General features: G+C 52.6%; 4 protein-coding genes across 5 annotated transcripts in view; all 4 read right to left on the reverse strand.

Annotated features, from left to right (window-relative positions):
• Positions 1–12,610: 12,610 nt before the first annotated feature.
• On the reverse strand, positions 12,611–15,305 carry STRIT1 (small transmembrane regulator of ion transport 1). The gene is made up of 2 exons (XM_054166965.1): positions 15,293–15,305; positions 12,611–12,705 (listed from the first exon to the last, which is right to left on the reverse strand). Exons 1-2 carry the CDS (start codon positions 15,303–15,305, stop codon positions 12,611–12,613), a joined length of 108 nt encoding a protein of 35 aa, XP_054022940.1.
• A 23,719-nt stretch (positions 15,306–39,024) lies between these two features.
• PLCH1 (phospholipase C eta 1) lies at positions 39,025–104,305 on the reverse strand. Its single transcript, XM_054166822.1, has 23 exons — positions 104,197–104,305; positions 81,885–82,031; positions 80,123–80,366; positions 77,019–77,148; positions 73,186–73,356; positions 67,140–67,233; positions 65,768–65,971; positions 64,914–65,034; positions 63,067–63,238; positions 60,456–60,563; positions 59,238–59,399; positions 55,929–56,000; positions 54,135–54,229; positions 53,369–53,469; positions 52,387–52,566; positions 52,189–52,296; positions 51,329–51,453; positions 50,456–50,540; positions 49,626–49,772; positions 49,028–49,107; positions 45,996–46,055; positions 45,069–45,432; positions 39,025–41,117 (listed from the first exon to the last, which is right to left on the reverse strand). Exons 1-23 carry the CDS (start codon positions 104,273–104,275, stop codon positions 39,025–39,027), a joined length of 5,142 nt encoding a protein of 1,713 aa, XP_054022797.1. The 5' UTR covers positions 104,276–104,305.
• A 17,448-nt stretch (positions 104,306–121,753) lies between these two features.
• Positions 121,754–127,095, reverse strand: C13H3orf33 (chromosome 13 C3orf33 homolog). Its single transcript, XM_054166523.1, has 5 exons — positions 126,981–127,095; positions 126,829–126,888; positions 124,055–124,208; positions 123,175–123,335; positions 121,754–122,105 (listed from the first exon to the last, which is right to left on the reverse strand). Exons 1-5 carry the CDS (start codon positions 127,059–127,061, stop codon positions 121,839–121,841), a joined length of 723 nt encoding a protein of 240 aa, XP_054022498.1. The 5' UTR covers positions 127,062–127,095; the 3' UTR covers positions 121,754–121,838.
• A 5,480-nt stretch (positions 127,096–132,575) lies between these two features.
• The window catches only part of SLC33A1 (solute carrier family 33 member 1), a 15,328-nt gene continuing 7,621 nt past the window's right edge, over positions 132,576–140,282 (reverse strand). Inside the window, exons 3-6 of one of the 2 annotated variants that reach the window (XM_009906603.2) lie at positions 139,940–140,124; positions 138,094–138,211; positions 136,834–137,049; positions 132,576–132,799 (exon numbers count right to left, since the gene is read on the reverse strand). In XM_009906603.2, coding sequence (XP_009904905.2) covers positions 132,632–132,799; positions 136,834–137,049; positions 138,094–138,211; positions 139,940–140,124 — 687 coding nt within the window. In that variant the 3' untranslated portion in view covers positions 132,576–132,631. The remainder of the gene's footprint in view (positions 132,800–136,833; positions 137,050–138,093; positions 138,212–139,939; positions 140,125–140,282) is intronic. The other variant, XM_054166427.1, reaches the window with a different exon arrangement.

Here is a 140,282-nt window from a genome sequence, read left to right on the forward strand (position 1 = left end):
CGTGGTGTGCTTGGCAGGAAAGGGGCAAGTACAAAGCAAATCCCCTCTGCAAACACATTCCTCTGCTCACCCTGAGCACCACACCTCACCCTGGGGAAGGGCTGGCAGAGAGGAGTTCCAATCACCACCCTCTGGTTTGAAAGCAACGGGTTCTGTGCTGTCTGTAGCCAGCTGGGGGGTTGGGCTCTTCTCCCAGGCAAGCAGCCCTGGAACAAGAGGACACAGCCTCAGGCTGTGCAGGGGGAAGTTTAGGCTTGGTCTCAGAAAGAAGCTCTTCACAGACAGATTGCCCTTGGGATGGGCTGCCCAGGGAGGTGGTGGAGTCAGCAGCGCTGGAGGTGTTTAAGGGGGACTGGATGAGGCACTTTGTGCCATGGTCAGGTTGATTAGTTAGGGTTGGGTGATCAGCTGAACTTGATGATGAATGTGCTGCCCAGGGAGGTGGGGGAGTCCCCATCCCTGGAGGTGCTCAAGAGGGGATTGGATGTGGCACTTGGTGCCATGGTCTACTAGTCAGGAGGTCTTGGGTGACAGGTTGATGATCTTGGAGGTCTCTTCCAACCTGACTGATTCTGTGACCTAAGGAAGTCACACCACAACTGCCTGCAAAAAACAGCCTCCTCCAGGACATTTCATAGAATGGGTTGGATTGGAAGGAACTTTCAAGGGTCATCCAGTCCAACCCCCTGCAGTCAGCAGAGACAAGTGGAGCAGGTTGCTCAGAGCCCCATCCCAACTGACCTTGATTGTTTCCAGGGATGAGGCAATCCCCCACATCTCTGGGCAACTCAGGTCACTCTTTCGCCATCCTCAGTGTAAAAAACTTATTTCTTCTCTCTAGTCTGAATCTCCCCTCTTTTAGTTTAAAACTTCACCCTTTGTCCTGTTCCAATAGATCCTGATCAGGCCACCAGAAAGGAAAGACCCTGAGAGGCCACCAGAAGGTCTCCCTGGCATTTTCTCCAGGCTGAACAACCCCAACTCTCTCAGCCTGGCCTCACAGCAGAGAGCTTCCAGCCCACCTACCACTGCTGTGGCCTCCTCTGGCTCTGTTCCAACAGGTCCCTGTCGGTGCTGAGGACTCCAGAGCTGCCCCACACTGCAGGGGAGGTCTCAGCAGAGCACAGCAGAGGGGCAGAATCCCCTCCCTTCACCTGCTGGTCCCACTGCTTGGGTTTCCCCCACGGTATGATAACAAGAGCAGAAAAGCAGAGCCTTTCCCTTAAGCTGGAGGAGCCATGCCCAAGACCAGAGCCTACACTAACCAGATCAGGAGTTTCTTTAACTGTCAGTCAAAGCCACGCTTGTGGAGAGCATCCAGCAGCACTTTGGCCAGAGAGCAACAGAAACTCTTTCAGGAAACACAACAGAGAGACATCTGACAGCTGGCTTTAGCCATGTCATCACCCTCAGCTTTTACAGCAGGGAGTTACAAGACTCCCTTCCCCACCCCCCTACGCCAGTGCTGCCCTCTCCCACCTCCTTCATTGCAGACAATCCATCTGTAACAGGGAGCTGGAGGCTGGAGAGTGTGTGAAGTGCCCAGCAACCATGCTGCACATCTCCAGAGGAAAGGGCAGAGTGACTCTGCTCCCTGCTGGCTGCACCTGGGCCAGAAGCAGCCTCCTCCATCACAGGAAGCTGAGAAAATGGCCATGTAGAAAACCACCTCCAAACACTCCAGGACATGAGACAGGCTTGGACAGAAAGACCTGGTCACTGCAGGAACCTGAAGTCAAACTGGTTGTGAAAGCCACATTTACCTGTGCCCCTGCATCCAAACACCACCCCCCAGACACCCCTGCCTTCCATCCTTGCCCACCCCCAGCTACACGGCTTACACCAAGGCCAGGATCCAGCCCCTAGGTGCAAACGAGGCTGCTCATTCCCTTATCTCCCGCCTGGAGTAGGTGGGAAAGTCAACAAAGAGTTGGTTTTGCTGCTGGCTAAAGCAGCTGAATCAGCACCGTGTGGGTAGCTGCGAGTCTGAAACGAGCCCCAAGCAGGAGGTGGCTCCAGGCCAGCAGCAGCAGACAACAGAGAACCCGCAGCAGAGATCAGCATCTCGGCGTCTGCTGACGGCAGCCGCGGGGCTGGGCACACCGCACACCACCTCTCAACAGGTCCTTCTCCTCCAGCAGTCACTCAGCACATCAGCCAAGCCCAGGGCTGCCTGCTGCTAGCAGGGAACAGCAAACTCCAGCGCAAAATGCAGGTGTAGAAAGCAGCCTTCAGCCGCTGGCGGTTAGGATTGCCTCACTCGTGCAAAAGGGGGATTCAGCTCCGGGTAGAAGCAAGCCAGCCCTGACTGCTCAGATGCGAGATACCTGACATCAAACAAGCAGTGGCAGAGGATTCCTTTCATCACAGCTTGCAAGCTAATTAGTGCCAGCCAGGATTTGCCTTCTCAGGGTGTTAATGTCAGGGCAGTATTTATAGACATGCCACGGAAAGCAGTTCCCAGGAGCCTCAAAACCAACCAGTGAGTGAAGATGTCGCTCAGGGCAGCATCCTGCTGCTTCAGCTTCACCTTCAAACGCTCTGAGATTTCACAGCAGGAGTCCAAGGTGTGTGGCCCTGGTTTGTGATGCTCTAAACCAGGAGGACTCAAGTAACAAAGAGCAGGAAACCATCAGGATTACCTGGATGGAAGGCAAGGGATCCCCATACCCAGCCTGGCAATGCCTGAGGTATCCAAACCGGTCCTGATTTGTGTGCTGCCTGCTCCTCCAATTCCCTTGCCCTTGAAAGTTTTGTCCTAGGGGTTTGTTTCCCAGCTGACCAAGTCACCTTCACCTGTATTCTCTTCCAGAAGTCAGTTCCTTGCAAGCAGCCACACAATCACATAATCCATCTGCCACTTTTCCCCTCTTTTCCTACCCCTTTCAACTCCAAGTTCTTCCTCCACTGATTTCTCCTTTACACACACAGAGAAGAATTAAGGTCCCTCTGCCCCAGAAGCTTGGCCAGGCTGCTGCTGGCAAATCCTGCCCCTCTACGAGTTCCAAAGTGCTGTGGAGAGCAGCAAAGAGGAAGGGAGGAGCTGGAGCAGGAGTTCTCTCTTGTGGTGCACCTCATATTCTCTCTGGGCTGAACTGCCAGCACACCACATCCTGAACCAGCTCACAGTGGAAGTGAGGACAGGTTCCCCCCTGCTCTCAGGGGGAATCCAGATGACAGCAAGCAGCTGAGCAGAGCATGGGATGAGGGCTTCATCTCACAGGTGCCCAGAAATTCACCTACCTAAGGCTAAGCTTCATGGAACTGAACTTCTTTGCCTAGCTTCAGCCTTCCCAGCACACCAGCAGCCTCTGTGCTGTGGCACTGCCCTCCCAGGAAGAGCCCACCCTGGGGAGCACTGTCTCTGGGATTTATTCCTTGTTCCCCTCACTCTCCCTTCTCCCAGACCTTTCAACTCAACACAGGAACAGTTTTGATGCAATACCTCAGGGCATTTCCTCATTTTCCTTCCTGTGTCCCAGTGCTTTTCTTCCTGGGCCAGCTGCTGGCAGGCTGCTAACTAGAGAATTCATTTCCTCAGCTAAACCATCAAGGAATTCTTACTCCAGTACAAGGCAAAAACCTTTCCAGCTGCTCTGGGATGTCTTCTCTCCAAGCCAAGCCCCTCCACACAGCCACATCTCACACAGGCCAGGAGCCTGTGGCCACTCACTGGTGTCTCCTAAAATCCGTGGCACATATTCATAGAAGTGGCAGGGTTGGAAGGGAGCTCAAGGCTCAGCCAGTTCCAACCCCCTGCCATGGGCAGGGACACCTCACACCACAGCAGGTTGCTCACAGCCACCTCCAGCCTGGCTGCAAACACCTCCAGGCAGGAGGCTTCCACCACCTCCCTGGGCAACCTGTGCCAGGCTCTCACCACCCTCCTGGGGAAGAATTTCTTGCTCTGTTGCACTTAGGGGTCTCACTGGCATTAAGAAAGGCAATGAAGACAACTGCTACAGCAACACAACATCTACAGGACTGAAAACAGCACAGAAAAATCATTTAAGAGACTCTTTAGATGCATTTTTGAGGCTGCAGTACCCATAGAAGGAGATTAAGCATCTCAACCCTTATCTGAGAATTAAATCCTCTCATGAACCTCAAACCAGTCCAAAACTGATTTTATCAGGAGGCACTGGAAGAAATTCTCCTCCAGAAGGCTCAAAGATGCAGGCACAGAGTCAGTCACCCTGGCAGGGAGCAGAGCAGGGGTTGGAGTTCCTTTCCAGACTACAACCAGCCTTAGAGCAGTGCTGCAGAGAGCAGGAAGGGGTCGGTTCAGACAAAAAAGACAGTGGCAATGATGATCATGCTAAATAAACAACCACACAGGGTTTGGAGAACAGGCAGGTTTCCCCCAAACCATCCAAGTTCCACAGGTCTCACTCTCTCCTTTGGCCTGCACTAACCCAAGCTGTTCTCCTCTCATCAAGCATGGGACACCAGAACTAAACATGGCAGTTGGCCTCTTCTCCCTAGCATCAGGAGAGAGAAGGAAAGGAAATGGCCTGAAATTGTGCCAGGGGAGGGTTAGGTTGGAGAGGAGGAAAGAATTCTTTCCTGTAAGAGTGGTCAGGGACTGTCAGAGGCTGCCCAGGGAGGTGGTGGAGTCCCCATCCCTGGAGGGGTTCAAGAAACCTGTGGCCATGGCCTTGGGGACAGGGTTTAGTGGCCATGGTGTTGTTACCTGGGCCTGCTGATCTTAGAGAGCTTTCCCAGCCCTGTTCTATAGTTGTATGGGGGAAGTGAAGGTGGTGGCTCAGGGCAGAAAGAGAACCTCCTCACAAAATCACTGTTTGATAGAAGTGAGTCCTGAGGAGCTCAGAGCAGGCTCCCGGACTCAGAAACAAGCAGGAGGTTAGCTCTGTGCCCAGAGCCCTTCTCACCTCCTCCTCTGTGAGATCAAACCTGCTCCCTCACACAGCCTCAGCTGTGGCCTGGGCCTCTGCTGTGCCATGACAGAGGTTTTGGGCACACCAAACACCATCCCTTCTGGTAAGGGTGCACTTTTCCTGCATCTAGAAGAGGAACACCTGCTCTGACTTCCAACACCTCAAAGCCTTTACAGGTCCCATCCAAAGGCTGTCAGTCATACAGCACAAGGAGCAAGGGTGGAAGGTGGAAGTTCCATGGAAACATGAGGAAACATTCTGTCACTGTGAGGGTGACAGAGCCCTGGAACAGGCTGCCCAGGGGGGTTGTGGAACCTCCATCTCTAGAGATGCTCAAGATCTACCTGGGTGAGTTCCTGTGTGATCTGCTCCAGGTGATGCTGCTCTGGCAGGGGGCTTGGACTGGATGAGCTTTGGAGGTCCCTTCCAGCCCCTAACATTCTATGATTGGAGACAAAATTCCTCCTGCTGACACTCCTCAAGCTTCCCAAGCCCAGCTGCTGCTTTAGCCTCATCTGGTGACAAGAGCAGCATTCAGCCCATTCACACTGCCCATGCTGGCCAGCACGTAGCTATCAGGCCTTGCACCAACAGCAGCAAACAACAAAGCCCTGTGGAACAACCATTACACATCTGTGGCTGCCCCAGAGACCTTCTTACTGTTCTGAGGCTTCTTTCCTCCTGGGGGGACTTCATTGGTGGAGTTCAAACATGACCTGAGAAGGCAGACCTGTCTATTTCCATCTGGTTGCAAGCAAACACCCTGTTTTCCACGCCAGGTCTCATATCCCAACCACCATACACCAGCAGAAGGCTAAACAACTATAAGCTGCTTTCCCTCTTGTCCTCACTGCAGCAGCAGAGGTGCAACACAGCATCCACTGAGTCATGCATGAGCACTGCTACACATAGGCATGCTGGAGAAGACACAGCCAAAGATGCAAGTGTGGTGCACACAGAACTGCATGGTGCTGTTTCTGATGGACCTTGGCAGCCAGGATTGAAGGCAGTGCTGAGCCAGGCCCTCCTCAAGCACAGGTCACCTTCTGGTAGTTACACAGAGCACCAAAACCAGGGGTGGCAGCTATAGAAATGTGTCAGACTGACACTGCCAGCTTGCTTTAGTGTGTTAGGAGATGTTGATGGAGGAGCAGAACTCAGTTGTGCTGGTGGTGATGAGGCCTCTTGCACCAAGCTGGGCTTGCTCAGGGAGTAAGCTTCTTGCTCACAGGACTAAGATGCCTGCAGCCCAGCTAGGAGGTGATGAAGTGAGGCTAAGCCATGAGTCACCATGAGGGGATAGGGTAACCAAAACAAAATGGATGGCAGAAAGGGCAACTCACAGCTGCTGGGGAGGAGCTCGTGGCATGAGGCAGCTGGCACTGGCCCCCAGGTCCCTCCCTCAACAACCCAGGTGCCCTGCCCAGTGCATCTGCAACCAGGAGCAGCTAAAGAAGGCTGCAGACTCAGCAGAATGTTTTCACCTGTTGTTGAGGACCCCTTCCAGGGCTGGACTCAGCCAACCTCTTGGTCTTTCCCAGCCTTGCATCTCTAAGTCTAGCTCCCTCCAGGAGGGGACCTCATCCAAATAACTTCTCTGATGACCTTCTCTCTCCCTCTCTTAGGGCCCACTTTCCACTAGATGAGGTTGCCCAGGGCCACACCATGGCTGCATGATGGCTGCTACATTCATGGTGAAGAGCTTCTTCCTGACATCTAATCCAAATCTACCCTCCTCTAGCTCAGATCCAGTTCCCCCAGTCAGCTTGAAAAGGTTCAGCCTGAGGCACATAACACTGATGGAGTAACTCTTCATCCTCTTAGCTTTAGGCACATGATATTGGAGTAACTCTTCACCCTATTAAAACTACCTCACAGGATGTTAGGGGTTGGAAGGAACCTCCAGAGATCATCCAGTCCAACCCCCCTGCCAGAGCAGGAGCAGAGAACCCAGCACAGGTCACACAGGAACACATCCAGACAGGGCTGCAAAGGTTCCAGAGCAGGAGACTCCACAACCTCTCTGGGCAGCCTGTTCCAGGGCTCTGTGACCCTCACAGTGCAGAAGTTACTTCTCATGCTGAGGTGGAACCTCCTGTGCTGCAGTTCATATCCATTGCTCCTTATCCTATCCCAGAGTGCAGCTGAGCAGAGCCTGCCCCCTGCCTCCTGACCCCCAGCCCTCAGATATTGATAGACATTGATTAAATCCTCTCTCAGTCTCCTCTCCAGACTAAACAGCCCCAGGGCTCTCAGCCTCTCAAATGCCTCCAATGCCCACAGCTCTCTTGATATGCAAGGGGTTGCAATCATTAATTAAATCACACAGCAAAGGCTCTCAGAGGTGGGAGCCCCATCTGCCTCTCACTGCAGCTCCTCTCAACAGTAACTCAGTCACTGTCCAGCACTGGGCTCAAAAGGCTGTGAGCTTGAACACCAAGAGCCAGAGTCAACCCAGACCAGCTGATGGCTCCTGGCAAGGTGAAGCACCCAGTCTGGGCTATGTCCATGCAGCTGCACACCAAGGTCAGTCCCTCTGACCCGCAGCAGTTACAAGGATGGCTTCACCTCCAGCTCCTGCAGCTGCTGAAGCACAGCAGCCTCCTGCAAAACTCCATGGCCCTAAGCAGGCCAACAGCTCCCCAGGGTCAGCTTCTTTAAATGTCAGCAAACAAAACCTGCAGCAAACACCACAGCAGCTCCGTGCCCAGCTTGGAGCATGAACAGGAACAAGCCTCTCAACGAAGGGGAAAAACACAGCTCCTCCATTTTCACACTGGGAACAGTGCTCTCTGGAGCCTTTCTGAAAGCATTTCTTAAAGGCTTTTTGAAGGCAGATGTAACTCCCTCAGGTGCTGCTGGCCCTAGGGAAGCCACATGGCTGCAAGACCTGCCCTGGGCTCTCTGGTGGGAGCCAGGAATGCTCCTGAAGGCTCAGGGAGGTGCTGGGTTAGGCCTGGAGATCTGCACACAAGGAGAGTCTCCATCACTGCTTCCTCCCCAGGGACAGTTTCCTAAATGTCAGCAAACAAAACCTGCAGCAAACACCACAGCAGCTCCCTGCAGAGCTTGGAGCATCTGCTCTGAACAGAAACAAGCCTCTCAACGAAGGGGAAAAACAGCTCCTCCATTCTCACACCGGGAACAGTGCTCTCTGGAGCCTTTCTGAAAGCATTTCTTAAAAGCAGATGTGACTGCCCCCTGTGCAAACAAAACCTGCAGCAAACACCACCATCAGTGCTGCACCTGAAGCCTCCAGCCCCATGCCCTGCAGGGCTTTGCACCCCATTGCCAGGCAAGGGCCAGGGCCCAGCCAGCTCTCAGCACCGCCCCGGCAGCCCTCTTACCTCTGGCGTCCTCATCCCGGGGGCAGGTCCGAGGGGGAAGGAGGCTTTGGGTGGTCTGAGGCAGCACACTGGGACCCTAGGGTGGGTCAGGGCTAACACCCAGCTCAGCCACTGCTGAAACACAGCTCTGGAAGAAGGTTCTGGGTGGTCTGAGGCAGCACACCTGGGGCTCTGGGGTGGGTCAGGGCTGATACCCAATCAGCCCCTGATGAAACACACCTGGGAAGGAGCCTTTGGTAGTCTGAGGCAGCACACCTGGCCCTGGGGTGGGTCAGGGCTGCTACTCAGCCCTGGAAGGTTCTGGATGGTCTGAGGCAGCACACCTGCCCTGGAGTGGGTCAGGGCTGCTACTCAGCCCTGGAAGGTTCTGGATGGTCTGAGGCAGCACACCTGGCCCTGGAGTGGGTCAGGGCTGACTCCCAGTGCAGCCCCTGATGAAAGATACCCTGGGCAGGGCTTTAAGGGCAGCCTGCGGCAGCCTCAGCAAGGTGGCCCCAGCCTGGGCTGAGGAGGCAGCTGGATGGAGAACACTGCTCACTCCCACTGGGAGTGGGGTTTGACTCTCTCAGGAAGGCTCCAAGGGGAGCCTGGACTGGGACTGTGACACTAGAAAGGAGTGGAGTGGACTGGACAGGGCTGACTCCATTTTCTCCTTCCCACTTCAGCCAGAGGAAGGGGAATGGGAAGGGAGCATCCACCATTAACCCTGCTGGGGCAAGGGGCCTGTCCTTACCCAGCCAGGGCCCACAGTTACTGACAGGGCTGAACCTGGGTGAAACACCACCAGAGAAGGAGCCAGAGGGGAGCAGGCTGACCTGATCTCTGTGCTGGGGTTAGCCTTTGGGGCAGAGGAGATACAAGAGGTGGGCACAGTGCCCTGAAGCCACTGTCCTTGGGTCTCCCACAGCTAAACTCTCCAGGCAGGCTCTCTTGCAGCAGAGAGGACCACAGCTATGCTCTTGTGTATGCTCATAGCCTTAAATTGGATTACAGGCATTAAACAACATAAACAAGAGGCTGGAACAGACACCAGGAAGCCACATGCAGCATCCTGGGATGCAGACTCATCCCTAATCAGCTTACTCCAACAGCTCTTCAGTGGGTAGCAGGGAAAGCCAAGCAGAAGGCGTGCTGCAAGCTTGGCAGCTGTTCTCTGGAGCACTAACAACCCAAATGTTCCCACTTAGCTTTTGTAAATAAAAAGGCAAGTAATAAATCCATCAGCAAAACTCATCTCAGAGCACAGAAAACACCATCCTATCTGGGAGGAGATGAGGGGAATGCAAGGGGGGCTTGGGGAAGGTGCTCTCTGTCAATGTGTGCAGGCTGCTTTTGCTCAGAGAGAAGTGAGTCTCAGGTGGTGCCATGCAGCTCTTTGGAGCTCAGTGCTGTCACATGCCATGAAAGCAGAGTCCTCTCCAGCATCATAACAACACAAGTGCTTCATGTGCTGGCACAGGGACATAAATCTGAAGGTACCATAGAGTGATTTAAGGTGGGAGGAATGAACCTTAAAGACCATTTAGTTCCATATCCCTGCCACGGGCAGGGACACCTCCTACCAGCCCAGGTCGCTCAGGGCCTCATCCAACCTGGTACCCACAGCCTCCCTGGGCAACCTGTTCCAGTGTCTCACCACCCTCCCTGTCAAGAATGTCTTCATAACACCCAGTCTGAATCTCCCCTCTTCCAGTTTAAAACCATCACCCTGTGTCCTGTCACTGCACTCCCTGATGAGGAGTCCCTCTCCTTCTTTCTGTAGGCTCCTTTAAGGCCACTCTAAAGGTCCCCTGGAGCCTTCTCCAGGCTGAACACCACCAACTCTCAGAGTCTCCATCACTGCCTTTCCACAGTGATGTTAGCTCACCTGGCCTGCAGGTACAAGTGAGTCAGAATGGATGTTGTCATCCAGAAGCAACAAGAAGACAGCTGGGGAGGCTGGAGAGCCTCACATGGCTGCAGCACCGGCTGCAGGGATTGGGAATCTCCAGCTGCCTGAGATACTTCCTGCTGTATCCTCTCTCTTCCAGGACATTTGATGCCACAGGATTGCCCCTTTGCCTTGCTTCCTTCACAGGCCACCAGACTGGGTGCTACAGCACTCCCAGAGCTGAATGTCAGGCTCTGGGGCTTCTGCTGAGAGCTGCTGGAGGGGCGAAGGAATTTCCATGCTTGCACTAAGTCAAATATGTTTCTGTTTTGTTTCCATTCCTGAAGGGTAACAGACACTGACCACAGCTGGAGACAGGATGTCTGCTTGCTCTGCCTGCCTCACCTTCTCTGAATCGCACTAATTGCCTGAGCAGCACTCAGAAATTACTTTGTTTTCTCTCTAACTCCATCCAGGGTCATTAAGATCTCTTTTTTTCCCCCACCCCCCTGAGCATCCACCTTGCTAGGATTGTCCAGCTGCCTCCCACAGTCAGGTCCCTGACTGGAAGTGGAATTATTCAGGACTGGGTCTTCTGAGAAGTGAAACTTCTTGGCAGGAAAATCCTTGAGCTCCAAAGCTTGCTGCTGCCTGTGCAAATGCTCAGTGGCTCAGATGATCTGATCAGCGTGTCTGATCCCAGGGACCAGGTCACTGGAAGGTCTGGAGGCACATCATCACATGGGGGAATACAATTATCTCCAACCCTAATTAAAAAAGGGCAAAGCCCCTTGCAGAAGATAAGCAGAGGCCACAGGGCATCTGAGCCACGATTCTGGCCACGCTCTGCTGCACAGCAGACCTCCCAACCCCAAGCCAGGCTGATGTTTGCTTTGTGAAGGACATCCATGTTTCTGTTTCATAACAATAGATTCCAAGACATTTTCCCCATAATATGGCTAAAAATACCTCCCCAGGCAGCAGCAGAAGTTAACTCTTGCCTGCTGCCACCAAGCTGGAAGCTGCTGAGCAGGTAGGAGCTGCTTAAAGGGTTTCATAGTCAGTGAGATGCCACAAAAGGCCAAGTTTCTCCAGGCAGGTGTAAGAACATCACAGCAAGGCTGATCCAGGCAGCACCACAGGAACCACAGATTCACAGAATGGCCTGGCTTGGAAGGGACCATAAAGATCATCCAGTCCCAGTCCTGCCACGGGCAGGGACACCTTCCTGATCACCCAGTTCCAACCCCCTGCCATGGGCAGGACACCTTCCTGATCACCCAGTTCCAACCCCCTGCCATGGGCAGGACACCTTCCTGATCACCCAGTTCCAACCCCCTGCCATGGGCAGGGACACCTTCCAGATCACCCAGTTCCAACCCCATGTCATGGGCAGGGACACCTTCCTGATCACCCAGTTCCAACCCCCTGCCATGGGCAGGGACACCTTCCTGATCACCCAGTTCCAACCCCCTGCCATGGGCAGGGACACCTTCCTGATCACCCAGTTCCAACCCCCTGCCATGGGCAGGGACACCTTCCTGGTCACCCAGTTCCAACCCCCTGCCACGGGCAGGGACACCTTCCTGATCACCCAGTTCCAACCCCCTGCCATGGGCAGGGACACCTTCCTGATCACCCAGTTCCAACCCTGCCATGGGCAGGGACACCTTCCTGATCACCCAGTTCCAACCCTGCCATGGGCAGGGACACCTTCCTGATCACCCAGTTCCAACCCCCTGCCACGGGCAGGGACACCTTCCTGATCACCCAGTTTGTCTTAACCCACTGAGAATTTAACCAAATTAATTGAGCTGCTTCTTCCCCAGCTCAGCACATCTCACAAATGAGCTTAACTCACTTTTGTGTCCATCATTGCATTGCTAACTCTGAGAACACTGATTCCAAAACTGCTTAGACTCAGAGTAGCCACAACAAAGAGGCTGGAGAACAAGCAGCTGTCTGACCTGACAGCTATCAGTGACCTGACAGCCTGCCCAGGGAGGTGGTTGATGTCCCATCCCTGGAGATAGTCAAGGTGAGGCTCAACAGGGCTCTGGGCAACCTGATCTAGTGGAGGATGTCCCTGCTGACTGCAGAGGGGGTTGGAACTGGATGAGCTTTGGAGGTCTCTTCCAACCCAGACCATTCTATGACTCTGTGGGCCGCCACTGGCCTCCAGAAGTTCCTTACTCAATGACAAACCATCTGAAAACTGGGACACTGGGCTTTGATGGTTCCTCCTACTGCTCTAATTAGCATTTCAAACCTTGGCTGGAGATAAAAAGTGCACACCATGTTTACAGCAGTGTTGGTATTGCAAACAGCTCATTTTATACACATTGGAGTCGTCAGAGGTCTCAGTTTCTCTTCCAGGTTCTTCTCCTCCACAGAACTGCAAATCCTTCTGCCCTGTGGAACAAGGCAAACTGCATTTGAGGAGGTGTCAGTGCAAGCCAAAGGCAGCCTGGAGGGGTGCAAGTCACTTACTTCCATCAGGAGAAGACAATGTAAACCATCAGGGCACATCCCACTATCCAGCCAACTGCCAGAAGCAGAGGAACCAGGAGACGTGAGAGAGGGCCATGGGCTGAAAGAGAACAGATGGGCTCCTCAGAAAGCACCTCCCATGGACACTGAACCCCCTGAATCAAACACCTCACCCCCCCAGTTATCAGGGAGCAGAGGGACACCTGGGAGCTCAGGCCACAGCCTCTGTGATCACTGTTTTTAGCACAGGCACCACGTCTTGGCTGGCTTCCTACTGGGAATGCACAGCTCAAGCCCAAGGGGATTTGATGCTGTGGTCTCTGCAACCAGATAGGTACAAGGCTTAGCACCCCCAAAAACAGCAGGGCACAGGGTGGGGACACAAGCATTGTTCTGTCCTTGGTCTCTGGAGCTCATCAAAACATCTGTGCTGGGCTTCATTGAGAGCCAGTGTCCCAGCAGATTCAGGGCTCAATCCTTGACGAGTGCAGCACCTTCTACAAGTGAGCCTCTCACTCCAAGGGCATCAAGGGGCTGAGGCAGGTCCAGAGAAGGGCACCAGAGCTGGGGAAGGGTCTGGAGAGCAGGGCTGGGGAGGAGCAGCTGGGGGGGCTGGGGGTGTTCAGCCTAGAGGAGGCTGAGGGAGACCTCCTTGCTCTCTGCAGCTCCCTGAGAGGAGGCTGCAGCCAGGTGGGGGTTGGGCTCTGCTCCCTAGGATAGAACAAGAGGAAATGGCCTGAAATTGTGCCAGGGAAGGTTTAGGTTGTACAGGAGGAACAATTTCTTTGCTGCAGGAGTGGTCAGGGACTAGCCCAGGCTGCCCAGGGAGGTGGTGGAGTCCCCAGCCCTGGAACTGTTCAAGAAACCTGTGGCCATGGCACTTGGGGACAGGGTTTAGTGGCCACGGTGGTGGTGGGCTGAGGATTGGACTCAGTGATCTGAGAGGGATGCCCAAGTGCCCTGGTGAAGCCAAGGATCCAGCAGGATCCAGCAGCACAGGCTTCCAGGCTAAACACAGCCTAAACTCCCCGACAAACATCATCTGATCACTGCCTCCCTTTTTGGTTTTTACCCAGGGTTTACCTTCTATCCAGAACTCTAAATTGGTTTGGTTTTGCCATCTGCAGTTGGCCAAACCTCCTGCCTGCTACCAGGAGAATAATGGTCTCCCTGAGCTGCCTTCCACCCTGAGATGCCAGGGCCCAGCTGCACTGACAAGGGCACCCCAAGATGCAATGTGAACAAAGTCTCACTGCCCTCAAGCAGGCAGAGGCTTGGCAGAAGGGAAAGCTGCCCTGCCCCAGCCTGTTGAGCTCAACCCCTTTATCTTCCCTGCTCCAAAATGCCTCAGAACTTTATGCAGCTTTTCTTAGTACTTTATATCTACCCCTGCACCCCACACACCCCAAAACCCCCCACCTGGGGTGGCAGCTGGACCACCACACTGCTCAGCAGACTGGCAGGGATTGTGTGGCCATGCCCAGAGGACCCCATCTCCTGCATGGCTCCCAGCTGCCAGCCCCCACAAGGGAGATTCTCCATGTTCCCTATGTGCTGCCAGGTGAGGCTGTGCTGCTCCAAAACTCAGTTTAAGCCTGGCCCTGATGCAGCCTTTGTGCTGATGCCATTTGCCAGCCAAGGGAACACCCAGGGCAATGCACACCCTACCAATGCACTGATGCCTGGTGGAACTGCAGCACAGTTCCTGGGGATAGCAGTGAAAACCAAAAGCAACACACAGCAGTGAACACTCTGCTGTGTCTGAGGTTAGTGGAATTCTGCTCTCCTCCTTAGGCACCGGTGGGAATGGTGCCACAAAAGGCAGAGAACAGCCATTAAAATTGGCAGTGTGCTGAAAAAGGGAGAGAAAAGTCTTTTAAATTGGTAATGGTGCTCAAAATGGGGAGAGAAAAGACTTTAAAATGGGTTGTGGTGCTAAAAAAGGGAGAGAAAAGAGTTCAAAATTGTTTATGGGGCCTTAAAAGGGAGAGAAAAGTCATTAAAATTGGTAATGGTGCCCAAAAAAAAAAAGAGAGACAAGAGCCTTTTAAAACCACAAAAGGTCTCCAAAAGCTCCAAGGCTGTGTTCAGAAGGTATTGTCTCAAGGCAAAGCACTACCTGAGTGCCTGCAGACAGCTAACACCAGCCTTAAACTTGCAGCCATTCCCCCCCCCCCCCCCCCAAGCCTCTCGAGTAAAGCCAACACCAAACGGATGCAAAATGCCCCTCGGGGTTGAGGAGGTTAAGATCGAACCGCCTGTGCCTGCAGCCAGCCTCGCACGCAGCTTTCAGCTCCCCCGGCAGGGAATCGAAGCCGCTGTTGAACGGCGCTCAGCCGACACAAGGATGTGAAACCAGCCTAAAAACGCAGCGGCAGAACTGCAGCCAGGAGGAGCGAGGGGCAGGGTGCAGAAACGCCAGAGGAACCCAAAGCTGCTTTCAACTCCTTGCCCTTAGGAGAGGGAGCTTTTAAAACACAGGACAATTGCTGCTGCAAAGGCAAACGCAAGGTGCAGGAAAACAAAGGGCTGAGCATTTCCATGCCTCCCTCCCATGGCAGGGGGGTTGGAACTGGATGATCCTCGAGGTGCCTTCCAACCCTAACAATTCTCTGATCCCCCCCTTGCACTGCTCAGTTATGCATCTGAAGGACACAGAGTTACACACAGAGAGCTCTGCATCTTACCTGGCTCTGCCATTCCCCCCTCTGCTACTTTATGCTGGCAGGGTTTTAAGGTTTGCTTCTGCAGCTGTCCCTGGGAGCCTTGGGATGCTTTAAATAGGGGAGATGTGGAATGTGCTGCAGCTGCCTTGCTCTCTGATGCCAGGTTTGGCCACAGCCACTCAATTGTCTAAAAAGGCAGGGGGTCAAGGTTACCTCTTTCTATTCCTGCAACTGCACATCTCTTCCACGCAGCAAATGTGGAATGGAGAGGGGTCACAGGGCTACAAAGGCACTGAGGGGGCTGGAACAGCTCTGTGAGGAGGAAAGGATGAAGAACTGGGGCTGGTTATCCTGGGAAAGAGCAGCCTGAGCGGGATCTCATCACTGCTGACCAATAGTTAAAGGGTGGGGGTCAGGAGAATGGGAGGCTTTGATCAGAGGTGCCCAGGGACAGGCCAAGGGGCACAATCTGGAGCATCAGAAACATGAGGAGAAACTTCTTTAATGGAAGGGTGACAGAGCCCTGGAGCAGGCTGCTCAAGAGAGGTGGTGGAGTCTCCAGCTCTGGAGAGGTTCCAAACCTACCTGGTTGTGTGACCCTGCCTGGGTTAGGGGGCTTGGACTGGATGATCTCCAGAAGTTCTGGGATTCTGTGAGGTTTTGTTTGAAGAGGAAGAGGAACAAGGATGAAAACTGCTTTGTGGTCTCCTTACAACCATGAAACCCCACATGGGGAGTCCATGGAATACTTGTGTACATCAAAACACCCAAGGCATGACAGGGATGCAGTTCATTCTTGGTCTGTCACACCTTTCATCCCTCTCCTGTCAAAACCCCCAAGCCAAGTCCTATTCAGCAACACCTGTAGCTGAATCTCTGGAGGTGTTAGGGAGTTGCTGAGCTTCAGCAGGCATCCTGCCCTCCACAGGGCTGTGCAGTTAGGGTGTGCAGTCATGGGTTGTCATTCCTCCTGGGTAACAAGACTCAAAGGAGGAACATTCCCAAAATAATCTGGGAATGGTTTTGTCCTAACTAGGCTGAAGAACTGCAAACTGTCTGCCATTCAGGAGAGAAAACAGGGAGAGGAGTGCCAGGTGGGAGCCAGCAGGACAGCTTGTAGCACCTTGGGGTGATCCTGGCCACAGTTTTTGACCAGTGAGCAGAAGAAACCCACCCAAAGGTTACTGGGGAAGTGAAGTCCTGTACAGAGCATCAGGAGGAGCTCCCAGGTGAATCATGCTAGCGAGAAGCCCCTCACCAAATGAGTTTGTTCAGGCAGGACATTTGGTTTGTTTGTGGCAGGGCACTTGCTGTGGCCTACACACAACCCCATGTCAGAGCTGTGCCTGGATAAAGGAACCTGGGATTCCCCCTGTGTGTTTCTGAGCTGGAAAAGGACACAAAGGGCTGTTCCAAAGCCATCCCCCAGGATCTCTTGCAAAGATCCAAGCTGGGTGTTTGTGTCAGGCAGAGCAGCTGGCTGGGGGCTCTCAGAAGGCAAGGCAGTGCTCAGCAGATCTTCTCCAAGAGACCATCCTGTCCTTAGGAGCTTGCTGCCTAAAGATTCAGTACTTTCCAGGGGACAATAAATGCCACTGAGTCACAGCTAGCAGCTTTCTTCAGAACTGCTTCCTCTCTTCAGTGGCTGTCGAGATCACATCTGCCTCAAGCAGAGAGCCTGCAGAAAAGGAATGAAGCCAAAGTTAGAGCACCAAGTGGGGGGAAAGCCTGGCCTGTCATGCCAGCATCATCCAGCTGCCTCTACAGCACTTTCTGAACTCAAGAGGAGGCTCTGGGTAGATCCAATAGCAGCCTTCCAGTACCTGAAGAGGGCCTACAAGGAGGATGGGGAGAGTCTGTTTGCAACTGCCTGCAGGGACAGGACCAGGGGCAGTGGCTTTAAGCTGGAGCAGAGCAGATTTAGATTGGGTGTTAGGAACAAGTTCTTTCCTATGAGGGTGGTGGAACACTGGAACAGGTTGCCCAGGGAGGTGCTTGAGGCCCCATCCCTGGAGATAGTCAAGGTGAGGCTCAACAGGGCTCTGGGCAACCTGATCTGGTTGGGGATGTCCCTGCTGAGTGCAGAGGGGGTTGGACTGGATGAGCTTTGGAGCTCCCTTCTGGCCTGGAGCATTCTATGATTCTATTCAGATTTAAAGGACTAGAGCTGGTAATCATGAAAATGCAATCCCAGCCTTGTTGGTCAACACAGGAGCTGCTTTCCAGAGATCCCTTCTCAATCCCCTGCCCACCCCCTGACTGCAGAGGCAGAGCAGAAGGCTGCAGACATCCAGTGCTACAGCACCAAACCAGCTGGGAGAGAGAGCCTTCAAACCAGCCACAGCAAAGGCAACGAAAATGTCTGGTTATTGTTCCAGGAATGTATTTCTCTTTTGGTCTTAGACACAAGGATGGAAATGGTGGGCCCCAGGCTGCACATGACTTGCAGCCATCTGCAGAGAGCATTCATCTGGCCTGACCAAAACAATGAATGGCAGTGGAATGGTTTGACTACAATTATTTGTAGTGCTGTGAGCAGTCTCTTAGAAACCATCCTGACATGCAAGAGGGTCACTGAGCAGCACTCAGCTCTGGCAAAACTTTCCTGGAGACAGTTGGTTTCCATCTGTGCTGAACTCAGCTTTGTATAGATTGGGTTCACTGCATACTCATAAACAGTCCCCAGTTTTGGGTCTGTTTGGTCTCAATTCCAAGATGATGATGACAGGAAAATAACTGAAGCCAAATCCTGTCACCTAAAGAGGTTCTCATCAGTGCTACCCTCAACATCTTGACTGACCTGTTCCTCAGCCACTTTGTGCTTGCTCTCTCTTGGGTTCTTGTGCTCCTGTTTGTACCAGGAGGTGCTTCAAAGCAGGTCCTTTCAGGCCTTCTTTCCACTCCTGCAGATGCAACAGAAACATTGAGCTTACTCCCTGCCCACTAACACCGGATCCATGCCAGCAAGGTTCTGCTAGCTGCAGGATCAGACTCCACCTAACACCAGATCCATACCAGTAAGGCTCTGCTAGCTGAAGACTCAGACTCCCATTAACACCAGCTCCATGACAGCTCTGTTACCTGAAGGATCAGACTCCCACTACCATCAGGTTCATGGAAGATCAGACTCCCACTGACACCAGCTCCATACCAGTAAGGCTCTGCTAGCTGAAGACTCGGACTCCCAGTAACACCAGCTCCATGACAGCTCTGTTACCTGAAGGATCAGACTCCCACTACCATCAGGTTCATGGAAGATCAGACTCCCACTGACACCAGCTCCATGCCAGTAAGGCTCTGCTAGCTGAAGGCTCAGACTCCCAGTAACACCAGCTCCATGGCAGCTCTGTTACCTGAAGGATCAGAGTCCCACCTCCTCAGGGTTTAAAGGCTTCTTTGGGAGCTGAAGCTCCTGTCTGACAGCTTCCAGCACCCAGGTGGTAACATCTCTCTCATATATCTCAAAGCCAGCTGCATGTCTCAGATCTGTGCCTTTCCAGAATTCCCCCCTGGTGGTTTCCCAGTGGTTTGGGCAGCACTTGCAGCATCTCCAGGTCTGATGTGCTTCACAAGAAAGGCTCAGGGAGTCCCCTCAAAGGATCATGGGGATGTGCCCAGGGAAACCAGTCAAGGGACTGCCACTGGTTCCTTGAGAGCAGCTGGATCCAGTGGCTCTGCTGAAGGAGTGACTGCCAGAGCCACTTCTCCAGGTACTGAAGTTTTCTGGTACTGCATATCCCAGAATCCCAGCATGGTGTGGGTTGGAAGGGACCTCTGGAGCTCACCCAGTCCAATTCCCCTGCTCCAGCTGGGCACCCCCAGCAGCTTGCCCAGCAGCTCAGTGCCCAGAAGAGGTTGGAAGCTCTCCACACCAGGAGACTCCACAACCTCTCTGGGCAGCCTGCTCCAGGGCTCAGCACCCTCACACCAAACAACTTTCTCCTCCTGCTCAGGTGGAACCTCCTGGGTGCCAGGTTGTTTCCAGTGCCCCTGACAGGACACTGAGCAGAGCCTGGTCCCAGCCTCTTGCCCCCTAGCTTTGAGCCCCTCTCAGGCTGAGCTCTGCTCCAGGCTTTCAGCCCCAGGGCTCTCAGCCTCTCCTCGTAGGTCTCCACTGCTGGTTTTCCCAGTCCTCTGCCTCCTTGACAACACAGTTCACCTCTTGCCTTTCCCAGGCACCAGGTCAGGAGAGGGATTTCATCCCTGCTCATCCAGAACGGGTGTGCTCCTGCAGTCACCCTGAGGGCTGGGTGACCTTGGCTCCTGCCCTGCCCACTGCAGCCCAGACACCAGAACAAAAGGCAGGCTTCACCCCCTTTGTTTAGCTTTGCAGTAGAGCAGACTTTGTGGGGCTGAGATCCAATCTGCTGTCAAAAGAGAGCTGATTCTCTTCTCTGTGCAATGCAGGTACTGAAAAGCCTCTCCCTGCTCCAACCACCTCCGTGGCTGCTGAGCTGCTCCCCTCACCCCTCTCTGCCTGGTTCTGCTAGTTCTATCTATACAGCTGATCTAATGGAAATAATTCCTACCAGGAACCAGCCATTCCTAACAAGACAAGCTGACCTTCGCAGACTGGGCTCTTTCCAGGCCTGGTTGCCTTAAGCAAGGGCAGAGAGTCATTGCTTGTTCACAGCAATTTTACTAACTGCTGCCTCCCCCCCCATCCCAACTTAGCTGCCAGCACAGTAAGTATCCTCCTGGCAGTGGCAAGCATGAGGTTAAGGATATAAAGCAAAGAATCCTGTCACAATATAGACATTATCTTGAACAGCCCCTCTGTTTGGAGCAAGGGGATGAGCTGCAAACAGCAACTCTACAACAGATCTCAGTCCAACAATCAGGAAAAAACAAAACCCAAACCCCAACTAAAGCAGGGGGGAGAGTTTCCAAAGAGAACACACAAAGGGAGGACACAATGCCTGAAGGAAAGCTCCAGAGACCCAGCCCTGGCCACAAGCTGCTCCTTTTGTCCTGCTGAAGAACAATGCTCAAGAAAAACAAGTCCCTGGGCTCTGTGCTTTGCATTGCACTGTCATTTTTATAGGGGTGTTTGTGCTGGGATGATGAAATGCTGCACAGATGACTAAATGGGACTCAGCTGTGGTCAGCAGTGAGAGCTCTCTTTTTCAGTCCCTCAGAGCCTTGAGGTACTCAGAGAGATTTGTCTCACTTAAAGCAGCTTTGGAGCAACCTCCTTGACTTCAGTGCCATTAACTGCTCCAAGCTGGGAATGCACTTCAAATGCTTTAAATGCCTTTGGTACTTTGAGTGCATTAGAGCCAACTTTAGGAGGAGGAACTGAGCAAGCCAGCAGTGCTGAGAGTCCTTCCAGAGGAGAAAGCAACTTTCAGAGGAAAACCAGCATGGATGTTCTAGAAAAGAGTAAATTCTCTTCCTCAGATCCCTGGGGACTTTGCCAAAAGGGGAAAAAGAAACAACCAAACAAAAACCCAACCTGACCAACCCCACCCCAGCAGGTAAATAAAACCCACAGCCCACCCAACAAAACCAACCCAACCCCCCAGTCATCCAGGGTAGGTTCAGATTGGATGTCAGGAAGTTGTTCCCCAGGAGGGTGGTGAGAGCCTGGCACAGGCTGCCCAGGGAGGTGGTGGAAGCCTCCTGCCCAGAGGTGTTTGCAGCCAGGCTGGAGGTGGCTGTGAGCAACCTGCTGTGGTGTGAGGTGTCCCTGCCCATGGCAGGGGGGTTGGAACTGGCTGAGCCTTGAGGTCCCTTCCAACCCTGACAGTTCTATGACTCTAAGCAAGAAAGCAGGGGCTGCTGTTGGGTGTTGGCTGGCTGGAGGTTGTGATTGCCATCCCCAACTCCTGCTAGACCCCAGCCACAGATGCTGCTGGCCATGGGGAGTGGTGAGAACTCTCAGCAAGCTCCCAGACTGCTGTGGTGCCAAAGCTCTGGTGAAGGGATGGAATATGACCTTGATGAAGACACAGAGTATGTCAGCAGTCTCTTTGCAGATGACACCAAGTGAGGTGGCAGTGTTGATCTGCACCAGGGTAGGGAGGCTCTGAAGAGGGGCTTGGATAGATTGGATCCATGGCCAAAGTTACCAAGATGAGCTTCAACAAGGCCAAGTGCCAGGTCCTGCACTTGGGACACAACAACCCCAAGCAATGCTGCAGGCTTGGGGCAGTGTGGCTGGAAAGCTGCTGGCAGAAAGGGACCTAGGGATGCTAATGGACAAGCAGCTGAATAAGAGCCAGCAGTGTGCCCAGAGGGCCAAGAAAGCCAAAGGCATCCTGGCTGGGATCAGCAATGCTGTGTCCAGCAGAAGCAGGGAGGGGATTGTCCCCTGGGACTCAGCTCTGGGGAGGCCACACCTCGAGGGTTTTGTCCAGTTCTGAGCACCTCAATCCAAGAGAGATGTGGAGGTGCTGGAGCCAGGGCAGAGCAGGGCAAGGAAGCTGGGAAGGGCCTGGAGAAGAAATCTGATGGAGAGAGACTGAAGGAGCTGGCTAGTATGGAAATGAGGAGGCTGAGGGGAGACCTCATGGCTCTCTGCAACCATCTGAAAGGACCTTGTGGAGAGGTTGGTGCTGGTCTCTTCTCACAGCTAATTAGTGATACAAGAAGAGGGAATGGCCTCAAGCTGCCACTGGGTAGGCTTAGACTGGATACTAGGCACCAATAAATATACAACCAGCTCAGGTACACATGAGCAGGAAAAGCCTCCTTCAGAGGGTGGATGAGGAGGGGAGGCAGCAGGAGTAGCATGGGATGCTCCACCAAGGGGTACCTAGAGCAGCCCAGTTCCTGGAGATCTGATTCTCAGGCACTTGGGGTTTAGCAGCATGCAGCCCTGGCTGTATCAAGACAAAGAGGTGGAAGCAGCTGGATGTGAAATGTCCCTTGTGGCTGTCCCCTTGCTCTAACTCCTGAACAACAAGCGACTGAGCTGCTCAGCTGGGACGTGTGCTCCAGCTCTTGCTGCAGCCCTGAATTCCCTGAAGGCTGAAGCCCTTGCATCCAGAAACAAACCCTGGCTTGTGTGGCTTTGGCTCACGTGCTGAGCAAAGTCATGCACAGGCTGCAAACCTTTCCATTTGACGCCACTGTGTCCTCTGCGAGCAGATTAGATCATGCAGCAAGGAGCACGACGGCAGAACACGACCTGGCTACTGAAGAAAGGGAACAGCCATAAACAGAGGTGGTGGAAGGCTTTCTGCAGTGCTGTGGTGATCCAAGACTGAACTGATTTCTTGGTCTGATCACTCTAATTAAGCACAACCACTGGATAAGGAGGGAGCAAGATCACTTCAATGGCTCCTGTGGAACAAAAGGAAAGATTTCTCCAGGCTCTTTTATTTTGCACTCCCCCCACTCTGAATTAGGAAACTACAACACAACTGAGTGTAAGGCAGCCTGGGAGCTGAGCCCTGAAGTCACTTCCCAGGGAGGTGGTGGAGTCACCATCCCTGGAGGTGTTCAAGAGGGGACTGGATGTGGCACTTGGAGCCATGGTTTAGTTAGTCAGGAGGTGTTGGGTGACAGCTTGGCCTTGATGATCTCTGAGGTCTTTTCCAACCTTACTGATTCTATGATTCCCCCCCTAAACTGCACCTTCCCTAGCAGCCATACTCAGAGACAACTCATTCTGCTCTGTGCAGGTCAGGATTCTCCTTCCCTAAAGCTGGCAAAAGCAAGCCTGAAGCAGGCTAGCAGGTAGCGAGAGGGGACAAAATTCAAGCCCTGAAGAAAACAACTTCTGATAAGGCAAAGGCATACCAAGGCCAGCAGAGATGCATCAAAATGTACCAGCTGAGACCCAGCTGGGAGGCAGCAGCAGTCAGATGAGCAACAGAGAGCTCTGCAGGCTGCAAACTTTTCACTCCTGACCATGGGCTCAGTGCAAGGTCTGACACTGGCTCAGTGTTCCACTGCAGTTTGCAGGCAATGAGGCATTTCCTTCCTGCTTCTCCAGGTGGCTCTGGCACAGATTGCCCTGGATTTTACAGTTCTGTGAGATGATTTCCCTTCTTCCAGGCCATCACCTCCTGGGAGAACATGAGGTGGATCTCTGCTCCTCTTCTATAGCTTTCCTTGTCCTTTTAGAAGGAGCCCTCTGGGCTGGGGGGAAGAAGCATTTTGAAAGCTACCAGGACAAATCAGCCCATTAAAAACACGGGGGGGAAACCCAAAGCTTTGCAAGCCTTGAAAAGCCACTGAAATGTGACCAAGTTTTATCCAACCAGAAATAAACCTCTCCAACAAAAGAAATGAAGTCTCTTGTTTGTAGGAGCACAGCCAGCCTCCCCAGCAGGAGACAGGAACAGCAAGTCCTCAAAGACAAGGTGGTGTGAAGAGCAGCAGCTCCTCCCCTTGTGCTGCAGTACCCTCTTGTGACAGACTCTGCAACTCCAGACTCACACCCTGGCAAGCCAGAGGATCACAGAGTCACAGGGTTGGCTGGGCTGGAAAAGACCTTTAAGATCAAGTCCAACCATTCTTTATCCCTACCAAGGCTGGGGCTAGCCCATGGCCCTCAGCACCACAGCTCTGAGTCTTTGAAACAAATCCAGGGATGGGCATTCAACCACCTCCCTGGGCAGCCTGGGCCAGGCTTGCAGAACCCTTTCAGGGAAGAAGTTTCTTCTTATGTCCAACCTCAACCTCCTCTGGTGCAAGGGAGATGCTCTGCTGCACCACTGGGCTGAGCCCCTGGGCTCTGTCCACACAGCAAGCTGGGAGTTTGGGGCTGTTTTAAGAAACTAAATGTTCTGTACAGACTTGATGATCTTTGAGGTCTCTTCCAACCTTGGTGATTCTGTGAAAGCTTTTCTCAGAGGTGATTCAGTCACAGAAAGGTTTGGGTTGGGAGAGATCTTCATCCAGTTCCAACCCACCTGCCATGGCCAGGGACACCTCCCACCAGCCCAGCTTGCTCAGGGCCTCATCCAGCCTGGCCCTGAACACCTCCAGGGAGGAGGCAGCCACAGCCTCCCTGGGCAACCTGTGCCAGGCTCTCCCCAGCCTCACTGGAAAGAGTTTCTTCCTGATCTTCTGTCTAAATCTGCTCTCCTCAAGCTTCAATATACTTAGTGGTTTGGGCTTTGGTAAAGCTGAGGTGTCTTTGCCTCTGGTCAAACAACTCCTGATGTGGTTAAAGGAAATTAAGCAAGGCACCTGAACCTCACTGTCCTCAGCCTGCAGCTCCTGTGTGCACAGGCCAAGGATGCTCAAAAATGGCCAAGCATTGGCATTCTGGCTACTGCTCACACCACTGGGAGCTGGATCTGTAGGTAGATTTGGGTGCTGGTTTGATTCCAGTCCTCCCCTGCCTTTCTCACTTCTGTAGCTTCTTGACTGAGAATGTGTTTTGTCCCAGACTGAGCTCCCAGAATTTCCTAGATTCTGCACCTCAGAAGCCATCTCTGTTATTGAACCACCAAAAAAGCCCCAAGCAGAGGTCAGCAATCAGCCTCCTCTTATTGAACCACAAACCCCCCGCTTCCAGAGCAGGACCAGTTAAACCTGGCCACTACAACAGCTTCAGGCTGTTTCCTAAGCAGGAGCCACACAACCACTAACATCTTCTCACCTCACTTTGTCCATGGTACACAACATTCATTACTGCCAGACTGAGCTGTTGGGATCTCAGGAAGTCCTCCAGCTTCTCCAGGGCTTCAGGAGTCAGGTCCCACTAGCCAAAATCCCTCCTGCTCCAGCTTTGTGCACTCAGGCTCCATGCTGGGGTGAGTGGTTGCCAGCAGATGGCAACCCCTTCCTGCATGCTGGGTAGGCAGGCCAGCACAGAGCAGCTCAGACTGCAGTGTCTGGGGAGGAAAAAATAGCTTTAGTAATTCAGATCAACTAATTACCTGTCTCTGTGATGAAAGAAATGGATTAAACAGAGAATAATTTTTTTGTCCTGAAGTTATGCACAAAATCTTAGAACCACAGAACTGTCAGGGTTGGAAGGGACCTCAAGGCTCAGGCAGCTCCAACTCTCCTGCCATGGGCAGGGACACCTCACACTACAGCAGGTTGCTCACAGCCACATCCAGGCTGGCCTTCAACACCCCCAGGGATGAGGCTTCCACCACCTCCCTGGGCAGCCTGTGTCAGTCTTGTTCTGGTGCTGGATGCCTGGGAGGAGAGACCAACCCCCACCAGGCTACAACCTCCCTTCAGGGAGTTGGAGAAAGCAAGAAGGTCTCCCCTGAGCCTCCTCTTCTCCAGGCAGTCAGCTGCTGCAAGACACAGATATCCTTAGCTCAGGAGAAGGCTTCAGTGGGGTTTTTCTTTCATTTCTAGCCAGCTGAAATAGATTTCACTCTCTAAACCTCACCAAGAGCATGTTAGCTGCAGTAATGGCTTTGATGCTTTAAAACCAGCCTGTAAGTAAAAAGGCAGGCAGATAACCCCTGAGCTGGGACAAAAGGGCCAAGAAGGTTTTTATAGGCAGATAATCCCTCAGAATAGCCTTTTGATGAGTTAGCTGGACAGTGAAATGTGAAGCAAAATCCATGAAGTGAGCAAATCTGGGCTGAGGTCAGTGGGAGTCAGGACACAGCCCTTCTGGGGCTGGGTGTGGATTGTGGCATCTCTACTGGATGAGCTTCTTGGTTGGTGCCATGAAGTTCATGGGGTGTGAGTGAGCTCATTTGTTTCAGCTGAGCACCACTGCAGCTACTCTGAACTAGCTCAGCCTTCTAATGAAAAGGGCCCAAAACATCACCAACCACATCTAAAGTCATAGATCATAAAATCAATAAGGTTGGGAAAGACCTCAGAGATCATCAAGTCCAGCCTGTCACCCAAGACCTCCTGACTAACTAAACCATGGCTCCAAGTGCCACATCCAATCCTTTTGCAAACACCTCCAGGGATGGGGACTCCACCACCTCCCTGGGCAGCACATCCCAGTGGCCAATCTCTCTTGCTAGGAAGAACTTCCTCCTCACCTCCAGCCTAAACCTCCCCTGGCACAGCTTGAGACTGTGTCCTCTTGTTCTGGTGCTGAGTGCCTGGGAGAAGAGTCCAATCCCCACCTGGCTACAACCTCCCTTCAGGGAGCTGTAGAGAGTCAGACCATTCCATGTGCTAGCTGAACAATTAGAGGCATCACCAGCTGGCAGCAGCAGATCAGAACATCCTGAAGCCCCAGGTGAAGCACAAAGTGACTCCCTTCTCCTCCCCAGAGGAACTGGAGCTGCTGCTAATGGATTCCAGTATGTTCCAGTTTGGTTTGTCCTGCAAAAAGCAGTAATGCAGAATGAAGTTTGTCAAGTTCCTAGATTCAGAGAACACTTTGGGTTGGAAGGGACCTTAAAGCTCATCCAGCTCCAACCCCCTGCCATGGGCAGGGACACCTCCCACCAGCACAGGTTGCTCAGGGCTTCATCCAGCCTGGCCTTCAACACCTCCAGGGAGGGAGCAGCCAAAACCTCCCTGGGCAACCTGTGCCAGAGTCTCCCCAGCCTCACTGGAAAGAATTTCTTCCCAATCTCCAGTCTCAATCTGCCCTCCTCAGGGTTCAAGTCCCATCCTCAAAGTTGCATGTGAGGAGCAGAGGAATCAACAGTTCCTTTGCAAAACCTTCTGAGTTTTTCAGGCATTCCCTCAGTGGAGCTGGTTTGGGGTTTTTTTAATCATCTTTTTCCTGGTAGCTATTTCTGAACAAGCAACACAAAGTTTAAAGGCTGTGAAATGTCAAGGGAGGGTTCCTTCTAAATGAATGCTAATTAAATTAGCAGCACAGGTTAATGAGGCTGACTTCAAACTGTGCATGAGGGGAGATTCAAACAGACAATCAGCATTCAGTGGCAAGTGTTGCACTTTGTCTTTCCCTGTTGATTAATTAGTACTTGGCATAGAATTGTTTGGGTGGGAAAAGGCCTCCAAGATCATCCAGTCCAACCAGTAACCTACCCCCACCATGGCCATTAAAACCCTGTCCCCAAGTGCCAGGGCCACACATTTCTTGAGCACCTCCAGGGATGGGGACTCCACCACCTCCCTGGGCAGCCTGTGCCAGCCTCTCACCACCCTCTTGGGGAACAACTTCTTCCTCACAGCCAATCTCAATCTCCCCCACTTCTAGTTCTGCTCCATCCCCCCAGTCCTATCCCTCCCTGACACCCTCAGAAGTCCCTCCCCAGCTTTCCTGTAGCCCCCTTCAGATCCTGGAAGGCCACAATGAGGTCTCCTGGGAGGCTTCTCTTCTCCATACTGAACAGCCCCAAGTCATGGTCTAGCAGCCATGGAGGTGTTGGGTAGGTGTTGATGATCTTAGAGGGCTTTTCACACCTTAATGATTCCATGGAATGGAAGAAAATAGTCTTAAAAGCCTCTTTCTTTGGCCTTTGTCCTGTGCCTGATGACTGCCTGCATGCCAGCCACAGAGGGAGGAGGCTTCTGTGACACCAGCTCCCCTCAAACCAGCCACATGCCATCATCTGGAAACAATTTCCCACCCCCCTCTGCCTGGCTGGCATTTAAGGCAGCAGCAGGTGAGAAGCACCATCCCTTTCCTCCCTGCCAGGGCCACTGTGGCATGAGGCCTCCTGATTGATCCTGGGGGCTACTGACTGACAGGGTGTCCTGTTCCAGGCTGGCACACAAGGCTTGGTGACCCAGAGGGTAATTTTAGCTGATCTATATTTAATCTACTTCTGGACTGCTCTTACTGCTACTAGACCCCCCAGCTTCACTCCCATGGGGGTGACTGTCACCTCAGGGATGCTGCTCCACCACCAGGATGGATGGCAAATACCTTTATTGAGTCACTAGGACCAAGAGGGCTGTGACTTTGTGCTGTGTCTTGGACTCTAAAATTGGAATAAAGACAGAAGAAAACCTTTACAAGGGAGATGCCCAAAACTGTTACCCCAGAAAATGTCCCTTTGGCTGTGCTGGGACTTGGGGCTCAGCAGCTGGAGCAGCTGAAGTGTGAGGTGTGGTGGCACAGGTGTTCCTGTCCATGCCATGGCAGAGGCTCTGCAGGCCTCCAGTGACAGCCAGTTCCTCTCCTTGAGGCACTGTTGGGATGCAGGATGTGATCTGTGCACCTGTGCACTTCAGGGTGGCTGTATGGGGTTGGTGTGGCAAGGTTTTGGTAGCAGAGAGGCACAGAGGTGGCTGCTGAGAAGGTGGCAGAAGCTTGCCCCGTGTCTGATGGAGCCAATACAGCTGGCTTTAAGATGGACCCACAGCTGGCCAAGGACTCAGTGGCAGTGGGAATGGCTCTGTGGGGGTGGGAAATCTGAGCAAGAGCAGCTGCAGCTGGGGAGAGGAGTGAGAATGGGAGAAGGGGCTGGAGCACCTCTCCTGTGAGGACAGGCTGAAAGAGCTGGGGCTGCCCAGCCTGGAGAGGAGAAGGCTCCAGGGAGACCTCAGAGCAGCCTTCCAGTACCCGAAGGGGGCTACAGGTGAGCTGGGGAGGGACTTTTGGCAAGTACTTGTAGTGATAGGATGAGGGACAATGGTTTGAAACTGGAGCAGGGGAGATTTAGGTTGGACACCAGGAGGAAGTTCTGCACCACAGGGAGGGTGGGGAGACACTGGAACAGGCTGCCCAGAGGCCCCATCCCTGGAGACATTCAGGATCAGACTTGATGAGGCCCTGTGGATCCTGCTCTCGTTGGAGGAGTCCCTGCTGAGTGCAGGGGGTTCAGCCAAGATGCCCTTTGATGGTCCCCTCCAACCCTGAGCACTCTGTGAATCTGGGGGGTTCTAGCCCAGGTTTCACAAACAGTAATAGAGCCTAGACTTGAACCTACAACTCCTTCTGTTCACTCTGGCAAATCATTTATTTCCCTCCTTCTTGTGGCTGGGAGGAAGAGCTCTGCCTGCTCAACCAGGCTTACCCTCCAGGCTCATCCCCACAGCCACCCTCAGGACAAGAGCCTTGTGGCATCCTTCCCAGTGACAGCTCCCAGCCAATGGTCCCATCAAACAAAGAGCCTCACCTTGAGAGGCTGCAGCTGGGAATGCATTTTGAAATGCAGCAAGAACTGAATGGAGCAAATTCCCACTAATTCATTATCCCTCATTTCAAGGGCTTAGGATCCCCTGTCCCCTTCTCCTTGGATAAGCCCCTTCAGGTTATGTAATGCATGTGGGATTTGCTCCCACCAGCTTCCAGATGGCAAGGTATTAGCGAGCCAAGGTCACCCAGCTGCAGCTGGGTGGAAAACAGGTCAGGGGTTGGTCACACATCTGAACTCCCAGACTGCTCTGAATACTTCCAATGCAAAAGGCAAGCAGAAAGGAACCCTTGTGTGGGGTGATCCTCTGGCATGGCCTCGCTCCTGGGTGTAGGTTGGGTGTCTGTTTCATCAGCTCTGCTGCTGCTTTTCAGCATCTGCCTGAAGCTTGCTGTGACAAAGGATGGGACAGCATCTGCCTGCAGTTTGCTGTGACAAAGGATGGGACAGCATCTGCCTGCAGTTTGCTGTGACAAAGGATGGGACAAAGCAAGGCTGGGGCTGCACAGACACATGAGGAAGACAGAGATTCCCAGCAGCCTGGCAGCTCCTGGTCTCCCACCGAGTGGAAGAGTTTGAGCTCAGCTCACACAATGCAGAGCTAGACTGGGGTGAAGGAGGAGCAGAAAGGCAAAGAAAGGCTTCAGAGCAAGACCTTGCAGGCAGTGGGCTTGAAGGCTGGCTGGTCCTGAGCTCATCTGCAGCAGGACCTGGCAGGAGGATGTACGGCTCTCAGAGCTCATTAAGGAAGGAGAAGGCATCTCTGGAGCAAACCAGGCTGCCTTCCTCCCAGCCATGTGAGCAGCAGAGTTGTCTCTTCCCTCTCTGTCAACATCTCCTTTGAACCAAAAAGCCTGCCGAAAGTCAGGCTGCTAATTTCACCTGCCAGCTGAGGGCCAGTCCTCAAGAAACCCATTAAAGCCATTCATTTCAAGTCTCATCCTCCTCACTGCCAGGGCTGCAGGGAACTGTGTTAGGGGGCTGCTTGTCTGGGCAGATTTCCTTTGTCTCAAGCAGTTCCCCTGCTCAGCCACTTCCTGCCCTCTATTAATCCTCTCTGTATTATTCTTCTTCCAGCCTAAGTGTTAAAGAGGAGCCTGGATGGGGCACTTGGTGCCATGGTTTAGTTGATCAGATGGTGTTGGGCAAGAGGTTGGATTGGATGCTCTCAAAGGTCTTTTCCAACCTGGTTCATTCTACTCCATTCTATTCTAATTAGTGCTGTTAACTGATTTGCTGTTAACAGTTATTTCCAAGTTCAGTGAAGGAGATAGCAGAGCAGCAAGGAGTACCTTTGGCAGCCCACTGCCAAGTTTGACATCCAGAATCAGTGTCTGATATGCAAGTAGTGAAACCAACCTGCACATTGGTGCTCCTCTAATCTTAGACTCACAGCCAGCTTTGGGTTGGAAGGCACCTTGAAGGTCATCCAGTTCCAACCCCCTGCTATGAGCAAGGACACCTTCTCCTAGCCCAGGCTGCTCAAGGCCTCATCCAACCTGACCTCATCTTTTTTCTCTCTTAGGGAAACCATCATCATGATGACATTGACCTTAAACCAAACTCAGACCTTAAATGATGGCCCTGCCTTTCCCCAAACCATCTCTCCCCACACTAGAGCTGGGGGCTGACACTGATGTGCCCAGAGGCACCTCCAGTAGTTTCACTGCTTTAAGGAGCCACTTCAAAACTGTTTATGCTGAACCAGAGCAGGATCAGTTCCCTGGGGTCATAGAATCATAGAATGGGTTGGGTTGGAAGGGGCCTCCAAGCTCATCCAGTGCCAATCCCCTGCTATGGGCAGGGACACCTTCCACCAGCCCAGGCTGCTCAAGGCCTCATCCAGCCTGGCCTTGGACACCTCCAGGGAGGGGACATCCAAAGCTTCCTTGGGCAGCCTGTGCCAGTGTCTCCCCACCCTCACTGTCAGGGATTTCTTCCTAGTCTCCAGTCCCAGTCTTCCCTCTCCCCTCCTCATGCCTGGTTCCAGCAGGCAGTGGGATGTGTTATGGAAGGCACCACCTTATCTCACAGCACCTAGTGAAGGCAGATGATGCTGAACACCACAGACCCTGGCTAATGCAAGCTGACAGCACCAGTGCAGCTAATTTTCATGCCTGCCTTCAAGTCTTCTCTCCAAAACTGCAGTTGGTGAGCCCAGGGTCTTGCTGCTGGGGCAGGGGAAGGGAGTTTCTGCCGTGTCACCTGTGAGGGGGAGGCAGAGACCAAGCAGCTCTGCTCAAAAGCCACCTGCTAGTCCATTTCTGTCCAGAAGAGGAGGAAAGCCAAGGCTCTGCAGAACCAAAGGGCTTCTGGGCACATGCTGCTTTGGGCTGGGTTCTGTGGGCAGGAAGGAAAACAAAACTCAGCAGGAGGAGCAGCTGTGCTTGGCCCCTCAGCAGAGGACTCTGTAGGGGAAGGGCTGGATGCAAGGGGGATGAGCAAGAGCTGTTTGCCACTTCCTGCATCCCAGTTAACAGAAAGGGCACTGCACCAAAGATGTGCCAATATAGCCCAAACCTTCACTGGTTTTATTTCTCTTTTAGGGGAACAGCCTGCTACAGCTCTTGCCTCCAGCTTTGGCTAGCTGTTCCCCCTGGGAAGGAGGTCTGACTGTCCCCAGCAGGACTGAGATGCCACCAGCCACACCTGGCTCATCTTCAGCTGCTGCCAGCCAACAACCCCAGGGCCCTATCTGCTGGGCAGTTTCCAGCCACTGTCCCCAGCCTGGAGCACTCTTGGGGTTGTTGTGGCCCAAGTGCAGAACCCAGCACCTGGCCTTATTGAATCTCACCCCCTTGCCTTAGCCCACTGATCCAGCCTGGCCAGATCCCTCTGCAGAGCCTTCCTACCCTCATGCAAATCAACACCCCCACCCAGTTTAGTGTCAGCTGCAGATTCACTTACAGGCCATTTCCCACCCTCTTCTTCCACCTCTCCAGCTCCTGCCCTTTCCAGGTGCAGCTCCTCCTGCCCTTGCTTTAGTCAGCAGTGGGTGCCTGTGCCTCAGCTGCTGCTTTCACTGGCACACACCTTTTGCATTCAGAGCAGTGGCTGTGGGAGAGGGAGGCAGTTTGCTTTCAGATGCAGATTCACTCATCTGCATCCCAGTAAATTTTCATCCCAAGCATCCTGCATGTGCCACCCTGAGGAATTTTCTTGCCACTTCCAGAAAGCAACAAGATTTGACAAGGAGCCAAGAGAGACAGGAATGGCTGAGCTCATTCCAAGTGCACCTAGGGAGCTTCTGCTTTGCTTTATGAAAGCTGGAGTGTTACCTTAGATGCTCCCAGCCAGAGTGGGAAGGCTGAGGAGCTCCTGCTGTGACAGCCCAGTGGAGCGTGGCTCCGCTTGCCTCCATCCCTCCCTGGCTCAGGTGATGCTGGGCACTGCCCCTCTTGCCCTGGGCTGAGCTGGGATTCCACAGCTCTCTGTTGCAGCCCAGGCTGTGGATAATCTCCCATGCATGTAGCAGTCCCACTAGGTTTGAAGAACCATCATCGCCTTCCTTTGGTGCCCCAAAGCACAGGCTGGCAGCTCTCACACCTCCCCTGCCACCCTTAGCGGGAACCCTGCCCAGGCACTGCTGCCAACCCTGCTCACATCCACAGCCTGGCAGCAAGGTCCTCTCTGTGGCACCAGCAGGGCCCCAGGTACGCCCAGACCCAGGACAGCTCATCCTGTGCTGCTGCAGAGGGAAAATCCCAGGCAGTTCTCAGCTCTCTGAGGGGCAAGAAATGACAGAAGCTGAGGGAGCAGTTTCCAAGCTCCACTAAACCCTTCTGGCAAAAGCAGGCCCAGAGGCTGGGATCTGTTAACTGGGCTGATCAAACAGGAGGCACAGGAGGTGCCAGGGGAAGCTAAAGCCACCCTGCAGCTTCCTCCAACAGAGGTAAACTTTCATTCTCAAAAGGGCAAAGAACAAAGCCTCTGACTCAGACTAAAAATAACCAAATCACAACCCCCCCCACAGACCCAACCCAAACCACAACACCCCCCACAGACCCAAACCACAACCCCCCCCACAGACCCAACTCAAACCACAACCCCCCCACAGACCCAACCCAAACCACAACCCCCCCAACAGACCCAACCCAAACCACAATGCCCCCAGCAAACCCAAACCACACACCCCCAGCAAACCCAACCCAAGCCCCTACCCTCCCCACAAACCCAAACCACAACCCCCCCAACCCCCACCACAACCCCCCCCCAACCCAAGCCACAACCCCCCCAGCAAACCCAACCCAAACCACAACCCCCCCACAGACCCAACCCAAACCACACACACCACACCCCCCCAGACCCAACCCAACCCACAACCATGGACATGGGGCAGCCATGTGGCCAAGAAGCCAGTGGCCTCCTGGGGTGCATTAAGAAGAGTGTGGGCAGCAGGTCCAGGGAGGAAATGCAAGAGACAAGCGAGTGGACATGTGTGCACCAGGCCTTCTCCCTTCACCCCTGCTGCTGAGGCTGGCAGGCTCCTGGCTCAGTGCTGGGCTGGCACAGGCTGAGTGTGGAGCCCAGCAGCAAAGGGGACTGCTGAGGGTTTAGCTTTGCAAATACAGCCACATGAATGAGCAAATCTTGGCCTATCTCACTACAGCCCACACTAGCTTGAGGGAAACCCAGGAACATGAATCCCTCCCACCTGCATCTGACCCTGCAGTGTGGGGAAGGATCTCGCTGCACTGGCTGCAGTGTTCCCACAGCTCCAGCATGGGGTGCAGTGCCCTCTGCCCCTTGTCCTGTCACTGAGCAGAGCCTGGCCCCAGCCTCCTGCCCCCCAGCCTTTAGCTCTTGCTGAGCATTGCTCAGCTCCCCTCTGGGGCTGCTCTGCTCCAGGCTCCTCAGCTGGGATTGGTGCTGCAGCTCCAACTCTCAGCTCTCTGGCTTTGCTTACCTGCTCCTGAGACATTTCTGTCTTTGTCCCCCTTGCCCCTGGAGGGCTGCTGGCAGCCTTATCCCAAACTGCTCTCAGATTTGGTTATTTGACTCCATCAGCAGCTTCCCTGTGTTCACCTCAACCTTTCTAGCAGAGGACAAGATCTCTGGGGAGCAGCAGACCCTTTCTGGCAGCATTACACCTGTGAGAAAACACAACAACAGGCTCTCTCTGCTCCTGCTGCAGGAGGACCCTCCAGCACTGGGCACTTTGGGGCTTGTGTGCAGCACCAAGACAGCCAACTGAAAGCAGTCACCTCCTGCACCCTGCATCTGCAGCCACAGACAGAAGAGCCTCCTCCAGAGGACAATATACAACCTCAGAAGCATTCTGGTTGCAGAAGTCCTTTCAGCCCATCAATCAGGCATCCAACTGGGCTGAACTTTCACCCAGCAACTACACAAATCAAACCAGAAGCCCAGCATGGTGAGGTTGGAAGGGACCTCTGGGGTCACCCAGCCCAAGCCCCTGCTCCAGCAGGGCACCCACAGCAGCTTGCCCAGCAGCACAATGCCCAGGGGGGGTTGGAAGCTCTCCACACCAGGAGACTCCACAACCTCTCTGGGCAGCCTGCTCCAGGCCTCCAGCACCCTCACACCAAACAGCTTTCTCCTCCTGGGTTCCAGGTTGTGCCCATCAACCCTTGGCCTGTCACTGGGCAGAGTCTGGCCCCAGCCTCTTGCCCCCCACAGCTCCTTTAGCTCTTGCTGAGCATTGCTCAGCTCCCCTCTGGGGCTGCTCTTCTGCAGGCTCTCAGCCCCAGGGCTCTCAGCCTCTGCTGCTCCCAGAGCTGCTCCAGGCCCCTCAGTGGCTTTGCAGCCTCCCCTGGACTCTCTCCAGCAGTTCTCTGTCTCTCTTGGATGAGCAAAGCCCAGTGGCTCCCCTCCAGCATCAGGCATGCAGTGATGCATGCCAAAGCCTGATGTTATGCAAATCTCCTGCAGAGCCTGGGCCACACTCAAGCTGTAGGGGAAATGTGGGAGTGCAGGTCAAGATGGCTACTATTAATTATTAATCACCTAAATGAATTCAGAGCAACACAAGGGCCCCCAGCCTCGAGAAAGCAAGGCAAGGGTTCTGAATATTGAACACCTGAATCCCAAGAGAGGCTAAATACAAAGGGGCCTCATTACCATCTTCCTTACTCAGCACCACCTCTCTTTGAGGATCAGGTATGGAAAAGTCCCTGCCACACCTTTCCAACCAAACTTCCATCCCTAGTGATGGCCTCCTGACAGCTCAAAAAGGCCTGATTCTGGGTGAGGAGGATCAGAGAATGGTCTGCCTCCAAGGGACCTTAAAGATCATCCAGTTCCAAGCCCCCTGCCAAGGGCAGGGACACCTTCCACCAGGGTGCTCAAGGCCTCATCCAAGCTGGCCATGCACACCTCCAGCCTCCCTGGGCAGCCTGTGCCAGAGTCTCCCCACCCTCACTCTCAAGAATGTCTTCCTAATCCCCAGTCTCAATCTGCCCTCCTCAAGCTTCAGGCCATTCCCTCCCTTCCCAGCAGAACTTCTCCCCTGCCCTTACAAGGATCACCTTAGCCTAACAAATCTTTCACTGAAAGGTTTTGACTCTAAATGCTGAGGATGTGGAGCACTCCATGAAAAGAGCCCACTTGAAAAGCCTGGAAGTCAAAGGAGGGGCTGAAAGCCAAGCAGGAATTAATCAGCTGCTTCAAGGCATCTGCTACCCTTCAGGCTTCCCAGAGACTACTGCTCCTTAAAACGGGATCACATAAATACTGTCTGACCTTCCTGACAGACTCCAGGCTGTAGCCAGATGTGCTCCAATGCACCATCCAACTAATGCCAGGAATCAGGAGCAGCAGAGCTTCAGGGGGGCAGCTGCCAGGCAGGGCTCCTGCAGGGCTGCAGCTCTGGCTCTGCCCCCAGCAGGGACACAACACAGAGCCCCATGAATGTTTTGCCCAAGGTGGAGGCTTTCCTCCTCAAACCTTCCACCTACACACCACAAAGCAACCAAGGCAGACACTGAATCACTGCAAGCTCTCCTTCAGCAGAGGCTGCACTTGCTCCTCAGGCTGGATCTGGACCCCAGAAACACTGCTAGGGCCACAGCAGTGACTGAGTCAGGTCACACCTAAAGACAAGGCTCTGATGCAAAGGGGTTGGACAACAAAAGCCTAATTGCTCCTTAAAAAGGATTAATGAAGCCACTGCCACAGCTCCTGGTCCAGCTCCATGCCTCCCCTCACCCCTTCTCACAGGAACAGAATCACAGAATTGTTTGGGTTGGGAAAGCCCTCAAAGATTGGGTGCAGCCATCAACCCAGCACCACCCTGGCCACCAAAACCTGCCCCCAAGTGCCTTGGCCACAGGTTTCTTGAACACCTCAGGGCTGGGCACTCCACCACCTCCCTGGGCAGCCTGTGCCAATCCCTGACCACTTTGGCAGCAAAGGGATTTTTCCTCCTCTCCAACCTAACCCTCCCCTGCTGCAATTTCAGGCCATTGCCTCTGCTCCTATCACCTGAGACTAGGGAGAAGAGACCAACTCCCACCTCACTCCAAACTCCTCTCAGGGAGCAGTAGAGAGCAATGAGGTCTCCCCTCAGCCTCCTCAACCCCAGTTCCCTCAGCTGCTCCTCACCAGCCCTGTTCTGCAGATTCTTTACCAGCTTCATTCTCTGGCCCTGCTCCAGGACCCCAATGCCCCTCTTGGAGTGAAGGCCCTGAGGCTGCAATCCATCTGACATGAGAGCATTTGCTACCAGACAGCAAGAGAAGGTCATTCAGCAGCAAGCTCTGCCTGGGCTGCACATGCTCCTCTTTGGCCACAGACACTCAATTCACCTCTTAAAGGACACATTGCAGCTTCCAAGGCTTTTTACTCCCCCCACAGACCCCCAGGTTCCAGGCTCAACTAGGCCAGCACAGGCACTGCCCCTTTTCATTTCTTTCTCAATCAACACAGGAGTTTAAAAGATAATCTCTGCTAGAAATTCAATGCCTAAGCAGATCTGTCATCAGTGTAATCACTCTGCCACACTGCCTCAGACATGTGGACTGAGGGTCCTGAGCATTGTTTGCCCTGCTGCAGACAGCTACAGCATTAAAACCTTACCCAACACACCCAGAAGAGCCTCAGTGCAGAACAAACCCAACCCAACACATTCTGGGGGGAAAGTCATGGATTTACAGAATGGGTTGGGTTGGAAGGCACCTTAAAGATTATCCAGTTCCAGCCCCCTGCCATGGGCAGGGACACCTCCCACCAGCACAGGCTGCTCAAGGCCTCATCCAGCCTGGCCCTCAACACCTCCAGGCAGGAGGCAGCCACAGCCTCCCTGGGCAGCCTGTGCCAGAGTCTCCCCACCCTCACTGGAAAGAACTTTCTGATCTTGAGTGAGACTCTCCACTCCTCAAGCTTCAGTTCTGCCTTTGCTCTCTGCAGCTTTTCACTCTTATTGTTTTCAAATGTTTTATTCCTTTACAACTTAGAATTCTGGACTCATTCAGGTGGGAAAAGCCCTCCAAGGTCATCAAGTCCAACCTTCTACCCAACACCTCCATGATCACTAGACTGTGTCCTGAAGCACCACAGCCACTCATTTGTTGAACACCTCCAGGGATGGTGACTCCACCACCTCCTTGGGCATTCTGTTCCAATCCCTGACCACACTTGCTGTAAAGAAATTCTTCCCAATATCGAACCTAAACCTGCCCTGGTGCAGCTTGAGGCCATTTCCTGTTGTCCTGACATTAGCAACTACTTGGGAGAAGCAGCCAAGGTCAGAAAAGACCTTCAAGATGATCCACAAACAAGCTGCCTGCAGTCACTAGTCTGAGCAGGACTGTGTCTGCTAGAGCTTCATTGACCATGTAACCAGGTGCTTAAAAATCTATTTTAATGATGTTTTCAAGAATAATAATACTCTGCATTACAAAAGAAAGAGGTAAAAGGTACATCTTGTACAGCTCAGAGAAAACTCACAGTCAGGCAAAGTCAAACCAAAATAAAGCTCTCTTGTTCCCTCCAGGGAAGCTTCAGTGGTGGAGGTTTACTCACCCAGTGCACTCTCAGCCTTCACAGGAGAAAGAGACAAGACAGTCAAAACAGTTGCTCTACCACATCAGCTTGCCAGGGCCCACTGACTGGCACCACTTCAGCAAGGGAGTTACAACTATACAGCTCTGCTACTGCACCAAAGCTACACACAGCCAAGAGCAACAAGACAGAACCAAAGGAATGCAGCAATCCAGTGTTTTCCAGCCACAAATGCAGAGTGGTTCCCACATCCTGCTCTGAGCACTCAACACAGCCACCGGAAAGGAAGACAACTTCACAGAGTGGGCAGAAGGACAAACCTACAGGGGCCTGACAGATGCGGACTGACCCCGAGCTCTGCACACCGAACCAAGTGTGCCATGAACAGCCGAGTCCAGGGCAGGGTGGTGCTAAGGAAGGGGCTCATTCTGGGGCTGGCCAGGGACCCCCAAGGACATCACCAGCAACAGAAAGCAGGAGGCTCAGGAGGATTCTCACCAAGGGCCAAAAGTGATCACTAAAAAACGTCCTTCCAAACAGCAGGAGACGACAACACTCTTGCAGTCACTGCAGGGTTAGGCTCCTGAGCACAGCGTGACACAGACAAAGTGATGCTACCAATGCTCACTGCATGCAAACAGCCCCCAGGTGACTCCACGTGGTGGGGGCTGCTAAGCCAAACCACTGCTGTGGTGAGGGTGGAGCGGGGGCTGTATTTACACAGGGCCCAAGCACGGGCAGGGAATTGCATTCCTAAATAACTTAACCCCTCCACAGGGGCTCTCTTGCTAAAAATCCTTCACTTCAACCGTGTAAACTTTGACAACTGTGCATGTGTACAATCTACAGTCTCAGCAGGAAGTAGACCTCAGGCTGGTCCTCAGCGCTGGGCTCCAGCTGCAGGACAGAGTGCTGGGCGTACAGGCGGTCGCCGCAGCCGGAGTGGAAGGCGGCGCAGGCGCCCTCCGGCATTCCGCGGCCCTCCGGGTCCTCCCCGGGGAAGCCATTGAGGTACTTGGCTATGTAGGAGCCTGTGGAGTGCCTGTTGACACCGTGAGGAGGCGCCGAGGGCCTGCTCCGAAGGACCACCCCCGTGCCGCCGCCGGAGTGGGCAGGCTTGTGCTTGCTGGCGGCCTCCTGCCGCTCCTTGGCACGGCTGGCGATGTTCCGCACTCTGCTCTGGCTCCTGGAGGAGAGCTTTCTGACCAGGGCTTTGGGGCAGTCCTCATCGATCTGCCTGGAGCAGAGAGCTTGCTGGGTGTCCTCCTGGTCGAGGGACACCAGCTTCCTCAGCTGCTCCGTCAGGGCGTCGGTGGAGTGCGGCCTCACGTTCTTCATAGCGGCGAGCTTCTTGTCCCTCATGCCCGAGGAGATGAAGCTCCTGCTGATGTACTGGTACTTACTTTCAAAGTTGCAGGAGATGTCCTCGGATGTCAAGTCCCCGAGGCTCTTGGATTTGCAAGGGCTGCTCTGCTTGATGGCTGAGCGAGGTGGGAAAGCCAAAGCGCCGTGGAGCCGCGGGGAGCACGCGCCGAGCGGGGGGCTCTCAGCGGCGCAGGTTACCTTTGCCTGCTTCTCTGCGGGGTGGCGATACAGGAATCCAACATTTGCACACATGGGGAAAGGCAGCTGAGGGCCTGCAGTCCTGAAGTGGTCTGAGCAGCCCAGGGCAGCAGAGCAGAGCTCCATAGCTGTGCCGTTCCCAGAGGACCTGCCACCGCCGCACCCAGCGTGCTGCCTTTGCCTCAGTTTCAAAGGGGAGGCCAACTGGCTCATGTCTTCCCTTCTGTACTCACAGGCAGTGACCAGGAGATCCTGAGAATCCCCATCTACTTCTACTAGGCTGCTGCTCTCTGAAGTCTCACCAGTGAGAGGGTCAACAAGAGTCTCCTCAAAGACGAGGCTGTTGGAAGCAAAAGGAGAGGCAGACTTGGGGGCTTCCCAGCTCGGTCCGGGTTTTGTTCCTTGTTTTCTCTTGGGATTCACCTTGAGCAAAGAGAGGGGTGAAGGGCAAGGAGAACTGGCCAGGTTGTTTTCTATGCTACTTAACTTTTTCTTGCAGGCTGCCTCACAGTGGGGCTTACACTCAGAAGCTGGTGTCAGAGTGGCCTCGTGGACAATCGTGTACGTGGAGTACTCAGCAGTCTCGGGGCTGGGGAACGCGGTGGGATCAGGAGTGGAGAACAAAGGCGACTCGGTGGACCGAGCAGCGGGAGAGTTGTGCTTGCAGGGGCTGTGGAGATCAGCAGTAGGCACACCTGGCTGTGTGGCCAGCATGCTGAAGGTCTGGCTGCTGGAGCCAGCGGGGCTTGAGACCTTGCTAAGGTTGGTTTGGTCGTCAGTGAGATCCAGCTGTCCGATCAGAGCCGAGACGGCGCTGTCCATCTGGCTCTCAGTGGCCAAGGACACCTCATCTATCAGGCGAGAAATGTCACTGTCCTGCATGGCTGAGGTGGAGTGCAGGGCAGGGGCAGCAGAGCAAATGGCAGAGGAAGTATCTGTTGAAGAAGGAGGTGCTGCAGTGCTCTCCTTCATGATGTCACATCTGTGGGTTTCCACCTCTACGTTTTGAGAGCAGGAAGCCCTCACAAGAGTTAGTTGCCCCCTCTCAGACCCTTCTGTGCCATCAACCTTCTCATGGTCTGCACAGATTTTGTCACAGGGTGCTCCTGTGGAAATGTCAACATCAGAGCCCTGCATGAGGGGCACAGCTCCACCAGGGAGATCATTTTCCTGGCAGTCTGTGAGGTGATTCATTTCAGCCACACTTGGAAAAACTGAGTGCCCAGGTTGCTCTTGCAGAGGTGGTGCTAAAGAATCAACTGAGGCCTCCTTCTGCTCATTCTTCATCAACTGAGATGGCAAACTTGGAGCATTTGCTGAACCAGAGTCTTCCAGGTTTGTTTCTTGCCCACTTGAAGTGTCCTCACTGCTGGCTAAATGGAATGAGAGACATGTTAGTCACACACAAGCTTGGGCTCTGCCTCTGGACACCTATTTTGTCCTCAGACAGACAAATGGAGAACGCAAAATTAGGTACAGCAGTGACAGAACTTAACCATGGGGTTGTGCAGGTTTAGTACAAATTATCCATGGGACATGAAGAAATGGAGAAATACAACTGCAGGCACTCCATTGAAACTTCCTTTGGATGTCTATTACATCAAGCAGGTGATGTAATACTGGTTGCAAATAATGTGGATGAGGTACCAGAGCAGGGCTTGCAGGTGGCATTACCTTCAGCTGTGTTCCTAGTCAGATTTGTACTACAAAGAAGCATGGCAATAAAGACAGAACAAAACAGCTCTGTTAAAAACCATCATACTGTGAAACAAGAGGCATGCTTACAAGAGCTGAGTACAAGGCATCAAGCAGATGGACTCCAGACTCTACAACTAGTTAGGAGAAATGTTACAGTGCAAAAGGGTTGCTGTTGATCTTCCTTCTGCAATCATCAGAGCAAGCTTTTGAAAGCCTTACAAAAGAGCCATGGAAGAGTTCCTCCACCAAACCATCTGACTGGTCTTCATTTGTTAAATCTGAGCTCCATGATTCACTCTTTTGGAGCTTTGAATGAAGCAGGGACTATAGAATCATCAGGGAATGGCTTAGGTTGGAAGGGACCTCAAAGATCATCTCCTCCAACCTCCCTGCCATGGGCAGGGACACCTCACACTACAGCAGGTTGCTCACAGCCACCTCCAGCCTGGCTGCAAACACCTCCAGGCAGGAGGCTTCCACCACCTCCCTGGGCAGCCTGTGCCAGGCTCTCACCACCCTCATGGGGAACAACTTCCTCATAGCCAATCTGAATCTCCCCACTTCTAGTCTTGCTCCATCCCCCCCAGTCCTATCCCTCCCTGACACCCTCAAAAGTCCCTCCCCAGCTTGCTTGGAGCCCCCTGCAGACCCTGGAAGGCCACAATGAGGTCTCCTAGGAGCCTTCTCCTCTCCAGCCTGCACAACCCCAACTCCCTCAGTCTGTCCTCACAGCAGAGCAGCTCCAGCCCTCTGCTCATCCTCATGGCCCTTCTCTGGACACCTTCCCGCACCTCCAGATCCTTCCTGGAAGAGATGGAGACTCCACCACCTCCCTGGGCAGCCTGCTCCAAGACAGGTCTCTGTTATAGGAAGACAGATCTTTGCTGGACAGCCAACACTGCCTTCCTCATGGCATCCTGCAGTAACCAACACTTCAGCTGATCAGAAACTGCCTGATGGTGAAGCCATCTCCCAGTCTAAAATATCTGGACTGAACTCACACTGTGGGCATAGCCAAGCCTGAGGGAGAGTTGCACCTTCTCTTACCAGGGTTCAAGGGAATTGCTTCCATGACAAAAGGGCCTGGCTTGAGTTTCTCTGTGCCTACCACCAAGCCACGGATGGCCCAGCAGCACAGAGAAGGGAGAAGGGCCCTCAAGGACAGGAGAGGACTCCACCTGGAATTTCAGCTTTTTGATGTCTTGTTTCTTTATGTCTAAGGTGGCCTAAACTCCTCTGTAGGGGTAATGGAGGAAGGCTCACAGAGACTCCAGGGGACAGGATCTAGCTCTCTCCTAGTTAGAAGGAGCAGGATTCAACCCCTGTGACAACTTTTGAGGTCATCTCACCAGGGCTGGTGCTTTCTGCAAAGGTTATTTTGCTAGGAGTGAGGAATTGGGACCTCCAAAAGGGTGGAGGTTCCTTCCAAGAGGATCTTGACTCTTTTTGGTTGAGGAAGAAACATTGCAGCTGTTGTGGAAAATGGCTGAGCTGTTTCCCCTTCCCAGGCTCCTCTAGAGGCCCTTCCAATTCAAAGCACAGCATTTCAGAGCTGACTTCCTTTCCTGGCAGCATCTTTTCTCCAGTTGTTTGGTTTTTTCTCCTGGTGGTAGAAATCAAACTGGTTTGACTTTGCCTGCTGCTTCTCCCCAGCACCTTCTTGTACAAAGAGATGCCCAGATGATCTGTCCCTGCAAAACCACTCACATGGACAAGCAGAACAAAGGTGGCTCAGCACCCTCCTCTCATCTGCAGCTGAGAGGTCTATTTTAAGGTGGCTCCTGTGGTTGCTGGAAGCTGCTGCTCCATTGTATTCAGAGCAGAGCAACGTTTTTGTCACCTCTCAGGCCAAAAGAGGTTCTTGTGGTGCTCTCCGCATCTCACCAAGACAGTTGGTGCCTCTGGCTCTCCTGTGCCAGCTGAGAAAGAGCCCCAAGGGACTGACTGCTCTGTCAGAACCCACTAGAAGGTGAGGATCTGCCCTAGCCCTGCAGCCTGGTGGGGACAGCCTGCATGAGTGCACACAACCAGAATCCAGCCCCAAAGAGCAGCACAGACACTGCAAACCAGGGACAAGCTCAGGGTGGAGGCAGCAGGCCTTGTATGCAGTGCTTCCTAGACCTCTGTGAGGAGGCTGAGGGGAGACCTCATTGCTCTCTACAACTACCTGAAAGGACATTGTGGAGAGGCTGCTGCTGGTCTCTTCTCACAGCTAATTAGTGACAGAACAAGAGGGAATGGCCTCAAGCTCTGACTGGGTAGGCTTAGACTGGACAGTAGGAAACCTTTTTTCCCCATGCAGAGTGGTCAGGGATTGGAATGTGCTGCCCAGGGAGGTGGTGGAGTCCCCAAGGCTGGATGTGTTTGAAGGTGGTTTGGATGAGGTGCTTGGGGCTCTGGCTTAGGGGTCACCCTTGTAAAGTAAGGCTCTGGTTTGGACTTGGTGATCCTGAGGGTCTGTTCCAAGCTGAATGTTTCTGGGATTCTGTGGAATGCTCCAGCAAATCCTTTATGAGCTCAAACACACTGAGCTTGCTGCACTCATGGGAGCCTTTCAACCCCAGGACTGCTCCTATAGAACCATGCAGTCATTTTGGTTGGAAAAGACCTTCAAGGATCATTAAGTCCAACCATTCTCCAACTCTACCAAGGCTGGTGCTGTGGTCACTCAGCACCACATCGACACAGCTTTTAAACACCTCCAGGAATGGGGATTCAGCCACCACCCTGGGCAGCCTGCTCCAGTGTTTGAGAATCCTTTCAGTGAAGAAGTTCCTTCTGATATCCAACCTGAACCTCCCTTGGTGCAACTTGAGGCCATTTCCTCTTAACCTATCACTTGTACCTTGGGAGAAGAGACCAACCCCCACCTGCCTCTAACCTCCTTTCAGGGAGCTGTAGAGAGCCAGGAGGTCTTCCCTCAGTCTTCTTTTCTCCAGGTGGAACAAGCCCAGCTCAAGACTGTGGGATGCAAAGTCTGACCTCTTTTAGCCCTTTTTACATCTATTTGACATTGTCCAGTAGTTTTTGCACCCACTACTAAAAAGAACCAAACACACATGGGTGCAGGGGGGGATCTTCCTCCTTGAAAATCGGGGGGAGAAAGCCCAGCATGCCAGCAGCTGTTTCCACGAGTAAAGGGATGAGAAGCCAACTAGAAACTGATGAAGTGTAATTGAGAAGTAATTGGCAAGTGTCCTGTGAAGAGCACTTGCAGAAATCCTTGCCTAGTTTGGAAAGCAGCCAGCTTTCCAGGATGTCACTTACCAAAGAGCTGCAGGAGCTGTTAAATACTTCAATGATAGGTAAGTCTGCCCAGTCTCTCTTAATCTCAGTTGAACAAACTGCAGAACTAAGCCTTTTAACAGACTATCACAGAATGGTTTGGGTTGGAAGGGACCCAGGATCATCCAGCTCCAACCCCCTGGCATGGGCAGGGAGACCTTCCCCTCGCTCAGGTTGCTCAAGGCCTCATCCAGCCTGGCCTTGAACACCTCCAGGGAGGGGACAGCCACAACCTCCCCGGGGAACACCGTTCCAGTGTCTCACCACCTTCACTGTCCAGCCTGGCCTGGAGTCGACTATTCCACCTCCTAACATCAAAACTGATTTTGGGAGCATCTTACCAGCTGCATTTTGTTTTCCTTTGGCATCTGGGGCAGGTTCATCTCCTGGGCAGGGCAGCTCCATCAGGAGGTATTTATCCACAGGCATAGAAGCAGGGCGGGCTTGCAGGCTCCGGCTCGTGCGCCTGACCACTCCTTCCTTCAAGTCTTTCAGGTCTGCTGGCTCAGAAGCACTGTCTTTGATCTCAGCAGCTTCCAGGAAGCCCAGCTTGCTTTTCTTCCTGCCCTTGGCCGGCGCGCTGGCCGTGCGCCGCAGGATCCTCTCGCCCAGGGAGCGCTTCCGGATGTAGTGCCCGCCGCTCTCGGCGGAGCCGGCCTTAGGGGGCTTGTTAAACAGCCCTCTGAGTCCTATCAGCTGCTTGTTCTGAAAGGAGAAGGAACAACCAAGGCTTTGAGTGAGCTCAGACCATTAGATAAGGAGAGCAAGCCAAAACAAGCTGCTTTTACTTATGGGTGATGAAGACAAAGTTTAAGATGCAGCAAAGCAAAAACTCACACCAAGCACTTCACAGCTACTCGGAGCGAGGAACTACCAGCACAGGTCTCCACCAAGTCATGCATGCCTGTAGATCCCCTCATCAGAGTGGCAGCCTGCCACAGTTACCAGATCTCTCCTCATCAGGGTGGCAGCCTGCCACAGTTACCAGATCTCTCCTCATCAGGGTGGCAGCCTGCCACAAGTAGCAGAGAAGTTTGCTCAGAGCCTCCTAATCAGAGGTGAAAAGGCTGTGGAGAAGTGTCTGGCAGCCACAGGCTACACATGAGCTTGGGAGTTTTAGGCATGGGCTTGACCAAAGCAATATTGAAATGCTCCAGAGGCTGGATGAGGAATGATGCAGAGTTTGGGAGCTGCAGGTCATGCGATTAGGAACCGCTGGACAAAGCTGGACGCCCAGCAAGGGCAAAGTGCATGCTGATGGAGTCTACCTTTGTGGCTCCTAGAAAGTGCAAGATTGTGTAACTGGGATTGAGGATTAAAGGGCTCCACTGAAAGGCAAAAAAATGCAAATACATTTGGCTAAGGTTCCCAAGGCTGTGATGCAAGCAAAGAAGGCAATAGCAAGGCAGCTGCAACCAGAACCCCTCGACAGCAAAGGATTTCAAGCAGTCTAAAGTCAGCCTCTCTCAACCTTGCCCAGATACCCTCACTGAGAAGGGTCACAGAACCATAGCATCCCAGACTGTTTTGGGCTGGAAGGGACCTAAAGATCATCTAGTACCAACAAGTCATAGATCCATAGAATGCTTTGGGTTGAAAGGGACCTTAGAGATCCTCCAGTTCCAGCTCCATGCCATGGGCAGGGACACCTCCCACCTGCCCAGGCTGCTCAAGGCCTCATCCAGCCTGGCCTTGAACACCCCCTAGGGAGGGGACATCCACAGCCTCCCTGGACAATCTGTGCCAGTGTCCTCCCCACCCTCACTGTCAAGAATTTCTTCCTAATGTCCAGTCTCAGTCTCCCCTCTTCCAGCTCAAAGCCATTGTCCCTTTTCCTATCACTTGCCAGAAGTCCCTCCCCAGCTCTCCTGTAGCCTCCTTCAGATACTGGAAGGCTGCTCTGAGGTCTCCCTGGAGCCTTCTCTTCTCCAGGCTGCAGACTGGGTGTCTACATGCATTCAGCCTTCAGTTACTGATTACAAACAGTCACACAGCTCATCATTAAGGCAGGCATGAGATAAAGAGGCTGAGTGGTGCAGAGATCGAGTCTCAGTGGGTTGTCTGGCCCCACACACATCTTTTGTTTTCCCTATTCTGCTGGTTCTCTTGGCTGTGTTTCCTCTTTGAGGAACCCATGAGCCAAGAGCCAAAGAAGCTCTCCAGCAGGCAGACTCTCACCAAAACTGGCTGTGATGTCACACATAAGGTGTACAAAAGTCTTTCAGATGCATTCCAAGCTGCTCACCACTGCTGTTGCTTTTACACTGGTTTAGGCACAATAAAATCCACCGTAGATACTAAAAGCTTCTCTCTGTAGCACAGAATGGCCACTGCTGTTCCCTCCACTGCCTTGCTGCTGTCCTCCCTGGCAGGAGGAACACTGCTGGAGCAGACAAGTGCACTGAATCCCTGGGCTGAGACAAGATGCCAAGAGCCAGGCAGACATCCAAGGGATTTACAGAGTCATCACTGGATCATTCAGGAATCTAAAGGGATCAGTGAGGATAAAGGCAGTGGAGCTAAGTGAGGATCTGGACTAGAGCAAGCCTCAGCCCCTGGGCTTCCTCTGTGTTGTTGTCCCTGTCTGTTCCACTGAGCTTTCCTCGGGTGCTCACAGCTCTGGGGCCTCACATATCTGGCATGACATCCTCTGCAGAGGGAGAAAGGCTGAGGGCAAACTGTGCTTCTTAACCTCTGCCCTTCATGGAAGTGCTTGGGGATTATTCCTGTGGTTGCCTTTCCTTTATTTTTATCTCCACAAAGTGCTGCTTTAGTTCAGCATCCTCTGGACTATGGCCTGAATTTCTTTGTGCTGCTTATCTGCAATGCACAAGTTCCAAGCAGAGATATTATTGGATATCAGATATGTGTAGCTACTTGTAAATGTATAGAAAAACCTGTGCATGGCTTCAAAAATCCTCTTGCAAACTACTCCTGGAAGCAGCTGAAGTGCAGAGAAAGAGCACTCTGGGTTTATTTGCACTGCTTAAAGATTTGACAAGCAGAAATCTTGCAGACCAGCAAAATCCTGCACTAAAACCTGGGAGATTTTACTGCTTAAATTCACTGCTTGTCTAAGACCCTGTTGGGATGCACTAACAGTCCTCAAGGTTTACTCCTGAAGTTGAATCAGTTGAACACAGTGCTCTAGTGGAAGGTGTCCCTGCGCATGGTAAGGGGGTTGGAACTAGATGACCTTGAGGGTTCCTTCCAACCCAAACCATTCTATGAATCTCTGAAATGTCCTTCCTGTGTCTAGACAGGACAATTTTTAGGTGCTAACAGCAAGAGCATTCCTAAGTACCTGCATGCTAGTCTAAGAGTCTGTGATGCTTTCCTTGATCTCCTGCAAGGATCTCCCAAACACACACTGAGCTGCATCCTTTTGCTTCCTGAGCACTCTGACAGCAGTGTCTGTGCTGCTACTGCTGTAGCTCAGCTGGAGAGCCCAGTGTTATACTGGACATGGGTGTGCTGCCAGTGGGTGTCCCAGCTCAGTGCTCCTCAGAGAAAACATCAGCAGTAAGGATCTGCATTTTGCTTCCTTGATGCTCAGCAGTGTATCATAGAATGGCTCAGGTTGGAAGCGACCTCAAAGATCATCTGCTCCAACCTCCCTGCCATGAGCAGGGATGCCTCTCAACTAGACTCAGCTGCTCAAGGACTCATCCAGCCTGGCCTTGAACACTCCCAGGGAGGAGGCATCCACAAGCTCCCCAGGCAACCTGATCCAGAGTCTCACCACCATTACACTGAAGAACTTATTCCTCAGCTCCTGTCTAACCCTGCTCTCCCTCAGCTTCAAACCATTCCCCCTTCTCCTGTCTCCAGACACCCTCAGGAAAAGTCCCTCTGCAGCCTTCTTGTAGGATCCCTTCAGGCACTGGAAGGTAGCTCTAAGGTCACCCTGGAGCCCTCCCTTCTCCAGGCTGAACAACCCCAACTCCCTCAGCCTAGCCTCACAGCTGAGGTGCCCCAGCCCTTGAAGCCCTCCTCTGCACTCCTCCCAACCTCTTCAGGTATCAATAGAAATTAAGCCATCAAGTTGAGGACAAGAGAGACCCTGACTTGTACTTCTTCATTGAGGAGTAATTTGTCTAAACTTAACCCTTGAGGAGTTCCAGAGAGAGAGGCAGGCACTGCCCACCCAGGGCACAAAATGCCACCAGTCGAAGCTGTGCAGCCCATTTACAAAGCAGATAAATGCTGTGGGGTTCTGGGGGATCTTAAAATCCATTCTTATCAGGAGATTCAAACAAGAAGGTGGTGACAGAAGATGTCCATTTGCAGGCACACCTACCTTCCCATAGATCTCATTAATGGTGATGTGAACAAATATGGATGCTTCTGGCAGCCCCTCCAAGTACACATGGCGATAACCTGGGGAACCAAAACCAGAGCACCTCAAGTGACCAACACTTTGCACTTCATGCACTAAAATGCCTATGAAAGTGAAATAGATACAGCAAGCACCTTATGCCTTTAGCAAAACCTACGGTTTCCAAGCCCCACCCAGTACAAAGTTCTGAATCATAGAACCAATAATGTTGGAAAAGACCTCAGAGATCACCAAGTCTAACCTATTACCTACTACCTAACACCTCCTGACAACTAAACCATGGACTGTCACAGGCTGCACAGAGAGGTGGTGGAGTCTCCCTCTCTGGGGACATTCCAAACCTGCCTGGATGTGTTCCTGTGTGACCTCCTCTAAGTGACCCTGCCTTGGTCAGGAGGGTTGGACTCAATGATCTCCAGAGGTCCCATCCAACCCCTACCGTCTTGCGATTCTGTAAGACGTATAAGCATCTATCTCATGCTGATATCCTCATCTTTAAGTTCCCAGGTGGTTGTTCTTCAGCTAGATGTCTAAGTTGAAGCAAACAAGCAGGACTAACCAGGGACCAAGCTGCTGAAGGCCAGAGTCCTTTGTCCAACAAAGTCTCGCCCGATGGGATCGTGGTCCCAGACGAGGAACCGCACCAAAGCTATTTCCGGCATGTGGATGGTGAAAGTGAGGGTTTCCTCCCAGACAGGATTAAACCCTGCAAAGCAAACACAACAGCAACTTTGGGAAAGGAGTCCAGAGCAAGCACTAGCCTTGATTTTCATCATGCATAGCTTGGCAGGAGGCACAAGAACCAAGCAGACAAAGGGAATCTCATTCCTTGTTGCTCCCCTAGGTCCAGGCACTCTCCGTCCCCATTATCTCTTGCGCTGCTTTTACAAACCAAAGGCTTCTGGCAGGGGCACCAAGGGCGTTTGTTGTTTTGCAGAACTATGGTAGGCTAAAGATAGTCCAAACCAAACAGGCACTTCCTTTCCCCCCCACCCATAGTTTTGCAGCTATGAGAGCTGGTGTCCACCTCTCCTGCTGCAACAGGCCATCCCACTCTGTCACTCAACTCCTTCCACAAAGGCTGAGGGGGCAGTGAAACTGCCTAGGATGTGGTTTGATTTCACTGCCTGTGAAATTCTACTCATATCTATGTCAATGTGGACCTTCTGCAGAAAGGAGGTTTTAGAGCAACCCAGGAGAAAGCTACTGTGGTGAGCAGTTCTTGCCCTTCCCCCCTAGCCTTGTCTCCCTGCAAGAAATTGTCTAGAAAGCAGAATTTAATTCAGCAGATGAGAGGCTTTGCAATGCAGAAATTCAGAACAGAGACTGAATCACTTCCAGTTACTTAAGCTTTGATGGGAGAAGAGGAAGCCAGCTAGATTGTCTTACCATTGTCATCAACCACCCTGGTCTGATCTTTGCAGCAGTCAACAGGCAGCCCAATAATCTCCACCTCAACAAAGGGATCAATTATCTGCGTTTGAAAAACAAAGCATTTTAAAAGCAAGCCAAGGAGGTCAATTTCAAACACAATTCACACAGAGAGTCAATTTCAATTCACAAAACCCTCCACTCGTAGCAGTTTTCAAGAGCACAATCATGGGAAATGGAGAAGAGAAGGCTCTGGGAGGACCTTAGAGCTGCCTTCTGGTACCTGAAGGGATCCTACAGGAAGGCTGCAGAGGAACTTTTCCTGAGGGTGACTAGAGACAGGACAAGAGGCAATGGGTTGAAGCTGAGGTAGTGCAGGGTTACACTGAAGCTGAGGAAGAAGTTCTTCAGTATGAGGGTGGTGAGAATCTGGATGCCTCCTCCCTGGGGGGTGTTCAAGGCCATGCTGGATGTGGCCTTGTGCAGCCAAATCTAGTTGAGAGGTGTCCCTGCCTACAGCAAGGGAGTTTGGAGTGGATGATCTCTAAGGTCCCTTCCAACCTGAGCCATTCTGTGGTTCATGAAGTACCAGTTGATGCAGACCTTGTAGTTTCAGGAGCTGTTTAAAGTATAGTGAAGCCACCCTCAAAATACAAACCCAACCAGTTCCTAAACACAGAACCACAGAAACATTCAGGTTGGAAAAGACCCTCAGGATCACCAAGCCCAGCCAATGAACATCATGTGTGGGCACATTTAGTGACCAAAAGCTCAACAACACCTGAGATTTACTGGTGTGTTTAACTAAGCAGAAAGTTTCCTTGAGCCACATGCTGCCAGGTCACTCCAGCACTTCTCATGGAAGCATCTGTTGGTATCAGAGTATCTCACCTCTCCCCTGTCTCCTAACATTGAGTCTGGAGGCTTTGGTAGCTGCTGTCCACTGATGATCTTCAGAATCAGCTGCTTTTTAGGACTGGCAGGAAGTGGATCAGAAGAGTAGGGGTTGAATGTGCCTAAAAGATGGCAAGGAATGAGAAGTGTAAGGAAAAAGATAAACAGAATAAAGATGGTCCTACAAAATGCATATACAGAGCCAAAATGCAGTCAGAAGTGAGTAACTTAATAACCCAGAGAGTAACTTAGCTCTCTGACTTAGAGCTAATCTGTAAACTCCTTGGTGAGTAGCAGCTCTCTTATTTAGAGATGATGGGAACAGGCTGAGAGAGTTGGGGCTGTTCAGCCTGGAGAAGAGAAGGCTCCAGGGTGACCTTAGAGCAGCCTTCCAGTACCTGAAGAGGGCTACAGGAGCGCTGGGGAGGGACTTTTGACAAGGGCTTGTAGATATAGGACAAGGGACAATGGCTTTGAGGGGAGATTGAGACTGGAGATTAAGTAGAAATTCTTTTCAGTGAGGGTGGGGAGACACTGGCACAGGGTGCCCAGGGAGGCTGTGGATGCCCCCTTCCTGGTGGTGTTCCAGGTCAGGCTGGATGAGCCCCTGGGCTGGTGGGAGGTGTCCCTGCCCATGGCAGGGAGCTGGAACTGGATGGTCTCTGAGGTCCCTTTCCACCCAAAGCATTCTATGGATCTACGACTTGTTTTACTTACAACCTCAGAGTTACACTGCATGGAAATCTGACAGATTCTATGTGCTCCTACTTTCTTTTCTTGTGTCTTCACAACTTCACCATGAAGCCACATTCTGAAGGCCTGACACTGAGAGCACTAAATGCACAGTGGGACATTACCTTTGCACATCTGCTGAGGCTTGAGGACGTAACCACAGTTGCCATTTACCCTAAACTTTGCTTCATTTAACTGCATCACACGTCCCTCAGACTGGTAGTTGAGTGCCACTGGGGAAAGAGAAAAGCCAGGAGTCACTGATCAATATTTACTTAGCACAGGCACAAGAGCTGGCAAGGAGCTTGTCACTGAGCACTCACCTAACTGGCAACCAACATTCCAGTAAGGCAAAGGATTGAAATTGCTGGAGTCAATCCTGTAGGCTGATGGATAGACCCTTGTGAGCTGCTTCTGGTTGTAGAGCATGAACTGCTCAGCCTTCTGCTGCACTGCTTGGTGGGCTCTGGTTTCACTGAATGACAGCACGTTCCCTGTGGATCCTGTGTGTGGTGTGAAACCAACAAGTGAGTTACAGAGCAGTCCCTGGACCCACACCTCAGTTACGGTGCTATTAAACAAGGAGAACATGAGGTTTAGCCCAGAGTAGCCCTGTCAAACACAGATCATGCACACTGCAGAATTGAAGGGCACCAGCTTCCCCTCCCAGGAGGGACTTTTGGCCTGCCCTCAAGTTTCCAGACTCAAAGCCAAGCAAGAGCTCAAGCTAACTACTAGGACCTTTTCCTCTGCAGAACCCCAGGCATGGCTGCTCTCCTCCAGACTAACCAGCCCCAATTGTCCCAGCCTTTCCTCCTGACAGAGATGTCTCGGTCCCCTCAGCATCCTTGTAGCCTTTTGCTGTACCCTCTCCAGCAAGTCCCTGCCCTTCTTGAACTGGGGAGCCCGGAACTGGAGTCAGTACTCCAGCTGTGGCCTTACTAGGGGGTGAAGAACCTCCCTTAACCTGCTGGCCACACTCTTCTTGATGCACCCCAGGTGACCATTGGCCTTCTTGGCCACAAGGGCACATTGCTGGCTCATGGTTATCCTGTTTGTCCCACCAGCACTCCCAGATCCTTTCCCCCAGCGCTGCTTTCCAAGAGATCAGCCCCCAGCCTGTGCTGGTCCATGGGGTTGTTCTTCCCCAGATGCAAGACTCTACACCCGGTGGTTCTCGGTAATTGAGTGGGAGAAGCAGGTCACTAATTGCTCTGCTTTGAACATAGCTTAGGTCAACAAGGGAAATCTTGGGAACACAGACAGAGAAAAGGGCAGGTGTAGCTCTCATGCCATCAGCCTTACCATCATCTACTATATCCTGGGCTGCCACAGAGTTGGTGTAGACCACGAGGTCAGAGAGAGCGCGGCACAGCTTCACCGTTTTCCTTCGCCGTGTCAGCCTGCTGCTCTTTGAGACGTTCCACAGATCAGGCACTCTCCAGAAATGTTTAAGGCACATGCCAAAACACCCCCCACCCCCTCCCTTTCTGTCCCCTTTTCAGCAATAAGGAAATAAGAGTGAACAGGTGACTCTTGCCCTTGTACCTCTGCAGCCAGACAACACAAAGCTTTTCATTTGAGCTGTAATGAAATAGCTGCACCCTGGCTCCTTCTCAACAAGAGCAGAGAGCTTGGAGCTGTGGCTGCAAGTGAAGCATTTCAGTGACTACAAATCCATTCTCCATGGCACCTTTTTGATTGCTTTTCCTTTACCTTCTCAGATGTAATAAAGTTGGCTGGGCTGTGATGTGCCCTTGTTTAGCCTAAACTCTTTTCTCTGAGCACACCTTGCAGCGTGCAGCATGTGGGTTGGCATCTCCCCATCGGCTGCTGATTACTGCCACACTGCCGTGCAGGCTGAGGGGAATTGCTCTTTGCAACCTAGGAAAACCTACAATCAAAATATCAGGCTGCAGCACTCACAGCATAACTATCCCCCACCAGCAGCCTCATCAATGACCTGCTCTTAAAAACAAGGCCTCCCTGAGGAAATGACACAAGTATTGCTAGCAATAAACATGCCTCCAGCTTTAACCGAGCTGGGAACCTGTGGTGATTCATAGCTCACCTGTGCAGCTGCCCTGCTTCCTTCCCAGAGGGGTTTTGCTGGCTTTCTTCCTCATCTGATGCACTCTGGTATTTGGCTGCTGCCTTCACAGCTTTCTGTTGGGAGAGAATCCAGCAGGGCCAATCAAGCAATTCATCAGTTTATGGGGTGGGTCTAGAAACTCAGAGAACCATAGGATGGGAGGGGTTGGAAACCTGCCTGCACCTTGTCACCCTGGGCAAGGGTTCCCTGCTGTGGGTTCCCTGCTTTAGCAGGGGTGTTGGACTGGAGAATCTCCAGGGGTGCCTTCCAAGCCCCACCATGCTGGGGTTGTGTGAGATGGGCTTTCTAACCTGCTGTATTCATTAGGATAACTACCTGAAGTAATTAAGTTATTGAGACATTTCCCAGCCCTCAGTGTAGCCAGCACTGTTCAGTGGCTGACTTTTCTCTGTGACATCCCATTCCACAGCGTTTGTTTTGGCACCAGTGTGAAGTGTCCAGCCCCATGCACAGCAGGTACTTGCAGACCTCAGCTCATACTGAGGAAGTAAAGTGGATGAAAGCAATAGGAGCACTTTAAACTGCTGTGAGCTGATAATCAAAGTGAGCCCTGCTGTGGTCTGCCTAGAGAATTTATGACAGCTCCTGGCTGGCTTCAGGGCAGAGAAGCTGGTGGCTGATGAAGTGTTTCTTAATTGCTGGGTTCCCTAAAACCACTGCTCAGCTGATCAGTTCCTCTGTGCTCCCTGCTTGGCTGCAGCTTTCACCAGGGATAGAGCTGAGGAGGAACAAAGGCATCTAGCAGGCTGGGGGCAGAGGAAGCCACTGGTGGCACAGATCTGCTGCCTGCCCCCGTCATGACCAGCCTCTGCTGATTGATTGGGCATCTGCTAATTGACCCTGGAAGGAAGGAAGCTTGAATTCACTTCAGCAGCTCATGCTGAGCCTACATGCTGAATAAATCCAAGCCTCGGGGCGCTGTGGGAGTGTGGGAACAGAGGAAGCAGATGAGAGGAACACATCTGTGGGGATCTGGGAATGGGAGGAGACATGGCTGCACTGTCCCTTTTGGTGGCTGCTCTCTGTGCAGCTGGAAAGTGAACCCTCACACCCACTGCACTGTTCAGCTCTTGCACGGTTCAGTAGAGCTGCCTAGGTGAAGAGCCAGCGAGGCAGCCAGCTTGCCCTAGCAGCCACACACACAAATGCTGCAAGCAAACCCATGGAGAGATCAGAAAAGAAGAGAGCTTTGCACAGCAGGAGCCCAGAGCCAGTGCTCAGAGCAGTTACTTGAAGGAAGGAACAGAAACAGTGCTCTGCATGGCACTGCCCAGGGGATCAAACAGGGTAAAACTGGACCCCCAGTGAAACCAACTCTGCCAGCTGTGTGGAAAACAAGAGCGCACCAAGGCCCAGCTCTGCATTGCTCTGCTGATTTTCTGCTTGGCCAGAAACCAGCCACTCCACACCACCAGTGAATGTGACCTGACTTTGTCTGAGCATCTTTACAAGGTTCTCCATACCTGAGAACCCTTGAAGGCCTTAACTCTTGAGCAACCTAGTGGGAGCTGTCCATGGCAGGGGGGTTGGAACTGGATGATCTTGGAGGTCCCTTCCAACCCAAAGCATTCTATGAATACTCTTAGCAGCTAAGATTCTCCTGAAGAGCAACAGATACACCAAGTTTAATCATGTAGTCTTTCCTCACTGCCTCCCATACACACCATGCTTGTTTCAAGGCAAAACCCACCCTCACTGTCCCTGGAATGGGTCAGGCCTAGAAGGACAAGTTGGATCTCTCCTGGTACTTACTTTGTGCTTACCAAAGTTGCCCATTAAGGATCGACTGTGAGACTTTTTTCCACCTTCTTTCAAGTCCAGGTTCTGTGCAGAGAAAGTGCAATAAAAAGTGTAACTTAGATCCCTTCAGGAGTACCTTGAAGGAGTCTGAAAGCCTCCACAAGACACAACTTCAATCAAAGAAAAGCTGTTGTGTGTCACCCTGAGACCCTTCAGTGAGAATAAAAGTGAGTGAAGGCTAAATAAGTTTAAGTTTAGTCTAAGTTAAGTCTAAGGAAAGTCTAAACATGATAGACTGAGCTGTGAACACAAAGTGAAGTCCAACATCTCATTTTTTATGTCTTGATATGCTTTCTGTACTTGACAGCCCAGCAACCCTCTAAACAGCAAGGAAACACATTAACCTCAGCACTCCAGACCACCAACCAGGCAGAGAAAAACCACTCCAGCAAACACAGGCAAGCAGCAACAAAACCCAGCAACACTTCAAAGTGTGCTTGAAAACAGCCACAAAGGAGAAGAGGGAAACTAAAATCTCCTAAGAGAGAGACGTGGACTTCTCAGAGGCAGCTTGGAGTCAGAGGTGCACACAGAGCCATGCCCCTGGGCATCACTCTGACAGCTCCTGGCAGCACCTGGCTTATTCTGTCAGGAAAGCACATTGCTTCATCTCCTAAAGAGCAAAATGAAGAACCTCAAGGTGATGAAGGACATTCCCCCAGCACTTCAGCACTGAGCTGGAATTCACTTCTTGGCTATTGTAAAGAGAAGAGCACCAGAAGGTCTCTTCAGGAAGTCAATAAACTCTGTATCTAAGCTCAGAGATTTGTTCCCAGCTCAGGCTGAAGGTCTCTGCAGAAGGCAGGAGGAAGCCTTAGCAGACAAAGTACTCTTTTTTCCCCCCAGAGAGGAGTGCAGTTCCAACAGCAGATCCAAACTAGCATCAGGCCTGCCTGCCAGTACTGTACACACTGCCTTCCCCCCTCGCTCTCCCAAACCCAGCTTGAGAATTGCTGCAGACTGGAGCAGAAAGTGGCAGTGGGGATGCTTTGCTTTCATTTTAAATGAGAGGTGACCAGCAAGAGAGTAGGAAAATTCCCCAGCAGATCCTTCCCTGGAACCTCAATTCCACAGTAACTCCTGCAGAAGGGCTTTATGACACTAAAGCTGACTGATGAGCTACACAATCACCAAACCACCACAACCTTTAACCATTTAGTTTTCTCCCACCTCGGTCAACAGCTGCTAAAAGTTCATCTTCCGGTAGTCTTTAAACTTATTCTTACTAATTGCTCAGCTCTGCTTTGCTTTAAGGCCCTTCAAAGCAACAGTCAGATGCAATCAGTCTGCACACAGGTCTGTGGCAGCAGGGGGAAGAGATCTCTGAAGGTCTCTTAGTAACTTAAAGCCAGGCAATTAGAGAATTCCTCTCTTCCTGTTGTTCCCTGACAGGTGTCTGCAGGAGGCACTTGCAGGACTGAAGAGCTAGCAGTGACATCTCCTGGGGAATCTCAAGCATCATAGCCAACACCTCATGGAAATTTGCATCCTTGGAACAGATCTCCATATGCCCTCACAAGCTATCCAGAGGCAAATCATTTGCCAGGTGCCAGACAACATCCCAAATGGAACTATTCCAACACAAAACAATACTGGTATGATTCATAGCACTCTGCTCTGGGGAGACTTCACTTGGAGCACTGTGTCCAGCCCTGGGACCCCCAACACAAGAGAAAGGTAGATGTGCTGGAGCAAAGCCAGAGGAGGCCACCAAGATGATCAGAAGGCTGGAGAACCTCTCCTGTGAGGACAGGCTGAGAGAGTTGGGGTTGTTCAGCCTGGAGAAGAGAAAGCTCCAAGGAGACCTCAGAGCAGCATTTCTGTATCTGAAGAAAGGCTGGGGAGAGACTGTGCAGAAGGGGCTCTGGGGTTGGGATGAGGAGCAATGGTTTGAAACTGGAGCAGGGCAGAGTTAGGTTGGACATCAGGAAGTTCTTCACAGTGAGAGTGGTGAGACACTGGAACAGGCTGCCCAGAGATGTGGTTGAGGCCCTGTCCCTGGAGACATTAGAGATCAGCCTGATCCAGGTGGAGGTGTCCTTGCTGACTGCAGGGGGCTTGGACAAGATGACCTTTGAGGGTCCCTCCCAACCCAATGCAATCTGTAAGTACCTGATCAGATTTACTACCTCTCTGAAATACATAGAATACATAGAATAAACCAGGTTGGAAGAGACCTTCAAGATCATCGCGTCCAACCCATCAACCAATCCAACACCGCCCAAGCAACTAACCCACGGCACCAAGCACCCCGTCAAGTCTTCTCCTAAAAACCTCCAGTGCCACTTTGCAAACCTCCTGAAGTCCAAAGGGAGCTGGCAAGCTGGCTGTCCTCACACTGCTCATTCACAGCCTGAAATAAACCCTCTCTGTCATGTCACATGGCTTCACCCTTTGCATTCTTACAGCCTCTTCCCACCACAACACAGCTTGCCCCTGATGTCTCAAGCATCAGCACAAGCTGAGTCTGTTTTCTGTAGTCAAGCCTGGCTTCAGGCAAAAGACTTCCTAGATCCAGGCTTGGAGAAAGGATTTATGTAGTTCTTAGTAACCTCTACAGAAGGGGAAGATGTGCAGAGAGCAGAGCTACATGCACTTGACCTTTAAGACTGGTACATCCCCCAGAGAATAACTGCCTCTGTATGTAACATAGCTGAGGTTTGCCCTGGTTGAGATGACCATGGATTCAAAGCACTCTTTATTGACAACCTCAACATTCTGATTCATTTCCTTGTTTTACAAACAGAGTTTGATGTCAAAAGGGGAAAAGAAACACATTGGTCTGGATCCACAACAGCCTGAAAACACAGTCATGGGAGAAAAGAAAAACCCTAACCAACCTTTTCAGGGCAGTGAAAACACAAGCCTGTGGTTTAGGGCTCAACAAAAGAGCCATCAGCATTACAGGCAGTGCTTCCAGGTGCCACAGCCAGTCTTGATAGGACCAGAAGGCAACAGAAGGAGGATCTTTTCCCAGCTAGACACAATCCAAACTGCTTGAGACATGCTTGCAATATTGGTGCTTAACTGAATCAGTCACTTCCAAGTTTGAACAAGGAATAAGCCAGACTAGAACACACACACAGTGTACTCCTCCTGCCTGACCATCCAAATTCCCTCCTTAGATGCTTTCCTGAAACACTTCCAGGTTTTCATGTTGGCTAAAACACTCTCAGGAGCTGTTCACAAGTCATCTGCAAAGTGTGCAACACAGTGTGCTGTAAGACCCAGCAGAGCATGCAAAGGGGAAAATCCACATACCTGCTTCAGGTTAACATTTAGCCCCTCGTGGGTGGCCTTCAGCAGGGCTCTCACAGTGAAGCTGTCAGGATCTTCCTTGTCCCTGATTTGGGATTCTTTGATCAGAGATTCCAGTTTTGTTCTTATGAAAGATTCCACCTGGTGCTGAGTTGCACCATTACTCTGAAAGACATCAAGAAATCCACTTGAAGCAGATGCTGGCCACGGTGGCCTTAGGTTGCTGGTTGGACTGGATGATCTTAGAGGGCTTTTCCAACCAAAATGATTCCATGATCATGTCCATCACTTCTGGGCCAGCCTGATGGAGCATTACACACCTCAGGCCACACAGTACTCCCCACATTTCCTTTCTCTGTGCAAGAAAAAGCTCCTTGCCTTTTCTCTTGGTGGCTTTTACTGCCATTTCTATTTCCCTTGTTATCTTTAGTCCTCCTGACAGCTTAGAGTGCCTCACAGAGCACAGGCCACCAGGTAGATCAGCACAGGGCCTGCTGTTAGCAATTTGCTTCAAACCTGTCACAAACCTGAGCTCCTGACAGGGATTCTCAGCTAATGCACTGACAGACCTCCTCCAAAACATCAGACAACCTAAGCTTCATTAGGTTCCTGCTTCCTCATGGTGAAAAGGAAGCAGCTACTGTTAACAGCAGGCAGTGGACTATATAGACACAAATCAGTCTCCTTCATGAGGGGTTTAAAAACAGAAATGGATGCAATAGAAAAGTGAGCATCAAGCATTCCTCTGTCCATGGAGCACAAAACTGTTTGCCTTTGTTTAAGCACTAAAAGGGTAATAAAATCAAGAGCAAGAAAATGGCAACAAAATCAAAGTCAATGAGGAGTTCAGAAACAAAGGGAAGAGAAAGCAATCTTCAGGGCCTAAAAAAGAACAGAAGGATTGAAGGTAAGAATGGCTGACACCTCAAAATGAGGGCTACATACACATGTGGACTGAAAGGAAGAGCCCAGTGCTGGCATCAGTGTTTTCAGCCTAATGCTCAGATCTGTTGTGTCTGTGGTTTAAAAGCCAAAGTGCATTTCTGAGCGGTGCTGTTCCATACCCAACAGTGGAATTGCACAGCTCCTGTATTTTAAGGGCCTGACTTAGGAATCCCAGTTAAAACCTCCCATCTGCTGACCACTGTGAGTAGGAGGATGGAACATGCAGGTAAGACATGTAGAGATGCAAGAGCTCTGGGAGCTGTACAGTGCGCATACATAGCAAGGCTTTAGTTTGCAGTCGTCTTCAATCTCGTCAGCGCTGTCCTCATCTGAAACTTCTCCTTCCTCAGCATCTGCTCCCAGGCTGCAGGGCAGCTTCTTACCCTGAAAGGAGGCAAAACCATTCACAACTAATTCACACTGCTCAGTGTCATGTGCTGCAAAGGCTAAACCAGACCATCCCTCAACTATTTCTTGTGTACATAGAATCAGAGAATGGCTCAGGTTGGAAGGGACCTCAGAGCTCATCTACTCCAACCTCCCTGCCATGAGCAGGGATGCCTCTCAACTAGACTCAGCTGCTCAAGGACTCATCCAGCCTGGCCTTGAACACCCCCAGGGAGGAGATCTCCCTGGGCAACCTGATCCAGAGTCTCACCACCATTACACTGAAGAACCTCTTCCTCAGCTCCTGTCTAACCCTGCTCTCCCTCAGCTTCAAACCATTCTCCAGACACCCTCAGGAAAAGTCCCTCTGCAGCCTTCTTGTAGGATCCCTTCAGGCACTGGAAGGTAGCTCTAAGGTCCCCCTGGAGCCTTCCCTTCTCCAGGCTGAACAACCCCAACTCTCTCAGCCTAGCCTCACAGCAGAGGTGCCCCAGCCCTCGAAGCCCTCCTCTGCACTCCTACCAACCTCTTCAGATATGAATAGAATTGAAGCCATCAAGTTGAGGACAAGAGAGACCCTGACTTGTACTTCTTCATTGAGGAGTAATTTGTCTAAACTTAACCCCTGAGGAGTGCCAGAGAGAGAGGCAGGCACTGCCCACCTAGGGCACAAAATGGTCCAGCCCTTGGCTCATCCTTGTGGCCTCCCCTGGACTCACTCCAGCTTTCGTGTGTCAAACAAGGCACAAACTGAAATGTGCCAGAAGAGCAGCTCCAGAGGTCATGTAGGAAGAGCCCTGAACCAAGGCTCTCCTGCCTTCTGTGCCTTGGCAGAGCATTTCAGGGCAGGTTTGCTGCAGGACAGGCATTACACATGATTTTGGTGGCTCCCTAAAGCCCCAGCACTCCATGCTGGCACAGCTCTTGACTGGCAGTTAGACAGCATCCAAGGTCACAACTGAGCACTCCAAGGCTTCCCAGCTCAGTCAGCTCTGTACTATGCACTGACATGCATTCTAGCTAACAGCAAACCCATACTGTGACTCCTTGTAGCCAGCTTGACACAGAGGACAAAGGGAGAGCAAGGAGGGCCCGAAGAGCTCACAGCAGAGTGATTGTCCCCATGTGTCAAAGTTAATTAGACAATCCAACAACCCTAACCCTATTAACCATCTCTCAGAGGCTTGTCTTGTATTTCTCTCTCATTATACTCATCTTGGTCTTTGAAGCTCCTCTCAGAGCATCTCACTTTATACCAAGTAGCCCAAACAATGAATTTTGCACACAGCAAACACTAACTTTAGTGCCCCAGGGCCTCCTCCCTCGCTGCTCCTTCCAGCCACCTTCTGAAGTGCTCCTCTCTCATAACCATGGCTGATGAACCATGGAAACAGTTTCATTTCATGAGCTACTGCTCATAGCAGGGTGGGGGAAATACAAGAGAACCCAAGAAATTCTCAGATGCTTTGATGTTACTCCAAAATACTTTGGCCAAGAAGGGATTGTAGGATAGTGTTTAGGTACTAGAGAGACATCAGGACTGAAGTTTGAGGAGGGCAGATTCAGACTGGAGATGAGGAACAAATCCTTTCCAGTGAGGGTGAGGAGACACTGGAAGAGGCTGCCCAAGGAGGCTGTGGATGTCCCCTCCCTGGGGGGTGTTCAAGGCCAGGCTGGATGAGACCTTGAGCAGCCTGGGCTGGTGGGAGGTGACCCTGCCCATGGCAGGGGGGGGTGTGGAACTGGATGATCTTGAAGGTCCCTTCCAACCCATTCTGTGATTCTATGATATGAACCAAACAGAACAATATCCACTAATGACAGATTGGACAAAATTCCCCCAAAGGAGAGAACTCCCAGGTTCAGCTGAGTGTGTGACAGTTCCTCCTGCTCATAACAATGCATTTGAGCAGTTCTCTGCTCTCCTGACTCAGTCCCATGCTTTAAAAACAAGCACCTCTGGCTTTCAGGCTCTTGGATAAGACACTCCTAGTGTCAGGTGACAAAAAATGTCCTGAAACTGTGCCAGGGGAGGGTTAGGTTGGAGATGAGGAAGAACTTCTGTCCTGCCCAAGTGGTCAGGGCCTGGCACAGGCTGCCCAGGGAGGTGGTGGAGTCCTCAGCCCTGAAGGTGTTCAAAAAACCTGTGGCCATGGCACCTGGGGCCAGGGTTTAGTGGCCATGGTGGTGTTGGGTTGAGGGCTGGGCTGATGATCTTGGAGGGCTTCTCCAACTGAAACAATTCCATGATTCTGTGCTTAATAGGAAGAATTTTCTCTCCAGTGCTGTTGGTATCATCCCCCTGTAGGAACACTTGCCCAAGTGCTCTGGGACACTGGCCACCTCCAAGGGAACCTTTGTTCCAGTGTCTCTGCAAAGCTCAGAGTTCCAACCCACTGCTCCTGTATTGCTGAACCAGCTCTCCAAAGCCAAAGCAAAGCCTACAATAAATGTCACATGCTGGGTTTGGTCACATTTTGAACACCCAACAGCAAGTTACCTTCACTAGGATTTTCCCTTTCAAATTTTGAGGGCTGGGAAGCTGCCTGGGATCTCCAGTGGCTACAGATGACAAGTCCAGTTTGTCACCAAGTATCTCCTTCAAGTACTGAGCAATCTTCTTCTGCTGCTGGATACTGCAATGGTTTTCAATAGACAGTATCACAGGAAACCTAGAAACAAAACCCCAGACATTGTCACCACTCTCTCTTGAGAGAGAAGACCTCACAGCTTTCCACACACACACTGGTTCAAACAGTTGGCTTTTGCATCTTCAGGGGTGGAAACAAACTCTCTTTGCACATGAATTCCCCAGGCCCTGTCAGAATGCCTCAGGTAGTCCCTTGCAGCTGAACTCCCCAATCCCTGCTCTGTCACAATGCCTCAGATAGTCCCTTGCAGCTGAACTCCCCAATCCCTGCTCTGTCACAATGCCTCAGGTAGTCCCTTGCAGCTGAACTCCCCAATCCCTGCTCTGTCACAATGCCTCAGGTAGTCCCTTGCAGCTGATTCTTTCCTCTCTCTCCAACCCTACCCATCAGTGCACTGGCCTACAAGGTTTGAGGCACAAGGAAACTTGCCATGAAGCTCAGCAGCAACCCAACAGCCTTCTGTTGGATGTAGCAGAGCAGAGGGCAGTTTACTGCTGTGCAAGCCATGTACAAAGCCTTCATAAGCTGCAAGTGATCAGCAAGCAGCTCCTGGAGAAAAGCATTTTGATATCAGGTGCAAAGGAATTGTTAACTCCTCTCTGGTCCTCTTCCAAAGACTGACAGCTGCATGAACTCCTTGTTTCAATAAGGCAGCTACAGGGAGGTAGATCAACTCTCTGGAGATGTTCAGACTCTGGAGGAGAAATACCTGGGAATACTTTCCAGGATACTGCCCCAGGCTCCAGAAATTTTCCTGAGCTAGAGAGAGTTTCTGTATTTAACCATCCATTTATTATTTTTTCCCATTTAAGGCTGGGAATGAAGAAACAGGGGCTATTTCCTCCACCACTTTGCCCCATTGCTCTCTGAACTCTTGGCAACCCCAGAACCCTCTAGGCAAGGAAGCCCAGGTGCCACCTAGACACCACATGAATAGCCCTCTCCTTCAGTTTGGAAATCAGCACCTCCTATTTCAAACCAATAACATCAAAGTCATGGGCTCAGGGTTTGGGGGTTTTCTGCTTTATCTGGTTGATTGGTTGGGGATCTTTGTTGTTACTGTAGTGTAGGTTTGATTTTCTGACTTATTTGAATCAAGAGAAGGAAGCATTCCCCTTTATTCTCTAAACTACTCAGAATTCCCCACAGCCACCCATCAGCTCAGACTGTTGGGTCAATTTGGTTCAACTCCATGGCTTTCATAATTAATTGTTATCTAAGACCCAAATGAAAAAGAAGGCAAACCTTACTCCACATCTCAGCATTTCCTCCTGCTTGAGACAGCTTTCCCAGCTTCCTGCTGAAATTAACCATTTTCCTTAGGTAAGAGGCTATTACAGGATTGATTTTTAAGGAGATCTTCCCTGTGGATAGGAGTGGGGAAACAAAGCCAAACCACCCAAACCCCCAACAAAATAAACTGCAGATATTCAACAGCCTCAGTCTGCTCAAAATATTCCTGAGTTCACAAAGCACAAAAGGCCTTCCTCACTTAGCTTGACCTCTCTAACCTGAGCAATGGGAAGAGCTCTTGCAGCCGGACAACAAACACAACACAGGCAACAACCAGGGGAACAAAACCACCCCTGGAGTTTCTCAGTGTTTAAGAGAGTTTGTGATGCTGATTGGTGATTTTGACACAGGGTTAACTGGCCAAGCCAGACAGCTGGAGCTGCACAAGGGACTCTCCACTCACTCATTTTTGATGAAGGCATATTTATTGATGGTCTCTGCCACGTCACGGAAGAGGATCTTGGAAGTAAGAGTGTAGCCATGGTGCACCACTGGCTCTCCATCTGGACCATCCCAGCAATCCACTAGTGAGACAAAAAACCAAGCTCTACATTAAGAGATGCCCAAGATCTTGTACATTTCTACTGATCTTGATCACCAGCACACCTTGTGTGCTCTACTCAACCATGCCATTGAACCAGAGAACTGTTGAGGTTGCAAGAGACCCTTCAGAGCAGCCCAGCCCTGCAGGAGCATGCCCAGCTACTCACATAGGGTTCACAACCCCACCACTACTGCTAAGCCACTGCAAATAAATTGTGTCCCTCAGCACCACATCCACAGGCCTTCTAAATCCCTGCAGGGATGGTGACTCCTCCACCTGCCTTGGCAGCCTGTTCCAGTGCGTGACAAACCTTTCTGGGAAGAGATTTTCCTAATATCCACCAACTTGAGGCCATTTCCTCTTTGTCTGCAACACCTCCCCTTCCCTGGAGGTGTTCAAGGCCAGGTTAGATGAGGTCTTGAGTGACCTGGGCTGATGGGAGGTGTCCCTGCCCATGCCAGGGGACTGGAACTGGATGATCTCTAAGGTCCCTTCCAACCCGAACCATTCTATGACTCTACGAATCTGTTATGACCTGCCCTACCAAGTGAGGTCAGACAGTCTTGTATCAAATGAGCAATGTTCAATCTAAAAAGGGGCTTTTCCCCTTCCATTAAACTGAGTTGGTTTTTGTCCCCATCCTGTATAAAATCCCCAAGGTGTAAGAGGTCAGAGAGCGCTGTGGCAGGCTGCAGGTCGCGCTGGGGCCGTACCTTCGATGCAGCGGCAGCCGTCCTGCAGCACCCGGGCGTACATCTCCACTCTGGACTGGGAGAGCAGCTGGTCTCCTGTCAGGTAGGTGTTGTGAGATGAAGCAATGAAGTAGTTACAGAGGGGCTGCTCCATGTCCTGGTGCACCTCGCAGTGCAGGGGGTTAAAGACGTCGCAGGCAGGGCTGCGCATGAAGTTGGTGAAACCTGCGGAGGGAGGGAGGGAGGGAGGGAGGGAGAGAAGCAGTGTTGCCAGGGGTGCAGCAAATGACTCCAGCTCTAACGTTTGGGTTCTTCCTCTTTGTGCTTGGCAGTGCTAACTCATCTCTCCAACAAACCACTGAATCTCCCAGCAGGGATCAATTTTCCTGTGTGCCAGGTTTTCATCCTATTAAAGCACTGCCTGTGGCTTGCCTGGCTCTCTGTGTGCTCAGGAGGCTGCCCGGGCTCAGCCCACTGCTGGCACACACCCACAGCCTTTGCTTTTTGAAGCCTCTTGAAGTTCTAACACCTTTGAGAATCCACCCCCAAGACAAACCCCTTGTCCCCAGCCAATTCTCAAGCAGCTTTGAGCTAGAAAGGGAAATATCATCTAGAAAGACACTGCCAAAGGAAACCAAAACCCAATCCCAGCCAGCAGACATTTGCAAAGCGTGGCACTGAGCTAAGCCTCTGCAGCAATCCATCAACAACCACCAGGAAAGAGAGAGAGCAGGGTTCTGAGAGAAGCACCAAAGTAACAAATAGCAGCTGTATGGTAAGAGTGGCAAACCCCACAGGATGATAAGGCCACTGCCCAACCTACTAGCAGATCAGACATTTCATTCAGGTGATAAAACCATAGAACCATGGAATGGTTTGGGTTGGAGGAGACCTTGAAGATCATCCACTTCTAACCCCCTGCCATGGATAGGGACACCTTCCACTAGCCCAGGTGGCTCAAGGCCTCATCCATCCTGGCCCTAAACGGCCCCAGGGAGAGGGCACCCACAATCTCCCTGGGCAACCTGTTCCAGTGTCTCCCCACCCTCAGTGGAAAGAATTTCTTCCTAAAGCACAGCTCTAAGAGTTTTCTGACACCCTGAAGAACCTCCTCCCTACCCCAAAGCCAGTGCTCAGACCACGACAGGTGTGCTCACATTGCCTTCTGCAGCTCAGACAAAAGCCCTCCACTAATACAGTCACAGAATGCTAGGGATCAGAAGGGACCTCAAGAGATCAGAGGTGCTCCTGGTCTAGAAAGCAGAAGGTGTTGACCTTCTATGCTTCTATCTTCCATCAGCATTTGAGTTAAATCCCAGAAGCTCCACAAACCCAGAGCTCTCCTGTCCCACTGGAGTGTATCAGCAAACCTTTCTGGAACCCAAACCTTTACCTTCAATGCCAAGAACATTTTGCTTCTTGTTTTCTTCCGACACTTCAAACTTCTGTATGATGTCAAGACAATATTCTGGTGTCACATTGGTCATCTGCAAGAAAACAGAAAGAGTGTTGGTGCCCTTATTGTTAATACCAGGTCACAACAAAACCTTCTTCAGGCTTCTGGGTCCAGTTGGAGAACTTTATGAGTTCAGCAGGACTGGCAGCAGCAACATGACTGACAAAGGACTTCAAGATTGTGTGGAGTTCATAGACTCTTAGAATTGTCAAGGGTGGAAGGGAGCTCAAGGCTCAGCCAGTTCCAACCCCCCTGCCATGGGCAGGGACACCTCACACTACAGCAGGTTGCTCACAGCCACCTCCAGCCTGGCTGCAAACACCTCCAGGCAGGAGGCTTCCACCACCTCCCTGGGCAACCTGTGCCAGGCTCTCACCACCCTCATGGGGAAGCATTGTCCCTCCTGGGAGCATCCAGGGCTGGATGTGTTCCTGTGTGACCTGCTCTAGGTGCTCCTGCTCTGGCAGGGGGGCTGGACTGGATGAGCTTTCGAGGTCCCTTCCAGCCCCTAACATTCTGTGAATAGAGTAGACCAGACCAGACCAGACCAGACCAGGTTGGAAGAGACCTTCAAGATCATTGCATCCAACCCATCATCCAACACCAGCTAATCAACTAAACCATGGCACCAAGCACCCTATCAAGTCTCCAATCTTTTACAATGGGGGTGGTGAGACACAAGCAGAGGCTGCTCAGAGAGGGAGAAGATGTCCCATCCCTGGAAACATTGCAGGTGAGGTTGAAGAGGGCTCTGAGCAGCCTGATCTAGTTGAAGATGTCTCTGCTCACTGCAGGGGGTTTGGACTAGATGACCTTTAAAGGTCCCTTCTAAGCCAAACCATTCTCTTGAGTGTATGATTTGAGTTGTGTCAGTGCTGCACAAGCCTCACAGCTCTTACCTGTGAGGAGATAAACAGAAGTGACCACTGCAAAGCCAGGTCACTTTAGTCTGAAGATGAACATTAGCTGTTAAGCACACTTAATGCTGGGCAACACTGCTGAGAGGAGAAGCCTGAAGTTATAGTCTTTAATATAATCCACTGAAACATGCACAAAGCTTCAGCAGGGCCTGGTTTCATTTCCATGCATTTTCCACTTCTGTGATTTCATTACTTCCAAGAGACTTTGCTGTAATCTACAGGCTGTGAGATAAATAATTAGATTCTGAAATGAAAAGCAGCAGTGCTGCTGATACAAAGATCAACTCTGACATCAGCTTCAACCAGCCCACAGCTCAAGTTCTAACTCATTAGTGGGGCCAGAGAATCACCACAGGAGCACCTATGCTGTGAGGTCAGGCTGAGAGCTGGGGTTGACCAGCCTGGGGAAGAGACGGCTCCAGGGAGACCTTAGAGCAGCTTCCAGTACCTGAAGGGACTCCAGAAGAGCTGGGGAGGGACTTTTGACCAAAGCATAGAGAGACAGGATGGAGGGGATGGTTTCAAAATGGAAGAGGCTGAATTTAGATTAGACATGAGGAAGAAAATCTTCTCCATGATGGTGCTGAGGCACTGGAACAGGTTGCCCAGAGAAGCTGTGGAGACTTAAAGCCTGGTGGTGTTGAAGGCCAGGCTGGATGAGGCCTTGAGCACCCTGGGCTAGTGGAAGGTGTCCCTGCCCATGGCAGGGAGGTTGGAACTGGATGATCTTGAAGGTCTCTTCCAACCCAAAGCAGTCTGTGATTCTGTGATTCCTGTAGAACTGAAGCAGTAGCTTCTGTCACTCATCTTCTCTCACCCTCAGGTACTTAAGCCCTAGAGAACCACAGTGAGAACTCCAACTGGGTGTACCTCATTTCCTACACTGACCATATCACAGGGTGCCAGTGATGACACCAAAGCCTTTGCCAGCTCATTTGTACCACTACTGAGTTCACTGCTTGTACTCTGCATCCTTTGGCAAAGGCAGCTCAAATGCCCTGATGTGGAGCAGCCTGGAAGCCAAGGAACATGAGGAACATGCAGTCCCCTCTCCTGGCCAGCATGCCATCTCTGCTACCAGGACTGCTTCAGGCAAAGGCAGGAGTGAGGTCAATCACAACATTTATCGTTTCAGTCCAAAAATGGTGGCTCTGAACTCTTCTCTTGCTAATGGACTCCTCTCTCAGATGGCAAAAGCAATTCCATTTACTCTGCTCTGCAGGCTTCCCATGGTCTCCTGTAGCTCACTATTCCCAGGACCAGCATTCAGCAGAAGTAGGTTGACTCTTTTGATCTGGCCTTCTCTAAGGACCTGATCCTGCCCAGGGCTGAGTTCCTCCTAAGAAATGTGGGTCTCTGACTGACCATATCTCCTAACAGCTAAAATGCTACAGCCTAAGTATGAAAGACCACCTGAGGAAGGGGAAAATGAGACATGACAGCATGGCAAGTACAGCAACAGAAGGCAAGGGAGTGGTTCAACTCATGGTGACTCAAGCTGAGATCTTTTCCAGCTTCTCCCCCCTTCTCATTTCCCTCTGGCACAGGGAAAGCCTGGCTCAGCCCCTCTCCTTCTCCAAACATCTCAATTCTGCCTCCAAGCTGAGCCAAGAACCAGGAGCCACCTGCAGGAATTACCCAGGGTGGCAGGAAAGAGCCCAGTTCAGTAGACAAAATCATTGGTTAGCTCAGCTCAAGTAGAAGTTGCTGGCTGACTGCAAGCACTGCTTGTCACTGGGGAGCAGCACAGGGCACAGCATCACACATGCAGCACTTCCCTGGAGCACAGAGAACACTGCTGTAGGCACCAGTGGGCTGCCCTTTTTCTCAGGAGAGGTGACAACTCCACTGCAAGGAAACTGATCCATGGTAAGGGAGCAGGTGGTAAGCAAGCAAACTGAAACCTCACCCTCAGAAAACCCAAACTAAGCATTTTGGGTTTGTAACACCCAAGCAGCCTTGTGCCTGCATGAAACCATCAGCTGAGACTGAAGTTAAAGCACTTTCTGCTGCATCCCTACCACAGCATTCTAGTCTCCAGTCTCAGTCTCCTCTCTTCCAGCTCAAAGCCATTTCTCCTCATCCTCTCACTGCAAGTCCTTGTAAAAAGTCCCTCCCCAGCTTTCTTGGAGCCCCCTTCTATAGCAATGAGCTGAGTTTATCTGCACCTAGATGGGGACAATCCAAACACAGCCTCTGAGGTGAAGGCAACAAAGAGCTCTCCTGAAAAAAAGAAAGGCAAGTTTAGCAAGTTAACAAAGAACAGCCCAGACCCCTTTTGTTCTACCCTCAGGCTGCAGAATATTTCAGTGTCTTGCCAAAAGAGTAGCAGATGGAGTTGGACAGACTGCCTGTAGGTTTCCAAGCAGCCAGACAACAGCAAAACCAAACTGCTGCTTGGTTGAAGGCACTTGAGTGCTGCCTGGTGATCTGAGCCATTGCCAGCTCTGGAAGATAACCCTGCCTTGCCCCAGGACATCATGATCATCTCTGTGTCCTGAAAACATCCAAGGGTCAATCTGCTCAAACACTGGTGGTGCTGAGAAGGAGGAAGACCAGAGGGAAGAGGCAAAGAAAGGGCAAGGTGCTTCTAAACCATGCTGCCAAGAGGTTCATCTACAGGAGGCTGTAGGTGCCCTGCTGGAGAGCAGCTCCACAGAGAAAGACCCTGGAGTCCTAGTGGACAGCAGGTTCTGCATGGGACAGCAATGTGCCCTTGTGGTGAAAAGGGCAGAAAAGTGTGGCCACAAAGGCTAGGGAGGTTCTGCTCCCCCTCTGCTCTGCCCTGCCAAGACCACCCCTGGAGTACTGTGTCTAGTTTTGGGCTCCCCAGTTCAAGAGAGACAGAGACCTGCTGGAGAGAGTCCAAGGGAGAGCCAGGAGGATGCTTAGAGGACTTGAGCATCTCCCCTGTGAAGAGAGCCTGAGAGCCCTGGGGCTGTTTAGTCTAGAGAAAAGAAGGCTGAGAGGGATCTGATCAATGTCTATCAATAGCTGAGGGCTGGGGGGCAAGTGGAGGGGGCCAAGCTCTTTTGGTGGTGCACAGTACTAAGCCAAGGAACAATGGACACAAACTTGACCATAGAAGGTTTCAGCTCAACATGATGAGAAACTTCTTTGCAGTGAGGGTGCAGAGCCCTGGAGCAGGCTGCCCAGAGAGGTTGTGGAGTCTCCTTCTCTGGAGGCTTTCCAACCCCACCTGGATGCATTCCTGTGCAGACTATCCTAGGGGGTCCTGATTTGGCAGAGGGGTTTGACCCAATGATCTCTGGAGGTCTCTTCCAACCTCTAACATTCTGTAATTCTGTGATGTGCTTTTTACTCTTCAGATGGTTTGGGTTTGGAATAATGCTGAGCAGATCCTTTACAGCAGAGAGCTCCCTCCACATGGTGTGTGGGAAAAGGATGCAGGATGCCAGGCTTGACACTCAACTTGTTTTCAGTAGTTTCATAATGTCCTTGTGCCCCCACAAAGACAGCTCCTCTGCCTCTTTCACATGTTTTTCTTCTTGCTCCAGGTCCCTGGGTGTCCTCTCACAACAACTGCTCTTCAGCAGTTCCTGGGCACTTCAGCATCTCCAGGAACATGTCCTCCCTGGAGCGTTGCTTTACTTTCTCATCAGTGTCAACTTTGCTGCTTGCTGCTGTCAAGGGTGCTCCACTGAAGGGCACCCAAGTAGAAGGCAGTGGTTAAAAAGGAAACAAAGACAAAAGCAATGAGATCAAAATGATAATAATAAAAACATCCCTTAGGGCTGCAGCACAAAGAGGAAAAAGCTGAGAACCTTTTGTGCTTTGAAGCTGTAATTAGCAGAACTGCCAGGACCAGAATGCTTGCAGGAATCTGTGTGTTGAGGCTGTCACAGCAAGATCAGGGACAGTGAGGGTGCTCCATGTGCCCAGAACCAGGGAGCCCTGCGTGCCAGGGAACTGTCACAGTGGCCAAAGGGGAAATTCAGCAACAAACCAGCAGAGCCTGATGATGTTTTATGTGAGGGATCTCAGAAGAGGCAGAAATTGCAGGCAGGACCCAGCATGGCACAGGAGATGTCCAATGACTGCAGGCAAAACACAGCATTTGAAGTAGGTTGGGAGGTGGTTGAATCCCCATCTCTGGAGGTGCTTCAAGGAGGAGGAGGTGTGGCGCTGAGAGCCATGGTTTAGCACCAGCCTTGGCAGACTCAGAGAGTGGTTGGACTGGATGACCTTCAAGGTCTTCACAAGCAAACCCATTCTATGGCAGTGTTTATTTTTGTAAGGCTGCTCTGCCACAACACTCTGCATGGATGCATGAGGTGAAGCAAACAAGAGTCCTAGAGATCACAAAGTTCCCTCTGTGCTCCTCACTCTCCAGTATAGAAGTTATCTCCATGGATTCCACAGACCACTTCTGTAGCAATCCAGTCTCCTTAAGGATGAGCATGAAGATCTCCACCAGAGCAACATGTGCAGGAATGGCCAAAGAGCTTTTTGTTCAGCAGGTTTGTTCACAAGCACACTGGGGGAAACCCTCTGATCTTGACCTAGCTTTGCTTCTTGAGTTTCTTCTGCTTCCTTTCATTAGCAGTTATTTTAGGGCCTTCTCAGTTTGTCTGTTCCTGTGGTCACACAGGAATGCATCCAGGTGGCTTTGGAATGTCTCCAGAGAAGGAGGCTCCACAACCTCCCTGGGCAGCCTGCTCCAGGCACCCTCAGAGTGACAAAGTTTTCCCTTCTGTTCCTGTGGCACCTCCTCTGCTCCAGCTTGCCCCCAGTACCCCTTGTGCTGTCCTTGGACATCCCTGAGCAGAGCCTGGCTCCAGCCCTGCACATCTTTATCAACAGGAATGAGAGCACCCCTCATGCATTTGCTAACCACAGCCCTTCTAATCCACCCCAGGATACCTTTGGCCTTCTAGGCCACAAGGGCACATTGCTGGCTCCTGGGCATCCTTCTGTCCAAAACAGCTTCAGGGGACCTAGAAACAGCTTCTGTGCTTTATCCCCTGCCCCAAGCTAAACTTGGCCATCCAGTTCTGCCCCCTGAACTTGTCTGTATTTATCTGCAGATAGAGGGTCCATACCTTTTGTTCCACCCTTAGAAACTGAGCCAGCTCTTCAACAGTGAGGTGATCCTTCTTGTCACTGTAGCTTAGGAGCAGCAGGTAGAGGTCTCGCCGGAGGGACATCATCTTGTAGAACACTGAAAACTCCTCAAAGTTCAAGGTGCCTTGGTTCTCATCTGTGTCTGCTTCCTAAGAGGCAAAGACACTCAGGTAAGTAGGCATCAAAGCAGAAGAGCATTTATGTGCATCACCAAAATCTACTGAATTCCAGTCTGGAAGATTGCGCTCAGATTCAAACCCTAGCAGGCAAAGCTAACTGCCACACGCTCCTGTGAGGTTGGATTTGTGGGTGCAGTCACCAGACTGAAGCCACAAGTTGCCTATGAAAGTCTCCATTCCATCTTCACTTCTGAATTCATAGACTCATAGAACCCTTTGGGTTGGAAGGGACCTTGAAGATCATAGAATCACAGAATTGACAGGGTTGAAGGGACCTCAAGGCTCAGCCAGTTCCAACCTTCTGCCATGGGCAGGGACACCTCACACCACAGCAGGTTGCTCACAGCCACCTCCAGCCTGGCTGCAAACACCTCCAGGGATGAGGCTTCCACCACCTCCCTGGGCAACCTGTGCCAGGCTCTCACCACCCTCATGGGGAACAACTTCTTCCTCACATCCAATCTCAATCTCCCCATTTCTAGTTTTGTTCCATTGCCCCCTGTCCTATCACTAATCATCTAACCCCAAATCCCCAGGGACACCTCCCAGTAGAGCAAGTTGCTCAAGGCCTCATCCAACCTGGCCTTGAACACTTCCAGGGAGAGGGCATCCACAACCTCCCTATGTAAAGAGGCTCAGCTTGGGCTTTATTCTGATCTCCCTCCTGTATGCCCTGCAGTTATCCTGGATTAAAAGCTAGCAAGGAACATCATCATTTCACCCTGTGGCTTTCCCTGTCAAGAGAGGCTGACATTTGAAAGCATTCAGGACAATATCACAGTCCTACATGTGTGTTAATTCAAACTGCAACCCTCCCAGCCCCTTGCCAGCATCTGCAGAGGGGACAAGTCTGCAGCAGCACTGAGGCTGCACACCAAAATAGATCCTCAGCCTTTGTTTGTCCTCAGAGGGAGGAAGAGAAGAAAAGAATACTTAAGGCACAGCACTACAAGCTTTTTGCTGTGAACATCTGCCTAAGAGGATTGCTGTGGATTGTCCAAACAAAGACTCTCTGCTGGAGAACTGCTGTCAAACATTATCTAAGTCTCCCTGGAAAATGAACTTCAGGGAAGCTACAACTCTGTCTGTGCTGGAGGCTGTGAGTAGAGAAATGGAGACAAGGTGAAAGCAATGCTTAGGAATGTGCTGCTGCTGCCCTGGCCCCTGTCCTTCACTCACAGCTGTATGCAGTGGAGTTTCCCTGCACTTTTAAGCCCTGCCCTTGCTGTTTCCAAGCTATGTTCTGTTAAAAGTGGTGCTTCCTTCTCCTCAGATCAGAACACCTCCTGTGCAGAGTCCTTCAATGTTGAACCTGCTGGCTTTCAACCTGTTGGCTTGCAAGTTCTCCAGATGGAGGGCATACTCATTCTGCTTCTTCCTTCTCAAGGTAGCTCTTCCAGTTGGGGTCCAAGCTCACTTCTTCTCTAGAACAGAAGCCAATCTAACAGCAGATGCAAGGCTCTGCTTCTGCCTCCCAAGGACCCAGTTTTGGTTTCCCTTCACATAACACACCCAGCTTTGAAGCATGTCTTGGATCAGGAACCCACCTTTACACCAGTGACCCCCAGCCCCATACTCTATTCCCAGCCCTTCAGGATTGAGCTCTGACTGACTGACAGCAAACAAACAGGATCACAGAATTGTCAGGGTTGGAAGGGAGCTCAGCAGATCATCCAGTTCCAGCCCTCTGCCATGGGCAGGGACACCTCACACCTTTTGTTTTGGACCTTAACTTCCTTTTTCTTTTTATATTGAAGCTTCACCATTCCTCTGAAATCCAGGGAAGGATCTTAACTCAGGTACAGGCTGGCAGCAACTGCAGCACAGGGAAAAGAAGCAAACCAGCTGATTTTTAACCCAAAGTGGCCTCTGATTACACAAAGAGTGCCCTACTTGCAGGCAGATTTTTTCCTCCTGCCTCCCCTCAGCCTCAGGATCTCAGGGAGCTGCACATGTCACTGCCATCTGAGCCACAAACTCAGAGCACAGCAAGTAAGCTGAGAAGAAAATACAGCCCAGCTACCTGGTGCCAGGTGGGATTTTAAACCATTCTATTTCTGCTCTGTACCTTAAATAATGTTTCTAACTTGTGGGTACAACCCAAACCCATCTCTGCATCACAACCCCGCCAGTTTCCAGTCTCCTCTAGTCTTTGGGGAGTAAACACTCCATAGGTGTATCTCCAGTGTGGATTTTATGCCAAGCAAAGCCCTTTTGACCACAGAAGATACTTCAGCTTTCTCATGTTTCCCAGGAAATCAGCTTTTGGCTGCTGCTGGTTTTGAAGTTAGGATCATTTTCTTTTGCTCCCCAGTACTGCCCTTGGCTTTACCTTTCCTTTCCTGCATGGAACACTGGGGCTGGGGGGAAATGGTGGCTGTTTTCAGACAACAGAAGCACAACAAAACCCAAAAGGGTTTCTGGCTAAGTGAGAAGAGATTGTTAAAAAGAACCTAATTACTTCACTAAAGCTGGTTTCTACTGAACCATTTCCCCTAAAGGAAATGAAAAAAGGTTTCCATAGAAAGAGAGGAACTTCACTGTCCATCAATGCCAGCAGAGAACAATTCAGAGATTAAAGCAACAATGCATCTGAAAGCAAAAGAAAGAGCCACAGCAATAAATTCTCTTCTGTGTGGTTTATGGCAGAAAAACAATGCTCTCCTGAAGCTCTCTCTGCAGAAGAAAAGGAAGGCTTGGAAAAACTCTTGTGAGATTCATGGGTTGCATTGGGTTGGGAGGGACACTCAAAGGTCTTCTTGTCCAACCCGAGGTAACAGAATCACAGAATGTTAGGGGCTGGAAGGGATCTCAAAAGCTCATCCAGTCCAACCCCCCTGCCAGAGCAGGAGCAGCTGGAGCAGATCACACAGGAACACATCCAGGTGGATCTTGACTATCTCCAGAGAGGCAGAGTCCACAACCCCTCTGGGCAGCTTGTTCCAGAGTTCTGTCACCCTCACAGAGACAAAACTCTTCCTCATGTTCACAGGTTCACATTCCTCTGCCTCAGCTTCCACCACTGCCCCTGGTGCTGGCATTGGGCATCCCCCAGCAGAGCCTGGCTCCAGCCTCTGGGCACATCTGCACATCTTTAGCAGCAGCAGCGAGGTCACCTCTCAGGCTCCTCTGCTCCAAGCCCCAGCTCCCTCAGCCTGTCCTCACAGGGCGATGTTCCACTGCCGGGAGCAGCTTTGTGGCTTTCAGTTGGACTTTTTCAAACAGCAACCTGAGGTCCTTCAACTGAGAGCCCCAGAACTGGGCACAATATTCCAGATGCAGTCTGACCAGGGCAGAGTAGAGGAGAAAGAGAACCTCTCTCAACCTGCTAACCACAGCCCTTTCAATCCACCCCAAAATGCCTTTGGCCTCCTTGGCCACCAGAGCACATTGCTGGCTCATGGTCAACCTTCCATCCACCAGGACCCCCAGGCCCTTTTCACCTTCACTGCTGTCCAGCAGGTCAGTCCCCAACCTATCCTGCTCCATGGGGTTGCTCTTTCCTGAGAGCAATGCTGGAGAGGAAAAGGTTTGAAGTCTGAATGTGCAGCTCCCGCTCTGGATCTGCCCAGCAGCAGACAAGAGTTGGGACTGTAGCCTTGGGACTATCCTAGCAGGACCAGGCCACCCACCTGAAACATCTGCCGGACCTTCCTGCGGGGCAGGTTGACGTTGAGCTTGTGCATCAGCTGGTGGATCTCCTCAATGTTCAGCAGCCCATCCCCATTCTTGTCAGCCTCCTCAAAGGTCTGCTTGACCCAGCTGCAGGCATGTCAAGGAAGGTACAGGAGGGTGATTGCCTCGTGGAGAAGGGAGAGCAGAGCAGTCTGGCACATAAGGGACAAGATGGGAACTCAACAAGGCCTTGCCCTGCCTCTTCTGGGCATGGCTGGAATCCTCCTTAGCACAGGACTTTAACTTCCAGAATCCCAGAATGTTAGGGGCTGGAAGGGACCTCAAAAGCTCATCCAGTCCAAGTCCCTTGCCAGAGCAGGAGCAGCTGGAGCAGATCACACAGGAACACATCCAGGTGGGTTTGGAATATCTCCAGAGAGGCAGAGTCCACAACCCCCCCTGGGCAGCCTGCTCCAGGGCTCTGTCACCCTCACAGAGACAAAATTCTTCTTCATGTTTCCATGGAGCTTCCTCTGCCTCAGCTTCCACCACTGCCCCTGGTGCTGGCATTGGGCATCCCCCAGCAGAGCCTGGCTCCAGCCTCTGGGCATCACCCTGCACATCTTTATCAGCAGCAATGAGGTCACCTCTCAGGCTCCTCTGCTCCAAGCCCCAGCTCCCTCAGCCTGTCCTCACAGGGAGATGTTCCACTACCTGCAGCAGCTTTCTGGCTCTCAATTGGTCTTTTTCAACCAGTTCCCTGAGGTCCTTCAACTGAGGACCCCAGAACTGGACACAATATTCCAGATGCAGCCTGAGCAGGGCAGAGTAGAGGAGAAAGAGAACCTCTCTCAATGTGCTAACCACAGCCCTTTCAATCCACCATAGCCCCTTGTGCAGGCATCACTGAGCAGAGCCTGGCTCCAGCCTCCTGGCACTCACCCTTCATGTATTTGTCAACATGACTGAGGTCAAGAATTGAGCATTACTCAAACCAACCTTCACAAAGATGTCATTTTCCAGTCAACACCTCTGGGCAAGACTTCCCACAGCCTGCCTTAGAGTTCCTGGGATACACTGGGAAGTCCTTGGTGGCAAAGACCTGGTGCTACCCACGTGGCTGTCTCCAGGCTGATGCCATAGCAAAGCATCTTTAGTACTCTGCTGTTGTACCAATTGCTGCTACCTGGTGTAACTAAGCCAGTTCTATCTGAGGCTGCTGGTTTTGTGGCTCAACTGAAGGAGCCAAGCTCAACAGCCATCTCTACCAGGGACAACAGCAATCCAGTGCATGAAGATGGAATAGGGAAGGCTCCTGTGAAACCAGCCCAAGCCCATCATTATCAATCACCTTGAGTTTCCATAGGAGCCTCATTAAAAATTAACCACTCTGGGGTTTCCATGATCTCTCCTCCAAGACTCTCACACTGTCCATGCACTTGTTAACTCTTCCATCTCTGGACAGCTTCTTGCTGTCCAATACCTCTGCCTTCAGCTTGAGCTACACCACCTGCAATGCACCAACAACCCCACAGAATCAGAACTGCACAGGAAAAAATGGACAGAGCTCAGACATTTGCTGTTTCTCTCTTCAGAGGGACAAGATGGTACCAAAGACACTGAACCAGAAACAGTTTCATTTAAATGCTTCAGACTGGTTTATGAGAATTAATTACAGCTAGGTTCACAACCCCAGCTCCTCTGCACTCTCATTTCTGCTGCCAGCTTCTCCTCTCAAAACATACTCTAAGTCTTCAAATATATCTGGGCTTGACCCAGTGTCTTCTTCCACTTCTTCAGTATCTTGGAACAGGTTGCCCAGGGAGGTTGTGGATGTCCCCTCCCCCTGGAGGTGTTCAAGGCCAGGATGGATGAGGCTTTGAGCAACTTGGTCTAGAGGGAGGTGTCCCTGTACATGGCAAGGGGTTGGAACTGGATGCTCTTGGAGGTCCCTTCCAAACCAAACCATTCTATGAATCTTCTTCCACTGCCCCCTTCAGTCTTCCTGAATGTCTCCACTTCCTAATCAGTACCTTTCCCCCACTCTGTGCACACAGATCTCTCTGCAGCTTTTTCTAAGTCCTTCCACTAGCTGAAACTGGAACAGGCTCATTTTGTCTGCAGCCTCCCAGCTGCCACATTTGATAACACAAACAAGACTCAAAGTGATGTTTCATCAGCAGAGAACACAGAGCAGATATGTTCAGCTCAGAAAAGCTGGGGATAAATATAGCAGGCAGAGTGTGTGTGCACCAGAGCATGCAATATGTCCCCCAAATGGATCTGTGTCTGCCTTGCAGCAGAATTAATGACTCCAAGAATCCATTCAAACTACCTGAAGTACTCCAGAAAGAGTATTTCCAAGTGCCCACTGCAGATTTGTGTCTGACAGAAGAAACAGGTCACAACCTTAATTGAGGTGGGCTTGGGTGGTTTAGCCTAGGAGGAAGAGTGCTGTGTGTAGTTAACATCTTGGGCAGCCCTGCTGGGACAGGAAGCATCTCAAGAAAATACTCCATGGGCATGAACCTTTACCAGATGTTCATTGTGGCAGGAGGCAGCCACAGCCTCCCTGGGCAGCCTGTGCCAGTGTCTCCCTACCCTCACTGCCAAGAATGTCTTCCTCCTCTCCAGTCTCAGTCTCCCCTCTCCCAGCTCAAAGCCATTGTCCCTTGTCCTGGAACTCCCAGCCCTTGTCAAAAGTCCCTTCCCAGCTCTCCTGGAGCTCCTCCAGGTACTGGAAGGCTGCTCCAAGGTCTTACTGGAGCCTTCTCTTCTCCAGGCTGAAGAGCCCCAACTCTCCCAGCCTGTCCCCACAGGGGAGGTTCTGCAGCCCTCTGATCATCTTCATGGCCTCCTCTGGCCCTGCTCCAGCAGCTCCAGGTCCTTCTTGTGCTGGGAACCCCAGAACTGGATGCAGTGCTGCAGGTGGGCTCTCAGAAGAGCAGATCAGAGGGGCAGAATCCCCTCCCTGCCCTGCTGGTCACAGGACACTGCAGGATGGTGACACAGTGGAGGCCACAGGCCACTCCCCAGGAGGTGAAAGGACTACCCCCGTGCTGAAGGCCCTAAAACCCAAGGCAGAAAGCCTGAGGCAGGGCCCAGGCTCCCCAAAGGATACTGGTCGTGCGTCCTCTGCCGCCTGGCGAGGGAGTCCTCATCGCTGATCCCAGCCAGCAGGTACTTGAGCCCCGTGACCCAGGTGCGAGCCTCCTCGGGGTTGGATGTGATCAGGTCCAGGGCCTCCATGTGGCTGCCATGGTAAATGGTGAAGCAGCAGCTGGGCTCGAAGCTGCCCTCGGCGTGGCGCTGGAAGATTTCCGACTGCCGACCTTCCGCCACTTTGTAAATGGAGTCGATGACAACTGGGGGCACAAGGGGAAAGCAGGGCTGGAGGTGCTGGGGCATCACCCTCCAGGCAACCCCAGGAGTCTTGGGCTTGGAAAGGGCCTCTGAGGTCATCCAGTCCAGCCATCAAGCTAACACCACCATGGCCATTAAAGCATGTGCCACATTACCACGTCCACAGGTTGCTTGAACCCCTCCAGGGATGGGGACTCCACCACCTCCCTGGTCAACCCAACCCGTGAAGCACTGCACAGCTCCCAAGGGGCTGCTGCCACCACAGCCATGCTTTCTGCATGGTTGTGCTAGGGTAGTGCTGTGGCACCCAATGCTGTTCCACACAGCAGCCCTGAGGCACCACAAACCAGCCCCAAACCATCAACTGCCATTGTCTGTAGCACAGAATACAGAATTAGCCAGGTTGGAAAAGACCTCAGAGATCATCCAGTCCAAGCTATCACCCAGCACCATCTAATCAACTAAACCATGGCACCAAGTGCCTCATCCAGGCTCTTCCTAAACACCTCCAGGGATGGGGACTCCACCACCTCCCTGGGCAGCACATCCCAATGGCCAATCTCTCTGGCCATTCTCCTCACCTCCAGCTTAAATGTCCCCTGGCACAGCTTGAGACTGTGTCCTCTTGTTCTGGTGCTGGCTGCCTGGGAGAAGAGACCAACCCCCACCTGGCTACAACCTCCCTTCAGGGAGTTGGAGAGAGCAAGAAGGTCTCCCCTGAGCCTCCTCTTCTCCAGGCTAAGCAACCCCAGCTCCCTCAGCCTCTCCTCCCAGGGCTGTGCTCCAGACCCCTCCCCAGCTCTGTTGCCCTTCTCTGGACACCTTCCAGCAGCTCAACATCTTTCTTAAACTGAGGAGCCCAGAACTGGACACAGGACTCAAGGTGTGGCCTGAGCAGTGCTGAGCACAGGGCAGAATGACTTCCCTGCTCCTGCTGGCCACACTGTCCCTGATACAAGCCAGGATGCCATTGGCCTTCTTGGCCACCTAGCCTTCTGAGCTCCTTAGTTTTCATCTCCACAACAGTTCTGTGGATTCTAGCCCTTATTTTATCCCACACCCCACTAATCTGAATTTCCAGCTCCAACCAGTGCAGCAGGAGCAACTCCCATGAGAAGTGATGCTAGGCAATAACCTCGAGATGCCACAATGCCTCAAGAAAATGATTGCAGCAAAGCTGAAGAAACCTCAAGTCTAAGCCCTTGTAGGTTCTGTGTTCAGGTTTGTGTTGTCTCTACTGGAGGGCTCAGTGTGGTTTGTTACCAAGCCCCTCTTCAGTTTGCTCAGAGGTCATACAAAGCTATGGAAAAGGTGACCTCTGAGTGACCTCACACTCCCCTCCCTTCCAGAGTCCTGAGCTTGTAGGAGGTGGTTAAACTCTTCTCACCCTCTTGAAACCTTCTGTGCAAGCACATCACATTGACCCCAAGCATCAAAGCCTGTGTGTTTAACCTCTCTATCCCCCCCATGCCAACACTGAACCACCCCCCCAGGACTCAGAAGAAATGTTCCTGGTTTACTTTTGGCCTTTTCGCTCTTCCTGGAGGGTCTCCATCGGATGCAGGTCCTGTGCTCATCCAGGTAGAAGAGTCGGACCAGCCCCTTGGTGCCACTCTTCAGCTTCACCATCTGGGTCCCAGACTGCATCACACTCATGCATCTTTCAACTGTGAAGCAGAAGAGAACACAGTCAGTGACATGCCCACCCAATTCCATTAACCAATTGCTGTCTGGGCAGCCTGCTCCAGGGCTCCAGCAGCCTCACCCCAAAGAAGTTTTTCCTGGTGTTGAGGTGGAAGCCCCTGGGCTCCAGCTTGTATCCATTGTTCCTTGTCCTATCACTGGGCACCACTGAAAAGAGCCTGGCCCCTTTTTCTTGAAGCCTACCCCTCTGACATTTATAGATACTGATCAGATCTCCTCTCAGCCTTCTCCTCTCCACACTGAACAGCCCCAGGGCTCTCAATCTTTCTTCAAAGGAGCATGGTTCAGGTCCCTTCATCATCCTCATAGCTCTCCATTGGACTCTCTCAAGCACATTCCTGACCCCCTTGAACTGGGGAGCCCAAAACTGGACACAGTTTTCCAGGTGTGGTCTCACCAGGGCAGAGAAGAAGGGGAGAAGAACTTCCCTCGACCTGCTGGCCATCCCTTGATGCACCCCAGGATACCACTGGCCCTCTTGGCCACAAGGGCACAGTGCTGTCCCGCGGAGAGCTCAGTGTCCACTAGGACTGCAAGGTCTTGCTGCCTGGAGCTGCCATCTCTCAAAACACCTTCCCACATACCCCTGTGTTGGAGAAGGATATTTTCTGGCAGTTCCACACTTCTCTCATTCAAGTATTTTCACATGACCACACACAGTGCTGGCACCTGAAAGCCCAGCATTCCTCCAGCTTCACTGGGGAGCTTCTCATTCAAGCTCCACAGCCCTCTGGGCTCAGCACTCCTGGAGGCTCTCTCCCCTGCTTCTGACATTGTCACAACTGTCCCCAGGACGACAGACACACAGCCCCTCCTCCCTGCCACTCCTCTCCAGCCTGCTACCACATTTCAAGCACAAGCTGTGGTGACTTCCTCTCCTCCATCAGCCGGGATGATGATGAGGAGAATGGGTTTGCTTCTCTGTGTTTGGACTAAAATAGACCCAGCTCCTCCATTTCACCTCACATCTTCCCTCCTACAGTGTTCCAAGCACTAGGATCAAGATAACATTTCCTCTTGATCTCAGTACACATCCATGCTCTCCAATTACCTTCTGGTTTTATCCATTCACAGCCTCCCCTCACTTGATATCAATCCAAATTCACCTCCCAGATGATTTGCTTACACTCTGGCTGGCTCCCAAATGCGATCTGGCTCTGCCTTTGTGTCTTCTTATCACCCTTCTCTTTACCACCTCTCTCCTCAGCACTCCTCTTGGTATCACAACCAAGGCTAACACATCCTCCCACTCCTCTCTGCCTCAGCCAGGATTTATCTTCCCAGCTCCTGACACCTCCTTAGCTCCACAGCAACTGGCCCAAGCAGCAGTGGACTTTTCACCAGCTGAAACCCCCAAGTGCTGCCCCACACCAAAGCACAGCATGGTAGCCCTGCTCAGTTTGTTTCCACAACACAAGGGTGGCTAGAACATGATTTCAGGCAGCACAGCTTCACAGCATCACACAATGATAGGGGTCAGAAGGGACCTCTGAAGATCAGCCAGTCCAACCCCACTGCCAAGGCAAGTTCACCTAGGGCAGGACACACAAGAACACATCCAGGGGGGCCTTGAAAGTCTTCAGAGATGGAGACTCCACCAGCTCTCTGGGCAGCCTGCTCCAGAGCTCTGCCACCCTCAGAGTAAGGGAGTTCCTACTCCTGGCCAGAAGGAGCTTCCTATGCTCAAGTTTATGTCCAGAGAGTCGAGATGCAGTTTGCTTGGATTCACAGCCGACAGGCAAGAATTGTCCTCCAGGCAGAATTCAGGCCCTCCAGAAGAGAAGCTTGTTCTGGACCTGTGTGGATGTGCAAAGCTGAGCTGGCACATTAGCCTGCCCTGCAAACTGCAGGCACACTTTGACTGCACTGTTAGGAGTGATGGATTGCAAGAAGGTTTTAGCTCAGGAAGAGGTTTAGCAACAAGCTGCTCACCACGGACAGGCTGCTTCTTTGCACCTAAGGCTAGCAGTTATCAATAAAAGCCTTACAGAAACAGCAATTCTACTATCACTAGAGGAAAAAAATGGGTTTCACTAAGATGTTGTTGAGGGCAGCAAAAGGCAGAAGAAAGAGGATGACACTGCTGCAGTGTAAGACAAGCAGAAAATGGGCCAGGCTCAGATAATTACAGCCAACACAACCATGGGAAACAAAAGGGGGAAAGCACAAAAGGCACTGCAGTGCCTTCCTCACTGTTTCAATTGCCTGAGCACTTCCACATCACATCTGGAAGTGTTAGAGGTGCCTTTCACCTACACATTTCCCAGAGAGACTTCAGAATCAAAGTGATATTCAATGGATTTTATATCACTTTTTTTTCCACAGCCCAGTTCCTGCCAAGTATCTCAACATCCTCCACTTCTCAAATGCCACCTGCAAGAAGCCTGGTCCCCAGGCAAGCAGCAGCTTTTCTGCTGGCTCTTTGTCAGTTCCAAGAAAACACCAACAGAACATAAAAAATTTTAAGGAGAGTAAATTAGAGGTAGATAATGATAGAATAAGTGAATTCTTTGGGCTGGAAAAGCCCTCTAAGATCAAGTCTGGCCTTCAACTAAGACCTCTAGGGCTGTTAAATCATGTTCCCAGGGGCCATGGCCACAGGTTTCTTGAACACCTCCAGGCATGGGGACTCCACCACCTCTCTGGGCAGCCTCTGCCAATCCCTGACCACTCTTGCAGGACAGAAGTTTTTCCTCCTCTCCAACCTAACCCTCCCCTGGCACAGTTTCAGGCCATTTCCTCTCCCTCTATCACCTGAGACTAGGGAGAAGAGACCAGCCCTCCCCTCACTGCAGCCTCCTTTCAGGGAGCTGCAGAGAGCACTGAGGTCTCCCCTCATCCTCTTCTCCAGGCTGACCAAGCCCAGGTCCCTCAGCTGTCGGTTGAGGGATTTGGTTGGATGTGATGATCTTAAAACCTCTTTTCCAACCAAAGGGATTCTCTGGGCCTCCCAATGTGTAGGAGAGCTCATTGCTTCCTCCCTGCTGGGTAGGTGTTAGTCAGAGAACCAATGCACTTTAAGGTGACAGAAATGCCACAGCACTGCCATGCCCACCACCCTCCCCTTCAGCTGGTTACAAAATATAAGCACACAAAGGAAAAACAGAAGTCTCTTCCAAATCTATTAATAAAATGCTAATTTCAGTCTCCAGCCAGACTTTCAGCAGGGACTGACACTGCACATTAGCATCTGAATAAGGTGAGGTTATGGAACACAGGCAGTTCAGAATAGAGCTCCAGAACACTTCTAAATGCTTTCACCAAGGGACAACAAAACTGGTTCCAGAAAACATTTAATCCTCTAGATAGAGCATGACTCCCAAGTGAATGAAGCAGCTCCTCAGTGCAGATGGATATCCAAATCTTAGGAAGCAAGACATGCCTTCCATTCCAGGGTAGCTTCCTACCACAAGCACTGCCTGTGCAGTTTTTTGCCCTAAGTCTGTCAAATAATTGAGTTAGAATAGAATAGAATAAACCAGGTTGGAAGAGACCTTTGAGATCATCAAGTCCAACCTATCATCTTTGTGTTACAAGACTAAAGTTAACCTAGAGAATCAAGGCAGTTTGTGTGACAAGATTGAAGTTAACCTAGAGAATCAAGGCAGTTTGTGTGACATGACCAAAGTTAACCTAGAGAATCAAGGCAGTTTGTGTTACAAGACTAAAGTTAACCTAGAGAATCAAGGCAGTTTGTGTTACAAGACTAAAGTTAACCTAGAGAATCAAGGCAGTTTGTGTTACAAGACAGAAGTTAACCTGGAAGTTCACTGGAGTTTGTGTTACAAGAGTGAAGTTAACCTGGAAATGCAAATAAAACACTCTGTTACTGCAGTGTATGTTTCAAGATTCCCTTTCACAGGAGCCAGACCTGAAAGCTGCAGCCACTTCTCTTTCCGGAGCCGGACAAACTTCTTGCTGCCAGTCCAACCTCCCCCTGACAGACCCCCTGCCCTTTCCTGGGGGTTAAGAATACTCACAGTCTGTTTCCCCCTCCCCACACAACCATTTTGAGCAAACCAGAGCCGAATGCAGGGAGTTTCATGGTAGTGCAAGCAACCATCCTCATTCCTAGCAGCACACACATCTCCTGTCAGCTGGAGCAGCCTCTCTACCGAGCGCTAGCGCAGATACAAACCCATCTGTGCCAGCTGGACCTTCTCCGAGGCGGCTACGCTCCCCAGCACATGGCAGGCCTCAGAAGCCAGCAGCAAAGCCATGGGCGAGTCCAGATGCTCCTTGTGGTCCTGCAGGCCGGGCAGATGCTGCTTGTTCTACCTGCCAAGGCTGCTCCTCACTGCTGAGCCCACGGAGCCGCTGCCCGGGAAGGCTGAGCCGCGGCTCTGACCGCTGCCCTTCCCAAAGCGCTCTAATCCGCCCCGCATCAGCCGGCACCACCTTCTGTGCAGCCCTGCTCTAATCTAGCCCCGTGTGCAAGCAGGGCTTTAACAACCAGGGAATGGCTCAGCACTGCACCCAAAGTTATAGCTCTGCCCACGGCTCTGACAGCCCTTAGAATCATGGAAGGGACCTGCAAAGGTCATCCACTCCAACTCACTCCGCAGTCAGCAGAGGCATCCTCAGCTACATCAGGTTGCCCAGAGCCCTGCTGAGCCTCACCTTGAATATCTCCTCAGCTACCTCCCTGGGCAGCCTGTTGCAGTGCTCCACTACCCTCATGGCAGTACCACCCCCTGGAGCAGCCCTGGTTTGCAGGTAATTTGGGTTAATGCTCAGCAGTCAGAGTTATGAGGCACACATCTCCTTGCTGGTGTGCTTCCCTTCACAGCCTTTAAGCAGGCATGAAGATGACACCACTCAAGTTGTGAGACACATGGGATTTTTAAGTCAAAGATAATTTCTTCTGCTGCTGTCTACAGGAAGTTCTTCCTGGGCTGCATTCAAAGCAGTGTGAGCAGCAGGACGAGGGAAGGGATTCTTCCCCTCTGCTCAGACCCCACCTGCAGCACTGCCACCAGTTCGGGGGCCCCCAGCACAAGAAAGACCTGGAGCTGCTGGAGAAGGGCCAGACGAGGCCACCAAGATGATCAGAGGGCTGAAGCACCTCCTCTAAGGGGACAGGGTGGGAGAGTAGGGGGTATTCAGCCTGGAGAAGAGAAGGAAGGCTCCAGGGCTCTAAGGTCTCCACCTCAGAGCAGTTTTCCAGTACCTGAAGAGGATGCAGGAGAGCTGGAGAGGGACTTGTGACAAGGGCTGGGAGTGCCAGGATGAGAAGAAGCTGGGAGAGGGGAAGAGTAAGACTGTGGGGAAAAATTCTTGCCACTGAGGGTGAGGAGACACTGGAACAGGTTGCCCAGGGAGGCTGTGGATGTCCCCTTCCTGGAGAAGACCAAGGCCAGGCTGGACAAAGCCTTGAGCAACCTGGGCTGGTGGGAGGCTGCCTATGAAAGGGGGGTTGGATCTAGATGATCTTTGGGGTGCCTTCCAACCCAAGGCAGGCTGTGATTCCATGGATTTCCCCAGTCACAGAATCATGGAATGGGCCGGAAGGGACAAAAGCAACATTCCTAGATGTATCCCAAAAGGGTTGGTCTCATATTTTGCTTTCATGGACTTAGCATCACAGCCACCTGGCCAAACACAAGGATTAAGCTATCCAGAGCATTACCAAACAATGAGAAGAGTAATTAATAAAGAGGATACAAACATTAAGCCAACATTAAGCTTGAGGAGATAAACAAACCCCACAAAATGCAGATGGTACTGAGCTTCACCTCAGGGTAACTGCTATGCAAAGCACAGAGTTTGAGAATTGCTTTGGGCAGGAAAAGCCCTCCTCAGATCAGCTCCAGCCTTCAGCCTAAGACTTCCAGGGGCAGTAAACCGTGGCCCCAAGTGCCATGGCCACACGTTTCTTGATCACCTCCAGGTATGGTGACTCCACCACCTCCTTGGGCAGCCTGTGCCAGTGTCTGACCACTCTTGCAGGGCAGAAGTTTTTCCTCCTCTCCAACCTAACCCTCCCCTGGCACAGTTTCAGGCCATTTCCTCTCCATCTATCACTCATTACTAGGGAGAAGAGACCAACCCTCACCTGGCTCCAACCTCCTTTCAGGGAGCTGCAGAGAGGAAGGAGGTCTCCTCTCAGCCTACTCTTCTCCAGGCTGAAGACCCCCAGGTCCCTCAGCTGCTCCTCTCCAGCCCTGCTCCCCAGACCCTTCACCAGCTTCTCTGCCCTTCTCTGGACCTGCTGCAGCCCAAAACTGAATCCAGGCTTTGAGGTGTGGTCTCACCAGTGCCCAGTCCAGGGGGATGGTCACTTTCCTACTCCTGCTGGCCATACCATTGCTGATGTCAAGTTTTCAGATGGGAAAGTCCCACCATTCCTGAAACTGAACTCCAAGTGAGGCTGTTACACAAAAAGCAAGTGTCTGATGATCCCAGCTTGCTCCCAGCACTGGAATTAGGTCCCTGGATCCACCTGGGAGTCCCTTTCTTACTGGTGTAGATGAACATTCCCAGAAGCAGGCACTGAAGAAGTGTACACAAGCAAAAGCTCCCTCCCCCAAACTAGAGATCAGGGTGCAGGTAAATAATCCTGAGCCAAGCAGTGAAGGTACAGAATGGTTGGGGCTGGAAGGGACCTCTGGAGATCACCAAGTCCAAGCCCCCTACCAAGGCAAGGTCAGCTAGAGAAGGTCACACAGGAACACATCCAGGTGGGTTGGGAATCTCTCTCTGGGCAGCCTGCTCCAGTTCTCCATCACCCTTACATTAAAGAATTTCCTCCTCCTGTTCAGATGAACTTCTGATGCTCAGTTGGTGCCCACTGCCCCTTGGCCTGGCCCTGGGCACCACTGACCAAAGCCTGGTGCCATCCTCCTGCCACCCACCCTGGAAGCATTGATCAGCATTGATGAGATCCCCCTCAGGCTGCTCTGCTCTACACTCCCCAGCCCCAACTCTCTTCAGCCTTTCCTCCTCACAGAGAGGTTTCAGTGCCCTCAGCCTCTCTAGAGCCCTTTGCTGTGCCCTCTCCAGCAAGACCCTGTCCCTCTTGACCCAGGGAGCCCAGAGCTGGACCCAGTCTACTCTGGATGCAATCACAAAAGCATCACCCAGAAAACCAACCCAAACCTCCAGGGTTCTCACTTGTCTGAACTCTTCTCATCCCCCTGGCTCCCATCATTTATTTACACAGAAAATCTCTAAGTTCTCCTTTATGCCAATGCCATTAAAAGCCATTTACTCCCTACCTCCAAGCCCCTGAGAGCACATTTGATCCAAATCCCACAGAACAGCAGCAATACCCAGCCCACCATGCAGCTTACCACTAATGTCATCAAACTGTGGACTGCTGCTTGGTTATGTAACAGCCAAAGAGCCCAGGAGAGCTGAGGCCACAGATGCAGCTCCAGAGGAATCCACAGCCCCACTCAGACCATTTTAAACAGCCACATCTCATATTCTGGGCCAGACTTCAAATTGCTTTGCAGCAAATCCACAGAATCCCAGCATGGAGGGGGCTGAAAAGGACCTCTGGAGCTCCCCCAGCCCCTGCTCCAGCAGGGCACCCCCAGCAGCTTGCCCAGCAGCACAGTGCCCAGGGGGGGTTGGAAGCTCTCCACACCAGGAGATTCCACAACCTCTCTGGGCAGCCTGCTCCAGGCCTCCAGCACCCTCACAGCACAAAATTTTCTTCCTCTTGTAACCTCAGGGAATTTTACAGTAAGCTTCTTAGAGTGGATTTCATTATAATCTCTGTGAAGCCCAGGGGGATGAGCTGGACAATCTCTTACACTTCAGCAAATCTCAAGAAATCCTGAGGGAAGTCACAGACACCAGCAGGGACACCAAGGGCTGGAGCTAGTCCTTGCAAAGCCCAGCTGAAAAGCCTGCAGGTGTTTTATTCCAGCTCTCCAGAAGTCAGAGAGCCAACTACAAACTGTGACTACTTAATGCAGCCCTGAGCACCTTACAGTGTGTAAAACAACTCAGCTTGGAAATTCACTAAACAGCAAAGGGGTGAAGCTTCAGAATGAAAAGCAGAAAGGATGGCAGCAACTCACTCCAAGTTTGCCAGCCAAGTCACCTGTGGGTGCTCCTCAGCAGTGCTAAGGCAGCAGCTCCTCCTCTGATGCTTCACAGCAAGCCATAAACAACAGCCTGAAAAACATCTCAGGAGCTGCACCTCTGGAGGCAGAGGTCACAGTGGACAATAACAAGCCACAGGTTCTTGCTCCTCTCTGCCCTAAGCACATAAAGAAGGATCATAGAATCATAAACCAGAATTGTTTTGGTTGGAAAAGCCCTCTGAGCTCCCTGAGTCCAACCACTGACCCAACACCTCCATGGCTAATACATTATGCACCCAAGAAGCAAACACACCTTGCTCTAAGCCTGCCTTTCTTCTACTCCATCAAAGGTCAGCCCTGTTCCTCAGCCTGTTAGGTACCACCCAGGGCTTACATGAAATGGTTTACACTGCAATATATTGAGCTGGGACAGATTCCCTCATTCTCATGTTGCCCAGGGAGGTGGTAGAACAGAACAGAACAGGTTGGAAGAGACCTTCAAGATCATCGAGTCCAACCTATCACCCAACACCAGCTAATCAACTAAACCATGGCACCAAGCACCCCATCAAGTCTCTTTCTAAACACCTGCAGGGATGGTGACTCCACCACCTCCCCAGGCAGCACATTCCCATGGCCAAGCTCTCTCTCTATGAAGAATTTCTTCCTAACATCCAGTCTAAACCTCCCCTGGTGCAGCTTGAGACGGTGTCCTCTTGTTCTGGGTGCCTGAGAGAAGAGCCCAACCCCCACCTGGCTACAGCCTCCCTTCAGGTAGCTGTGGAGAGCAAGGTCTCCCCTGAGCCTCCCCTTCACCAGGGAACCACCCCTGGAGATGTTCACGGTAGGGCTGGACAGGGCTCTGGGCAGCCTGATCTAGTTGGCGATGTCCCTGCTGAGTGCAGAGGGGGTTGGACTGGATGACCTTTGGAGGTCCCTTCCAATCCAGACCACTCTGTGATTCTGTGATCCTTCTCCCCCAGACATGCCATTCCCTCATCTTACTCCCCCTACCAAAACAAAAGCAGAATGGCCCTAGCAGAGCACCCTTCACAAAGCTCACTGCTGGCCCCAGCCAGGTGATGTGCAGAGGATAGTGCCCCAGCTCCAGCACAAGGAGGGAACTCTGATCCCTGCAATCGTCCCAGCAGCCAGCCAGATGCCACTGCAGTCCTGCCACCCCTGCTGCACCACAGCCTGGAGAGGAGAACAAACCACAGGGCATCAGAGCAGCTGGGGCTGCAGGATGAAGTGGGTTTGGAAGAGGGATCCAGCCCCCAGGAGCTGGATTGTGCTCACCACTCTGGGCTGAGCCAGCAGCCAGCCTGGAGGGAGCACTGCTTGCCCCTCAGGCTGCCAAGTAAATCCATCTGGGGCTCCAGCTAGAGAGCAGGAGGAGGAAAAAAGGCAGAGCAGAACTGAAGGTGGAGTTAATTAACCTTTGGAAGTGATGAATGCAGACTGCAGTGTGAGTGATGGCTGGAACTGATGCACTGACACTGCTCAGGACCAGCCACTTCTGCTCAAGAGAAATATTTATCTCTTCTGTTCTCAAATTACCTCGGTGCAAGCCACCGACAGTGAGTCAGCTGTGGGCAAACAATGAACTGACAGCCTCCCAAGTCATTTTATTACCAAAAATGAGGAGGCTCTGTGCATCTGAGGTTCATGCTGATCTGTTGGTAACGTGTGAAAAATGCCTTCAGACTTGGCACTTCCTTTCCAGGTGCCTGAATCAAGCAAGAGTCCCAAAGAAGTGCCAGTTAGGACCTTAAAAAAGGCTGCTGCAATTGTCACACAACCCCAGCAGGGCAGGGGCTGGAAGGGACCTCTGGAGCTCCCCAGCCCAAGCCCCTGCTCCAGCAGGGCACCCACAGCAGCTTGCCCAGCAGCACAGTGCCCAGAGGGGGTTGGAAGCTCTCCACACCAGGAGACTCCACAACCTCTCTGGGCAGCCTGCTCCAGGCCTTCAGCACCCTCACACCAAACAACTTTCTCCTCCTGCTCACATGGAACCTCCTGGCTGCCACTTTGTGCCCATGTCCCTGGGCACCACCGATAAGAGCCTGGCCCCAGCCTCTTGCCCCCCAGCCTTTAGCTCTTGCTGAGCGTTGCTCAGCTCCCCTCTGGGGCTGCTCTTCTGCAGGCTCTCAGCCCCAGGGCTCCTCACCGAGCTGCTCCAGGCCCTTCAGCAGCTCTGGAGCCTCCCCTGGACTCTCTCCAGTAGCTCCCTGAACAGTAAGTTCTGTAGCTCACCGCTGTGTCCCTGCATAGCTGTACCAGCTGCAACCCCAGTGTTCTGCTCTAGCAGCAACAAGATCACTGCAAAGCACCAAGACCCACCAGCAGACTCAGCCCAGAAGTCTGTCCCCCTCCCCCCAAGCCCTGCCCATCCCTCCTGTGAGCAGGAGCTGTGGGAGAACTCACGGCCAAAGCGCTGGCAGGCACGGAGCTGCTGCTGCCCGCAGGGGTTCATCACAGCCTCGTCAGGTGGAGGAGCAGTGACAGCACCCACAGCACCCATTCCTGCAGTGCTCCCTCTGCCCTGGCACATGAACTGGGGGGGGGTTGCAAGGCTGTCTTATCAGTATCAGTGCTGGCAGGCTAAGGCAATCCACAGCCTGGAGAAGGGCAGATCAGGTGCTCTGCCTCCTTCCACCACCCAGCCTCGTGAATATATTCATGCCTACACCAGCCAAAGCCCGAGCCGTGCAGAGCTGGGCCAGCCCTCCTGGGTACAGAGGGCACCCCAGGAGCCCAGCCAGGACCCCTCACACCACCAATACAGCCAGAGCTGGACACAAGGCACACCCTGCTGTCCCTGCTGTGTCACCACCAACACAGCCAGAGCTGGACACAAGGCACACCCTGCTGTCCCTGCTGCTCCTGCAGCCTTCAGCCACCTCCAGCAGGCAGTGCTGCTGACTGGAAGATCAACAGAAAGTGGGCACTTGATCTTTAAGGTTCCTTCCAACCCAAACCTTGCCATGATTCTGTGATTCAGCTGGCTAAGGAAAAGGGACACAGAATACCCTCAGACAATGTCACCAGCAGCCAAGGACTCAGTGTGAAATGTCTTTATCTGCACTTGAACACAGACTTCAACTTCAAAATTAAACCTGCTGCTTTCCTTCAAGGACTGTTCTAAACCCCCCTTACAATGAGCTAGTTCTTGTAAATAATTAATTGGAGAGAGATCCATTACCTTCTGCAGCTCAGAAGGCAGATGGAGTAACACCTGGACTCCTTCACCTAACTATGCATCAAAGCTTAATGTAGGGGTTTGTGTAACTGAAACCTCCAGAAGAAAGGCAGGGGTGGGATCTGGAGCACACCAGCCCCAACACAGGAGGCCCTTCCCTGAGAGGAGATAAGTGGCTTTGGGGTTCAAAATACAAACAAGGACTTGAGAGTATTTCCAGGAACTTTGCCTAGTTAAACAAAAAATCAGCTAAATGAGAAAGGGGGGGAGAAGAGGAGAGGAGAGGGAAAGGGAAAGGGGGGGAGAAGAGGAGAGGAGAGGGAAAGGGAAAGGGGGGGAGAAGAGGAGAGGAGAGGGAAAGGGAAAGGGGGGGAGAAGAGGAGAGGAGAGGGAAAGGGAAAGGGGGGGAGAAGAGGAGAGGAGAGGGAAAGGGAAAGGGGGGGAGAAGAGGAGAGGAGAGGGAAAGGGAAAGGGGGGGAGAAGAGGAGAGGAGAGGGAAAGGGGGGGAGAAGAGGAGAGGAGAGGGAAAGGGGGGGAGAAGAGGAGAGGAGAGGGAAAGGGGGGGAGAAGAGGAGAGGAGAGGGAAAGGGGGGAGAATAGGAGAACCAAAAAAAAAAAAAAAAAGGAAAAAATGAGAGAGAAAGAAAAAATAAAAACAAAAGGAAAAAGGGATAAGAAGCAGGAAAAAGAAAAAGCTGAATCAAGCCCCAAGCTTTTCTTTTACCCTGTTCCAGCGTGGGCAAAATGCTGTTTCAAAGGATCTGTGCCTTTTGGTGGCTCTGTTTGAGATGAGCTTGTTTGGGTTTAAACTGCAGCTAATCTTGTTAGAAAAGAGCTTCTGTAGCACCCAGTCCTGCCAGCCCAGCTTACAGCTAAGGGCAGTTTGGAAGTTTTGGGGGTATTTTTGTCCCTTTCCAAGCACACAACCCAACGTCATTAGGGATGAGCACAAGGAATGAGCTCCAGCTCCTCGAATTTCTCCCTCCCTCCACAGCATTTCCTCTGCATCCACTTAGAGGCTTCAACTAATTACCACTTTTCATCCAGCTCTGACTGAAAGTGAACAAAATCAGACATTGCAAACTACAAGTTACTGCAGAAAGTTATTCCAGACGTCTCCCTTTTCTGTCTCACCCTCCTACAAGTCTTGAGAAGCCACATCTGCCCCAGCCACTGCTGTCTGCTCCCAATTTACACATCATGTGCATCTGTGCCAGACTGTTTACAAGCACTAAGAGGATAAAAAAAACAAACCAGCAACCACAGCTAAAAACTCTTTCCCACATGTCACAGCTGAGAGATGAAAAGGTCAAGATGTGGTTTGTTCAAAGGCAAACCCATCTGCAGGGTTTCAGGGTAAGACACAGGTGCAGGTCTGTCAATCCCATCGGAGCAGCAGCTCAAGTGCAACCTGTGTCTTGATGGAGAAATCCACTTTCAGTTCGACACAAAGCCACCAAGACTTCATCTGAAACATCCTTTTACACATTGCCCTGACAGCAATCCTGTGTGCAACTCAGCAGTCACCAGGATCAGGTGACCTGCTTGGTCCAGGAGCACTCCCCAGGAATGTTAGGAGCTCTTCCCACAGCAATTCCAAACTCAGACATCCCACAGCAATTCTGAGCTCACACATCCTTACCTTTTTCTGGACTTAAATTTTTGTATACTTCAAGGTCTGCCATTAAATTTCTAACTCAAGCATCATTACTGGCAAGCAGGATGGAAATTCTCCCTGCAGGAAAGCCTCAGGTTCATCTTCCCCGGCCAACACAGATCGTTCCAAGTCCGGAGAGCGCTGCCAGCCCTGCTCTTCACAAGGAGGGCTGAAATCTCTGTGATCCACAGCACAGAGGGAGGAAAGCACAGATCCAGAGACAATCCTAGACAACTTTCTCCAACCCTAAAAAGCAAAGCCCGAGAGGGAAGCTGGAAGCATCTGCTCCGTGCTGCTGCTGCTGCAGGAAGGCAGTGACCACTCTTGGTGTGAGACGTGCCGGCTTCGGAGGCTCCCGGCACTAAGCACGCGGAACGCCTGGGGAGAGGAGCTCTGGAGGCAAGCAGAAGGAAATCCTGCTGCCACCTCGGGAGGCTGATCAGGAGCAGATTACCCTGCTCCAGTTAGAGAAGGGCAGAGTGACGCAGGCTGAATGCAGAGGAGAAAACCCAGCCTCGCTCCAGAGCAACTGGCAGCCTCTGCAGCCACGGGATGCTGCGAGGAATGAGGCGAGGACCTCTGGGGACCACGCTCCTTTCCTCCAGGCTTTGTGCCCCCTCCTCCTGCTCCTCTCACTAACTTGAAGGGGCAGAGCGACCCTGCAGAAGCAGCCCGGTTAGAGGCTGCAGCTGGTTTGGTCTGTGCATCACTGAGCATTTGCTTTCGTAAGAACAAGTGGTCTCCGGCGAGACGCCGAGCCTTCGCCCTCCCGGCAGCCACCAGCGCGCCGCTGGCTGAACGCTCTGCCAGCGTGAGCCAGCTCACTGCTACTGAAGCCAGCAGCTTTGTGGTCAGACAGGCACAGTGGGCAGCAACGTTCAGACTTGCATCTATGACACTGTCTTATGAGAGAGCCCAGGGGGACAAGGGGCTGGAAAGCACAGCAAGCATAAAGCATCACGTCTCGGATTGACTGGGTGGAAGGGACCTTGGCATGGCTTGGCTTGGAAGGGACCTTCTACTGGAGGGACACTGCTGCTGCAAAATGTGGATTTTCCAGCAGATGAGAAGCTGATGCAACTAATAGTTTTGCAATTACAGCATTAGAAGGGTATTAATTTCCTGCTTCATTGGCTTTGCCTTTTTCACTGTCAAAATAGCTGGAAACTGATACGAGGACTTCGCTCTGCTAAAGAGCCAGGAAAGTTGATTATCTCTTCACTCTTACAGTAAACAGAGAATGAAGGAAGCAGTTCACAACATCTTCATGTTCATCATCCAAATTTAATCTTAGACCTAAGCTGTAACACAAGCTCCTTGTGACAAGCAATGAGCAATGCAGAAAGCTTTATACTGGTTGGATGCAACCCCTGTAGTTGGTACCAGATCATAGAACGGTCTGGGTTGGAAGGGAGGTCCAAAGCTCACCCAGTCCAACCCCCTGCAGCCAGCAGGGACATCCCCAACCAGATCAGGTTGCCCAGAGCCCTGTCCAGCCTCACTTTGAGTATCTCCAGGGATGGGGCCTCAACCACCTCCCTGGGCAACCTCTTCCAGTGTTCCACCACCCTCATGGTGCAGAACTTGTTCCTCACATCCAATCCAAATCTGCTCTGTTCTAGTCTGAAGCCATTGCCCCTGGTCCTGTCCCTGCAGGCCTTTGCAAACAGTCTCTCTCCTTCTTGTAGCTCCCTTCAGGTACTGGCAGGCTGCTATTAGGTCTGATAGGAGCCTTCTCTTCTCCAGGCAGAACACCCCCAGCTCCCTCAGAGCTGCTCCAACCCCCTGAGCATTTTCAAGGCCTTCCTTGAAAATGATCAAAGCTGTTATCAACTCATTTGGCAGTAATAAAGACACACTTGTCTGGAAAGCTCACAAACATGCCAAGATGGAAGGGCAAAACCACTCAGCATTAGAACTCAGCCACCAGATACACCACCTTGACATGGATGCCACCCAGGAAACTCCTTTCACCAAAGGATGTGTCTAGGGACAGGCAGAGGAGTCTTCAAGGCACCTCTACATCCCATAAGGCACCAAGAAGCAGGTTCTTCAGCCATTTGGAACACTTTTTAAACCTATAGGAACTTTAATAGATCAGTTCCTTCACCTCTCCTATGAGGATGGGCTGAGAGAGTTGGGCTGGTTCAGTTTGGAGAAGAGAAGGCTCCAAGGTGACCTTATTGTGGCCCTCCAGTATCTGAAGGGGGCTACAGAAAAGCTGAGGAGGGACTTTCTAGGAGATTGGGTAATGACAAGACAAGGGGGAATGGATCCAAGCTAGGGGAGGGCAGGCTTAGATTGTAGACTTTAGGAAGAAATTCTTCCCCATGAAGGTGGTGAGAGCCTGGCACAGGCTGCCCAGGGAGGTGGTGGAAGCCTCCTGCCTGGAGGTGTTTGCAGCCAGGCTGGAGGTGGCTGTGAGCAACCTGCTGTAGTGAGGTGTCCCTGCCCATGGCAGGGGGTTGGAACTGGATGATCCTCAAGGTCCCTTCCAACCCTGATGATTTTATGATTCTATATCCTCCTTGCCCAGACATCTTTCAGTTATGCCTGTCTGTCCCCAGGAATGAGCTGTAGCTAGTTCACTAGATAAGCCAATAGACAGCCTGGAACACCAACTACTGCACTTTTGGGCTTCTCCCCCTTCACTTCTATAGCTCCCCTCAGAATTAATAGAACAGCAGCAGTGTGGAGTAATTTGCACAAGCCCAGAAATCCAACCATGTCCTGGGCTGCCAGTGTGAGCAGCAGGATTAGAGTGAGGGGACTCTGCCCCTCTGCTCTGCTGAGACCCTATCTGCAGCACTGCATCCAGTTCTTCTGTCCTCAGCACAAGAAGGACCTGGAGCTGCTGGAATGGGTCCAGAGGAGGCCAGAAAGATGATGAGAGGCTGAAGCAGCTCTCCAATGGAGACAGGCTGAGAGTTGGGGCTGTTCAGCCTGGAGAAGGCTCCAGGGAGACCTCAGAGCAGCCTTCCAGTACCTGAAGGGACTCCAGGAGAGCTGGGGAGGGACATTTGATAAGGGCTGGGAGTGCTAGGATCAGGGGCAATGATTTTGAGCTGGAAGAGGTGAGATCCAGACTGCAGATTGGGAAGAAATTCTTCCCCATGGGGGTGGTGAGACGCTGGAACAGGTCTCTGCCCAGGGAGGTTGTGGCTGCCTCCTCCCTGGAGGTGTTCAAGGCCAGGCTGGATGAGGTCTTGAGCAACCTGGGCTAGCAGAATATGTTCCTGCCCATGGCAGGGAGTTGGATCTAGATGATCTTTGGGGTGCCTTCCAACCCAGCCCAGTCTATGATTCTATGATTCACTTGTCCTGCTTCCCAAGCATCTTTGCAAAGTGGACACTAGGAGTATGTGCTACAAAGCAGGGTCAGTTGGGTGGGAGAAAAAGAAATCCCACAAGAGAGTTTGACTTATTTGGTTTGTTTTCATGTGGTTGGGTTTGGGTGTTTTTTTTCACTTAATACTTTCAGCCCCAAATGTCTGCTAGCAAAACAGAAGCTGTTTGCTCTGACAGCACAGCCACATTCCCACATTGTTATTGCCAGCAAACAAACAAAATCCTGATCTGCGTTTGCAGCCCCAAAGCCCTGAGAAAACGAAGCCTGGAGGCAGGCTGGGCTTTGTGTTTTTGGCACTCTCTGCAACAGGAAGGAGAAGAAAGCAGGTTCAGCCACCCCTCAAGGCTACTGTGAGCAGCAGAATTGCTTCTCTGCTCCCTTCTTCAGAGGCTGCTCAAATAGCTGCAGCCCAGATCTGTCTCCAGTTTGTTATTCTCTGTGTGCACACACCCGCTCTGGCTGGCTGCTACTGAAGAGAACTGACATTTTTTTGCTCCTGGGCAGATAAGGCTCCCCAGAGTCCCAGGCACAGCAGCAACCTCCACTCCTTTAACCAAAAATTTCAGGCATAAACAGATAAGACTTTTAATATCCTGCAAAGGCAGCTGCTAGCAGCTCTCCCTAATACAACTACAAAATTAGGAGGACTCCTTAGGCTGTTTGAATGCAGGCTCACATGCACGAGCCTCCAGTCCGACTCTGGGAGCCCGTGATTCAGTCACGGATCAAAGGCAGCCCATTGGAGCCCTGGGGGAAGGCACACAGCTGTGGATCTACAGTTTTCCTTGCCCAACAACATGCAAGTGTCTCAAAGCATCACTAGAACAAGGGAGAGAGCAGCTTGAGCTGTGCACAGCAGTGCTCTCCAGGCTGCAGTGGCAACACTGCTGCCTGTATTTGCTGTCCCCTGCACACAGGAGGCGAATCAGGACCACTTCGAGAGCTCTACAGCCTGACATTCACACCAATGTATTGCTTGCTGCTGCCACATTTACACCTTCAGAGCAAGACACAGAGGGTGCCTGTAGCATTTTTCCAGCCCAGAGTATGTTGGGTTTCCCTATGTCTGTTTAGATCCTCGTGGACAGCCCTCAGTTTGCTTGTGCCAACTTTCCCCAGCAGTTCAAAGAAGCCTTTTCCTCCCTGCCAATGCCTCTGCAGGCAGCAGTCACATCCCCTCACAGCCCTCCATTTTCTAAGCTAGACAAACCAGGTTCACCTCATCTCCACATCATAATCCTTTCCTCTGCCTGCCCCCAAGCTTCCCTTGTCTGAACACCACTGCCCAGAACTTAGGCTGGGCCTCACAGCACCAACACCTTCATCTCACTTCATGACACTCAAAACTGCATCTGCCTTCAACTAATGCATCACACCAGCAAGGTGCTGTCCTCCTCATACCATATCTCAGATGCTTTGTCCTCCACCACCTCCTCACTTGCAGCTGATGGGCCTCCCACACTGGAGCAGAAGACACTGCTTGTCTTCCAAGTGAGGTTCTTCAGCATTCACATTGTGCCCTCCAACACGTTATAACTTCAGTGCTGCACTCTCTAAGATGTTGGGGGGGGTTCTTCCCCTTTTGGTTACTTCTTGGGTTGGGTTTGGTGAGGGGTTTTTGGGTTGGTTGCTTTGTGGGGTGTTGGGTTTTGGTTGGGGTTTTTTTGTTTGCTTGGTTGTTTGGGTTTTGTTTTTTTACACAGGAGATGTTTAAACTACTTCTGATAAGAACAGAGCTTCAGCATGATTTATGCAGTCCACAAGAGCTTCTTGCATCTAAACACTTTGCCTGGAGGTGAAGACATGGAATACCAGCCACCCAGGTCCTTGACACGATGCAGGTCCCAGAAGGGTGTGAAGGAAAACCCAGAGATGAACACAGCTGAGCAGCAAAGTTCATGCTGTGTGAGAGAGCTGGGTTTGTCCAGCCTGGAGAAGAGAAGGCTTAAGGGAGACCTTAGCACCAGGACATGAAGGGTGGCTACCAGGAGGATGGAGACTCCCTCTGTACAAGGAATCCCATGGAGGAGACAAGGGGTGATGGGGACAAGTTACAGCTGGGCACATTCCCATTGGACTCCAGCAGCAAATATTTCCCCAGGAGAACAGTCAGGCACTGGAATCTTCTCCCAGGGGAAGTGGTGGATTCCCCTACACTGGACAGTTGTAAGACTCAGCTTGCCAGGGTGTTGGGCCAGCTCATTTCAGCTCTACTGTTACCCAGAAAGTTTGGACCAGATGATCTCCCTGGGGTCCCTTCCAACCTGGCATTCTGTGATTCTATCTCTGTAGAGGCTCTCTGTCTTGAAGCCTCTTCAGACAGACATTCCTGTGCTCTTGAAGAGCACTAGCTGAGGCAGTGGGATGTTTGTACCTGTCTTGCTTGCACCTGAGTGCAACAATTCTCTAGGCTCACCGAGAGATGATGACTGGGCCACCACAACGTGACCTTGACACAACAGGATGAGCCTGCTGCAGCTGGCTTAGCCCATTGCTCTGAAGCAAGGAGTGCAGTTGAGACAACATGAGCAGAGTGAATGGACATCACATCCCACCAGCAACACTCAAGTCCCTTTGGACACAGGTCTGGAAAGAGGTGGAGATGAAATTAGAAACTAAAGAGAGAGAATTAGTTACAGTTATGGCAATTCAATTTAAACAAAAGGGTTGGATCTCTGAGGGGACTCAAGAAGAAAAGATAACTGATGTAAGCTGACTCTAATGAGCCTGAGCAGCTACTTCCAGAACTTCTGAGACAAAATCAGCCATTTCCTAAGCAAGTCACAGCTTCTTTCTGCTTAATGATTAGAGCAAATTAGTATTCATCAATGGAGACAAACTAATCCAGGGTTCTGTGTGCTTGCTCCCTGAACAGCCACGCTCCCACTGTCAGAGTATGCAACCATAAGGGTTACAGCTGCCCAAAAATCAGGAAAACACTGTGTGAGTTAGAATTAATGGAGGCCAGAGCTGGACACATACAGCCCAAACACTGAAATGTCAGCAAGTCACAGGGGGCTGAGGCACAGAACCTTCCCTGTGAGCAGACAGAACCCTTCCCACCTAGAGTTCACAGCACATTTTTCTTCCCTAATTTCCCAGGGGTGGAAAAGAGTTTAAAATGAGTACAATGTCCTTCTGTCTGCTGGAGAGCAGGTGAGCTCAGGCACAGGTAAGGCCCATTTGAGCTGTTTGCTTAATCATACAAGGGCCAAAGTTCACTGCTCAGTCCCTGGCCCAGGTTGCCCCATCCCTAGAACCGTTCCAGGTCAAGTTGTTTGGGGCTATGAGCAGCCTGCTCTAGCTGCAGAAGTCCCTGCTGACTGCAGGGGGGTTGGACTAGTTACCTTGACAGGTCTCTTCAAACAAAAAGTATCCAGTGATTGGGTTCTCAGAGAGGCAAGGAGGATGGGAAGAAGTCCTCCAGTGAGGAGAGTGGTAAAATGCTGGAACAGGTTCCCTGGGCATGTGCTTGAGGCACCTTTCCTTGGGATCACACTGGATGTGGCCTTGGGCAGCCTGCTCTAGTTGGAGATGTCCCTGCTGACTGCAGGGGGGGCTGGACAAAATGACCTTTGAGGGTCCCTTCCAACCCAATGCAGTCTGTGAATCTGAAGCTGTGACTTCAGCTCTTCAGAGTCAAAGTAGCTGTCACTGCAGTGTCTTGCTTAGGTTGAAGGCACAAATAGGGAGTCCTGAAGGATTCTCTCAGGGAAAAATAATTAATCCTGTCTGCTCATGAATGAAAGGCAATTCAATTAAGCCACAGAATCTTTCTGGTCTTGGGTTGCTGCTAATGATGTCTCCTGCTTGAGACAGTTATCACTCTGCAGATTCATCCCTCACTGAGGAGGGATTAGTGGGCGTGCTGATGGGTCATCACCCAGCCTTTGCACCATCAGCAGGATAAAGACACTGAGCTGCACACCCATAAAACACCACCTTGGCTCACAGAGTATGGACCACACTCTTCTCTCACCTGATCTGCAAGAGCACAACTGCAAAACCACCTCCAAGATGTAGCTGCTGCAGTTATGGCCTCGGGCCTGAGAGCAGGCTGGTGGCCAGAGAGAAGCCTGATCAAAAGGCATTTATCAAAACACTGCAAGTGCTTCAATGCAGTGAAGGGAAACCTGGGTGAAGAGATCTGGGAGAGAGCTCAGAAGGAACATGATCCCACCAAAATCAGTGGGACTGCAAGCCTGATAAATCATGGAATGGCCTAGGTGGGAAGGGACCTTAGAGATCACCTACTCCAACCCCCTGCAATGGGCAGGGACACCTCTCAGCTAGACTCAGCTGCTCAAGGCCTCATCCAGCTTGGCCTTGAACACCTCCAGGAAGGAGGCATCTACAACCTCTCCAGGCATCCTATTCCAGAGTCTCACCAGCCTCCTACTGAAGAGCTTCTTCCTCAGCTCCAATCTAACCCTGCTCTCCCTCAGCTTCAAACCCTTCCCCCTTGCAGGGCTGGGCTCAGCACTGCTCCTTACCCTCACCCAGCTAAGGGAGAGAAACCAGTGTGGGGAACACACGTGCTCTCTAAGGTGATGCATCACAGAATTGTTTGGGTTGGAAAACACCTCTGAGATCATCAGATCCAACCTTCAACCTAAGACTGCCATGGTCATTAAATCCTGTCCCCAGGTGCCACAGCCACAGGTTTCTTGAACACTTCCTGGGATGGTGACTCCACCACCTCCCTGGGCAGCCTGTGCCAATGCCTGACCACTCTTGCAGCAAAGACATTTTTCCTAATATCAAGGTTTAAACCTGAAAAGAGGTCCTGCAAAGGAACTTCTTGGATAGAAGAATGTATTCTGAGTATCCCCTGCCTTTGCTAGCAGAAAGATATTCTCACTGATTAAGGATCAGTGTTATATATGGACTTTGCACAAAGGTCTGATCAATACCTGGAAGCACAGGTTTTTCCTCACACTTCCAATTCCCTCCTCTCCAGGAGGGCAGAGATTTGACTGGAGCACCTCTAGAAATGCCTCAGGAGGAAATGTCTAAGTGCAGAGCAGTGCCAGCCCACATGAGAACAATTAATCCATCTCGCCCCCAAATCCAATCACCATCTCCACATGCCCACAGCAGCTGCCTACTGCCTCTGCAGCTCCTCTCCAGCCTCTGAATGCTTCACCTAGAGCACCAACGAGGGGCCCTGACTGGAGCCACAACCCTCGGAGGGATCCCACAGCCTGAGGGGTGCAGAGGAGGAGGAGGAGGAGAAGAGACCCTGCAGACAGGGGGGTACAGAGGAAGAGGAGGGACCCCGCGGCCGGAGGGGCGCAGAGCAGGAGGAGGGACCCCGCGGCCGGAGGGGCGCAGAGCAGGAGGAGGGATCCCGCGGCCGGAGGGGCGCAGAGCAGGAGGAGGGACCCCGCGGCCGGAGGGGCGCAGAGCAGGAGGAGGGACCCCGCGGCCGGAGGGGCGCAGAGCAGGAGGAGGGACCCCGCGGCCGGAGGGGCGCAGAGCAGGAGGAGGGACCCCGCGGCCGGAGGGGCGCAGAGCAGGAGGAGGGACCCCGCGGCCGGAGGGGCGCAGAGCAGGAGGAGGGACCCCGCGGCCGGAGGGGCGCAGAGCAGGAGGAGGGACCCCGGGGCCGACTCGGCAGTACCGGGCGTGGGGGCGGCGGTCCGGGAGCTCCCCCTGGTGTTCCCGTAGGGCAGCGCCGGCAGCCAGCCCGCGGCCGTCTCTGTGCCCCCCAGCCCACTGTACCGAGGGGAACAGCCCCCAGCTGCGCTTTGCACCCGCCAGGAGCCGCCGCACGGTGAAGGCACGGCCGAGGCTGGGTACCAAGGCGATGGACAGGATCCCGCTGGGGACCCGAGCGGCTCCTGCCAGCGGGACACAGACCAAAGCCGTAACTGTCACTCACCGTGGAACACTCCGTTGTCCACCAGGAAGTGCCTGCAGTACTGCAGACAGCTCCTCTTCTCCAGACTCCAGTAACTCATGGTGAGGTGACCTGCTGCTCACCATCCAAGCAGGGGCCCTGTGGGGACAAGCAGAGCAGGGGGATGACCGCAAGAAATCCAACGCGAGCCCTGTGAGCACCGACCCGTGCCCTGCGCCTTCAGCAGCTTCACACCAGGCGTTACCAGAGAGCTGGCACATCACTCTCCAGACATGCCCCTCTCCAGGGCAAGGTGGATCCACCTGCACCCACGGGTGGATCACTCAGACTGAGCTGGGGACCAGTTGCCAACAACCATTACAACCAGCCAGCTCCAGGCTGCTGAAGCAAACCTACCCTACCCTGCACCCACCCCACTCTGCTACAGCCACTCCCCAGCCACCACAGGAGGCTGTAGGGCCATGGAGAGATGATCAATTAAATCTACTTAATTGTGGGGCCATGGAGAGATGATCAATTTGATTGTGGGGCCATGGAGTGATGATCAATTAAATCTACTTAGTTGTGGGGCCAATTGAATCTGTTTGATGATGCTGACCCATAGGTAACAAGCTACAGACACATCAGACAACACCATGAAACTACAAATCCTCCCCAAGAGAAGGTCATTAAAAAAGGCAAATCAAAGGGAATTAGCTCCTGATTTTGAGGCCACAGAGCCCCTTGAGCACTTCCCCTGCACCAGCACACCCCTGCCCTTGGTGTCCATTGACCCATGGCAGCCTGAGAAGAACTCTCTTGGGGCCAGGCTCCCTCAGCCTGTCCTCATAGCAAAGGTGCTCCAGCCCTGGGATCATCTTTGTGGCTCTCCCCTGGACTTGCTCCAGCAGTTCTATTGAACTTCCATGCAAAGAATGCCAGCCTTTTGTTGAGCCAGTTGGAGACAGTGGCAAGCCACCCCTGCCAGCAGGAGTTGCTGTGCACTGATGGGAGCAGCCAGACAAAAGAGCATTTGATAGCTCTGTGATACTTCTTGCTGGAATGAAAAAAATAATCACACATCCCCCATGGAGTCCTTGATCTCCTGACACCAAATCCTTCCACTGGATCCTCTCTCTTTGCTCTTTAATCAAGTTCAAGATGCTCATCAATCCAGATCCTCCTTCCTGCTACAAGCCTGCTTTGGTCTCCCATTTTATCCCCCTCCCACCTTCACTCTGGGCAGCCCAGCTGCCTTCTCACCCACACTTGGCACACACGACTCCAACTCTTTATCCATTAGCAGGATGTAAGGGCACTGCCACTGAAGCCTCCTCATAAAGCTATTGCCAGGCTTCATAACCAGTTACCCCCAGTGAAAGACCACAGCACCCTGTAAATGCCCTCAGGGCAGCTCTGCTGAGGAGCACAGCAGTCTTGCTCAAGAGATTTGAAAAGGAAACCAAAACCCATCTTCAGTCACAGCCAACAGGACTCAAACTGTCCTTCATGACCAGTTTAGCTACAAACACCTCCTGGGACCCAGACACCATGCTCAGCTCTAAGGGAACAGGATCTGGAGAACCTTTCCCCTTCCCCATGCATAGATTCATTGAATGGGTTGAGTTGGAAAGAACCTTGGAGATCATCCAGCTCCAACCCCCCTGCCATGGGCAAGGACACATTCCACCAGCCCAGGCTGCACAAGGCCACATCCTGCCTGGCCTTGAACACTTCTAGGGAGGGGACATCCACAGCCCCCCTGGGAAACCTGTTCCAGTGTCTCCCCACCCTCACTGTAAAGAATCTCCTCCTGATATCCAGTGTACATTTCCCCTCCTCAAGCTTCCATCTAATTTCCTGGGATCCAACCACTGTGCTCAGCTGTAAGTGAACAGAAGGACCTGGAGAACCTTTCCCCATGCATGGTTGTGCCAAATGCTGTCTCCAGCAGCAGAGTCCACTGGGAATGTCCCCAGCAGTAACCTGTCCCCATCACCCCTTGTCTTCTCCCTGGGACCCCTTGTACAAAGGGAGTCTCCATCCTCCTGGTAGCCACCCTTCATGTCCTGCTCCATGGTGCTAAGGTCTCCGCTAAGCCTTCTCTTCTGCAGGCTGAACACACCCAGCTCTTAGCCTTTCCTCACATAGCAGGGCTGCCAGGCCTCTCAGAACTGAGAGGGAAATGCTCAAGTGGCATCCACAGCATTTCTGCTGCAGGTTTGTGAGGAGGCTGTGGTTGCAGATGTGGGATTTGCCTCTCTGCTGGTGCTCTGTGGGGAGATGGTCTGAATGACCCACTGCAGGTGCGAGCCAAAAAAGCCTCTCTGTCTTGCTCCATTTCCAAAGCACCCCAGCCTCCATCCCAGAATGTGTTTGGGGTATGGCCCAGGTACTGTTTACATCACAGGCATATTCCACTCCACTCTGGGAAGCTAAGCACCGATTCTGGCTGCCTCTGCCAAACTTTGCCTTCTACACATCTTGGCCTTCTGCCCTTGCCAGCCATGAGCCTTCATTACAGCTTGCCATAACTAGGGCCACTCTTCCAGCACTAATTAGCAAGGCACAAGCTGTTAGCTACTTTTAAAGGGTAGGAATAATTCTTCCACCATGGTCCAGCCTACTGCCAGGCTTTCTGCTTTAGGCTGTAAAAATACAAGTGGCATGGGGTGTTAATTAAGGAAAGCCCATCAAATATTCATCACCAAGAATGTGCACACAATACAAAGAGATCTTATCTCCTGCTCAGCTCCCACACAGAACTGCTATCACTGGGGAGATTTATGGGGAAAACGTTGCTGTCAAGAGGTAGAGAGCAGTGAAAGAAACCCTTCAGCCCCCTCCCCTCCCTTTCATGCCTCATGCCCATACAATACTCCTTTGTCCTCGCACAAAGGGTTCTCCCACACCACGGTGGCCCCACAGAACAAAGGTTCTCCCTGGCACCTAGGGAATGAAGGCAGAATCCCAAAGTGGCTGCACCAGCTGACACAAACATCCTGCAAGAAAGCCCTCCTCAGAAACACCAGCACGGCTTTGGATGGCCCTCAAAGTGCTCTGCTCTCTCCCTCCCGGAGCCCTGCAGAGAGCCCAGCCAAGGCCATGCCTCAGCGGATTGTCCACACCAAGGAGCAGCAAACAAAACCCCAGCTAAGGGCATGCTTTGGGGCAAATACCACCGTTTCAAATCAACATGCACTTGGGAACACCACTGTGCACAAATCTGCACCATTTCAGCAAGGGTAACACAGTGGGGGGGGGAGAACATTTGGTGGCATAGCTCAGAATGTCCATGGGGTAATACCTGGGGAACTGCTTTTCACTGACTGTCAGGTTAGAAGGGACCTCAATAATCATCTGGTGTAGCCCCCTTTTTGTTCAATACACGTGGCATAAGCTTCCTACATGTAGAACAAGCTGCATGAGTAAAAAGTGCCCAGGAGCATGCCATGGTGTATGAGTAGGAAAGGACTGTCCCACCAAAAAATCATCCTTGGCAAAAAAACCCAAAACAGGCACCAAGACCCTGAGCAGAAATCAATCTGAGTTCAAAAATCAGTCTGTGTAGCTGCTTGGTAACACAACCAACTCAGAGAGAGCTGAACACACTCCTACCCTTTCTGCTCTGCAGCTTCGGGCTATCACTCACAAGCAAAGTTCCTGCAGGTTCAGCCCCCAGCCTGGCACCTTCATCCCAAGAGGCAGACTGATTGATTGATTGATTGGTTGGTTGGTGCCTCGATACCCTGGTGATGAGATGTTACTCCAGTGTGTGAAAAAGCCATTGACTTCACCTCTGGAGAAAGTCTGTTAAGGTGTAAAGTGAGCAAGGGAGCACAGTCTGTGGTCTGCAGGAACACAGCAACATGAAGCAGCTCTATCTTCACAGACTCAGTGCCGGGCTGGAAAGGACACCAAGGATCAGCTGGTGCAACCCTTCTAGGTAACAGCAGAGCTCCAATGAGCTGGCCCAGCACCCTGGCAAGCTGAGTCTTAAAACTGACCAATGTAGGGGCCTCCACCCCTTCCCTTGGGAGATGATTCCCATGTCTGACTGTTCTCACTGGGAAACCTTTTCTTCTGGAGGTCAGTCAGAATCTGCATTTCAACATCTGCAGGGGACCTACAGAAAAGCTGGGGAGGGACTGTTCAGAAGGGGCTGTGGGGATAGGACAAGGAACAATCGTTGAAACTGGAGCAGGGCAGATTTAGGTTGGACATCAGGAGGAAGTTCTGCACAGTGAGGGTGGTAAAACACTGGAACAGGCTGCCCAGGGAAGTGGCTGAGGCCCCAGCCCTGGAGATAATCAAGATCAGACTTTGTGTGACCCTGAGCAACCTGCTCTAGTTGGAGGTGTCCCTGCTGAGTGCAGGAAGACTGGAGAAGATGACTTTTAAGGGTCCCTTCCAACCCAAACCATTCTGTGACAGGCTCTCAGCTCTGGCTGTCATGGCTAGCACTATCCAGAAAGCAGCAGCATAATCTAAACATTTACCTGCAGTACTTCACCTGGACACAGAGCAGGTCCCAAATGTGAAGTTCTTCATAGAAAGAGAGATTGGCCATTGGGATGTGCTGCCCAGGGAGGTGGTGGAGTCACCATCACTGGAGGTGTTCAGGAAGAGACTGGATGGGGTGTTTGGTGCCATGGTTTAGTGGATCAGATGGTGTTGGGTGATAGGTTGGACTGGATCTCAGGGGTCTTTTCCAATCTGGTTTGTTCTATTGTGTTAAGCACTGGTCCATTTAGCACCAGGGAGGAGCTGGTCCGAGTGCCGTGCACAGCTCTCTTGAGAGCAGATTAACTGGTAGTTAAGTGAGATGTGTACAGGGTGGAGACTGCTGATCTCCCCTTCTGAGCTGCCCCTCTCCCCCTGAGTTTCTGAAGCACTTATCTGATAAGAGCCTGAAGTCAATCAGGCACCATGAATCCTTGGGAATCCTTCCTCATAACAGGACAGACACTGCAGCTCACTTCCCTCTGACAAAACCACTGAGAGTGTGATGCTTTAGGAAGGATGCATTCCTTCCCCTCCTTAGGGCAAAACAGTGTGGCAGGAACAAAGAGTGTGAAAAGTTCTACCAGGGGCTTGCAAAATAAAACCCTTCCTGTGGGCATGCAACAGAAAAGCAAGTCCAGAAACCCACTGAATTGTTCAGAGGGCTCCAGATTGCACGAGCTTGCACCTGATGCAGAGCTGCCAGTGATAAATGTCACACTAAAAGCAGCTCAGATGCTACAACTGCCTTAGAGGGGAAATAAAGGATTATAACAACAAATGAAATAGGTTGGCAGTGAAAAGAGCAACAGAGGCAAGCAAAGGGCACACTAAGTGTGTGAGGAGAAATAATGCTGTGTGAGCTGCAGCCAGGGCCAGAGAGCACTCTAATGCTTACAGGAGACATCTGCACAGGAGGGCAGAAGGACCATCTGGCCAGCACTAAGTAGCAGGAATACAGCAGCCAGGGAAAGCCTGGGCTTTAACCTGGCAGCTGATGGTGGTGGGGGCACTGAAGTGGCTGCTGACTGCTGTCCTGTGCACCCAGCTAGCTGCCAGGTATTGCAGACAGAGCAAGCACCAAGGCTGGGGGAGCTGGGGGTGTTCATCTTGCAGAAGAAAAGGCTGGGGGGACCTTAGAGCTGCCTTCCAATGCTGAAGGCATCCTACAGGAAGGCTGCATCAGGGTGTCTAGAGACAGGCCAAGGGGGAATGGTTTGAAGCTAAGGGAGAGCAGGGTTGGACTGGAGCTGAGGAAGAAGTTCTTCAGTGTGAGGATGGTGAGATTCTGGAATATGCTGCCCAGAGAGGCTGTGGATGCCTCCTCCCTGGAGGTATTGAAGGCCAGGTTGGATGAGGCCTTGAGCAGCCAAGTCTAGTTGAGAGCTGTCCCTGCCCATGGCAGGGAGATTGGAGTAAATGATCTCTGAGGTCCCTTCCAACCTAGGCCATTCTGATTCTGTGAACTCCTGGTACAAATCCCACTTGGAACTTTCTTGGAGCATGGTGAGGTAGCAGTCAAGAGAGCTAACTGATTGATCCATTTGAGAGCAGGCAAAAGATGTACTTGCACACTTCAGGAACAGAAGGAGGGCTGCCCAGACAGGACTGAAGGTCCTTCTGTACAACCTGAGTTCAAGAAAGAAACATCCAGACCAAGCTCTACATAAATGATGGGATGAGAGGAAATGGTCTGAAGTTGCACTGGGGGACATTTTGGTTGGTTATCAGAAGAAAGTTCTTCCCCAGAGGGGTTCTCAGCCTGCCCAGTGAGGTGATTGCATCTCCATCCCTGGAGGTGTTTAGAAGAGGCAGAGATGTGGAGCTGAGGACCATGGTTTAGGAGCAGCCTTGGCAGACTTAGAGAATGGTTGGACTCAAGGACCTTTAAAGGTTTTTTCCCCACCAAAGGGATTGCCTGATTCTGCCATTCTCATTTCCAAAGGTGCCACCAGCACTCAGCAGCTTGGCAAGGAGCTGCCCTGGAAATCAGAGAAGACAGGAGGACACCTCTCAGACATGCTCTCCAAAGTCCAAGGGCTCAGCCCTTTGTTCTACTGAGAGCGGGAAGTAGCAGATACTGAGGAGAGGCAGTGAAGTCACTTGCAGTTCTGTTGACACAAGGCACAACCAGGAACATTTGTGCTCTCACCAACTTTATCTCCCTGAAGCACATTAAAATAAGCTGCAGGGTTTCCCCTGGGTTAGTTTAATGGTAGCCACCAAGAGGAACCTCTGCCCAGGCTTTATGCACCAGAGCAAGAGCTGCTGTTTCCAGTCCACGTTTTTACTTTCTAAAAGAAAGTAGCAACAAATGTTGGGGTTGAGCTTTGTCAAGTAGCAACCAACCTGCTGGCAGAGCAACCTTCCAGCCTTCAGAGAGCAGCTGCTGCACAGGGGGGGCTGTATTGCCTTTTCTAAACGGTATCCACTAAGCCAAGTATCACAGTATCACAGTATAACCAAGGTTGGAAGAGACCCCAAGGATCATCAAGTCCAACCTGTCCCAACAGACCCCACAACTAGACCATGGCACCAAGCGCCACGTCCAATCTCCCCTTGAACACCTCCAGGGACGGCGACTCCACCACCTCCCTGGGCAGCACATCCCAATGACGAACGACTCGCTCAGTGAAGAACTTTTTCCTCACCTCGAGTCTAAACCTCCCCTGGCACAGCTTGAGACTGTGTCCCCTTGTTCTGGTGCTGGTTGCCTGGGAGAAGAGACCAACCCCTTCCTGTCTACAACCACCTTTCAGGTAGTTGTAGAGGGCAATGAGGTCACCCCTGAGCCTCCTCTTCTGCAGGCTAAGCAACCCCAGCTCCCTCAGCCTCTCCTCACAGGGCTGTGCTCAAGGCCTCTCCCCAGCCTTGTTGCCCTTCTCTGGACACCTTCAAGTGTCTCGATGTCCTTCTTAAACTGAGGGGCCCAGAACTGGACACAGGACTCAAGGTGTGGCCTAACCAATGCAGAGTACAGGGGCACAATGACCTCCCTGCTCCTGCTGGCCACACTATTCCTAATACAGGCCAGGATGCCATTGGCCCTCTTGGCCACCTGGGCACACTGCTGGCTCATGTTTAGGCGGGTGTCAATCATCACCCCCAGGTCCCTCTCTGTTTGGCAACTCTCCAGCCACTCTGACCCCAGCCTGTAGCTCTGCAAGTAGCCCCTGGGTGTGAAGTTCAGCCACAGTTACACCCCAAACCCCCCAAATCTGAAGAGATGATAAACAACCTTTCATGGGGCATCCCCCCAGCTGCAGTCTTGGGCTTCTTACCTCCCTAAGCCCCTGGCCGTTGCCTCAATATTGCTAAGCATTTAAGCTGGTCTGAATTCAGGCAGATTTAGATTCAGCTGTCACACAAAGCCAGGCTCCCAGGGTTCCCACACATCATCTGTGCAAATCTCCTCCTTAAGCAGCGTCAAACATCAACATTCCCTCCAAATAAGAACCTGCCTGAATGGTGCAGGAGCCCTGCAGGACGGGCAGGGCACGCTGCCTGCAGCAGAGACCTGCAGTGCCGACACAGAATGACACTTGGGCCCCAGATTCACGGTGCTTTGGTCATCTAAAAAGCAAGGGTTCACCCACCTGTGGTGTAAATTAGGTCACAAATGTCTGGGTACTGTCCAGAGGTTATTGCTCTCATCTTTTAAAAAGTGCTGGGGTCCCCACATCAGAAGGGCATGGAACTGCTGGAGTGAGTGCAGAGGAGGGCCACAGAGATCCAAGGGCTGGAGCACCTCTGCTCTGAGGATAGGCTGAGGGAGCTGGGGCTGTCCAGCATGGAGAAGAGAAGACTCCAGGGGGACCTTAGAGCTGCCTTCCAGCACCTGAAGGGATCCTACAGGAAGGCTGCAGAGGTGTTAGCCCACAAAACAGCCAACTTCATCTGTCCTCCCCACAGCTAACAAACAGCAGACCCCAACCTTCCCCTGGCTCTTAGTTCTGATGGAGCTTTTGTTTCAAGTCATTTCTCAGCTCCTTCTGGGAAGTCCTGAAAAGCATGTGTCAGCACAGCTCACTGCTGAGGAAGGCATTAGAAAGGATTTGAACTGACTCCCCATGGCAACAGACCCTGAAAGGGAATTAGCATTTGCCCCCCATTCCTCAAGAAGCCTAAAAGGAGGGTTTTTTCCTCCTATTTAAGGAATTATTTCCAGGAGGGCAGGCAGCTCAGTGGGCACAGCTTCAGAAGACACCTACCTTGCCCAGCCTGGGCTCAGCACAAGTCATCCCACTGGACTCTCTAGCTCTGGCTACTTAGCAATTGACAGGCAGGCCCCTGAGGAATGGCCATCAGGACCCTTGGTGTTTGTCACCAACTGGCACAGTTGATAATTGCCAATGCTCTTCCATTATCTTGTGGGGACACTACCAAACACCCATGCCTGGAACCAAGGCCAAACAAAGAACATGGGAAACACATTGATGTGAGGCTCAGCAGTGCCTGATTTAGACCTGTGCAGGGAGTCAACACATCCCATACTCAGGGACACGCTTGGTCATGCTCAGAGTGCATGGGTACAAGAGCTCTGTGTCAGCTCCAATAAATCAAGTAATGGAGCATGGACAGCTTTACCCAACAGCTTGTCTCCACTTGAAGCTTCTTGCAAGCAACCTTGAGCTATTTGAAGTTGAAGAGACTCACATGGGCATGCCAAAGATGACAGACTGCTTTAATGCACATGGCCAAGAGCCCTCGAAGCACTTCTGCATGGTTCACCAGAGGACCTGAGCTGTTGGAGAGGCACATGCCCAGCAGCATGGCCCTGGCTTCTTCTAGCACTGCAACAGGTGGCTGCTTCCAAATTCCTATCAGCGGCTCTGCCCACCTCTCCCTTCCTCTCCTCTGCACTTCCATTGCCTAAAACTACCACAGGAACCTTAATAAGCATCTATCTGTGGCAGCAGGTACTTCCTCACCTTCTGGAGCCCCCAGTCTGCCTCTCCATCTCTGAGAGGCACCCTCAGCTACCCAGATGCAACTACACAGTCTTTCTGTAAAGCCAGATGTCCAGCACAAGGCTCCATAACTCTGGGGATGAAGGGCTGGAGAGCAGCCCCATGGAGGAGGCCTTGGAGAAGCTGGAGAAGAGCCAGCACTGAGCACTGCCAGCCCAGCCCCAGCCTGCCCTGGGGATTCTGCCCCTCTGCTGTGCTCTGCTCAGACCTCCCCTGCAGTGCTGGGGCAGCTCTGGAGCCCTCAGCACAGACAGGGACAGGGGAGGCCACAGCAGTGCTGGCAAGGATGGAAGCTCTCTGCTGTGGGACCAGGCTGGGAGAGTTGGACTTGGTCAGCCTGGGGAAGAGAAGGCTCCAGGGAGACCTTCTGGTGGCCTTGCAGTGCTTCAAAGGCTGAGCAGAAAGCTGGGGACAGGCTTGTGAGCAGGGTCTGCTGGGAGAGGCCAAGGAGAGATGGTTTGAACTGAAAGAGGAAGAAATTTTTTACTCTGAGGGTGGTGAGACCCTTTCCCAGGTTTCCCAGAGAGGTGGGAGATGCCCCATCCCTGGAACCACTCCAGGTCAGGATGTCCCTGGCCTGATGACCTTGAAACATCCCTTCCCACCCAAACCAGTCTGTCATTCTACAAGTCAGGAAAGCAGAGGGCAAGCTCAGATCTCTGGAGTGATGATAATGGCTTCTGTGTCCATGGAGCTGGAACAAGAAAGGCACCTTTATTACAGAAAGCAAATCATTTCCTAAAATAAACAAAAAAGGGGGAAACAAAACCAGTTCCACACACCCCTTCCCACCCTGGCAATTAGATCAGTCTGCATTAACACTGGGCAAGCTCAACAGCACTCCAGTGGAAACACCTCCTGCTCACAGACTTGGAAGCAAGGGCACATTGATCCCTAGTGCAGTTCAGACCCAGTGGTTTCAACTAATTAATCTCCAGCGCCCCAGGGAACCACGCTTTGCTGGGCAGAAACTGCTCTGACACCCTTCCACCATCAATGCCCAGAAACACTCTGCCTCCTGGTGTGCCAGGATGAAAACACCCTAATAACTGTGCTCATAAAGCACCCTCACCTCATTTGATAACATTGAGGCATTAAAGGAGTTCCTGTAAGACCCTGCAAGGGGATTAGGCACGGTAGCCTTACCTCCTTTGAAGGCAAAGCTGTCCTATTAAAGACAATACAGGAGGTCTCTAACAGACCTCTGCTTCCCAAACGCTGGGGTCTTTGTGGTATTTCTTTAACACTCAGACTTCTCTGAACCTAGTAAAGCAACCCCAGGCAAACAAAAAGCCCCAGCACCACACCACCCTGTGTAGAATCTGGCACGAGACTGCTCAAGCTGGCATGGAGAGCAGGACCCACAGCTGCTGTTCCTGCTGGTACCAAAGTCTAACCAGCACTGCTGCTGGCAAAAATCAATCCCCTCTCTCCAGGGATGAGACAGCCACCCAGGATGTCTTCACTGCTGGCTGCTCCTGACCATCACAGCCCCATCTGCAAATCCCCAGGATCTCCAAGCCCTGTCTGAGCTGCCTGACCTCTGCCATCCAGGTTAGCAATTTAAATTGAAGCAGATCTTGGGTGGCACTTTAAACACAAAACAATGATTCAGAGTTCGTTAAGGGAAAACCCTTCCATTTCTAGAAAGGCTGCCCTGTAGAGCCAGCAGAATACACAGCTTCAGGGGTAAAGCCTTCCCCAGAAATAAGCAGCAGCTAAATGTTGAGCAGAGAGGACTGATTTCAGCCTGGGTTTCGATGCTCATCAGAAAACTTGTGTCACTGCCACGGGTGCTTGTTTTAAACTACAGAGTGGCTCATGCTGAAAACCTGGGGTCTGCTAACGGGGGGTGGCCTCTCCTCTGCTTTTCTGGAGTGAAAATTGTACTCTCCTTCACAAAGGCTGCTGGGTTGGGGATCAAAGCCATCGTGGGACACCCGCCTCACAGGGTGAAAGGACAAGAAGCATTAAATCAATTCCCTAGGCAACCTCCCAGGCTGAGCCGGTATTGTCGGCATAATGAGTTGTGCAGGGCTGGATCCAAACCCACCAGCTGATCCCCGGTTTCAGAGACAATAGGGAGCAGAAAACTGCCACTGAGCAGATCATTTCTCACCAATCATGCACCTATGAGGATAAAACTTTGCTTTTTCCTCCCCCCAGCCTACTGGCATGTTTAAACCTAGAAAAAGCTTCCTTCAGAGTTTAAAAGAGACAAAAGTAGCATCTGAAGAGTAGCCCTGTGAGGTAACAGTTAAAGAACAGGAAGGTTAACAGTGTGGATCCACTCACTGGACTCCCCCCTCCCCCAAACCCACATATTCTTTCCACACACCAGACTGCCTCTAACTTAGGTGTCTCACCTGAGGGCTGAACCCTGTCTCTCTTCCCAGCCCTGTTACATGCAGGTGCTCCTTCCCACTTCGGAACAGAAAGCCTTTTGCTTTCCTTTGGCTTCCTTCTAAGTTTTGTAACACAAGGACCAGAAGTTCCCAAGGACAAGAAAAATGAGGAGAGCCCACTGAAAACAGGCAAACACTGTGCTTTATAACCCAGGAGTTAAAAAGCACACTTTAAACAAAGAGCCTATGAGTAGTGCATCAGATAAGGCTTGTATCTTTCTGCCTGCAATTTAATAACGCTCCTTCTGAAAGCAGCCTGCGGTCAGCTGGAGCTGAAGTTCCCAGAATTACCCAGCTGCTCCACTACCGCCAAACGGCCACGAAGCACAACTCCCAGCTCACTGCACTTCATTTTATTTGTTCCTCAAAAGCAGTTTATTGAGCAGATCACCAGCCCTCATACAAGGTGTTTTTAGGAAGGACGGAATCCAGCAAGAGGCTGGACTCAGCTTCCCACCGATTGTAGCATCTGACAGAGCTAGGACCCAGCCTGCTCTGTAAGCCTTGTGACACTTTTCAAGTGATGTCCTCCGCTCCTCTCAGAAGGGTCAGGACTTGATGTTAAGCCTCATTTAACACGCTCTGGACTACATCTAATGCATACCAACCGGTCGCTGTTTTCTCTGGTTTTTAGCTCCCCACCGAACAACCTTAAAGCAAAACCTTCCGTACCACAGGGCAAAAGCAGGTTTAACCCCCTCAAAAGAAGCTGGAAGTTTATCCGGTATGATTCATTATTTAACCAACAGAACAAATACGGCTCCGAGGGCTGGAGGAGCTGCTTGTGACCGCGGAAAGCACCAACTACACCTCGGTAGCCCTCGGTATCAGCTGCTCCGCCGGGGCACCTCACGATGCTCCCCGAGAAGCCCCTCGGGGCGCTGGAGGTCCTAGGGGGAGGAAGAGTCCTGGTTGTTTTAATAAGACCAGTGTAACAGCGTCCGGGGGGCTACGACACACAGCATCTCAACGACCACAACAGCATCTCAGCCGAGGGAAAACCCCGGCGAGCAAAAGTTGCACCTTGCAAACTCTCAACTTTTCAGCCGCCGAAAAAACCCGCGGCGAAACTCGGTATTAACTCCCTAAACCAAAACCCAACCGAGGGTCCCCGAGGCGCCCGCAGCCGGAGCCCACCCGGGGACGGCTCCGTCCCGGAACGGCCGCAGGGAGCCCCCGAGGGGGCTGCACCGCAACCGCTGCCCCCTCGGCCGTTGCCTCAGGGACCGAGGGCTCGGCGCGTCCCCCCCGGGGCCCATCCCGCCCGGCACTCACCGCTCGGCTCGGTCCCGTCCGCCTCAACCTGCTCCCCGTTCAAACGCACGGCGCTGCCGCCCGGCCCGCCCCGGCCCGGCCCGCCCCGCGCCGCCCAGCGCCGAGGGAAACCCGGAGCCGCTGCGTGCCCGGAGCGGACCGAGCTGCCGCCCGGCAGCGGACACCCAGCGGCGGCTGAGGCCCGCGATCCACTCCCGGTGTTGCGTCGGCCCCTGGCCCGCTCCCATTCAACCTGTTCCATTGTGTGCCTGCTCCGAGCCGCCCCTCAGCGCCACCGGCACCACCCCGGCCCTCAGCGCTGCCCCTCAGCGCCACCGGCACCACCCCGGCCCTCAGCCCGCCCGCCTCAGGGTCCTTCCCCTCCCTGTCCCAGCAGGACTCACGGAGTTCGAGGGAGCGGGGATGGCTGAGGCGAGCGGCGGAGCGGCGGTCACTGAGGCGGCGAGGCGGCCCCTCGGGCTCACCTTCGTCCCGCCGGCGGCGGCTGCCATGGAGACGCGCGGGGCGGGACGGCCCCGGCCCCTCAGGGCGCCATGGGACGGCGGCAAACTGCCACCGGCGCCGCACCTGCCGTGAGGCGGGGCCGCTCCTCACCGCCCCTTCTCGATGTCCCTTCAGTCAGCGCGCCTTCCTGGCTGCCCCTTCCTCATCGCCCCCGTCCCTCATCATCTCTTCTTCGCTGCCCCTTCCTCACCCGGGGATCTGTCCCCTGAGCGGGCCTGGACCCCAGGGGAGGGGGTTTTTAACTTGCCCCCTGCAAAGCCCTCGGCTGAGCCTCCCGGGCTGTTCACCTGCGCGGGCTAGCGGCAGCTAAAGGCAGGGAAGCAACAAGCAGTCCCCAAACGGCTCCGGTTGCCCTGAGGTACGGCGAAGGGTCTGGAGAGCAGGGCTGGGGAGGAGCAGCTGAGGGAGCTGGGGGTGCTCAGCCTGGAGAGGGGGAGGCTGAGGGAGACCTCATTGCTCTCTGCAGCAACCTGAGAGGAGGCTGCAGCCAGGTGGGGCTTGGTCTCTTCTCACAAGGAACAAGTGATAAGAGAAGAGGAAACGACCTCGAGTTGCCCCAGGGGAGGTTTAGGTTGGCCATGAGGAACAATTTCTTCCCTCAAAGGGTTGTCAAGGCCTGGCCCAGGCTGCCCAGGGCAGTGGTGGAGACCCCATCCCTGGAGGGGTTTCAAAGCTGTGTGGACATGGTGCTGAGGGCCATGGTTTGGTGGTGACCTGGCAGTGCTGGGGTAAGGCTTGGACTTGATGATCCCAAAGCTCTCTTCCAACCAACAGTTCTATGATTTCACTGATGGCCACAAAAAGCTCTGGGCTTTCTCCTGACGTGAGAAGGAGAAAGTTCCACCTCTGGAGGAGCTCAAGTCTAAAACTCTGCATGGAAGGTGTCCCTGGCCATGGCAGGGAGGTTGGAACTAGATGATCTTTAAGGTCCCTTCCAGCCCAAACCATTCTATGATAGCTTTTTATATCCAATGGTCCCATGTGTGTGTCTGAGGATGTTTTATAGGGACCCAGCTGGTGTGAGCTCCGGCAGAGTGGGCAACGAGCTGGATATTGCAATGAACAAGAGACACAAACTGGGAAGGGGGAACCGTGCTGCCTCTCCTGTCCCAGGGAGCTTGGCAGGGGGCAGCCAGCCCAGGCACCCATCGCCGTGCAGCAGGCAGGCTGTGCTGCTTTGTTAGCCTGTCAGGAAGGGACACCGACAGCACCATGCCCACGGCTTATGGGTGGGCTCTGAGGAAGGCTGGCCGTGTTTATGACAACCATTTGCCAGCAATAAAGAGCCTGTGCCACACTGAAGAGGCTTTCCTTGTTGGGCCATTTGGAGGCATTTCCTTTCCCTATGATCTTTTTTAAGACATCGTGTGGCTCACAGCTTCTTCAGCCTTGCAGGGGCAAAGTCACAAAAGACAAGCAGTTTAATTCTTGTCCTTATTCCTCATCACAAAAGGGCTACATCCTCTGCTTGGAAATACCCCTGCCTGCCCCGCTGCTGTGGCCATAGGAGTGGGGCAGCGCTCCTCGGAGGCAGCATGGGGTGGTTTTATGTCACGGAGAAAAGCTCTTTTTCTCCCCCAACCTCGCAGCCAGCTCCTCAGCTCGGTTCTGCAGAGCTATTTGTTTCTCCTCCTGTTACAAGTTTGTCAATAGACAGGCCTCCCACAGAGACAAGATCTGCAAGCTCTCAAACCTGGCACAGATGGAAAGCACAGCTTTGAACTGCGGTCTGCCTTTTTTTGGCCTGGGGAGGGGGGGTGGGGGGAGGGTGCCTCCTTGTTGTCGTTATTTTTTAACAGATAAGCCCCGGACGATAAGGCAAACAGCATTCACGAACAATTAGAGCAGTTGACTCTCCCTGAAATCAGTTGTCACTGCACTCTCAAAGCCCGCGGCACGAAGTGAGACTCCTGCGAGCGCAGCGCTGCCTGTTGCAGCCCGATCCTGTGCGTGGAGCTGCTTGCAGGGCCGTAGAAAAAGACCTCCAAGATCATCAAGTCCAACCACCAGCTTAAGACCACCGCGGCCGCGGTTTAATAACCATGCCCCCAAGTACCACGTCCACACATCCCTTGTGTTTGTATTCCGAGGTAAAGGCACATCACCAAAACTCGTGCAGCAACCACGAGAGGCCCCAGTTTAAAGCTGTGGCTGTCCCTGTCTGTAGTTCCTTACTGGGGTGGGTGGGTTTAGGATTTAAGATTCAGTCACAGATTTGGAGCAGAAGAGTAGAAAAATACAAATACATCACTATTGGGTGTGAAAAGGAAACCAAAACAGCTTCCAGGAGTTAATGCTGGGGGGGGGGGGGGAGGAAACTTCTATTTTTGCACCTCAGTGCCAGCAACACAGGGCAGGGAACTTGGACATTAAGTCAAAAGTGAGGTGAGGCTTCCTGAAGTGATGCAAAAGCTGCATTCCCAACTCCCACAAAATCCTTCTGAAGCACAGTGTAACAGGATGCAGCCCTGGGCTGTGATTCAGAGACACCAAGGCTTTTCTGAACCTCACTTTTTTAAGTGATTTGATTTAAACCTTAATTTAAGGTTAAAAGGGAGGCAGCTTGGTTCCCATTCACCCACACTTCACCTCTGGCTTGCTGGAAATGTGGCTTCCTAAGGTAACTCCCTCAGCTTGACAGTGAATTTTTGGTGCTGAATCCTCCTAGGACTCATTCACAAACTAGAAGTGCAAAGCCCAGGCAGAATTGTTACAGCAACAAAACTCATTGTAACTGCACAATTATGCTCAGCTTTGAAAGCCTTCTACTTAGCCAGATGTACCAGGAACACCCCCAGGAGAAGTGAATTATTGCTCAGATTGGAGTTTGGGGCTAAAAGTAAAGACCCTGACAGGTTTTGTCTTTCTCTGTTGTTTTCTTGTCTGTTTTTGTTTTCAGCTCTCAGGATTCACAATTCTCATGCTGATTTGAAGGGGGGGGGAAGAAATAAACCCAACCCACTTGCACAGCCCCTAGAAATGCCAGAGAAGCAAGGCTCAGGTTTGAAGGTTTATTATTGTTGTAGCACACTGGGTTTGATTGGCAAGGAATCACCCAGAAAGAGAAGAGAAATCTGTAAAACACTTCACTTTAAATAAATATTTGCTGTGGGGGAGGTTAAACAAAGGTCAAGTGCTTGGTCTACAAACCATGGAACATCACACAGGAGAAATTCAATCTGGATTCTGAGCCTGTGTGCAACACAAATAATGCTCAGCACTGGCTGCAACAACAAAGCCAAGGATTCACTGGCACAGGATGGCTTCCTCTTGGGAAACTTCATTTTATTTCCTAGCTAATTTTAGGTATTTATAGAACCAGCAGGGAAAACAAACAAACAAACAGCCAAAACCTAAACCCCCCAAAGCCCTGAAGCTTTTCCTCTCCCACTGAATGATGTCCCCAAACCCTTGGATGCCTGGGGGGTTCAGTTTTATTCTTCCATGCACCAAGTGGCTTTTTTTCCTTCCAAGAAACTTTAGTTGTTGTGACCCTTATCAGCTTCATAAGCTCAGCCATGACAAATCACCTTCTCTGTCAGCAACAATGCAAGCCATTATTCAAGCTGAAAGATATTTTAAACCACAAATGATCTGCCCAAGTGGCACAAGAATGGAATCCAAAGCAGAGTGCTCCTGAGCAAGCACATCCCACCAGCTCTGGAAAGGGGACTTTTCTAACCAAGGTAGCAATGACCTGTGGCAGAGAAGCAGTTGAGGCCCTACCCTGTGAACTAACTCCCTGCAGAGCTGGACTGCCCACTGCTCTCACCAGAGGCAAACTGAGCAGCCAGTTCAGGAGATCACTGAGGAAAAGTTTGGCTTCAGAACATTTTAATCCCTGCCCTTTGCATTGCTGTTAAAGCCCAGCCCCATGCGGACTTCACCGTGGCACTGGGCAGCCTCCTGGGTTTCCTGCTCAAGGCAGGGACCCTCGGGCAGTGGTTCTGATCATAACCTTCTGCTTGAGCTAAAGCAAGAATCATAAAGAATTGGCATTTCAGCAGCCCAGCCTCCCTTCTGACCCTCACACAGAGCTTCTCAACCAGCTCACGAACTGCTTCAGGCTCTGCACCGCTCGACTGCCGCCGATCCGGTCTCGAAGTCTTTCGTAGTAGCTTTCTTCTTGCCATATTCCTTTGTGTTTCTTCAAGGCCTTATACTCTGCTCGAAGCAGCCTTCTGTGAAGCTTCCAGTGGAGGAGGGAGTCGTGAGGCAGCCCCTCAATAGGCACTGTTCTGCCAAGCCCTCGCCTCAAGACCTCTTCATTTAAGCACACGCTGAGGAATCGACCCTATGCAAAGGCAGGATAAAGATGACATTCACTTTTCAAACAGGAGGTGAGGTGTGAGATCCCTCTGAGATGCAAGCTTTACTTCTGCCTAGATCTACTCTCTAGCAGACTTAAGAGCAGTCCAGCTGGCTTAAAGCCTAACACTTGTGCAATACACTTGTGAGAGAACATTTGATGGACTCAGTATCTGGCTAATCAGAACTAAATCATGGATTCATAGAATGGGTTGGGTTGGAAGGGTCCTTCAAGATCATCCAGTTCCAACCCCCCTGCCGTGGGCAGGGACAACTTCTACCAGCCCAGATTGCTCAGGGCCTCATCCAACCCCAGGCAGCCACAGCCTCTCTGGGCAACCTGTGCTAGTGTTTCCCAGCCCTCGGTACAAATGACAGAGTCCAGCACTGAGAGACAGAAACACTGGTGTGACACAAAACACAAACATTCTGCCTGGAAGAGATCTTTCAGACCAAGTCCAACCATGAACCCAGCATTGCCAAGTCACCCTCAGCAGACACCTGCACATCTTCTAAATGCCTCCAGGTCATTCACTCGTTTCCCTGGGGAGCCTGCTTCAGTGCTTCACAAACCTTTCCTCATCTCCCACCTAAACCTCCTCTGGTGCAACCTGGGGCCATTTCCTCTGGTCCTATCATTTGTTTCTTGGGAGAAGAGACTGACCCAAACCTCCTTTCAGGGAGTTGTAGAGAGTCAGAAAGTCTGCCCTCAGCCTCCTTTTTCCCAGGCCAAACAACCCCAGGTTGCTTCTCCCCAGTCCTGCTCTCCAGACCCTTCACCAGCTTCATTGCTCTTCTCTGGACACACTCCAGCACCTCAATGTCTTTGCAGCAGAGTGCCCCAAGACTGACCCAGCACTCAAAGTATGGCCCCACCAGTGCTGATGAACCAGTCTGCAGAAACCCTGCTCTGGAAATCAGGTTTCCAAGTACAATTAGAATTCATTCCCACAGACAAATCTTGGGCCCACCCCTTCAACGTCCTGAGGTGACTGAACTGCCTGACCTCAACCTCAAGCCTGCAGAGACAAGTCCGCTTTGGACACCCTCTTCACCTTATTTACTAACACAAGGCACTCGAGTGCCAGCTCCTCCCTTCCCAGGAGCTGGAACCAGATCATCTGCTTGGGTTTCAGCTCCTGCTGTAACCAGGCCATGCCACTGGGAGCCAACTCCACTCCAGCAAGCTTCACCAGCAGAAGACCTTTGGATTGCCCTGGTTGGAGAAAGAGAGAACTCTGGTTATTGCCTGCAGCAAAGGAAACTCGATGCTTTGCACAGCCCCTTGCCTGCTAGTTATGGATTTACTCCCATGGATTGCAAACCAAAAGAAGCCCAACCCATTTTAGCTCCCCCAGACACTATTTATTCACACAGGAGAATTTGGTCTCCTCTCTCCTTTCAGAAAAAGCAGATGAACTCCAGCTTGCAGAAGTGATTGGAGCTGGTTTGCACACAGATGGAAGTGTTTTCATTACCAGTCGCTGCCCTTTTATCTGGGAGGGCACAAACAATAGGCAAGAGGCACCAGGGCCTGCAGGTATTGATGTGCAAAGCAAGAGGGTGACTCAGAGCTGATGGACAGCTTCTGCCAAGTGACAGAAATACTGTCCATGACAATGGCCTTGTACATGGCTGCCAGATCCTCATCCCTAAATAAAAGCCTGTTCCCAGCAGAGTCCTTTTTTGCCAGGAAGGAGATGAGCCATGAAAGCAACTAATGGACTCACAGAATCACAGACTGGTTTGGGTGGGGAGGGACCTTTAAAGGTCACCCAGTCCAACCACCTGCAGTCAGCAGGGACATCTACAACTAGAGCAGGTTGCTCAGAGCCCCAAACACCTTCACCCTCCCTCTTCCAGCTTGCTCCTGCAGCCACACTAAGAACACAGATTTTTCATTTCTGTCTTAGTTCTTCCCCTCCTCTCACTTACATTTTCTCTGGATGGATGTGATGAGAGGAAGGCTGATGGGGATGTGCTCAACCTCCAGGCCCTTCTCTGTGACGTGGTGTAACTTCCCCCTCAGTTTCACATTCTTTCTGACAAACTCCACAGGTATATCCACAGCACTTGTGAACTTTGCTGTCTGTTGATGGAAAGAAGAGCAATGGGGTGCATGAAGAAGAGCAGCACGGCCAGCAGGTCAAGGGAGGTTCTCCCCACCCTGCACTCTGCCCTGGGTCCAGTTCTGGGCTCCCCACTTCAACACAGGCTGATGAAGGGACTGGAACATCAGTCTGAGGAGGAAAGGCTGAGAGACCTGAGGCTGTTTTGTCTGGGAAGAGCAGCCCAAGAGGGGATCTCACTAATGCCTATAAATACCTGGAGGTGGGTGTCAAGAAGGGGCCAGACTCTTTTCAGTGCTGTCCTGTGGACAAGTGGCAGTGGATGCAAACTGGAACCCAGGAGGTTCCACCTCAGCATGAGGAGAAATTTCTGTACTCTGAGGGTGCTGCAGCCCTGGAGGAGGCTGTGGAGTCTCCTCTGGAGACTTTCAAGACCCATCTGGATGTGTTCCTGGGTGACCCTGCTTTGGCAGGGGGCTTGGATGATCCCTTCCAACCCCTACCATTCTCCATGATTCTTACAACAGCCTGGCACATTGCAGCTCTGCTATCAGGCAGCACAGAGGAGTATCTTTAGCTGTATTTAGCAGCAATCAGCTGCAGAAGCCATCATGTGCCAGGCCTGCCAGACACTGAGGGGTGTTCCCTCAAGGAGGGAAGGTCCTGCAAGGAGGGGGTGGCCATGCAAGCAAGGCTCAGAGCAAGAACAGAAAGTGGCGTTTGGGGGGCAGTGCATATTGGAATTCACTCGGTTCACCATGAAAAGAGCATTTCAAACGGGTGCTAAATAGGGGTGAAAGGAGGCCAAGAGGTGTCTGAAGAGCCAGCAAAGAGCAGACACTGCAACAAAGGCAGAGCAGGGGGGACAGAAACAACACAGGCTTTGATAAGGGAGTGAAAGAGGAGAGGGACAAAGGCAGGTGTACACCTCTGAAAAGATCACAAGGAGATTAAATTTGATACCAGAGCCCTGGGTTTACAGGGGGGATGCAAAGGGAGGGTTACCTGATCACACAGGAAAATGAAGCACTGCTGCAGCCCAGGCTTGGCCAGCAGCAGAGGGGAGAAGCAGCCAAGAATTTATGGGCTGGAGGGAGGAGGACAGGCCCTGGGGATGGCTCTAACACCCAGGATTTACGGCGCTGATGTCTAAAGGTCTGGCTGCAAGAAGCCTTTTGTAGAACACTAAGCTGCTTCTGCACAGCTGTGAAAAGTATTGACCTGCTCATGTACAACTGCTGTGGCACACCGGCCCTCGGGGGCAAGGAGAATCCCAAACCGCCGCGGGGAGACCCTGAGACCTTCCTGCTGCAGGGCAGTTATTGACTAAGCCTTCCCCTTTGTGTCCTTAAGCTCCTCCACCAGGATGCAAGGAAAGGCTGAAGGAGGGAGTCCAGGGGAGGGCCACGAAAATGCTCAGGGGGTTGGAGCAGCTCTGCTATGAGGCCAGGCTGAGGGAGCTGGGGGTGTTCAGCCTGGAGAAGAGAAGGCTCCAGAGAGACCTCATAGCAGCCTGCCAGTATCTGAAGGATGGAGAGAGGCTGTTTGTAAAGGCCTGCAGGGACAGGAGCAGGGGCAATGGCTTCAGACTAGAACAGAGCAGATTTGGATTGGATGTGAGGAACAAGTTCTGCACCATGAGGGTGGTGGAACACTGGAAGAGGTTGCCCAGGGAGGTGGTTGAGGCCCCATCCCTGGAGATACTCAAGGTGAGGCTGGACAGGGCTCTGGGCAACCTGATCTAGCTGGGGATGTCCCTGCTGACTGCAGGGGGTTGGACTGGGTGACCTCTGGAGGTCCTTTCCAGCCCAGCCTGTTCTGTGCTTCTGTGAATCAGAATCTGAGGGAAGTTGTTCAAGTCTGATCCCTTTTGCACTGGAAGCTCCCAGCAGAGGCACAAAGCCTCGATGTAAAAACTCAATCCAAAACCCAACCAAACAAAACAGCAGCAAGGACAAACCCCAATAACAATCCTGGCACCATGTGTAGCTGAGGCTTTCTGCCAGGATCCTCAAGCCTCTGCAGATGTTCTCCCATTGCAAAGTGCACCTCTGGAGCTGTGCAGAGGGAAGAGGCTGCCGATGGTAAAAGCTTTTTGTGATGGTGATGATTCTTTCTTTATGCTCATAACTCTTTTATTTATTTATTTATTCTTATTTAGAAGCAGCTGGAGGAGCAAGGGGGAAGGGGAACTGCCTGTGACGGCACAGCTCCGGCCGTGAACAAAGCATCTCAGGAGGGAAGGGATACTTAGCGTCAGGTTTGAACGCATGCTAAGAGCAGCTCTGCTCATGGGAGCATGGGGGAAAGGTGAGAGGAAGCCTCCTCTGCTTCAGCTGTATTTGGACGAGAGGAGCGAGGCAGCCTGGGCTGCAGGAAGGGCTGCAGGAAGCCGCCGAGACGCGGACAAGGGATTAAGCGAGAAAGCAAACGAGGGGGCGAGGCGCGGCCCCGGGTTCCGGCCGCCGAGATGCCGCCCGACAGGGGACACGGCCTGCAGCCGGCGTGGCACGGCTGTGCCCGGGCCCGAGCCGGCCGCCGCCTTCCCCGGCAGCTGCTCGCCGCCCCGGGCTCCCGGCAAGGCCGCGAGGGACCCCCGGGAAAGCCCCCGCGGAGCCCCCCGGCTCCCCCGGCACTCACCAAGCGGACGCTCCGCGCCAGCACCAGCACCCCGGCCACCGCCATCCCGGCGCTCAGGCTCTGCGGGCAGAGGACAGCGGGGCTCAGCCGGGCCGCCTCGGGCAGCCCCGGCCCCGCAGCCGGCTTCCCGCCGCCCGCCCCGGCCCCGTTACCCGCAGGAGGCTGAGGTGCGCGTCCGCCCACTCGGAGAGGCGAGCCAGGCCCTCGGCCGCCCCGCCGCGCCGCTCCGCCATGGCCGCCCCGCGCCCCCCGCGCAGCGCCCCCTGCCGGCAGCCGGCGGCGCGGCCCGGGAGCCGCGCGGGGGGCACCCGCGGAAGGGAACCAGGAAGGGGACCCGGGGAGGGATCCCGGGAAGGGATGAGGGAGCCGGAGGGCCGGGCCTGGGGAGCCGGGAAGGGGGTGAGCGACCAGGTTGGACTCGATGATCTTGGAGGTCTCTTCCAACCTTAGTGATGCTGTGGTACTGTGACCAGCGGCGAGCTGCGCCCTGCGGAAGCGGATTTTGGGGGCAGTGCCTGGAGCAGGCTGCAATAAACCTTCAAAGCCAGGCTCGGCACCGCTTCTGCGCTCAGGCAGCTGCCACGCCAGGCTCTGGTGACCTCACGTAGTGCCTTAGGTTTGCATTTAAACCGAACCGGTAATGAGCTTAACTCATCAAACCTCAAACAGATCACCCCCCACCCCGGAAATGTGCTGCCAGACACAGCCTGCAGCAGTGTGTGAAGAGAAAACACAAGTTGGGAGCACTGCTGGATTGATCAGCGTCAGTTGTTTATTCTTTTCCTTTGAGTTCCAAACTAACAAGTGTTTGTAATTTGGCTCAAGCCAAGCGTTCCCCTGGGGTGAATCCAATGCCCCTGTGTGCAATGCACCTGGATGGTCTTTAAAGAAAACACAGACGTTACAAGAACATAAAAACTACACATGTTTATGCTGACTCAAGTCTTCCCTTTCAACCCAGTTCTGAGGTTTCCACACCAACAGGCAGCAAATGAGATGATCTTGGTACCAAGCCTCAGGCAAAGCACCAATCCCACTGAGAATTTATAACCCCAGGCAGCAAAACCCAAGTCAAAGCTTTCCCTCCAAAGTTCAGACTAAACCCAAGCTCTTCACTGAGTGGCTAGAAGCTAAACATTCCCCTGGCTGTGCTTTGCTTCTCCAAGCAAGTGGCACCATTGATAGCTTGGCTTTATTCAGCTCAAGAGTGAAGGCCTCAAGGTGAAGCAAGGAACACAGCAACGGTGCCAAAGCAGAACCAGTAGCCCAGCAGCTTGGAAAGGTGCTGCTGGGCTTGGCTGCAGTGTGTGTGGTGGGGGAAAAGCCAAACAAATCAGCCTGTCTCCTGGTGGGGAATCACCATCCCTGGAGGGGTCAGGAAATGTCTGGCTATGGCACCTGGGGACAGGGTTTAGTGGCCAGGGTGGTGTTGGGCTCAACTCAATGACCTCAGAGGGCTCTTCCAACCCAAACACTTCTGTGAGTCTAAGTATTGCTGCCTGCAAAACTCAGGAGCTCCATTCTGGAGCTCTGCTGGCCCCCAGTGGGCTCGACAGCACTCAGTGACAGAGCTCATCCCTGTGGTATCAGATCACAGAGCCACAGAATGGTAGAGGTTGGAAGGGATCTCTGGAGATCATCAGCTCCAACCCCCCTGCCAAAGCAGGGTCACCTGGGGCAGGCCACACAGGAACACATCCAGATGGCTCTTGGAAGTCTCCCAAGGAGACTCTCTGGGCAGCCTGCTCCAGGGCTCCAGCAGCCTCACACCAAAGAAGTTTCTCCTCGCAGCCCATCTGAACTCCCTCCGTCATCGGGCAGCTGAGCACAGCGCTCATCACCACCCGAGACTGCGCTGAGGACACCTAGAGGACAACAAACCTCAGCAGCTGCTCTTAAACCAAGGAAGCGGTGCCAGGGGGCGGCGCTGCAGAGTCCGTAACAAAGGTGGAGCTGGGGTTGGAGGGTGGGTGTCGGTAGCAGCACAGGGGGGCAGGGCTGGCACCTTGCATCTTCAGCTGTTGGCTTGCACGGCTGCTCCCTCCCCGGAGGTGTTCAAAGCCAGGCTGGGTGAGGCCCTGAGCAGCCTGGGCTGGTGGGAGGTGTCCCTGCCCACGGCAGGGGCCTGGAGCTGGATGGTCCCTTCCAACCTAAAGCAGTCTGTGATTGTATGAGGGGCAGGCACAGCAGGGGTGAGTGCATGACCCCACTGGACACAGCTCCTCAGGCCTTCAAGCTGCCCCTTACAGCCTCTCTTGCAGGGTCCTGGGATTACAGAACTGAAGTTTGGAGCACCAGGATTTGCCTCTTAGTGAAGCCCTGGGAAGCAACAAATGCTGCTTTTGAGTGCAGGTGATGGTCACTCCTGCACTGCAAGTCCCCACAGCACCATGGGCACCAGGGGAGAGCTCTCCACCTCCCCATACTTCTCCCTTGGGACCTACCTCACCCCACAGTGCTCCTGGCTCAGGGATTTAAGCCAAACCACCACCTGGCAGCCTTTGGTGCACAGAAAACCATCTGCAACCAACCAAACAGCTCCATTCTGGGGCAGCCAGCCTCTTGCACACCAGATGTGGGGCAGCACAGACAAACCCTTCACCTACAAGCCCCAGTTCCTGCCATTTTGCTAGAGAAGAGACACAGCTGAACCCCACTCATGCCCTCCAACATCTGCTACCACTTTTAGGACCCTTTTCTCCATCTCCCCTTTCAGTAAAGGGAGAGCTTGGGCCCCTTCTTTCTTCTTGCCCTTTTACAGGGATTTGTTTGTTTGCCTGGGCTAATGCTGAAGCTGCTGAAGCCCACAGTCATCCTAAGAATGACCAAAACCTGACATTGCACTTTGAAACAGGGTGGGGAGGAACAAAAAGTAGCAAGACCTAAACTTTACTGAACCTTTCCAACCCCTTTCCAGCAGCAAAACCCCAAACCCAAACCCATCCAGCCTGAAAAAGGAGAGAGCTGCTTCCTTTGGAGGAGGAGATCTCTCTAAGGCCCTTTCCAACCTAAGGCACTCTGTAACTGAGGTCACCTTTCACATCTCTCACCACTGGTTTGGAGAGCTGGATGTTCCATGTTGATGTGTCAGTAAGGTTTATGGCTGCACTTGAAGATCTTAGGGCTCTTAACTATGGCTGGACTTCATGATCTCAAAGCTCTGTCTTAACTATGGCTGGACTTGAAGGTCTTAGGGCTCTTAACTATGGTTGGACTTGATCTCAAAGCTCTTTCTTCATTATGGTTGGACTTGAGGGTCTTAAGGCTCTTAGGTCAGGCTCTTAAGTATGGCTGGACTTGATCTTAAAGCTCTATCTTAATTATGGTTGAAGATCTTAGGGCTCTTAACTATGGTTGGACTTGACCTCAAAGCTCTTTCTTCACTATGGTTGGACTTGAAGGTCTTAGGGCTCTTAACTATGGTTGGACTTGATCTTAAAGTGCTATCTTAATTATGGTTGGACTTGAAGGTCTTAAGGTTCTTAACTATGGTTGGACTTGAAGGTCTTAAGGCTCTTAACTATGGTTGGACTTGATCTCAAAGCTCTGTCTTCATTATGGTTGGACTTGATGATCTCAAGGCTGTTTTCTGTTCTAAATGAGTCTGTGAGCCAGCCTCAAGCCACCTTCACCAATAAGAAGGTTCACTGACACCTTCAGAAAGAGCCAACCCCCCAAACTGCCAAGTAAAAGCCAACTCTAAACCACTTCATTTGCCATGCCCTGCACCTGACAAGTTTGAACTCCAAGTCAAAAAAGCTAAAAGCCTCTCCAGCTGTGGAGAACATGGAATTCAGGTGGCTCCTTGTCCCAGCAAAGCCAGAGCTGAAGTGCCTCATGAAGAGTAAGCCCAGTCAAGCTCTGGTTGAGCTGCAAGATGCAGGCACTACAAACCTCTCCTGACCTCCCCTTGCATTCTTCCTGTGCTAAGGCAGAGGTGGGAATGGAAGACCTTGAGTCTGGGGAGTAACAGCAATGTGGCTGCACTCAGCTTGGCTGATTTCTGCTGTGCTTGAAAGAAAAAGGGAGGCTGGACCCCAGGTCACAGCCAGAGGAGATCTAGCCCAGGGTTTGCCTTTCCACCAACCATCAAGGCTGTCACTGGCAGGGGAAGAGACAGAGGATAGGTTTCAGTGGCCAAGAAGGCTCTTGGTCACACTGTCCTCTTCTGGACACCTTCTTACTCCTTATGCAGACACTTTGTGCACACTCACACCTCCCCTCCAGTCAGCCCCAAGTCAGTAGGGATTGATCCTGAGGATCCACAGCCCCCTCCCTCTGGAGCCTGGCACACTAAGCTCAGGATGCAACACCTCAATTACTGCCAAGGCAAGGCAGACAGAAGGGGAAAGGGAACCCTGGCCCCTGCCAAGGCACCTGAAGGGTTCTCCTGTTTGACTGATGATGTCCCAAATGCATCCACCAACAGCCCAGGGCCCTCTGCCTGGGCACACAGGACTCCTGCTGGCCACCACCAAGGCACCCAGGAGGAAGTCCTTTTGCTGACTGCCACAGGAATGTTTCCACCACACAGCACTAGAGCCAAGCAGTTTCTGCAGCAGGATTCAGCTTAGCTGCCTCCTGCCACAGCAGGCTGTGCACCAGCTGACTGAGCTGGCAGCTTGGTCAGCACCAAGACACTCCCAAAGGCACTGGGCAGCTTTCCTTCCCCAGGCTGGGAAGAGTCAGGGCTTTGGAATTCAAAGGTTCAGCTTTCAGGGATGTTGAACATTGGAGAAAGATGCTTGACAGTGAGGGTGGGGAGACACTGGAACAGGTTGCCCTGGGGCTGTCCCCTCCCTGGAGGTGTTCAAGGCCAGGCTGGATGAGGCCTGGAGCAGCCTGGGCTGGGGGGAGGTGTCCCTGCCTGTGGCAGGGGCTTGGAACTGGATGATCTTGAAGGTCTCTTCCAACCCAACCCGTTCTGGGACTCTGATCTATATCAACTTCCTTCCCTCCAAAGCAGCAGCAGAGGCCTGCATGCCCTCTCCACTGGCAGTCTGTGTGCCAGCTGCTCCCTACCCACTCTACACCCTCAGGACTTAAGGCTTGGAGGATTTGTGCATCCCTTGAGTCCTAACCTCACAGCAATTCTCCTTTCCATTGCCCCTCAAGAGAAGGCCAAAAGAGAGCAAACCTTCAAATGCTTGGCAGCAGCAGGAAGAAATTAAACAAAAGGAAATTGGTTTAGAAAAATATTTTCTTATAAATCTCTTTGTTGTGTTTAAAGCTTTAGAAAAAGCCAGAAAATACAGTTAGAGAAATCTCTGCCAGGCCTCCTGCTGCAGAGCTCAGCAAGTGAGACCCACAGAGCCCCCAGGCTTGTGCCTTAAGGGTGCTCTTCTCAGCAGGGATCCCAGAGGACAAGCACTTGAACCCCCAAGTCAAAGGGGCCTCTGACCTCCTTCCCTGGGCCACCCTCCCCCTGCCAGAGCACTGCAGCTGAAGCCCAGGCAGGGCTGGAAGGCAGCTGAGAAGGGTGCAGCCCAGAGGGCCCTGGCACAGCGCAGCTCCTCCACAGGCAGCCCCAGGGCCGCCTGGCCCTTGGCGCCACAGGGGCAGCAGAGCCCAAGGGGTAGGGGGAGCAGGCAGGTGCCAGCTGGGAGCCACTGCTCTCTGCACTGCCAGTGGGAGGACAAGTGGTGCCACAGACACAGGTGCCACCAGCTCAGCACCCACCTGGCACGTCCCAGGACCTCTATTCCTCTTTATTGATTAGGGGGCAGGGCAGGGGGGGAGGGGAGGATGTCTGGGTAATAAAACTAAAACGACCTTGGCTGGTCCATCCAACATTTCAGCTGCCTCAATTGGTCCTCCTGCACTTCCAGGAAGATTGTCCTTCCTCCTGCAGCCTTTTAAACTTTGGCCCAAGCAGGAACCACCAAGCAAAGCCCAGAAGGACACAGACGATGGACTCCACGTAGTACCCGTCCAAGGTGGTGACGCAGGAGCCCCCAGCCTGGCTGCAGAGCTGGCAGGGAGAGACACAGGAGGCAGAGTTAGGCAACTGGCAGGTAGCAGGCTGAACAGGAGCCAGCAGTGTGCCCAGGCAGCCAAGAAGGCCAAGGGCATCCTGGCCTGCACCAGGAACAGTGTGGCCAGCAGGAGCAGGGAGGTCATTGTGCCCTGTGCTCAGCACTGGTTAGGCCACACCTGGAGTCCTGTGTCCAGTTCTGAGCTCCTCAGGTTAGGAAGGAGGTTGAGCTGCTGGAAGGTGTCCAGAGAAGGGCAACAAAGCTGGGGAGGGGTCTGGAGCACAGCCCTGGGAGGAGAGGCTGAGGGAGTTGGGGTTGCTTAGCCTGGAGGAGAGGAGGCTCAGGGGAGACCTTCTTGCTCTCTCCAACTCCCTGCAGGGAGGCTGTAGCCAGGTGGGGGGTGGTCTCTTCTCCCACGCACCCAGCACCAGAACAAGAGGACACAGTCTCAAGCTGTGCCAGGGGAGGTTCAGGCTGGAGGTGAGGAAGAAATTCTTCCCAGAGATATTGGCCATGGGAATGTGCTGCCCAGGGAGGTGGTGGAGTCCCCATCCCTGGAGGTGTTTAGGAAGAGCCTGGATGAGGCCCTTGGTGCCATGGTTGAGTTGATCAGCTGGTGCTGGGTGATAGCTTGGACTGGATGATCTCTGAGGTCTTTTCCAACCTGGTTCATTCTGTATTCTGCATTCTCTGGCAGCTGGAGAAGCACAGGCCCTGGGGAAGCAGGCATTTCACAGCCACTGCTTTTTACTTGCTCTTGGTTAGGACTAAATGTATTTGTTTGCTCTTGTTTCTGAGTGGTGCCAAGGCTCAGGGCTGGGCTGGCCACTAAACCACTGCCAGGTGCTCTCCATTAACCTCTCTGCCTTCCCAAAGGAGTAAAAGAAGCTTTGGAGCTTACCATCAAAGTAATGAAACTGTTACAGTACCTGAAGGGGGCTGCAGGAAAGCTGGGAATGGACTTTTGACAAGGGATGAGGGGGAAAGGCTTTGAGCTGGGAGAGGGAGACTGAGACTGGAGATGAGGAAGACATTCCTGACAGTGAGGCTGGGGAGAGACTGGCACAGGCTGCCCAGGGAGGCTGTGGCTGTCCCCTCCCTGGAGGTGTTGAGGGCCAGGCTGGATGAGGCCCTGAGCAGCCTGTGCTGGTGGGAGGTGTCCCTGCCCAGGGCAGGGGGTTGGAGCTGGATGATGTTGAAGGTCTCTTCCAACCCAACCCCTTCTGTGACTCTGAAAACCTCTGGGAAATGGAGCAGCTGGCCCAGGGCAGCTACCTCTGGACAGGAGAACCCCAGCAGCTGCCTGATGCTGGCCTGGAGGTGCAGCCACTGCTCACAGCCCCATGAGGAAACAGAGTTCCTTCTTCCATCTGTTTTTTTTTCCCCCTCCCTGGCTACCCAGACTGCTCTAGAAATGACCTCCTTGCACCCCACCACAGACCTGCAAATGCACAGCACAAGACTCTGAGCACTTGTGAGGAAGTAACCATGCCCAGGATGCTTCCACTGCAGAGGTGGCAGGCAAAGGCTGAGGCTCTCCAAGGGAGAGGGCACAGCACACAGCTCTTTCTGCTGCTCAGCTTCCAGCACTCCCATAACCCCCAGACAAATCAGCTCACTGGGCTCAGGTCCTGCCAGCATTTGCCCCATTCTGAGACAAGCCAAGATCAGCTCAGGGATCAAAAGGGAGTGGTGGTACAACACAGCCAGTGGAGAGGCCATGGGGCAGGCTGCCCAGGGAGGTGGTGGAGTGCCCATCCCTGGAGGTGCCCAAGAAATGTGTGGCCATGGCACCTGGGGGCATGGCTGGATGGCCATGGTGGGGTGGGGTTGAGGGTTGGACTGGATGAGCTTGGAGGTCTTTCCCTATTAACCAATTCTATGGCAAAGGAGGAGAGGAGTGGGGTGAAGGAGGAAGGACTGGAGGGAACCCAAGGCACCAAGAGGCTGGCAGAGCACATGCTGCACAGGCAGCTTCCCCTCTGCAACCAGCCAACACCAGCTCCAGTTCAAACCAGCCCTGCCTGACTCCTACAACATCCCACAGAGTCCTGCCATCCAGCAGGGAAGCAGAGCCCAGTCAGGAGCCCAGGAACAAAAGCCCCAACAACCCCCTGAGCACTTCCCCCCTCCAGGCAGGCAGGTTAACATCTCTCCTGTGCCGGTGAGGAGGCTGAGTGGAGCCTTGGCTTCCCAGGTGCTTTGGCATCCTGCTCTTGGGGCTGTGTGCAGCAGCACAGAAAGTTCTTTGTTCTCTTCCTCAGGGCTCCCCAGAACTGGGAAGGCTGCCAGAGGATCCACCAAGATCACAGAGAGCAAGCAAAGCAGCATCACAGGAGGTGTGGAGGCATCCAAGAGGATGCCCCCAGAAACTTAGGGGACCTGGGGGACAGCCAAGCTGCCAGGAGCAGAGCAGTTACCTCCACAACTCTGAGCTTGGGGAGGTTTACTCTCAAAAATGTAACTACAGCCTCCTTAAGCCACAGAGAGCCTGGCACCACCCCAGTGGTCCTGCCAGCCCAGCCCAGCCAGACCTGGACAAGCCCTCTGCAGCCACAAGCCTTGGGCAAGATGCTGGTTATTGACAGGGCAAAACAATCCCAGACTGCTAGGGGCTGGAGGGGACTTCTGCAGATCAAGCCCAACCTCCCTGCCAGAGCAGAATCACCCAGGGCAGGTCACACAGGAACACATCCAGGTGGGCCCTGAAAGCCTCCACAGAAGGAGGCTCCACAACCCCCCTGGGCCTGCTCCTGCCCTGCTCTGCCACCCTCAAAGCAAAGGAGTTCCTCCTGAGGTTTAGATGGAACCTTCTGCCCATTGCCTCTTGTCCTGTCCCTGGGCAGCACTGAGAAGAGTCTGGCCCCATCCTCCTGACACCCACCCCTCAGATTTGTAAGGATTCAGAAGCTCCCCCCTCAGCCTCCTCTTCTCCCAGCCCCAGCTGAGCAGACTCCATTCTATCAGCCAGGAAAAGCAGAGACACAGGGAATGGGTTGGGCTGGAAGGGACCTTCAAGCTCAGCCAGCTCCAAGCCCCTGCCATGGGCAGGGACACCTCCCACCAGCCCAGGCTGCTCACAGCCACATCCAGCCTGGCCTTCAACACCTCCAGGCAGGAGGCAGCCACAGCCTCCCTGGGCAGCCTGTGCCAGGCTCTCACCACCCTCACACTCAACAATTTCTTCCTCCTCTCCAGTCTCAGTCTCTCCTCTCCCAGCTCAAAGCCATTGTCTCTCATCCTGGCACTCCCAGCCCCTGTCAAGAGTCCCTTTTCTGTAGCCCCTTTCAGGTACTGGAACAGCTTTGTTGCTTTGAAGATAAGCTGAAAAGCTTCTTTGACTCCTTTGGGAAGGCTCCAAGTCACATGGAATGTTCAAGTGCAAGCTGTGTCCTACAAAGGTTTCTCAAGGGGGAAAAAACTAAACTACTAAGAGAATCAATTGTCAGGGCTGGAAGGGACCCCAAGGCTCAGCCAGCTCCAACCCCCTGCCATGGGCAGGGACACCTCACACTGCAGCAGGTTGCTCACAGCCACATCCAGCCTGGCTGCAAACACCTCCAGGCAGGAGGCTTCCACCTGGGCACCTCCCTGGGCAGCCTGTGCCAGGCTCTCACCACCCTCCTGGGGAACAACTTCTTCCTCACATCCAATCTGAATCTCCCCACTTCTATCTTTGCTCCATCCCCCCCAGTCCTATCCCTCCCTGACACCCTCAAAAGTTCCTCCACAGTGTTCTTGCAGCCCCCTGCAGATCCTGGAAGGCCACAATGAGGTCTCCTGGGAGCCTTCTCCTCTCCAGCCTGCACAACCCCAACTCCCTCAGTCTGTCCTCACAGCAGAGCAGCTCCAGCCCTCTGCTCCTCCTCATGGCCCTGCTCTGGACACCTTCCAGCCCCTCCAGATCCTTCCTGGCACAGAGGCTCCAGAGCTGGATGCAGTGCTCCAGGTGGGGTCTCAGCAGAGTGGAGCAGAGCCAATTCCATCAAGAAATAACTGAAGAGAGCCCTTCAGAGCCTCCTGAACTTACTTCTGCAGCAGCTGTAGTTGCACAGGTGTGATGCTGGGCCCCTGCACACTCTTTGACTGTGAGTGGGTCCACCAGCCAGAGGGCCACAGTGGAAGGCCAGTTGCCCCCCAGGTTGGAGACGGTGTTGAGCAGCGTCATGTAGGTGCCTCCGATCAGGGGGTCGCTGACCTTGGCGTTGAAAGCCATGATGGCCACGTACATGCTGTACAGGGTGACCTGCAGCAGGGAGGAGACACACAGCACACTCAGCTCTGCCCCCCACAGCACAGGCACTGCACCCCCAGGCACAGCACAGCACCCTGCCACACGACACCCGTGCCAAGAGAGGGCTCCGAGGGAGCAGCAGCCCCGGAGGCTCCCAGCGAGGCCCAGGCTGCCCAGGGGGGCTCTGCAGCCTCCCCCTCTCAAATTCATGACCTGCCTGGGTGAGTTCCTGTGTGGTCTGCTCTAGGGGATGCTGCTCTGGCAGGGGGGGCTTGGCCTGGATGAGCTTTGAAGGTCCCTCCCAGCCCCTACCGCTCTGTGATGCTGTGAAGAGGGAGCTGCTCCCGCGGCCTGGCTCTCTGCAGCACCAGGCAGCAGCCCTGCCACCTGCCTCAGGTCATGCTGAAACAGATCCAGCCTCACATGCTCTGGCAGTGACTCAGCTTAGCAAACCCAAGCACAAAGCCAGCTAAAATAGCTTCTAAACCCAACACTTTTGCCTTTCAAACCACCCTGAGGCCTGAAGTGCACTTTTGCACCAGACCCTTTTAGTCCTGGCCCAGGCCCTTCTAAGTCCTGATGCAGACTTCTTGTAGTCCTGGCTTGTACCAGGGGTTTGTTTTCCAGAGCCTTTGGATCAGCCCCATGATGATGTTCCTCCAAACAAGAAGCTATCAATAAATGATTCCTCCCAGCCCCAGGAGCACAGAACCTGAGGGACCAGCACAGGATGCAGCAGCTTGCCTAAGGAGGTCAGGACGTTGGGATTTCTCCAGCTCCAACCAAGCTTTTCAGCTTTGAGGGAAGCAAAAAGAATGATCAGGGAAACAACTTCATCAGCACAACTCCCAGGGACTCTGCTGCAGCACGTGGGAGGAGGGGAAACGGTGGCAAGAGCACCCAAAGCAAAGGGAGCCAACCAGGGCACAGGGCAGGCCTGGTGGAACTCTGCTGAGCCAGGACCAAAAGCAGCTGAGAGCATTGATCCTCCCCTCTCTGAGGGATGGGGAATGGCCTCCTGTCCCCCCTGCCCTTCCCACCCCCAGCCTGTGGTACCTGATGTAAAGCATAACTCAGCAGCACCACGATGTAGTAGTAGACAGGGAACCCTCCCTCGTGCCTGACTGTAGGGGTCCACCAGACCAGAAGTGCAAATTCCAGCCCAAACAGCAACCTGGAGGAAGGAGAAAGGTCACTTGGGGTGGAAATTCATCCTTGCCAGGTGGTAATCCTTGACAGGAGGCAGCAGCTGAAGGTTTTCACACACAGGCTCCAGCAGAATGGTTTCTGCCTGAAGCATCACAGCTCCTCCTGGGCAGCAGGCACAGGATGCTGCTGGTGAGAAGAGACCTTCAGGATTCACAGATGCACAGCAGGGCTTAGGCTGGAAGGGACCTCAAGGCTCAGCCAGTTCCAACCCCCTGCCATGGGCAGGGACACCTCACACCACAGCAGGTTGCTCACAGCCACATCCAGCCTGGCTGCAAACACCTCCAGCCAGGAGGCTTCCACCACCTCCCTGGGCAGCCTGTGCCAGGCTCTCACCACCCTCCTGGGGAACAACTTCTTCCTCACAGCCAAGCTGAATCTCCCCACTTCAAGTCTTGCTCCACCTCCCCCAGTCCTATCCCTCCCTGACACCCTCAAAAGTCCCTCCCCAGCTTTCTTGTAGCCCCCTGCAGATCCTTTAAGTTCCAACCCTCCTCCCCTGCTTCTCCTCAGAGATGCACTTTTGCACAGAGCAATGCCCAAGACATCCAACCAAACCCCCCTGGGGCCAGAACTGCTCTTGGGTGTTGGTGAGAGCACACAAAGTGAGCTGTGGCCATGTGAAAATCAACAGCTGCCTGTGGCAGGCAGCTGACAGCATTAGGGAGCCTCCTAGTCAGAGTGAGTCCAGCCTGGCTCCATGGGCTGGGCTCAGTGGGATGAGGTTCAACAAGGCCAAGTGCTGGATGCTGAGCTTGGGCCACAACCACCCCAGGAAGGCTGCAGGCTTGGGGCAGGGTGGCTGGAAGCTGCCAGGTGGCAAAGGGACTGAGGGTGTTGGTTGACAGCAGCTGAAGATGAGCCAAGGGGTGCCCAGGGGGGCAAGAAGGGCAGCAGCAGCCTGGCCTGGAGCAGCAGTGGTGTGGCCAGCAGCAGTGACTGTCCCTCTTGACTGGGCACTGGTGAGGCTGCACCTCAAATCCTGGCCTCAGCTTTGGTCCTTCACTCCCAGGACACTGAGGGCTGGAGCAGGGCCAGAGAAGGGCAACCAAGCTGGGGAAGGGTCTGGAGAGCAGGGCTGGGGAGGAGCAGCCTGGAGAAGAGGAAGCTGAGGGGAGACCTCATTGCTCTCTGCAGCTCCCTGAGAGGAGGCTGGAGCCAGGTAGGGGTTGGGCTCTGCTCCCAAGGAACAAGCAACAGGACAAGAGGAAATGGCCTCAAGTTGCCCCAGGAGAGGTTTAGGTTGGACATGAGGAACAATTTCTTCACTGAAAGCATGGGGAACCCCTGGCCCAGCCTGCCTGGAGCAGCAGTGGAGTCCCCATCCCTGGAGGGGTTTTGAAGCCCTGGAGATGTGGTGCTGAGGGCCATGGTCCAGCGGGGAGCTGGCAGTGCTGGGGCAAGGGCTGAACTCAAAGACCTTCCAACCAAACCCATGTCATGATTCTGTGAACAAGGATTTGCTGACACTGAACCAGAGCAGGAGAGAGCTGCTGTAGTGCTGCTCCTGAAAACACTTCAGGCTGGGACACTACATCAGCCTGGGCACAGGACACAGAGCTCAACTCACCAGGAGAAGGCTCACAAAGCTTCTTGCACCTTGAAGTTAGAGAACACCACAAGGAATCCTGCTTGAGGTGAAGCTGCAAATCATTGCTTCTCCAAGGGGAGACTTGGTTGGGGTTTTCCTTACCTGAAAGGCATAGCTTTGTAGAACGTGTTCAGGGGCTGGGGGCCTGCTGTGTATTTGCTGATAATCAGAGGCAATATGATCTGCAAAGGAACCATTGGAACTGCCAGCAGGGCTAAGTGCTCTTTGGGGACCCCTTCTTCCACCAGCTTGAGTCCTGTGACAGCATCTGCTGCTGAAAATCCAACCTGCAATGCAAAGCAGCCAGAAGGAATGGGGGAAAGAGTAGAATTGAATGAACCAGGTAGGAAAAGACCTCAGAGATCATCCAGTCTAACCTATCACCCAGCACCAGCTGATCAACTAAGCCATGGCACCAAGCACCCCATCCAGGCTCTTCCTGAAC

This window comes from Dryobates pubescens, chromosome 13 (genome assembly GCF_014839835.1).
Source record: "Dryobates pubescens isolate bDryPub1 chromosome 13, bDryPub1.pri, whole genome shotgun sequence".
In the NCBI taxonomy this organism is placed as follows: Eukaryota; Metazoa; Chordata; class Aves; order Piciformes; family Picidae; genus Dryobates; species Dryobates pubescens.

Coding starts and splice junctions, on each gene's coding strand:
- PLCH1 (XM_054166822.1), bottom strand. CDS start 104,275: ATGAGTTACTGGAGTCTGGAGAAGAGGAGCTGTCTGCAGTACTGCAGG. Junction 67,234..73,185: donor TTCTAAGGGTGGAACAAAAG/GTATGGACCCTC, acceptor GTTTTCTTGCAG/ATGACCAATGTGACACCAGA. Junction 52,567..53,368: donor CCAGGATATAGTAGATGATG/GTAAGGCTGATG, acceptor CACCACACACAG/GATCCACAGGGAACGTGCTG.
- C13H3orf33 (XM_054166523.1), bottom strand. CDS start 127,061: ATGGCGGAGCGGCGCGGCGGGGCGGCCGAGGGCCTGGCTCGCCTCTCC. Junction 126,889..126,980: donor CGCACCTCAGCCTCCTGCGG/GTAACGGGGCCG, acceptor CTCTGCCCGCAG/AGCCTGAGCGCCGGGATGGC. Junction 123,336..124,054: donor CACATCCATCCAGAGAAAAT/GTAAGTGAGAGG, acceptor TTCTCCAACCAG/GGCAATCCAAAGGTCTTCTG.